Consider the following 142,078-nt stretch of genomic DNA (forward strand, 5'->3'; position numbering starts at 1 on the left):
TTCTCGCCCATATCAACTTTCTTTTCTCTCGTAAGTTCTCGCGCGTTTAGAGATGCGCCACACTCGCGTTTTAGGTGCGGGGATCCCAAGAAATGCTTACCTAACCTTTTAAAGATGCTATTTTTTGCCCTCCCCGAAGTCTAGACAAATGAACTGTACTTCTGGAAGTCTATTAGTTTGGACAGTGTTTGGGTTGGAGGTTCTCGCCATATCAACTTTCTTTTCTCTCGTTTCTTCTCCCGCGTTTCGATATGCGCCACACTCGCGTTTTAGTTGCGGGCCTTCCAACTAATGCTTACCTAACTTTTTAAAGAGGCTACTTTTAGCCCTCCCCCAAATCTACACAGGTGTATTTCACTTGAGGAGGTCTATCGATTTGGACAGTGCTTGGGTAAGAGACTCTCGCACATATCAACTTTGTTTTCTCTAGTAAGTTCTCGCGCGTTTAGAAATGCGGCACACGTCCGATTTCGGTCTCAGGATCTCAAACTATGCTTACTGGACTTTTTAAAGATGCTAGATTTGGCCCTTCCTCACATCTGCACACGTATATTTCACTTGTGGAAGTCTGTCGCTTTCGACAAAGCTTGGGTTTAAATAAGATTCTCTTTCATTTATGTTGTTGTTTTTCTCGCATGTTTTTGCGCGTTTAGAACTGTGCCGCACTCGCGATTTCGGTGTCGGTATCTCAAACTATGCTTATTGGACTTTTTGAAGATGCCAGATTTGGCCCTTTCTCAAATCTACACACGTGTATTTTACTTGTGGAAGTGTATCGATTTGGACAGTGTTTACGTTGGAGATTCTCGCCCATATTTACTTTCTTTTTTCTCTTAAGTTCTCGCGCGTTTAGAGATGCGCCATACTCGCGATTTAGGTACGGGGATCCCAACCAATGCTTACCTAAGTTTTGGAAGATGCTATTTTTTTCATTCCCTTAAATCTACACACATGTGTTGTACTTCTGGAAGTCTATCAGTTTGGACAGTGTTTGGGTTGGAGATTCTCGCTGATATCAACTTTCTTTTCTCTCGCAAATTCTCGCGCGTTTAGAGATGCGCCACACTCGCCTTTTAGGAGCGGGGTTCCTGACCAATGCTTACCTTACTTTATAAACATGCTACTTTTAGCCATGCCCCAAATCTACACAGGTGTATTTCACTTGTGGAAGTCTATTGATTTGGACAGTGCTTGGGTGAGAGATTCTTACTCATATGAACTCTCGCTTCTCTAGTAAGTTCTCGTACGTGTAGAGATGTGCCCCACTCGCAATTTTGGTGTTGGGATCTAAAACTATGCTTACTGGACTTTTTGCAGATGCTAGATTTGGCCCATTCTCAAATCTACGCTCGTGCATTTCGCTTGTTGAAGTCTATAGATTTGGACAGTCTTTGGGTTGGAGATTCTCGCCCATGTCAACTTTCTTTTCTCTCGTAAGTTCTCGTGCGTTTAGAGATGTGCCACACTCACGTTTTAGGTGCGGGAATCCCAACCAATGCTTACCTAACTATTTAAAGATGCTACTTTTAGCCCTCCCCAAAATCTACACAGGTGTATTTCACTTGTTGAAGTCTATCGATTTGGACAGTTCTTGGGTAAGAGATTCTCGCCTGTATCAACTTTGTTTCCTCTAGTAATTTCTCGCACGTTTAGAAATGCGCCACACTCGCGATTTCGGTGTCAGGATCTCAAACTATGCTTACTGGAGTTTTTAACGATGCTAGAATCGGCCCTTCCTCAAATCTGCACACGCGTATTTCACTTGTGCTAGTTTGTCGCTTTCGACAATGCCTGGGTTGGAGATTCTTGCCCATTGATCTTGTTCTTTTCTTGCGTGTTTTCGCGCCTTTAGAGATGCGCCACACTCGCGACTTCGGTGTCGGCATCTCAAACTATGCTTACTGGACTTTTTGAAGATGTTAGATTTGGCGCTTTCTCAAGTCTACACATGTGTATTTTACTTTTGGAAGTGTATTGACTTGGACAGTGTTTAGGTTGGAGATTTTCGCCCATATTAACTTTCTTTTCTTGTGGTAAGTTCTCGAGCGTTTAGAGATGCGCAATCCTCGCGTTTTAGGTGCGGGGATCCCAAGAAATGCTTACCTAACTTGTTAAAGAAGCTATTTTTTGCCCTCCCCCAAATCTAGACCATTTTTTTGTACTTTTGGAAGTCCATCAGTTTGGACAGTGTTTGGGTTAAAGATTCTCACGCATATCAACTTTCTTTTTTCTCGTATGTTCTTGCGCGTTTCGATATGCGCCACACTCGCGTTTTAGGTGCGTGGCTTTTAACCAATACTTACCTAACTTTTTAAAAAGGCTACTTTTACCCCTCCCTTAAATCTACAGACCTGTTTTTTACTCGTGGAAGGCTATCGATTTGGACAGTGCTTGGATATGAGATTCTTGGCCACATCAACTTTCTTTTCTCTAGCAAGTTCTCGCGCGTTTAGAGATCAACCAAACTCACGGTTTTGGTGTCGCGATCTTAAACTATGCATACTAAACTGTGTATTAAGATGCTAGATTTGGCCTTTTCTCAAATCTACACACGTGTATTTCACTTATACAAGTCTATTAATTTGGACAGTGCTTGGGTTGGAGATTCTCGCCCATATCAACTTTTTTTGTTCTCGCAAGTTCTCGCGCGTTTAGAGATGCGCCACACTCACCTTTCAGGTGCGGGGATCCCAACCAATGCTTACCTAACTTTATAAAGATGCTACTTTTAGCCCTCCCCTAAATCTACCCAGGTGTAGTTTACTTGTGGAGGTCTATCGATTTGAACAGTGCTTGGGTAAGAGACTCTCAACCATATGAACTCTCGCTTCTCTAGTAAGTTCTCGCCCATTTAGATATGTGCCACGCTCGCGGTTTTGGTGTCGGGATCTCAAACTATGCTTACTGGACTTTTTGCAGATGCTAGATTTGGCCCTTTCTCAAATCTACACACGTGTATTTCACTTGTGGAAGTCTATCGATTTGGACAGTGTTTGGGTTGGAGATTCTCGCCCATATTAACTTTCTGTTTCTCGTAAGTTCTCACGCGTTTAGAGATGCGCCACACTCGCGTTTTAGGAGCGGGAGTCCCAACCAATGCTTACCTAACTTTTTAAAGCTGCTATTTTTTGCCCTTCTCTAATCTACACACATGTGTTTTACTTCAGGAGTTTATCAGTTTGGACAGTGTTTGGGTTGGAGATTCTAGCACATATCAACTTTCTTTCCTCTCGTATGTTCTCGCGCGTTTCGAGATGCGCCACACTCGCGTTTTAGGTGCGGGCCTTCCAACCAGTGCTTACCTATCTTTTTAAAGATAGTGTATTTCACTTGTAGAAGTCTATCGATTTGGAGAGTGTTTGGGTTAGATATTCTCGCCCATTTATATATATATTTTTTCTCTCTCGCGTGTTTTCGCGCGTTTAGAGATGCGCCACACTCGCGATTTCGGTGTCGGCATCTCAAACTATGCTTACTGGGTTTTCAAAAATGCTAGATTTGGCCCTCTCTCAAATCTACGCACGTGTGTTTTACTTGTTGAAATCTGACGATTTGGACAGTGTTTGGGTTGGAGATTCTGGCCCATATCAACTTTCTTTTCTCTCGTTTAGAGATGCGCTAGACTCGCGGTTTAGGTGCGGGAATCTCAACTAATGATTACCTAACTTTTTAAAGATGCTACTTTTAGCCCCCCTCCAAAATCTACACATGTGTATTTCACTTGTGGAAGTCTATCGATTTGGTTAGTGCTTGGGTGAGAGATTCTCGCCCATATCAACTTTCTTTTCTCTAGTAAGTTCTCGCCCGTTTTGATATGCGCCACACTCGCGGTTTTGGTGTCAGGATCTCAAACTATGCTTACTGGACTTTTTAACGATGTAGATTTGGCGCTTTCTCAAATCTAAACACGTCTAATTCACTTTTGGTAGTCTGTCGCTTTGGACAATGCTTGGGTTGGAGATTCTCGCTCATTTATATCTTTTTCTCTCGCGTGTTTTCGCGCGTTTAGAGATGCGCCACACTTGCGATTTCGGTGTTGGCATCTCAAACTATGCAGACTGGACTTTTTAAAGATGGTAAATTTGGCCCCTTCTTAATTCTGCACACGTGTATTTCACTTCTGGAATTCTCTCGCTTTGGACAATGCTTGGGTTAAAGATTTTCACCCATTTAAGTCTTTTTTTTCACTCATGTATTTTCGCGCGTTTAGCAATACGGCAGACTTGTGTTTTTGGTGTGGGTATCCCAACCTATGCTTACCTAACTTTTTAAAGATGCTACTTTTTGCCCTCCCCTAAATCTACACACGTGTATTTCACTTGTGGAAGTCTATCGATTTGGACAGTGCTGAAAGTCACCAGGACCGGGCTACGAGCAGCGTGATTTTGACCAAGTTTGGGTCCATTTCCAGGAACTTGGGCGATATTTCCGGGCCAGAGACTCTAAACTAATTCGATAAGACTTTGGTTTTCACTGAAATGGACAGAAGAAAAAATTTTGAACGCTTACTTATGAGTAGTCTGGCCGAAATATTAACTCACTTAGTGACTATGACTAGAAAGTCGCCGAGACCGGTCTACGCGCAGCGTGATTTTATCAAACTTTGGGTCGATTTCCAGGAACTTGGGCGATATTTTCGAGTCCCAGGGACTCTAAACTAATTTAAGAAGACTTTGGTTTTCAGTGAAATGGACAGAAGAAAAATTTTTGAACGCTTACTTATGAGCAGTTTGGCCGAAGTATTAACTTACTTAGCCGGACTATGACTAGAAAGTCGCCGAGACCGGGCTACGCGCAGCGTGATTGTGACCAACTTTAATTGGGTCCATGTCCAGGAAATTGGGCGTTATTTCCGAGTCCTAGGGACTCTAATCTAATTCTAGAAGACTTTGGTTTTCAGTGACATGGACAGAAGAAATATTTTTAAACGCTTACTTATGTGCAGTCTGGCCGGAATATTAACTCACTTAGTGACTATGCCTAGAGAGTCCCCGAGACCGGGCTACGCGCAGCGTGATTTTGACCAACGTTGGGTCCAGTTAGAGCCCCTGGGATTCGGAAACATCGCCCAAGTTCCTGGAAATCGACCCAAAGTTGGTCAAAACCGCGCTGCGCGTAGCCCGGTCTCTGCGACTTTCTAGTCACTAAGTAAGTTAAAGAGGGGCTATATTTCGGCCAGACTGCTCACAACCAAGCGTTCAAAAGACACCCAGCAGAGTTTTTAAGTGGAACGTCTTAAACCATACAAGAATGCAACTCGAGAGCTTCAAAGTAATGTCGCAGTATCTGACCCGCTAAAATAACATATCAAGAGTGATAGCAAATGACACGTGACATTGCTTCGTCGATGACGTAACGGAACATGCTTTCCTAAACGGGGAAGGGTGGCAAACCATAATCTATAGAATTCTCATTATCAAAACGGCACTTAAACAGTGTAAAATGTAAATATGCCTTGTAAATTGGGAAAAGATATTTATCTTATTAGTTTTTAAACTGTCTAATAAGTCACGTGATCCTTTTTTTCTTTAATAACCAGTGTCTATTTAACATAAACACACATACAAGGCTAATTAATAAGTCGCATCCAGGTTGCGTCACAAGAGTCTCCGAAATGTAACTGAGGCCCCATCTACACTACGCCGGATGAATTTGAAAACGGAGTTTTCACTCTGAAAACGTATTAAATGTTTTCCGTTCACACTACGCCGGAAGAATTTGAATTTGAATTTGAATTTGAAAATTCGGGTAGGGAAGTATAATCGCATAGTTATCGTGACGCCATTGTTTTCGAAAAGCTCCGTTTGCAAACTGTTTTCCGTCCACACAAAACGCCGGCCATTTTAAATTCCTCCATTTGGTGAGAGTTTTCGAAAAGCTCCATATGGACATTTTTCATGACGGATTAGTGTGGACGGCAGGCGTGACCGAAGAAATAGCCTGCGTAGCAAGCGTTTCTGTGGGGTTCGGGAGCAAAGAATTACTCGCCCCATTTTCTGCGCAGACGAAACACCGAAAATCCCGTTCCCCGGTCTTTCTTTACTTCCAAACCCCACGGAAACGCTTGCTACGCAGGCTACCGAAGAAATAAAGCTGCGTTGTCAATTTCCTCTCTCCGCGTTTTGTGGAGCGTGTGTACGGATTATGTGATTGCTACGCCACTAAAATGCGAGCAGTTCGATTCCGCGGTCATTAAGTGTTTAGAAAGTGCTTACAAACCCAGCGAAATTAGCCATCTGTCAAGAGTAGGAGAGAAGAGAACGTAATTGTTTTATTCTTACCAAACTTCGTGATACAAAAGATCATACTTCATTATCGGAAAGTACACTTGTTATAAAAGTCGGTAAAAAGAGTTTTAACCAATGAGAGAGTTCAACAAGTGAGTTCAGCAAGTGCGTCATAAATTTTGCTGATTTAATGTCATCCTCTGCAAAACAACAACGGGAAGTGGCCAAGTTCTACGTATTTCGGAGAACGTGAACCCGGACAAAGGCTAGTTTCGTTTACATTTCCTTTTGGAATTGTTCGCTCGCATTACATACCTGTATTTTAGTTTGAGCAGGTTTTTAGATCGACCTGTTGACAAGAGTACTTAACAGATCTTGATAATTGCGAAATTCGCGGTACAGACGTAAAATATAAATTCAATTTTTGATAGACGAGGCGTCCTCCATAATTGCTGCGTTCTTGGTGTCGCAGGCGTCATTGCTTAAGATTAACATCTATTCCCTGAGGCCCTCAGAAACCCGTTCACTTCTCGGAGCAGATAATTAAGTCTGCAGGCAAATATCTGTTTTTAATTAAAAACTGGGTCATCGGATAATGCCATTCAAGAGTTTCGTTTAGTTTATCATCATATATGGTATATGAGCAATTATACCATGCTCTACGCGTAATTATTGGGGGGCGTTTTTATATTTATTTTTCAGAGGTCCACACGTGCGTACGTGCGTGAACGGTTGCTACGCCACTGAAATACAAACCGGTTCGATCCTGACGTCATAACATTTGTGGAAAGTGCTTATCAACAGTCCTTTAATCCCATTCATCAAGTCCAGCGAATTCAGGGAATTCAGTGGCGAGTGCAATCGTTTGGAAAGGATAAAAACTGCGTGCAATACAGTGCAGAGCTTTCCGAACTCCTTGACGACAGTAATGGATTTAATTTCACAAACACTTACTGACAGCCATCGACCGAATGTGAAATATCTCTTGCATAGTGTACATTGTTAGGAATTTTGCTCTCTTAAACGTCTTGGAATAGATACTGATATGTATCTATATATTTTGGCGTCTTGGGCGATTCCGTTAATATGACTATTCGACGATGATTAATTCAGGATTAAATTAATGGTATCAATTTTCTTTTTAATTAGCAAGAAAACTCACCTTTTCTCAGCGATCGTTTTGACCTTTCGTAAACCAAGTAAAAGAATTGACACCTTCTCTTTGTTTGCAGACACTTGGTTTCCGATTGGCTTTCTGTGAGTCAAAAAAATTATAAGGAATTCTTAACGCTTGAATTTCGCGAGCCAAACAGGAACAGGTTTCACAGAGAAACTATATTTTCTCTGCCTTTCGCCTGGCGATAGGCTGAGGAATGGAGGACAGCAATACTACCGCAACCGTTGGTGTCGTAAATTCGTGCGGTGCGGTTAGCTAATGCTAATGCGTTGCCACGAGATACTATCAAGTCAGCCGTCTAACAACTTGGTCAAGGGTGGCAACGGCAAAGAGAACGTCAACAAACAAGCACGTGCGTCATAAATCATTTTGTAGTTTTCCCTGCTTAACAACAACAGGAAATGGCCGAGTTATACGTATTTTGGAAAACGTGAACCCACGCTAGGGCCAATTTTTCATATTACCTTTTGGAATTGATCGCTCGCATTGACCAAATTTTATCCGATGCTTGTGTCAAACTCAATTTTTTTTTGTATTACATATATCTTCTGTTTTCGTCTGAACTAAGTTAGCAGTATAAACACTTTTAAAGAGCAGGGATCTGAGTTAGCGTAGAATTCCCGAATGCCATCCCTTTGCTCTGCCTAAGCCCCCTTCTTTTCAGGTAATGACCAATATGGGATAACGTTGAGAAAACATGGATGACTTTGTACAAACGAGACCAAATTGATCATGAAACTTCATGAAAGTAAGAGTCAACAATGGACTTAAACAAATAATTTTTTTAAAGATGCAAGGCTTCTCAAAAACCAATTTTTCAACCTTTTTTGGTTGGCCCAGACCTTTTCGTCGTGCCTTTAATTGTGGCATATGAGGATGAACGAATCGTGTGAATTTTATCTGATGTCAAAAACTATGTTTTCAACCTTTTTTGTTGGCCCAGACCTATTCGTCGTGCCATGGGCGCGCCATTTATTGTGACATATGAGCATGAACGAAACGTGTGATTTACATCAGTAATAAATCATTAAATGTTTGACTGTTTACAAATGAACGCTTCTGAATTTATTTTTAAAATGAAGGCTGAGAGGGATAGACATCTGAAGCCCTGCCGGGTCAAACGACGTATAATATTCGAGGATAGTTAAATTCTCCCGGACCTGTTATCGACTATCACGCGCCGTCTGACTAGGGCTTTGAAAAGGTCAATGGATTTAATCCTTCTGTCGTCACATACCGTCTTATTTTTCAAACATCACAGTAGACTATCGGTACAGGATTGATATGACGTGTACATAAGCGAAGGCATGAGCACTGGAATTGAAAATTCTTACTCGGACACATTCTTGTTCTGCTACTCCAGTCTAACGGTCGCTTGATACATATCAACCGAAATAAAGTGTTAGTCAGTCAGCAGCGGTGTGCGATGTTGATTTGTCACGTATACCTCACGGGACAGTCATCATAGATTCAAACGTCCCGTGTGCTACCCATTTTAACCCCCACCGGTTTATGGCCGCCATGGGTCTTTTGAGCCATGACCTTGCATAAGTTCTGCTTTTCCGTTTCTTCGACTGTCTACTTTATGTCTTCTATATCAATTAGCATCTTTCAAGGTTGTTTTAAGACCCTCAGCATTCACGGTTGCTTATGATTGTGGTTCAAAACTGGCATGGACCTAATAGTCACTCCTACACGCGCGACATTTCACGATCCTCCTAAAAATCCTTCGAAAGTTTTCCAATCTCCAGGGGTATGCAAATGGATTCACGGCTGCAGTGGTCATTACAAGAAGCCACTGAATGTCCCTTATCCAATGAATAAACACACAATCGCAATTTGTGCAGAGGTTGATGATGTAAACAAAAATACACGATGGGAGATAAAAAACTACAAACAACAATATTACAATCACCAGTGTTTTCGTCATTTTCTTCTCCCACATCATCAACTGTTTCATGATCAAGTTCTCTTCAGTATTGTCGTGCAAGTCGTCCCATTGTTGCATCTGGTGTTGCAAATACTTCAAAATCTTCGCGTTCGTAAAGATCAGCGTAGCGATGGTGACAGCTACAGTAGTGTTCGCAAAGATAAAGCGATGTATGTTGTACTCCACAAAGAAGTAGATCATCGAAAGGAGAATGGACCCAATCCACTCGACAACGGAAACCAAGAAGGCCTTGACAGGGTTGAGCCTGGTTTGGTAACTCAGTGGGTGCATGATGGCGAGATAGCGCTCTAGCGCCAGGGCTGTTAGGCTGAGAAGTGACGCGGTGCACAAAATGAAGCGCACTACTCGTAGTAGCGAGGTAAAGTCTCTAGACTGCCCCTGTTGAAGTCCCTCGAGGATGTGCCATATCGTAGACAAAGGCCCTAAAATGAGTCCAACGAGAAGGTCCGCAATGCTAAGATTCGCTACGAAGTAGTAAAACGGTTTCCGCAAGTCTTTGTAAGGATTCCAGATGACAGCAACAACCACAAGAGAGTTTCCAACAAACGCAATGATACTAATTAATATTGAAGATGAGGCCGTGAAAAAGGACAAATAAGTTGGAGGTGTAGCGTTTTGGCATCGATCTATCCCAAGTATTAAGGACATTTTCTGCTCACAGCCGCTGTACAGGTTTTCGTATGACCAGATTTTTGCGGGCAACCGAGAGGGACAGGCAATTCAAAACACTCATGTATTTAGCGAGAGTGTCGAATATTCTCTAAATGCAACCTTCTCTTCATTGTCACGAGTTATTTGAGCATCGATCACATGAAGTGTTTCGAAATTGGCGGTCACATTCTTGGATACGCCGGTGACGGGGAACATTCTCTTGGATGCAGTGTCGTCACGAGTTATTTGAACTTTGTTCACATGAAGTGTAGTTTCGAACATTCAAATTATTGGATACGTCGGTGAGGATGTTTGCCGCTTTGGTTATTTCTGTGGTGTTCGTTAGTTTAACATAAGCCATTGGTTTTTCTAATCTCTAATAAATTTCTCTCGTTATGAAAATGCTATTCCTCATTGTGATTTACAGTTAACTGTTAAAATTGATACAGCATGGCTAGACCATGAATAGACCCTCTTTCGCTTAGTTCGTCGCGAGTGACTCGGACGCGAAAGAAACCTCGAGGGAAAAAAATGGCCGCGCGATCGAAAACCTGGGGGACGAGAAGGCACTTTCCAAGCGGGAACCATATTATGTGCTGGCCTAGAAAATTTGATGGAATACTTGCCAAATCTTAATTATATTGTTTAACAGCCATTGCTTCGTAGATGGGCACCCGGCTTGTTGAGTCCCAGTGCATGACACAGGCTCGGAACTGGGGCTGATCGGGGATTGGGCCGTTTGTCAGCTTACTCACTGTGAACAGAACGTTTTAAAGATGCTTTTTTTAACAACGAGCACCAAAGTAAATCAAAAAATAAATAAAAATAACTTTACTTACCCTCAGTCTCGGCATTTGTGGCACAACGGCTAAAGGGGCCAAGTAATAAAGCGACAGAAAGAGATGATTTAAATTAAACATTACGAGGTTAAAACCAAGCCCCAACTTATTGAAAAAGGTAGGGGAGGAGTTGAATTCAGGTCTACTGTGAAAATAATTCCAGCTAGTGAACAGAAAAGGAATTGAAACCGAGAATATGGATTTACTTTATAGAATGTTTGTTGATCTGATGTTGTTAATGATATAAAAATTGTTGTTTGCTTTACTTTCTCATAATTTTTTAGTTGGGACGATATAATGTGCTAGCTGAGTAAATCTGATGAAATGCCAAAACAATTTTATTTACTTCTTACTTACTCTCATGACCCAAATTAAGAAAAGCAGGTAGCTTAGTATTTCGCTGAACCTCTGTGATAAAAAGCGTTGTGGGTTCTTAGCTAAGCTCCTGAGATAACTTGACCGAATGCTCTCGTATGAGGCGGGTCATCACCGAAGAGGGGCCTATCTGACAAGTCTGTTCATTATTTTGATCTCCGAGGCTTGATCAAAATAAGAAAATGGTGTGGCATATGCATAGATTGACCATCAACACGGTAGTGATTGAAACTTAGACCGTATGTTGAATTCCAATCTTTATTTAAACACCACCCTGTAGACATAAATTGTGGTTCTGGTTTCCACACATGATATAATTATGCCGAAATAAACAATTAAAGTAACTAAACAACGCAATTAAATTTATAAAGTACTGATTTTTTTCCTCAGTTCAAAGCAACTCAGTATAGCACTTGATCCGTTCACAGTAAACTGGGCGTGGCTAGAAAGTTTACGCCTCTCAAAGGTTACTTTCTCTCGATGTCAGTCCTGTCCGGTTACACTCCCTGCAGAATGTTGTGCTGTTGTTTTCAAGATCTAGAAATTGGTTACAAGTCAAGATGTTAGTCAGCAAAGATGGTGGTGGGAATACTAGCGAGTAGTCCCACGGTCTAGCTAATATATCTGGCAATGGAAAAAAAAAAGGAAAAAAAATCAAAGTTTGATTTTAGAAATACACATAGACGGATTTTGAAAAAAGACCAATTTTCCCCTTGGGCATGTAGTGGACTATAAGGCGGGACTCCACATAAAAGGGGCACGGTTTCCGGTGTAAGGTATATAAAAGGGTAGGATTTCACGAGTTGAAGTACAGAGAAGGACCGCTTAGGGAAAATTTTATTTATTTTCTTGAGTAATTTTCTTATTTTCTTATTTTCTTATTTGTAAAACATATATGTAGCTACATTACTTTCAGTACAGATTACTTTCATCACCAACAATACTTTTACTTTGCATGACTCACACTTATAAAGTAGTTTTGACTTAAAATGTCGAAAAATAGCTATTGGAAATAGCTAGAGTGACTCGGAGAACGGAGGGCGATGAAATAGCTCACGTTTTAGCAAAATTAAAAACGGTCAACTCATATCAAAATTACCTTCCTGACAAAATGCTTTTCCATTTTTTTGCTGTTCTTTCCGCAAGAAATCTTCACATTGGACGCAAGTGAACCCATGTCCCACCCAAAAACGCTTCTGAAACCTTGCACAAGGTTTTGTTTTGCCTGTGTTCGGAAAGAAGGATCGAAACAGTCGCCAGCAATGCTCTGCCAACTTTCGCTCTTTCGGAGAGAACCTGGTTTGACAACATCTGAAAGAAAGAAGGAAGAAACTAATGGAATACGAGTTGGAATTCTCGAATGAGTGATTCCGCTGTTGCAATTATGGACAATCTACGACGAAACGTTTGTGAAGAAAAGCATTTGCTGGTATTGTTAGAACTGAACTAAGAAAAACTTAAAAAAATAAAATAAAAGACCATTAGTATGAGGGTTTGTGATGATTTAAGATGAACACGGCATTAGCTTTAAAACACTTTTATCGCGTTTTTATAACCACAGGGATACCCACCCGTACAGTTCGGCCAAGGCAATTCCTGTGACACACTTGGGCGGTGGTCCCAAACGTACCATTCACCAGTTGATTGACAAATGTACATATTGGCGGGAATTCTGCTGAAGTCCTTGTTCAGATTACACTGAGGAGTGCACGCAGTCCCGCCTAACATGTCCGAATGTGCGCAGGACATTAGTCCGTTCAGTGGCGGTTGATACGATGCACATATCGGACCTGAAATTTAAGAAAACTATTTTGGGGGGAACTAAAAAAAAAGTCAAGAAAATAACAACTTTTAATGTACGCTTTGTGAGCTCCAATAGGCATGGGTTTTGAAGTCAAGATGGCTGGATATTGGCCAAGTTCTTTTTTTGCGTGTTTATGGACCAGGTCCACAAAAAAGAACGATCAAACCATTCAGTCCTGCCATCTTGACCTAACAAGCTTGGTCACTAAAGGGTTTATTATATGGAAAATGAACATTATTTCCTCGCGGGACACAGTGGGTAATCCCGAGCGGGCGCCATTTTGCTCACTCGGGTAACCAATCACAGCGCCGGATTCGGTTCATCTTGCCGGCATCGCGGAGCTAGCAATATAATTATAAATAATCGATGGGTCCACGTCCTCACTGTTTAAATTGGTGCAAGAGTCTTCCATATAAATCATTCTATGAAATCGTGAGAGAAATAGGTGTCGTAACGAACCTGAAACAACAATGGCAAAAGTACAAACAGCTTTATTTCCCGATCGGTCTGCGGCCTCGTATTTAACTTGATATCGACCCACTCTGAAGCCCGAGCCTTTGACAGATTCTGTAAACAAAGCGACAGTTTCTCCAGAGTTATCCTCGTAGATTGGCAGAGGCCAGTCAACTTTGACAGTGTCTCCAGCGCTGGTTTTCTTTACGTGTATGTCCTTGGGGCAAGTGAGTTTGGGGGGTTCGTCATCTAAAAAAAAATAAAAATGAAATATAGCAATGTTTTATTTCTGTTATGTTTACGGTTGTCTTCTGCTTAACGCACACTGCCGCAGAAGCATACTCGAGTTTATTTCGCCAGTCAAACCACGCTTTAAATGTGCACTAAACCAACATTAAGTTAACTTACAGCAGTTTCGTTTTGTTATTCACCAAGCCCAGAGCATTACAGTACATTTTATCACAGAAAGCAGTACCGCATTTAGTTTAACATGGTGGTAAACACCACAAAAGCCAGTAGTTACTCTAGTTACCACTCACATATCTTTTTAGTCTTTTCCATAACCATGTGTAACAAATATTTCGCTTTCTATATTTATAATAGTAATGTAAAATTAGTAAATAGTGCAAAATAAAGACGTCGAAGTAGTGGACAACTTATATTGCATCCTTTGACAAAGGAACCTAAGGGAAGATTTGTTACCACGAGGGTCTGGATTTTGATTCCGAAACCTCATTAATCAGGTAAATTTTCAGCGATTATATTTTTCTACTGTCGGTTAAAATTCCAACCCATTTCTCAGCTCTCAGTAAATTTTGCAGATCTCAGAACTCAGCTACCACCTAAAAGTGTTTCATTTCTCAGCTGAGAGTTAAACGAACTACGTCACGGTTCGCGCATCTTGAAAAGCGTAGCCTTCACGTTCGACGTTAGTTATCTCCGTTAATATTCTTCTTGGTCCTTTATGGTTTATTATTATCTCTTTGATGTTTATCTATCTTAGTAAACTACTGTTTCAGGTTCTCTTCAGTTTAAATGCTATTTTGTACGAATCCAAAATAACTCAAAATACCGTGGCTGAGCATCTTTAAGAGTCCCTGTCCATAAATATGGGAAATAACTCGGCAAGGGTCGAAAATTCGATTTGGCTCATATTTTTACGGTAGATAGGCTAGGGCATGACAAAAACTACAGGATAGTTTTTTTGGCAAAATATCCTTTCATTTCAAAGAAATATGCAAATTACCAAATTCCGTTAAAATCGTCATTTGACGCACCATTTTATTAAACAAGTTTGAGAGCCTCGCATGCAAAACCACATCATTCTTCCGTCTTTAAAACACTTAAATATTTTTGTGCAATGTTTAAATGTGTACCGGGTTGATTTTAGGAAATGTTGCGGTTTTTGTTGGTTGCAAAATAATTAAATTTCGAAGACATGTATTTCATTCACTTAAAAGTACTTCGTAAAAATAATTGATTTTCACCATGTGCGAAACCTTCAAATGGATTAAGCTTCTGGTGGTTGAATCGCAGAAGGATGGTCTACAGATTCCTGTACAAATTTCTTTGGGCAAATGATTGTGAGCGACGCGAGAGCTTTTCAAAGTACGTTAAAAATGCAGATATTTGACCGTCCGTCGTCAAATTTCAGTTTACGGGTTAGACATACATTTTAGCACGCGCCACATGTCTTGAGCTATATTAAGTTGAAATAGACACAGAACTGATAATTTCGAAATGTTCTAACCTTATTTGCGGTAAAAGGCAGGTCCAAAAACCGAGTTGACGTGTTTCCGTCACCATTCGTCGCACATAAAGCAGAAGGTTGCTTTTGTTTACACTACGTCCGATGTACATCGCCAACTGTCAACTTATTTAATGGTCGAATACCATGAATCTATGACCCTCTTTCGACACATATGATCACCACTGCATCTAAGTCAAAAACGGCTAAGTGATTTGTAGACAGTTGCTTGCTTTGCACTCCACCAAAACATTACGTTTGATCATCGTTTGATCTATTGCTGCTTGAATCATTTGCCCAAAGAAATTTTTACAGGAATCTGTAGACCATCCTTCTGCGATTCAACCACCAGAAGCTTAATCCATTTGAAGGTTTCGCACATGGTGAAAATCAATTATTTTTACGAAGTACTTTTAAGTGAATGAAATACAAGTCTTCGAAATTTAATTATTTTGCACCCAACTAAAACCGCAACATTCCCTAAAATCAACCCAGTACACAATTAAACATTGCACAAAAATATTTGAGTGTTTTAAAGACGGAAGAATGATGTGGTTTTGCATGCGAAGCTCTCAGACTTGTTTAATGGAATGGTGCGTCAAATGACGATTTTAACGGAATTTGGTAATTTGCATATTTCTTTGAAATAAAAGGATATTTTGCCAAAAAAACTATCCAGTAGTTTTTGTCATACCCTAGCCTATCTACCATAGGAATATGAGCGAAATCGAATTTTCGACCCTTGCCGCGAAATTAAGAATTTGTCTGATTTTTACAGGCAGGCACTCTTAAGTTCTGACCAATCCTCAGCTATCAGTTAAATCCCTTGTGAAGTGGCTCAACGCGTAAACGAGCTCTGTTGTGCCAATGGCCCATTCCCTATAGGGGTCTGCATACGAGCCAAGTGGCCCGTCAGGCTAGAGCTTATTCCAGTTTCTGTAGCATGAAGCGACAAGAAGTATTTCTACACCCCCCTATGCTGGATGGGATGCTAGTCCATCGCAAGGTTACACCCAGCATTAAATTCGCCGGTACCCATTTGTACACCTGGGCGAAATAAGGCACCGTGAGAGTAAATTGTCTTGCCTTCTATGGGATGTGCCTGCAGGGAATCATGGTTGCTGTTTTCATCATCTGAGACCGGATATTTGTTTTGATGAATGCAACTACCATGATTCCCTGCAGGCACATCTCATAGAGCATCACCTCATGGCCATTCAGACCTCGAGTAATAAACAATGTGCATGTATTCCTACCAATAATAGTGACTGTAAAAACGCATGATTGTGAATTTCCACTCCTGTCCGTGGCCGTGTAGATTATGCGTGATGTGCCGATCGGAAACTCGTAAGGAGAGATGGTATCTCTTGGGAAGCTGGTAATTAATGGTGGGTAAGCCGAGTTATCTCTTGCCATTGGCCATCTCCATTGCACTTTCCTAGTTGGCTTGCTGGTGTCTGTGCTGGCCAGCACATCATCAGGACATTCTATGTTCGGTGGCTGGTTATCTTGGCAAAGAGGACATGGGATAGCTTATTAGAGAAAACCTCCCTTAGTGGCTGTAGCTATGATACTGATTATGGACGTCTCTTAGGCAGCAATCGCTTTTTTTCAACAAAATGAAGAGAGCTAGCTTCACTAAATATATCAATATAAAAAGTAAAACGAGATCTGTTTGAGTACTGATAAACGAGGCCAAAATAAGCCGCATGGGAGATGACAGAAATAGTTTGAAAATAGTTTATTTTTTTACTGGTAACCTTAATGGTAAACAGATCCTATGGGAGAAAAAGTTAGGTCGCAATATTTAAACTGCAGTGGTGACGTTTTATAGTTTTTGACCTTTAAATGGATTTCCATTTCTAGGAATTGTTAATACAGGGCAGCTGATGCAAAACGTATGCCTCACATGCATAACTGAGGTAGATGAAGTGGTGCTACCTGTACTTTCATTCAACTGTTTTGGAAGCTCACAACTGTACGTCGAAAAGCACCTTACCCTGATAATCCTCTAGGCCAAATCCTGCCCGCTCTTGATTAGTAACCAAAACTGAAAACAAAAATTAAAGAGAGTTTAACAAAAAGAGGCGTGTTTATAGGCGCGTGAGAGTTAGTGCAAAGTTCTCTGTTGTATTTAAAACTGAAGGGAGATTATGGGAAATAGCTCCAGTTAAATCCCACAAACACCTTATTAAATTCAGCTAGAACGTTACATGAACTCTTTCCCTCACCTTGCTGATGATCTTTCCTTATCTTTTACTAACTTACAACAGAAGAATAGCGACCAATTTCCGTTAGAGAAAGCTACAAACCCAGATCCTAGTTCATAAGTACTAAAGCAATGCAACACAACAACAGTAAGAATCAATGCACTCGGTAATATCTATCTCGCTGTAATTTAAAAGCTAGTAAATAATTATTGCAGGCATACTGAATGAGAAAGAGAAAGCTCATTTACTGTGCTGTATTTCTAAAATAGTTTTGGTTAGGATATTTCATGGCGTTAAAATATCAGCAGTTGATCTAACCAAGACAAGCTGGATTACTGACTTCAGAGAAGAATCGAAGAACAATTTTTTTAAAATAATAATAATAATAATAATGATAATAACAAACGAATTTTTAAACAGGATTAACCCATCAGTATTTGAAAGTTCTGTTGTCATAGGGGTCCTGTAAGACTTTTTAATTGTTATCTGAGTCCTTGAAAACAACACTCAGCATTTTCACGGCTTGAAGTTAAAACTGGCCCACAATACATACAAATTGCTTTGTTTTTTAAAAATAAATATCTTATCGCCAGCTGTAGAAGGTATGTTTAGAAATCATTTCTAGAAGACATTTGTAAGAGGTATATACGTACATTTAAAAGTACTTTTCTGTTACCTTTTTCCATCGTGCAGATAGTGAAAAGAAGTACGCCAAAGTGTGAAGTAATCCACATCGTGTGATTATGACAACCAGGCAAACCTAAATGCATAAGTTCAGAATTGAAAGATAGATCTGGACGTAACATGTAAAACACGAAAGACCGTGTTTGACTACATTTCCGAACACCGAGAAGAGAGTTGAAAATAAGGCGCGCAGCGGAGTATTTTTGACGAACTTTGAGGTGTTTGGAAATGTGGTCAAACACTGTCTTGAGTGTTTGAAGCTAAACCTAAGGAGGAAATTTCCAATTAACATCGTAAAAATCTATGCTAACTCAGATATCCAAACACCGTCACGATCCTGATTTCCTTTGTTCAAACTTGATGGATTATCAACGAGTTTGAGAAAAACGTCTTCAACACTGATGTACCCACTGGCTGATTGTTGCCTGTTTAATATCGAAGAATTCACATCATTAAATGCTTTCCTGAGGCACTAGAAAGGATGTTAAGCCACAACACCTGAAATTTTTATACTTTATATTGTTTTTAGTGGTCATCATTACGTGCTCACAGTATAGTATGGGCTTACAACTCCATTAACCTTTTCCCTGGTAACGATTCTGTTTCAGTTGCGAATCAGTTAGGGAGGGACACACACGGACGGATTTGAAAACGCAGCTTTATTTCTACGGTTCGGCCTACCGCCCACCCTAATCCGACAAGAAAACAGGGCTTTTCGAAACCTCTCCTCAAACCGGAGGAATTTGAAAATGCTGGCTGTGCGTTTTACTGTGGACAGAGCACATTTTGAAAACGGAGCTTTTCGAAAACGATGACATCACGATAGTAACGTGATTTCCCTCTAGAGGTTTACTCAAACACAAACGAGCGGTGATTGTTGCGTTTTCAAATCACTCCTCCGGCGTAGTGTGGACGTTGCGTAAGGCTAGGATTCTAGGTCGTGCATGTCCACTGTCATGATACGTTTTCATATCTTTTAAATTATTTTGACGCCTATTTTATTTCTCAAATTAAATCCATTTTCCTTGGAATCGTTGATTTGTATGACGTTCGTAGTATTTTCTATTTATACCGAGATTTATTCCCTGCACCCTGAATATAACTTAAAACCGCCGAGTAATATACTCTTATTTTGATCGTTTTTAATCATTTATTAGGCCTTCAATGTTTTCAATGAAGATCTTTTAACAAGAACATATCTTGTTAGGAATGTTATCAGGAGAATCTTCAGTGACAGGTTAATTTAAAATTCATTTCCGACTTAATGTACAGAATATTACACAATGGTTCCATGTTTCCTGTTAAATGTTGACATTTTGAAAAGCATTACGTGGTATTTTAAAAATTGATGATTACAAAACGACTTCTTTTTGCGTTGCACTTTATATGTACGTTAAAATTGAGTTTAATTTTGACAAATGCAGGAAGGTTATCGTTGAAAAGTTAACGGCTCATTTTTGGGCAGTTTTATATTATGATCATTAAATATATCTTCCCGCTATTTAGCACTGAACGTGAAAATCTTTGAAAAGTAAGATTTATTTTTGAAAACCCTTAAGTGGGGAGACAAGGAAAAAACACGGGGAAAACAAATGTAAAGCTCTGGGGAACTAACAGAAGTAGAAACTCGTGGTAATATGATTATAAATGATTCAGTTTGCACAAGCGGTTTTTTTTTTTTTTTTTTTTTTTTGCATTGATCTTAATAAGTTCTAAAACAAGTCAACGTGAAATACAATGAGAGCGGAAAGAAAAGACTTTAACGATAGCACAACTTAATTGGAGTACTCTGAGGGTCTGAACTAGGAAACATGCGATAATCTTTACTTTAACTTCTGACGAAAATTCAAAAGAAAAAAGTTTGATTAACACTTAAAGATCTTAAAATGTGATGGCTCAGAAAGCCAATGTTGCAAATGCAAAAGGACGGATATTTGGAGAACTGAATTGCTTGGACAAATTACATAAGACAAATTGGTTGACATAAATTTCTGCTTGGTCGGTGAAGCAAAGGATGGCTTTTATGAAGTGACTTAGTGATGAACGCGGATAAACAGAAAATGAGTGAAATAAGATGAATCCTCTTGTAACAGGATACAACGTATGTTATTGCATACCAAGAGGAACTATCTCGTCAAACGTGAGACATGAAATGCCATCTTTGAGACTAGATGTCGCACCAAATGACTTTAGGACATAAGTTATAAATTCGATGTTTATGTGCAGAAATTGTGAAAGATTGAAAAATATAGTTGCGGCCTAACCAGAATGGGAAATAAAAATGGAAAATTCTAAATATGCCAAACTTTCGTTTGTCGGAATCTGACAAACAAATGGTAAAATATTGTTCCGGATGCCTTTTTTTGTGATTCATTTCCCCCTTTAGTCGAATTACTGCCTGAATTGTGAAATCAAAAGACATAATGAAAAATCGTACTGTTCTGCATTTCCTGAAGACCTGGTGAATTTCAACTTAAATTTATATTTTGTCTTCAGAAAATGTAATTTTCGTTTTTGAAAACAATTTGCATCTTTTGTGGTTTGTGGTTTCTTGAGTAATCTTAGTAACCTTAAGTTCACTCAATAAGTCACAGAATTTGGTTTTAACTGCAACTAAGCTTATTGTTAACCAGCCAGACCCTTTGCTTTCACGAAAGCAATATCAACTTTTTTGAGTGGGTTTTAGGGCCAAACTCACGTAATGAAGCAAACTCAACAGACGATAGAAGATCGAGAGCCACCACACCACCCTAAAAGAGACATTGTTAAACCTCATTAAAACAGCACTTACAAGACTGGAAACTTCCGTTCACTTTGCTTCTTTGGCGAAGTTGTACCCTTCTTTTACAAGCACTGCGCTGATATTAAACCTCCTTACAAGTTGAAACTCTGTGGAGATTTTGGGTGAGTCTTGCTTCACTCTCTTTTAAAGCGCCCTAATTATGTGTTGATATAATATGAAACCGGCAGGAAAAAACAGGAAAAGAGTTGTTTAACAACCCGGGATCTGATTAAACAGATTTTCTGACACCAGCAAACTAGAAAACAACTAATTCCAAGCTGTGTATATCGCATCGTATTTTTACTACCATTGCTGTCTTAGGAAAAAGCTGCGCATTACCCTTGATATTTCCTTCAAATTCGCTTCCAAAAGAATTAAACAATTATCATTGAACATTGTAAAACCAAATGATATCATCAAGACTTCATTATTTTGAGATAATTATGCGTATATCACGATGAGGAGTTAATTGGCTAGGTCCCAGGTCCTTCACTTGCAAGGGATGGCCAGGTTTGGGTGAAGGGCTTTCAACATGACATATGGAAATGGTTCATAATAGAAAAATAATTAATTATGCATGAAATTCGACTAGTATGAAGATATCAACGTTCTACTCAGGGAACATCTTAAGTCATAATTCCCGTCTGATGGAGACGATAGACTTGACAAGTCTTTATACAATCTGTCGAACTTATTTTACGGCCGCGCATCCAGAAAAATATCCTCCTGTTGCGGGCCGCCGCAAATTTCCCTCAATCAAAGAAATTACATTACTGATGGTACGACTACAATTTTATAAGTTTCTCATTTGTAATCCACCCAATCTTCACCAATCTTATCCAACAACCTTAAAACTATCTCTACTGTTTGTTATTCGCTCTGTGTTTTAATATCGATTTTATCTAATACATTGTATGCCACCTTCTGTTCGATTGGCTAATGCAGAGTTGGACGTTTCGGTTTGGGCCTAATTTGACAAAATTCTTGTAATTTTGATGTTTTCACGGAATAAATAATTTTTTAAAAACCTCTACTTGTCCTGTAGACGACGTTACAAGGCAAATAGAATGAAGACTTTAAGGGCGGCTCTGGACACCTGCATCTTAACAACGCAATGAGAATATTTTAAGATCAAATTACATCATGTGCAGAAGTCACTCTCATGAAATACTAAGGGTGTTGCTGGATGAAATTAAAAACTAAATATTTTTGATAATTAATTCATTTTCTCCCCGGTTTTCGAATTTCTTGATGCCATACTTCGTTTGTACTTGGTTGAGGTCTTTGCCTCCAAATTACACTACGTTTTTGAGACATAAATGTTTTTGTTTGTTTCTCAGTATGTTTGTCTTATTATTACTAATCTGTGGGAAGTTTCAGTGGAGTGAGATTGAGCTAGCTTTTAACACAAATACAACGAGAATTTTACACTACGAAACTTTTATTCATCAAAGAAATTTTAATCGTTTTACATGCATACGACAGTTAGTGTCTTCTTCTCTTAATCTTAACTTGAAGTTTACATTTTTGTTTCAGTTTATTACAAGCATCGCCTCTCTGACCGTTAGTTAACTCGAGTTATTCTTCTTCATTCACAGGTTCTTCAAAGTTTTTCTTTTTGTAGTTCAGCAGAATATCTGCCAACCTCATCCTGTTTCTGCTTCGTCGGAAATTCTGCAATTCCAGGTCACTGTTATCAACAGGGGCCGAGTCATCTGCCTGTCGCTGGTAACGAAAAGAAATTTTTTCATTTAGAGCTGATATTTCTGACTGTACACCAGTTATGAACTGAATTTATGAAACTGAATTCTCACACAGATGATAGGACTGTCAGAGTGTTTACTGCGAATTTAATGTTTAAAAAAGATGAACGCAACAACATTATCAAAAAACTCAGGAAATGCAGTAACAATTTATTTATGCTCAGCTCACCCCTTGTTCGCGATCAACGGAAACAAACTTGTTTTCTCACCTTGCTTCCAGGTGTACAAGGAACTAATACGCAGCTGAATTTCTGAGCATTGCAATTCCCAGAGAAGTTAACCACCATCGTCAATGACAGAAATACGAGAAATATCTTGAAGGCCATAACTGACTGACAAGCCACAAGGCAAAATGTGTACTTATTTGCCTCTATACTGCTTGGTCTGCACGATTCACCCCAAGTGCGATGTAATCGTGAATGATTCTTTTATAAAGGATAACGACACAAAAAGCTGACATAAAGATCTGTCCGCCTGGCGCCTGTGTTGACATTTTGTCGTTCAGGAACTTTTAAAACTTGCTGGAATTGTATACCACGTTTAATGATACATAATTGAGGCCATGTTCTTGTGTACACAAGACAGCTAACTTATTAGAATGTGACAGATTCATCAGGTCTGATGGACCGCTATCAGCACCCGCCCGCCAAGAGTTTTTTTCGGTCACTTTAGTCTTGTCAATGAAATGTTTGAAATTTTAATGTTCTTTACGGGCTTGGCTTTCTTCCTGAATTATTTTTGCAGAAGAAATCAAAACAAACATCCCTCGAATTAAAAGTCGAGGATCGTACTCATGACAATTATGTGGTCCGTAGATGCTGTAAATACACATACGATTAAGAATAATCTTGAGAATTACCGAAGATGAATGTTTAATTCCAATGTCAAGGGATTGTCGTGGAGAATTATTGCATCTAAGCACTTTCTCGAGACTATGCTTTCTTACTAACTTGATCCTCCCCGCCCTCTGTGGGGCATGAGGCAAAAGACTGCTATACTACTATACTATACTACAAATCGTTTTAATGCACTTTGTGCAATTTTTAGGGGAGCTTTGTCACGATATTAGAAATTGTTTTTCTGATAATTCAAAATTACTTTCAAATTAAAGGATACCTAACAATTATAGCTTTTTAGAGTTATGAAGGACACGAATTTATGCAAAATAATATAAAGCATTAAATTTTTCGAAAATACACAAGGCTTGTTGCCAGCAAGAGAAGAAGACTTGTTAGTTTACAGTTAGATAAACTTGAAAAATTCTGCAGCTTTTATTCTTTTGTTTTATATTGTTGTCCGTAAATTACATTCTTTAACTTCTTAATCTCTTGGGAAACGATCTTTAAACCTTGCAAAGTTCTTTTTTGTTTTAACGTATGTTAAAATTGATTTGGGCTTCTGAAATAAGCTTTTGGGCCGGAATTTCCTAATTGGAATATTGGGAGATTTACGCTAAAAGAACAAATATATTTAAAATTTTGTTAAGCGGTTTTTCATTCGTTATAAACAAACTGGCGATATAAATTTTAACTATTTGCGCTTTAAAGTATTGTTTACATCGTCTACAGTCTACATCTCTGTGTCTTCTGAATTTTTGGAAGCATTTTAATGACAGGCTCGTCTCATTCTTCATCCATGAGGTCTTTAAAGTTTTCCTTTTTGTAGTTTGGCAAAATATTTTCCAAATTCATCCTCTTGGTTTGTCTTAAATCCTTCTGTTCTAAGCCTTTTCCAAATGGGGCCGATTCATCCTCAGTCAGCTGATGGTAAAAAGAATATTCCTCGTTTAGCATAAATTTCTCTATTAGGAGTTCTCATGAGTGTCATGGGTCACATGATTCTTCGTTTTTCTCACCTGGTCTTTTTTACAAGGTCTGAGTATACATTCAAACCTCTGACATTTGCAGCGACCACAAAAGCCAATCACAACCATTACTGCAAAAGCAACGATGTGTATGAGAAAAATCTTATGCGCCATCTTGAGTGTCGACTTATCTACTCGCAGAAGGTTTGCTTTATATTTCGCTCGTTCCTCGCAGCTTTAAAGTGCTGTTTGATATATATTGTAGCAAGGAGAGTCTTTTATTAAGGCAGCCTTCAGGAAAGCTGATATATTTCACAGTGGTATGTCAATTGGGATAAGTTCATTTCAATCAATATTCTGCGGGAGTGAATTGTTGTTGCAACATGTTGAAATTCAAGACCGATCGAATGATTCTGCAAGTAGCAGAGAACCAAATAGCAGATTGAAGATTTTGCATGTAGGATAGAGGAAAGAAAATTTATATGGCAGTCTTTCAGGCAGTTAATAGATTATCATGTCACACCTACTAAGAACAAAAAAGAAATAAAATTGGAGTGCCTTTCTTTATTATAGGAGCATTGATTAAAATCACACATAGTGTATTTTAAATTTGGTGGTAACTGCCAAAATGTCTCACTATTAAACCGAGCCAGAAAAATTGCCAAAAATTGTCATATGAGAAAGGAGTAAATTTTAAATTTAGAATTGTAAACAAGAACAATTTTAAAATGAAAGTTACTTGGACGGGAAAAATTCTTTAATTACTTCGATATTATCCTGACCAAATTTGGACAAGTTAAGTATAGGTAATCGTTTAAATGGGAGTGCAATTACGGATGTACACTACGAGTGATATCTGAAAACATTTTCAAACATCACGAGTAGTGTAAATCCTGTTGCTCGAGGTTTCATACGATTACACATTTATTATATGACTGAGACCGTGTTGAAATAAAGATTATGTAGATTATGCATGTAAAATTGCGAGCGCGCGCGCGTTAATTTGCCCTGCAGTCCAAATTACGAATTAACGAGAAATTGGCCTGCTCCCAGCCAGTCACAATGGAGTCATAAGTTATATAATAAGCTAAGAAACTAATCTTACAAAATATCAAGGTATCATAGCTGGTCTTCAATTTTATGTAAATTAAACAAGAACGTTTCGGCCCGAGTTTGTCCTAATTACCCTTTGTGAAACGTTTGCTCTCCGACAAAGTCATAAAAATCATAAGGATAAAGATCAAGGTGTCAGCTATTTGGTATCAATTACCAGCAGCAAACATTTTTTGTATTATATTTTTGCTTCAGAGGTGCCCTAGGATCTTTTTAAAACAAATGTTATCCAGAATTTTGACAGTTCATCGGAAAATAAAGAACAATTATGATGCGATCTGAGAACATTTACATCAGCTGAAGCCAGGTTGCATTGGTTCTGGTATTTTTACTAGCACCTTTACACTTGACGAAGAAATATTTTTGTCAAGGGCAATTTTTTTCAAAGCTTCATTTTAATTAACCATTCTAGCGATAATATTCGGATAATTTATTTCAACAGTTTTCAAACTGAAGAGGCGGATTTCATGAAGTAGTTCCATCTAATGAAAATACCCAATTCTAGGCCAGATTGTAAAGCAAAACCCATTTCAGACCAAACTTGCTCCAAAGACATATCCTTTGGCGCCGCCCTTTCATGTATAGCTTATGTTAGGAGGTACCCTGGGTGAGTAAGTTTTTTTTTTCGACCTGTAAGATAATTTCCGATAGATTCCATGGCTCGGTTTGTCAGTTCAGAACAAGACCTGCTGCGAATAGCACATGGCCAAGATAAAGATCCGTGAGGTCAAAAAATTGTTTTTCTGAGAAGAAGTAAAGGTCTGTGTAGACAATCAAATTATTTTACATTATTGGAAGTTCCTGACTTTAAATTACTTTAATAAGAACGCTCTTTTCACTTGAAATCCTACGCCCAGAGTAGGGGAACTTTTCTTTTGGAGTTTGGTAAGAAAAAAAACTGACTTCGAGAAAGGACCTAAATTGCTTGCGGTCTTTAAGAAACAAATGCTACTCCAAAATGTAAATGATAACAAATAAAGAAATCTTGCGTCCTTTATTGAAGAACGTTGATCAGCTTCTACACTACAGTATGCAGGTGGTAACAATTCGGCATCTCTAATTCGTATCGAAAATCATCATGTCATAAATGCTGATTAGCGCAGTTCTTAGAATCATATTACTAATTAGTTCTCTTCTATAGAATGGTCGACTCTGTTCCGCTTATTTCGTAGCATTTCTGGCAAACGCATCGGTTTGTTTCGTCTGTATTCGTTCAAAGTAATCAGGTCGTTCTCAGTTAGAGAGGCCTTAGGGTCTTCCAATTCCTGAAGGCAAAGAAAAATGGAAAGTTAGAACGAGTTAGTACGTAAATATGAGTAACATTAAAATTAAATTGTACTAATAAAAGTGACAATTCAAAAATTATACTAATCATCGATAAAAAAAAATTCAATTCAAAAGTAGTAGGAGTATCATTAGTGTTCATTTGTAAGTTTCTCTCGAAACATTCCAAGTTAATACAGACTACATCAAATTAAATTCCACTCAAAAAGTGACATGTCCAAAATTTATTTATCATCGATGAAGGAAATTCAATCCAAAAGCAGTTGGGGTATCATTACTGTCCATTTGTAATTTTCTCGTTCTACAGGCTCGCCAAAATGTTACAAGTTCCATAGAAATATTTTAATACAAGGAACGTTAATATGTCTAAAAAGATGTATTTCTCCATCTACCAAGTAGGATCTGTAATTTTTCATCGGAAACCCATAACGTTTAGATGAAAAACAGACAGATAGTGAGTTCCCAAAGGGCGGAATATTGCTGACTTAAATTTCGTGGCCTCCTTAAAGTAATTTTAGGACATCATAGATAATCAACCACAAATAGCTACTTTTAACTATGGTTTTCCACTGGGCTTTCAGCTAATAGGCGCTTGTAAAATCGTTTATTTAGTAGATCAAAAATTGACATACCTCCCTCTTTCTACAAGAGGTGAAGACACATTGATACTGGCCTTCACAAAGACCGGAAAACTCAAGCGCCAAGGACAGGACAAGAAGCGCTCCAAAAACCCTCAAGGCCATTTCAGTTGACGACGATCGTTTGGTATCGAAGCTGAACGGACTTCTTTTTTAGCGCAAAGCATTTTTTGAGCTTTTTATAAGCGTGCTTAGTTATAGTATGTTAATCGAAGTAAGAAAGGTGTTAACTCTTTTTTGACCTAACAAGCAGCGACGAAGGTGCAATTCATAGACGCCACCTTCAAAATCTTCATTTTATTTTTTTCCACCGTGTTATCGCAGTTATGTAACAAAAGCAAGAATGAAGCCATTGGGCTCTTTAACACTTCGAACCTGAATGAGTAATATCAGTTCATTTTCTAGGTTTATTAACCAGAGAGTAATGACAATTATTAAAAGAAAATTCCACAAAGCAAAAAAGAGGCTAATTAAAATTTTGTTGGTAGTTGACAAAACGGAAAATTTCGGTTTTTATTTGAGATTTCCGAGTTACATTTTTGTTTCATCTCCTTTCATATTTGGTTCATTTCGTCGCCTCGTCGCACGTGTCTCCAGATTTGTTTCCCCTTGAAGGTTTCGAGCAAAAGTATCTCATTTCTAATGTTTTTTGTTACTTAAGCTGAAACGCCAAATCTTTTTAAACTCATGGCACTTCGTCGACTTGTTATGAGCATACTTGAAGTAAGAATGGTGTTAACCCCTGTTTAACCTAACGATCCCTCAACAAGGTTTCGAAGTTGCATTTTCTGTTCATTTCTTTTCACATTTTCGTTTGAAACCTTAATTTGTATCTACTAGTTGATTTCGATAGCTTTTTAAGCATCGCACCCCATCACTCATTAATTCAGAGTAAAATCTTTAATAATATATGAAACGGCCCGCTTATATTGCCCGTTTGCTTTACATACAGCACATTTTATTAACCAAATATCACTCCCTTTCTCAATTTGAAGCAAGACGAATTAAATATAACAGCAAGAGAGATATCAACGATGTTACAATTATCTCTTGTTTCCTTGCCATGCAGTATTGGCTGAAATTGTCGGTACTTGTTGGTTAATCAAGTCACTAAACACCTCTTATGACATGGCTGAGAAAATTACTTCATTGGGACTGGCTGAGAGCAGGCCAATTTATCGTTAATTCTTAATTGGCACCGCGGTGCAAATTAACGTGCGCACGGTCGTAATTTTCTTAGTCATATAGTAAATAAGTAATCGTATGAACGCTCGAGCAATTAAGGATTTACACTACTTGTAATATCTGAAAATTCTTTCAAATTGCACTGAACTAAACGCTCGACTTGTGCAATTTCGAGGGAATTTTCAAATGTTACTCGTAGTGTAAATCTCTTTCGTACGGTTACCTATACTTTTTACGCAATCATTTCTCAACACCCAACAACTCTGAAAAAACATTTATCAAATACTGCTGGCCCAATATTACAGTCAAACCAACAACCTAAACACACTGCAGCTGGCGCGTCTTAATAACATGCATCCATTACCACTTGTTAATGACTCCAAAGGTTAACAAGGGTTAATAACTTTTCTGCCTAAAACACGCAAATAAAAAGCCGACAAGAAGTGTTTCAAGTCAAACGCGAATTGGAAGAAGCCGGCGACTGTAATGGCCATGAAAGTAGTGTTTGTGCTTCTTGTCCTGTCTGTGGTGCTGGAGTTTTCGGGTCTATGTCAAAGCCAGGGATATCAGTGTCTCTTTACCTCTTGTTCTACCAAACGAGAGGTATGTTCACACTTTCAATTATAACAGTCTGTTTCAGTTGTTGCAAGCCTTTAGGAATTGAAGTTAATTATCCGTTGTATTAACAGGTCCTTTTAGAAAAAAAAAACGTTTCGCGTTAATTTAAAGTACTTTTGATGCAAATCCCTTCCTATGAGAATGTCTGTTTTGAATTTGTCTCCTTTGAAATATTCAGTTTAATAGCCATCAACACAAAGCAAGAACGAAAAGCTAGCGAAATTATTATTTTAACTCCGTCTTTTCTCCTCCTCCTCCTCCTCCTCTTTCTTCTACTTCTTCTTCTTCTTCCTCTTCTTCTTGTTCTTCTTCCTCTTCATCATCTTCATCTTCTTTTTGTCTTTTTTTTGCATGCACTACAGAAAAAAACCCCAATGCATATGCTAACCAACTTTGACAGAAATTTTAAATTGAAACTTCGAAGTGTATTATTTAAAGAAACAACCTTCTCCCTGTTATTTGATGTTCATTGTAAATGTTCTTTTCCCATTTTCCCATTCTGTCTTCAGGAGTTGGAAGACCCCAAGGGTTCTCTAAATGAAAACGACCTGATTCCTTTGAACGAGTACAGAAGAAACAAACTGATGCGCTTGTCAGAAATGCGACGAAACAAGGCAAACAGATTCGACGATGATCTGGAAGAAAACTGATGAATTCTTGACGTCTTGTATAAATTTGAGAAAGCTATCTGTATAGCAGGCTAGGATTTCGATACTAGTTAAAATTATAAACACTGTTAGCTGGTATTTAGAATTCTTGAATAAAGAGCACATACTGGATTCATTTGTTATCAAATTGATATATTTCAGCCAGAACACCGGCGTAACTATTTCTTACAAACATTGAAAGCGAGTGACGCCTTTCTTTTCTTAAACAAACGGTCCCGGGCAACCGGTTATTAAATGACAGAAAAAAAGGTAACAGACATTTTATCGTGTGGGCGGAAATAAGCGACAGAGTGCAAAACTACTGTACGTGAGCGATGGTTAGTGGCAGTTTCTACAAAGGCAAAATGCAGCCCCGACATTTCAGAAAAAAGCCTGCTAATAAATGAGTGACTGTACATCTTGTAGACGTTTTAATTAGCACCTTACTGAAGACTTGCACGAAACGTTGTTTACATCTTCTCCCGCCTAGATGAACACGTTTCCCACGTTGAAACGACCTAAAGCCGCGGTTGTCTTTTTTCTCAACAAATTTCTGTGAAAACTACTGTTGTGGATAAACAGGGCCATCAGATTCCAAAGTAATTTTACATCTGGAAACAACACCTTCGATGATTCTTAGCTTTGTTAAACTTTAAGCATTTCTGAAGATACGTTGATACCTTTTTCAGATTTTTGGAGACTATAAACATTTTTGCTTCCTGAAAAGAAATGAGGGTAACCCGATCCCTTGAACGAATACAAACAAAACAAACGGCTGCGTTTGTCAGAAATGATTCGAGACAAGCAAAACAGATTCGATGGTGATCTGGAAGAAAACTGACGTTTTCTTGACGCCAGGGATAAATTTGAGAAAACTATCTGCATAGCAGGATTTCGGTACTCAGATAAAATGCTAAAATTATAAACAGTGTATCTGTTGAATTTAGGATTCTTGAATAAAGAGCGCAAATACTTCATCTGTTTTCATATTAATATATTTTAGCCAAAAATACCGGTGTAACAATTCCTTACAAACATGGTCAGCGAGTGACGCCTTTTCTTAGTAAACAAACGGTCCTGGGCAACCGGTTATCAAATGACAGAAAATTCTAACAGACATTTTGCCGCGTGGGCGGAAATAAGCGACAAAGTGAAAAACTACGCGAGCGATAGTTAGTGGCAGTTTCTGCAAAGGTAAAATACGTGCAGCCTCGACATTTCAGCTGTCAAATGAGCAGAAAAAAAGCCTGCTAATAAATGAGTGACTGTACATATTGTAAACGTTTAAATTAGCACCTTACTGATTAACTTGCATAAAACGTTGTTTACATCTTCTTCCCCCTAGATGAACACGTTTCCCGCGTTTACGCGACCTAAAACCACAATTGGCTCTTTTCACAACAGATTTCTGTGAAAACTAATGTTGTGGATAAAACAGAACAATGAGATTCAAGAAATCTGGAAACAACAAATTGGTAGAGTACTCGTGCAATGGCTAGATGCTATTAGTGTTAACTGGGTGTCTACGTAGTCTGATGCAGTCCAAGCTCATGAGCGCTTTTGCTACCCAAAAATTTTGCAGTTTTTTTAAAGTTAATTTCTCCTCGAATATTACATCCAAAGAGCCAAAAACTTGACCAATTACTAAGTTTCACAAGCTCTTTGAATGTTTGCAGTCAATGTCTAGCGTGATGCCTTCTCCGCGCGAAGTCGTATGTTAATGAGGAAAAATGTAAACAATTACGTCAGCTAGCAAAGATTCAAGAACGAAGAGCCCTACGTCATTACCAAACAAATGAACTTTCTGCTGTCATTACTCAAACTTAGTTTTGGATGGCTTCAAAGCGTATGGAAATCTAAAGGTTTTGGAGTTTTCTTGATGATCAAACCCCATTTTTTCTCGTTGCTCCTCACCACTAACTACTCGCTCTACACACTCACTCCAGTTTATGTTAATCACGATAACACGACATTCTACACTTAATTGATGGTCTTCCCAAGATGATTTCTCTTGCAATCCTCGATGAGGAATGGTTAAAATTTAACAGTCCGTTTAGGGGATCGTTGGAAAAATCCTGCAAGGAATAATTTGAACCTGTAAGTCCAAGAGTTAATCAAGCTATGATGAACAGGACTTATAGATACAGTTTTAAGGACGGTGCCTACTAAATACAAAGGTTTTTGCGCCAGATTAGGACCATGCGGAAAAAGTAGATCTTTGCAAGGGCTATTTGAATCCACAAAGAAAAGCGGGGGTAGCCTGGCATTTTTTCGAGATAAGTAGCCTTGAATCTCAACAAAAATGCTGACATCAGCATTTTCTGAAAAAAAGAAGGAAAGGATATTTCTTCAGAGATTTTCTTAGAATTCGCCTTTACATTCAAAAAAGCAAACACATTTATAAAGATCTTAAGACCACATGGTAAATGGTAACATAAAAATCATTTTTGGTATGTGTAGTGTGTTGTCGAATAGGTTTATTCTGGTTGTTCATACACACCGCGTGGATGTGTGCTTCCTGGCTTTGCATAATGTGCCATCCTACTTAAATATGCGTACACGAAATATAATATACAATAGGTGCTAATTCTCATGTGCCAATATGTTACATCCCCTTCTCTTAAAAAACTATGTTAGTTGAAATGAAAACAAACAAAAACAAAATATTCATTCGGGTCAATGTCTCAGGTACACGTATCTTGTATATACGTTGACAATGAATAAAATTAGAATATATAGGGATTTTCTTCTAGCGTTCATGTATCATGCTAATAATAATTACTAAAGCAAGCGTCAGAGATTAAGTCTTTCCGGTGCTCGGATTTCACGTCCCGCGCGAGATTTTCTTGGTCCTTTCTCGGCTTCTGTTAAGGTGGGACATTGTGGGTTGGCGCTTGAGGGCCCTATAATCAAATTGCCACTCGATGGGTTGTTTGCTGAATTGCCTGCTGTGGTGGACTCTCGTGGATTGAAGATTGTGCAGTCATACTTCCTTGAGGAATGCAACTCGACAAGCTGTTGGCTAAGTTGTTTGAATCATTATTTGGTCTAAGATGGATTCTATTTCTTCGTAGTTGAGCACCAGTTCCAGTTTCTATAAGATACGAGCGAGGTGTCTCTCCCTGATCTATGACTCTAGCAGGATTCCATGTCTTTCTCACGGGGTCTTGTACATAGATGGCATGGTCCCTGTGTAGTTCAGGGAGTTCTTTGGTGTGCCTGTTGTAATAGTAATATTGGTTGTCTTGTCTCGCTTTAGACCAATTTCTAACTTCTTCTTGGTTCTTTGATGGCTGGATCTTACCAGGAAGTGTGGATTTGAATACTCGGCCATTCAGTAATTCAGCCGGTGATGGTATATTGGAACTCAGGGGCGTTGTTCGTAGAGCCAACAGGGCTAGATCTATGTCTTCTTTTGTTTCTCTGCGTTTTAGGATCGTCTTCTTAACCGTTTGGACTTGGTGTTCAACGAACCCATGGCCACATGGGTAATGGGGAGATGATGTCACAATTTCAAAACCATATTGGCTTGCCAACTGTTGGAACTCGCCGGATGTAAACTGAGTACCGGTGTCACATTGAAGAGATTCTGGGATTCCATTTTCTGCAAATAGCATTTTCATCTCATTAACAACGACTCCGGTTGTGAGGGTGTGAAGTTTCTTGACAAATGGGAATAGGCTAATAGTTCCCGTTCGATATTAGCATATCTGGTCTCCGCAGGGGTAAGTGCTTTCGATGCAAAGGCTATTGGCTTGTTGTTTTGGAAGAGAGCTGCGCCCAACTTGGAGTAGTAGTCGACAACTATGAGGAACCACGACTGTTGGACGTAGAACAGGTCTGCGCTCAATGTTTGCCACGGTCTTGAAGGGATCTCTGATGGTATCATAGGCTCCTTTTGTTGAGAATTGTGGTACTTCTGGCAAACGCAACATGAATTTACAAGATTTTCTATTTCTTTGTATACGCTTGGTCAATAAACGCAGGATTTCGCTCGTAGTTTGCATTTTTCTATACCAAAGTGCCCTCCGTGGATTTGCTGCAAGATGTTGCCTCTCAAGGATTCAGGTACTATAACAAGGCTTCCAAGAAGTATCAGCCCATCTTCTACTGATATGCCATCTCGTAAGGGTCAGTACGGTTTTAGCGCCGGAACAATTTTCTTCCCACTATCGGGTCAACCTTGTATAACCTGACGGGATAGAAGCTGCAGGGTTTCATCTTTTGCAGTTTCCTCTTTGAACTCTTCAATTTTAGCTGGGGTGATTCTGATTAGGTGGTGAACTTTCGCATTCATGTCTGATACTTCAAATTCATCCAACGGCGAAAGGCGTGACAGGGCGTCGGCTGTAACCATTTCTCTTCCTGGAAGATATTTAATAACGCAGTCGTAGGGTTGTAGACGCAATAGCATTCTTTGAAGGCGTGAAGGTGCTTGCATCAGGTTCTTCTTATGGATCTGTTCTAGCGGGCGATGGTCTGTTTTAACCACAAACGATCTTCCATAGCGGTACGAATGGAATTTTTCGCAGCCATAGACCACGGCTAATAGTTCCCGTTCGATATTAGCATATCTGGTCTCCGCAGGGGTAAGTGCTTTCGATGCAAAGGCTATTGGCTTGTTGTTTTGGAAGAGAGCTGCGCCCAAGCCCTTAATTGATGCGTCAACGTGAAGGACAACTGGTTCATTTCTGTCATAGTACGCCAGGGTCGTTGTGGAACATATCGGTGACTTCACCTTCTCAAAGGCTTTCGAATGTGATGGATCCCATGCAAAATCAACGTTCTCCCTTAAGAGGTTTCTTAAGGGGGCAGTGTGGTCAGCTAGATTGGGGATGAATGAGCTCATGTAAGTGGCCATACCCAAAAAGGTGTGAAGCTCCTTCTTGTCTTTAGGCGGTTCTAAATTTTCTATGGCTCTGACTTTATCTGGGCTGGGCTTGACGCCGTCTGGTGTGTAAAGCATACCAAAGAAATTGCACTCCTTTGTTTTGATAACGCACTTCTCGTCATTGAGCTTGATGCCAGCCTTTCTGGTACGTTCCATGGTTTCGTGTAGGTGTAATTCATGCTCTTGGTCGTTCTTTTCATAGACTGTGATGTCATCTGCAATGCCAATGGCTCCCTGGCAATCAAGATACGTCTCATCAATCTTGAATTGGAAGATATCTTGACTCATTCGTAGGCCAAACGGCATCCTGAGGAAACGGTATCGACCAAATGGTGTATTAAAGGTTGTCAGATATGAAGATTCCTCATCTAGTTTGACATTCCAATAGCCATTGCGAGCGTCGAGCTTGCTAAAAAGCTTTGCTCCTGCTAATTTGGGTGTGGTTTCCTCTAGAGTGGGTATGGGATGATGTTCTCTTTTGATCGCCTTATTCAGGTCTTTAGGGTCGAGGCATAAACGGAGTCGCCCATTTTCTTTTTCTCTAATAACCAGGGAGTTAACCTAATCTGTAGGTTGCGTTACTTTTGCAATGATATCTTGACTCTCCATCTCACGTAATTCGGCTTGTAATTTATCTTTCAACTCTATGGGCACTTTGCGGGGTGCATGGACCACCGGTGATACTTCAGGATCCAGTGTGATGTGATACGTATAGTCGTCAAAACATCCAACTGTGCCATTGAAACATTCTGGGTACATCTCCATCAGCTCTTGTTTACTTGTGATTGATGGCCGCTCTTCCAGTGGTACATGACTTCCAATGTAACTCGAGCTTTTCTTGCAAGTACCCGAATTTTGAGCTGGGGCATTGAAACTGCTAGTTAAATCAGCCTGGTCTAATTAATTTGTTCTTAGTGTACAGTGTAGGGTGACCAGTTTAAGTGCAGTGCACGCTTTTAGACCGAGAATAGCTGGCCCTGTGTCTGTGACGTAGAAAATGCAGTTAATCTTCTTCTCTTTGTACTTGCAAGGGATATTTATAGCGCCAAGCTGCTTGATTACAGAGCCACTATATGCTGAAAAGACGACTTCATTCTTTTCCAGTGTTTCTGGTTTGGGGTTTCCTTCGTCGTCAAACTTCTCTGGGGCGATTATGCGAAGTAGCCTGATAGGCAAAACATTGCTCTGTGCACCTGTGTCTACCTTGCACTGGAGATTAATTTTCCGCTTCTTTTCTGGCTGAGTTATCTCAAGTGTTGCAAAGACTTCATCGCGTGTGTCGTGTGTCGAATGTTGCGTGTCTTCTATGGTGTTAACCTCGATGATACTGATTGTCAGAATTTCATCATTGTCCTTGTCGCCCCTGTCCTCAATCGTGTGAATAACTTTTTTGAAGGCCGGTTTTCTTCCTTGGTTAAGTTGTTTCCGTTTGCTGGATCGGCAGACAGATTGCCAATGATTAGCTTTGCCGAATTTTCGACATAATGTACCGTAGGCTGGGCATTTGTTCCTCGGGTGTTGTTTTCCGCAGTTGTTACAGAATTCCCTTTCTTGTTCCTTATAAATGGCATCTATACTTCTACCCTCTGGATGGCTTTCGCTACTTCCTGCCAGTGTCTTCATGTGTTTACTTGTCGCTTCGTGGCTTCTTGCAGCATCAATAGCGGCTGCAAGGGTCAATGATTTGTCTCGGCTTATGAGAGACTTCTGGACATCGGGATTTCTTGACCCCCAAATGAGCTGATCCAAAACTCTGTCTTCGACTTCGGCGTTGTCGCGAAATTGACATTTTGCTGCTAGATTTTTTAATCTTGAGATAAAATCATCCACTGGCTCGCCTTGTTCTTGTCGCATTCCTTGTAGTGTGTATCTGTGAATTCGATGACTCGTCCTCGGTTCCAATTGATTCTCGAACCGTTCGAAAATAATGGCAGGCTTTTTCCTGTCTTCCTCCTTTGTGAATGTCCAACTGTGGTATAAATCCAGGCCTTTTTCACCCGACCAGAGTAAAATATAGTTCACTTTTTCTTCGTCATTGGCGTCTTTGAGAACGCTTGAGAACATAAGCTGACATTTTTGTTTGAATCTTGCGAATGTAGTTATCGGATCAGGAGCGTCCCAGTTCATCTGTGGCGACGCAAAAGACGTTGCTGTTGCCATAATTCGCTTCTGCTGGCCTCTCTTGATTTAACTCTAGAAATTATTCTTGTAAAACGCTGCCACCATGTAGTGTGTTGTCGAATAGGTTTATTCTGCTTGTTCATACACACCGCGTGAATGTGTGTGCTTTCCGGCTTTGCATAATGTGCTATCCTACTCAGTAAGTATGCGTACACGAAATATAACATACAATAGGTGCTAATTCTCATATGCCAATATGTTACAGTATGTTTTTAATAACAAAATCGTTACAACAGTGCTTTTAGTGTCCCTGACAGCCTTCCCTTTGTTCAGCTTAAATACAGTCTAAATAGCTTTTCCTCACAACTAGAAACTAATAACGTGTTGAATAGGCTTGCCACTTTCGTCTCATAACACAAAATGTAGGGGTAACCGCGCGTTTTTTAAAGTTAATCATCTTTTTCTGAAAACTTTTACGGTGCCCGTTACATTTTTTCCCGTCACCTCCCCAGTAAGTAAAACATTTGCGTCTGTCGCGCTCGTTTTGCGTGCACTACGCCATCTGTAGGTACATGTTTACAGTTGGATTTCAGTATAATTTTCGATAGATAACAGCTAGTTTCTCAACTGGAAGCAGTTAACAGTTAGTGGTTAGCGATAATCTGCTATTATGGTATTCCTGGTTGTAGTACACGTTCATTAAACTTGATTTGGTCAGGGTAAGAAAATTTTGCTATTGTTTTACTCGTGTGCTTGGTAGCGTAGTTGATTACGTCAATGCCAACCTTAGCACGCAGAACATGTGCGCACTAACAAAAGTAGGCACCGTCCTTAAGCTGTTGTTCTAAACTTACCAGGTCCAAAAGTCAGGTTCAATTCCTAAATTATTATTTTTTTAAATTGAAGGGCTTATGTCACTCTTCTCCATGTGCGCGGATTGTGAAAGTTATAGTAACGGCATTCAAGGAATTATTTGCCATTTGTGAGGGAGGGAGGGATGGGTCACAGCATATTTTGTATTTCTGCGAGAAGATCGAAGAAAAATTGGTATCCTAGAGGGGAGATATGAAAAGGCTCATTTCACACGAGTCAAAATCGGGCCAATAAGGATTCCACTGTAAAGTCATGAGAGATTTGCAAATTATTCCGGGCGGCGCTGGGAATTAAGCTGAGACCTCATCCACACTAAGCCGAAGAAATTTGAAAACGGAGTTTTCACTCTGAAAACTCATCAAATATTTTCGGTCCACACTACGTCGGAAAAATTTGAAGAAGAAACAATGACCGGTCATTTTGGATTTGTGCTGGAGGAAAACTCGATGAGGAAAATCACATGATTATACTCATGTCATTACTTTCGAAAATCTCCGTTTTCAAATGTTTTCCTTCGACACTTAAATGCAAAGCCAGCATTTTCAAATTCCTCCGGTTTGAAGGGTGCTTTTGTTAAGCTCCGATTTCGTGAGGGATTACTGAGGACGGCAGGCCTAACCAGGAGCGTAGCTAGCCTTTAAGCCATTAAGCACGGTTTAACAGCAATTTCTGTGAATAATTTTTTTTCATAGCCGAAGGGCCATATTTTCTTTTTCTTACTATTCAATAGCGAATCACCGCTATATCAACGTTTTATTTTGAAAAACAAAATAATGACTTTCAATCCTAAACAAGAAAAATGCTGAAAGGTTATTAACAAAGCAGAACTTTGAAGTAGTTTTGCGCACGAAAATTTAGTCGACTGTTGTTGTTGTTGTTGTACGCTGTTTTTTTTTTATTTTTTGGACGTTAGCAAAATTTGATATACGACTTATGCTGTTCAATTTGGGCTTAAATGGAAGAATGGCTTGCAACGCCCCTACTAACATTAAAAATAAAGCTGCGTTGTCAATTTTCTCTGGTGTAGTGTGGACTCCCCGGTGTCTTGAGCGATTTCTTTTGGATAAACATCTTCTGGTATTCCTCTTAGTGTCAATCAAAGGGTGCTTGCGCATCACCGTCATACGGACCTTTAAAATGTTTGAGCTTCGCTCGAGATTATTTAAACTCAAAACTGAAGGACAAACAATATAAACAGAAAACCTCACCGAATAGTTACAAATCTGAAATTCTTGCTAATCCTGGATTAGCTTAAATGAGCTTTGAACAACCCGGCCCATAGTGTCATAATTTTATTTTTTTTCGTCATCTGATTCTGTCCTTTTGACTTAAATAGAAAATTAAGAACCGAAACGTTCTCCGATAGGCCATATTCATATCATCGGTATTGGACTGGAACTAGCTTGCAAGTGAGGCTAATGCGGGGACTCTTTTCAAATGCAAATGACATTAATCTATTTTCAATGATATTTCCCCGCATGAACCTCCTTTGCAAGCTAGTTCCAGTCCAATACCGAGAATACGAATATAATCTTCATTAGAGTCATGAAAATATGACTGCTACGGGGCTTTCTTTTAATATTCTGCCACGAACGATCCTTAGTGTACAATGTAACCAAACTAAGTTTGACCACAGGACAAAATAATTAGGAGTAAAATATCTAGGCATTAATTAAGCATTACATGTTTATTTCAGACGAATTACAAACTAGTCCTCTCGACATTTATGTCTTAATGCTATCTATTATGTTATCTGTTTCGTTTTTGATAACTTTCTCTCTTCTCCCTTTGGACAATTCTCTCTTATTTTGGCATTATCTGTCAAGCTGCTGTTCTTTTTTCTTCCAGATCATCGTCGAATCTGTTTCGCTCGTCCCGTAACATTTCTGACAAACGCATCAGTCTGTTTCGCCTATATTCGTTCAAAGGAATCAGGTCACTCTCGGGTGAAATTGACCGCGGTGAATCTCGTTTACCCTTAAAAAAACAAAAGAGGACGGTCAACATGTGATGGACATTGTGTTCTTGCACGTGTGTCATAGAAAACAGTTTACGCTCTTTCTTTTTCTTCGCCTTGTGCTTCTCTGTCATCAAGAATTAAAGATTCACAGTTATGAATAGTAACCCATTTCCACCGCCTGGTTAGCTCAGTTGGTAGAGCGCCAGTCTGCTGTGTGGGAGGTCGAGGGTTCGAGCCCCAGATCGGACCAACACTCAGGGTCTTAAAATTACTGAGGAGAATGTGCTGCCTTTGTAATTACATATACAAATGGTTAGAGGTTCAAGTCTTCTCGGATAAGGACTATAAACCGTAGGGCCCGTCTCCTGCATATTCAGTGTTACATGGTTAGCAGGGGATGTTAAAGAACCCACACGCTTATCGCAAACAGAAGGGGTACGGAGTTCCCGGTGTTGTGGTCTGGCCTTGTCCCAAGGGTTGGTGCCTCACATAGGGCTAACCACTTTGCACCTTTCCCCGTTGGACGGACTTGTCCAAGAAAAATTACTGACTATGACTTTGACTTCCTAGGCCCTGTCCAAACTACGCGGGAGGAATTTGAAAACGGAGATTTCACTCGGAAAACGCATCAAATGTTTTCCGTCCACAAAGCGAGGAATTTATAAATGGAAGAATCACCGGTAATTTTTAGTTTGTATTTGAGGAAACCTCGGTCAGGGAAATTCCATGATTTTGGTGACGCCATTTTTTTTCGAGAAGCTCCTTTTTCAAAACGTTTTCCGTCCATACGAAAACGCAAAGCCGGCGTTTTTAAATTTCTCCGGTTTGAAGAACTCTTTCGAAAAGCTCCGTTTTCGTAACGGATTATTGTGGAGGGTAGGCCTAACTGTAGAAATAAAGCAGCGTTTTCAAATTCCTCCGGCGTGGTGTGCACGCTGCCTTAGAACTGGCGGGATCCCAGTCAAAAACGTGTAATTAACAAAACAATACCAGCGATTCATTTTACCAAAGAGAATTAACATTAACTTGCGAGTTGTACCAAAGGGGATTTACTTTTTACTGAATTCCAAACAACTAGTCCAACTGATACTTGGAAAGCCTTCTGAACAGGGTTAAAATCTTTAGTTCACGAATTGTGACATACATACCGTGGTGCAAGCTGTGAAAAGGCACTTGTACTTTTGACCTTGACAAACACAGGACAACTCGAGCATCACAGAAATGAGAAGAAATACTGCAAGCCGAAACTTCAAAGCCATTGTTACTGCGATCTTTAGACGACCTGAAGGTGAGACGTCTTACTAACGTTTACCTGACGCACGTTGGCTTCTTATATAGCTGTTTCCATGCCCAGAAAAGGTGTTAACATTCAAATAAAGTTTCTACCTACAATAGACATGCCACCTGCACAAAGTTCGCTTTGTATCAATACAATATCCCGTTTTTACAATAACCATTAACGTTGAATTGTAAGTAATGGAAGCTAATAACACGCACTGAACACGTTTTAAGGAAGAATGGCTTCACACTTATGATACTTGACTTGAAAATAAATTTTGCAACCTTTTTATTTTTCTTTGATATTCACTTATTTATTTATTTTCTAAAGTAAGGGTCCTGTGATAGCTATTTTACGTTTTGACGGTTTTCTGGGCGTGACATTTTCCACATAATGTTTTGCAAGCTTTGTTAATTTTAACAAATATGAGGTTTGTAGGAGGGGTGACGCCACAGAACAAATGGCTTTTCAAGTTAAAACATATATTAAATAATGCATGGCTGCAGTATAATTTTATCATCACACCTCGGTGTTTAAAGAGGACCATAAAAGGCATCATGTCGCCCATGGCCTAATCTTGTTAACTGCATTTCAAAGGGTTAACTAATTCCTTTCTCATTTGAGATTAATGAGAAAGAAAATTTATCACTTCAAGCAGATGTCAGGCAGTTCGATTCACTTCCAAATGCAATTGAAAAATTCAACGCTGAACGTGGCTGCGCACACGTTCTACGGTTTTGGTGTATAAGAACGCCTGTGTAGGAGGTTAATTTCAAGACAAACAATACGTCATACGAAATATTGAGGGGTGGAATTTTCATAATCGTAAAAACTGAAAAAGTGAGTCCGGCAACTTCAAAATTGGAAGATTGTAGCCTGAAGCTGTAGGGTTTCTTATAAATTCATGACATAAATCGACCGAGTTAAACGTTTCTCTCCTGTTAGCTCGAAAAAAAGGCTTCTTATCAGAGAACAGCGAGAAGTTTGTTGTTTAGCTAGATCTTTTGCACGCTGCAGTCACTTCCATGTTTCAACATTGTTTAATTCAAGTCTTTGTGACTTGGTAGGTTTATCGTTTAGGTACAACTACAAGACGCCTTAATATATTATAACTAAAAGTTCTTAATGTCAAAAAGTCACCTTGCCTTTTGCCATTCTTTTACTGAATTGTTTCAAGAACGTTTTAATCCTTATAAACGAGCCTGGTTTTTTTCTCGTTCACAGGCGAGAACTTTTAGAAACTTAATTTTTAATGCGGCGACGGCTTGTCAAGGCGTTTTCCTTATTAGTTCGCATGTTTTTTAATCCAGCTTTTAGCACGAGAAAACTAATAATCATTCAATTTAGCAACGATGAGGCATTGCTTCTGTAATTAAAGGTATTCTTAATTATTCTTGAATTTTCTTATGTCTGAATGCGAAATGACTGTGGCTTATAAAATAGTATTTAGAACAAAATCATCTCTGTAGTATCGCGGGTATTAGCTTCCCTAGTATGACAGGAATTTTCTCGTACGTCTTTCATCCCTGACTAAGCTGTTTTAAGACTCTGCCTCCATAATATATGCTAGTCAATTTTCCTTTATTAATTCCACGGATGGTAAAGGGAACTCATACAGCTAAATCATATATATGAAAGTTAAACTGACTAACCAACCCAAGAATAATGATTTTAATCATCAATCTCGCAAATTAATCAAGTTCCCTTTGTTTGACTTAAATAAGGACAACAACAACTTTGTGTGACTGATAAATGAGGAAGTGGGTAACGAGGTGCTCGCTGATTATTTTAGCCCCGTGAATCCCCGGAGTTTAAACAAACAAAATTTACAGCCCAGGGGGTGCACACGATAGATGGAGAGGAGGGCGTCGGCCTCCTCTCAGGGCCACTTTGAGCATTCCTGGGTAGAGAGGAGGGAGCTCAGCCTCCTCTCTGTTTGGAGGGAGTGGGCCTCCACTAACCTGACTCCAGGGGTTAGAGATTGGAGGGAATTGGAGCTCCAAAAATCAAATCTTTTGAAATGTGACGAGAGGAGCACTTCATCCCCACAATGAAAAGCATTCCCCCCATTATCTATAATAATTTTAATCATCATTCTTGCAAATCAAATTGACAAAAATCAACTTTGCAGTGAGGAATCGTTAAAGCTGGTTTTCACAAGCGCATAAGCATAAGCTTACCATATAAAACAGACGAAATCAGGTGTTACCAAGATTTTTTGTTAGGACATCAGTTTCCTTTCGAAATGTGGATAATGCATTTTTCTGAGTCTGCGTATGTCGTGCTTATGCTTTCGTTTCTGTTTTCACTCTAGCTAATAAAGCACGCCTGGTTCAGTTTGGTAAAAATTTCACTTTTTTTCATGAGACGTGATAATCGGTAGTTAAGGACAGGGACCGAAATTCCAAGTGTCAGCCGGGTTTTTGTTGGAGATGCGACACGTTGTGTCTTGCACACGGTTCAACTTTGTTTAGACAGAACTCGTATATCTAGCCTCATCTTTATTATTCAATAAGAAGAACGAATTGTGGATAAAAATATTTGTTATACCTCCCAACTCAAATACGTTTTCCGATTGGAGCAAAACATATCACGTGTCGTGGGTCAAAACGAAAAACAATTCCCTAGATCGAACAAAACTCACTAAGTCCCTAGGGAAACAAAGACTTGAACTTTCGACTCGCACGTGATTAGGTCGTGCTCCTTGAAACCGCTGCAAATTTGTGTGCCAGCAGGCGTCAAGCAAACAATTTTTTCGCAGCTATTTTTTGAGTTGGGAGGTATAAGGTAAAACATTGAGGGTCTCGGGGAAACAAAACTCACAGTTTCCCTTGGGGCCAGTCATTAAGTGCTTAATGTCAGCACGTGAAAAATATCACCGACTATTAATAATGAATCCACTAAAACATGTTTTGCTAAAATCCTTTTAAATAATGCTCAGAGCTAAATTAGTTTTAAACAGATGCTTGCATAATAATATGTTTTGAGAAAACAAAATTGAAATTCTCGCGTGGCCAAAATTCCTATCAAATTTGAACATTTATGTGACATGTCACAGATCCACTTGTGTATCCTCATCATTTACGGGCATAAAGCGAACTCAGTTCACCTGGTAGAGATCAGCACGCTTCAAAACAATTCATGATTTCTTTTATCGTTTAACTAAACAGTGAAACGGCACGAGTTTTAAGGAAAACAATCTAATCCTCCCGTCGCTAAATTGATAACACAACATTTCTTAGATTGAACCTTTTTTCTGAAGTAAAAAATGAGGAGACGTTGGTGTTACAAATGTTTCAGCAGGTGATTGAATATATCAATCTATTTATTTTTACTCTTCATATTGTCGATAAGGTGTAAAATTACGTTGAATTTGGAAACGCTGAGAAAACGTAACTGCTATACTATTTCAACTGGTAACCTCGTTGGCTATGAGTGTTCTCCATCCAATACTGTTCAAAACCTTTGCTAAATGCAGCCAATTTTTTTTCAAAAACAACCTAATACTTTATTCATGCATGACTCGTAAACGCAAAGAATAAATTGTATACTAAAATAAAGCTTGGAACTCATTAACACCCCCAACAGGCTTTCACGCCATGCGAGAGCTGATTTGAGATATTTTTCCACAACTTAAATGCGTCCGCGGACTTGCTTAACTCTGTCGGAACAACAACTATTATTAGTACGTAACAAACTCAATAGTACTGCATTTTTAACAGTAGACAACAGATGAACGTGAAAAATTCGCCCCACTCATCAAACATACCCAGGTTTTAAATTATTATTTTTTTAAAATTAATGAATTATTAATTAAGACCGTTTCACGGAACTTGATACCGTAACTTTATTTTTAAAACGGCTTTCATATCCCCGGTCCCTTCCACCTTCACTTTATCCAAGTTGATTCCTGTTTAAGACTACATTGAAGAGCTCAAAATGAGAATATGCTGAGTTATACATGTTTATCGATGGATCCAGTTAATGTTTAATTTATTTGGCCTTACAATACTGTGCTAGAGCGTGTTAATGGTCGGGCAGCTGAAACACGTTTTGAAAGGTTACCCAAACCTAAATTGTTTTTCAGTCAAACCCACGCGACTCCACCAAACACTCTCTTCCTTTGACGAGCTGTGAACTGTTTTGTTTTTTAGCAACGTTATTCAAAGATGATGATGGTCCACAGTTAATGCTGCTAAAAACGAAAATAATTCCAGTGGGGATGATCGATATATGATTGCAAAATACATGTTTCTTAATTTCAAATGAAAAAAAATTATTGTTATATATTTCAAATCATTGCCCGCTTTCTTTGCTGTGGAATTATTTGAACCAGAAGTTTACAAACAAATTTTGGGAAATATAGTACGTTTCCTTTAATTCCTGTCATTAAGTAGGTGTTTGAATATTTTACCAGTATACACTGCATCATAAGTTCAACTTAGCATTAGTTTCAACCAAATAAAACTACAGAATGTAAGCTCACTATGGTGAAAGATATCACGTTTTGCTCATCTTAAAACTGAAAATTTAGAGCACATTCGATTTTGTAAAGAAGGCGATTCCCTGAAATTTTTAAGTAACAATGCACACAGCTTCCTGGAAAATTTCTTGTTGTCTCGAACTTTTAAGAGAGCGTGTCGTACGCTCCAAACAACTCGATCAAAACAACTTTCCCTTTCGTATCCGGTCCTGCAACAATATTTTTTCTCCAAAAAAGAAAGAAAAGATTCTTGAGTTGGGCATGTATTTTCTGATAGTTTTAACTTAGTTTCATAAAATATCCAAATATCCAAATATCCAAAATATCCGGTGTAATAGTAAGTGTAAAGGACGTTTCGTGATAAAATGCTCATAAACGTCGTTAAAAAATGACATTTTTTCTAAGCAATTGGCAACATCAATTGGTCTAGGGCTGAAGTAAATTAAATTTGCGGTTTTCTTAAAACTTCTTTAAAGTGAGCTTCTGTATGTTTATCCTTTGTTTACTCTAACAAATGATAGTTTCTTTTGTTTGGCAGATACTTATATGCCGAGCAAAGCCTACAACAGCTATTTTCCAAGCAAATTAGTACGTTTTTGCGTGAAGGCTGAAATGAATTCATCTAAGACTGTCGTGATTTATTTGATAGTTGTGGCTGGAGTCCATCTCTGTAATGGCCAGTGTCTGAATGGATGGGGTAGTGTTTTTGGCTGTCGCAAGGTTTGTAACAAAACTGGCTGATCTTTCCGCTTTAAGGCGAGGAAAAGTGTTTACATTTAGATAATGAAAGGTTTACACTTAAACAGATTTTTGGTTTCCTTCGGAATTGTACGTCAATATTAATTATATTTTTCTAGTGGTGCACTAACTTCCAAAGCTTTAAAAAACCGATAAATTCATCTCAGAATTTCTTTTCTTTTCTGGCGCTACCTCTAAGACTATAGATTAGAAGACAAACCTTAATGTGTGCAAACAAATAGCCCAAAATTTATAAATTTAGTATGTTTACTGAGCGCACTATCGCCTCAGCAAGTCTTTGGAGATTTTAGGATATATTTCGCGTTACCTACATTGTCCACGATAACATGGATAGGGATATGGACAACAAAATTTAGCACTTAGCACCTTGAAATAGATGCAATCCTATACCAGCAATAGAATATATGCTCAAGATGTGAATTACATTGTTTGATTTTAAAATTGATTGTCATAACGTGGAATCAAATTTTGGTCATCAACCCCTCACTGTGACATATCTGGGGAGAAAAGACAAAGATTAATTCGCCACCCTTGAGATATTTTCTCCTCTAGTCGTGGGACATTACAAAAACCCTGTTCCCCTTCCTGTTATATAGAATTTAACCACCATGATAGATTGCCAGTTCAACTGAAGACGTATGCGTTTTTTTATTATATTTCTCATTTAGTACGCGCGCTGTGATTCGTCAATTTAGAGGGACGTATTCTACTGTACGGCTCGCTAAAATTTAAAGATGTTTTTGTTGCCAAAATGTTTCTTGATTCATCGCCAAGTGTTCTTAACTATTTTAGCGAGTAAAGTTTAAAACTTTCTTTTACTTCTGAAATTGTGTATTAAAACCTCACCAACGATTTCAGATTGACTCGTTTTGCTTTCGAGGTGCGTCAAAAATTTGAAGCCGTTCCGCAGGAATAGAAATCGTTCCCGGACCTGCCAGACACACAGTAGAGATATAATAAATATCTTACTAACCTCGTTTTCTCGGTTCGTACTGTAAGTTACGGATCCTCGTTTATCCCCTTCGAAAAAACTCGGTCCGTAACTTATACAGTATGGGCCTCGAACTCGGTTAGTACAAGGTACATCACTTTCCTTTCCGATAATATTTCATTCCCATGGTTAGTTTTGTTATTAAGCGAAGCGATGATTAAGCGAAGGTCGACTTGTAGCAAGTCTAACGTTTTTCATACATAAAAGTATGGCTGAGGGTGTTAAAGCAGTTCAGCTATTAGTTAAACGAATTCTCAGATACCTGCTAGCACTTAAGTCCATTTCTTATTTATTAGTAAAAACTTTGTAGGTCTCAGATCTCAGCGATCCGTCTAAACATTGTAAAATAGAGGGGAATAGTTACGAAGCCCGGCAAATATCAAAGGAGCAAATAAAGATGACAATGTTTATGTTGGAAGGTCCACCACCGTGCACGATCTTTTGTTTTGCGTTCATACACTATGCGTGAGTTACGTAATCAAAACATTTCTATTGGTTAGTTCCTCGGTCAGTAGTAAACAACTATTGTGTTTTGTGCACGGTCAAGGCAATAAAAGAGAACAAAAGCATACCATAAAGAACTTTGTCGAGTTTCATAACCATTTCCCTCTATTAACTATTTAAAAAAGAGCTTTTCGAAGCTGAAAAGTCAGACCCTCAGACCATCCAGACCCTCACACATGTTCAGCTTCGTCCAATAGCATGCCAAAAAGTACATTAAGTATGTACCTTTGCGAATATTTTGGCCAATTTGGGGAGCATTTCGGACGTTCGGTGACTTTTTTACGGTTCCACAGGGCCACTAGCGATCGGGTTTCAGCACATTTCCAAATATCGAAAAGATAATTGAAACCACAACACACAGCAGAGTATTGAAATCAGGTAAAACACTCTCTGGAATATTTGACACATCTTCTCAGTCTAAACTAAACGTAAAGAGCAATTAGAGAAAATCATTCATGATTGTTAAGGTCAGACATACAAACATCGTCACGATTATCAATCCAATTAAATTTTAACTGAATTTCCTACGATAATGGGACCCCGGGGGGGAAAGTTCTCTCAAAAGGTTGGGTGAAGTGTGCGGCCCACTTCCCAAAACCGTTACACTGATATATTTACGACCAAAATCTGTGATTTTTTGCTACCCTATTTATAACCTGGCCAAAACTTCGATACCCCATTTGTGACCGTTGCGGCACAGGTGCCCTAATGATCTTGTTGATAATGATGAAAAAGTAGCTTCTTCTAAGAAACATATCCAATTCAAGACAGACTAGGGTGCTAAAATCATACCCTATTTATGGCCAAAATGGCCAAAATCGATGCCCTATATATGACCAAAACGACTGAAAAACCCTACCCTTTGGGGCCGCACATACCTTTATAGCCCATATAAGGAAGCACCTCCGGGCTATGGGATGTTATCTTGGAGTATCGCCAGGTTCTTCACATTCGCGTTCAACGACAAATGTATGGGACGAGACATCTAGCAGTAGCAAGCTTGAAACTGGGATCTACGTTAATCAAATGAAGATGTTTGACTATCTTATTATTTGCTTTTTCATTTAAGAATGATGTGAAAAGAACAGATTCTATCAACTTTGCAAAAGAATATCGTGGCTTTTCAAATCAAGATCAACAACAGAAGGCGGTGGAAAGTGACGAGGTCTACTTGAAAGGAATGCCCACGAATTATGGATACAAGGACATGAAAAAAGATTTGTTCGCATATTGATTTTTAATACAATAAACTAAGGATCGTTAAGTCACCGACATACTATTCCAACAACTTGCAACTCGTAAGAAATTGTAAGAAATTGTGTCCTCTTTCTCGTAAAACCACAAGATATTTCGTTGTCTGAATTAACATCATTAAATTTAAAGGTGCACCCTCTATGTTAATTAACTGATAAAATGAAAAAAAAAAAAAACGATAAAGGAATTGTAAGTCACGGACGTACTATTCCAAGAACTTGTAACTCGTGTAACAGAAATTTAACAAATTGTGTCCTGTTCCTCGTAAAATCACAAGATATTTCGTTGTCTGATTTAACATCGTTAAATTGAAAGGTGTACTTGTACTTTCTATGTTAATTATAATTAGTGGCTTGCTTTTCAATAATATCAATAAAGATATATGGATAATGAGTATGTCGTGGCCATATGAATTTTTTAGCTCTTAACCTGATATCAAACAAGATAAATCTTCAATCATCTGGATCTGAGGTAATTTGTACTAATTTTGGTCCACCTGAAGCACAGCTCGACCGGAACTTCAATGCTAGATGTCGCTGCCCCGCACTTGATTGATTATACTTCATCTACAATTAAGGGCGTTATTTAGCCTTACAGCGGTCACATATATAGCACGTCATACACCTTATTAGGAATGCCACGAGCTAACAAGGTTAAAATCATCACGGTCGTATAAAATTCGGCTCTAGTAGGTCACGAATTTGTGTTTAAGTTGATTAGAACAAGACACATCACACAAGGATCAATGGTGGTTACAGTTAAAGGCGAAATTTCCCCTCATGGAAATTATCTTTGCTGTTAGACGCTTACAGCGTCTTATAATTAAGGAACTCTTAATTTTTAACTGCACACTAGAGATCGACATTAGATAAATCTTTCTATTCCATAAACACTGATTTATCTCTTTTTTGTGTCGACCCATCTCCTCATTAACTCGGAATAAAATACAAGTTTCAGACAAAGCTAGCAAACGTACTTTCTTGATCTAGGAACCGTCAACAATGTCGCTTTGCGGAGAAAATGATCTAGCTAAAGATAATCTAATAACGCCGAAACAATCAGGAAAACAACATTCAACAGGATAATATAAAATTTACATAAAATCATTACTTTTCCACTTCATGCTTAAGAAAATTACTTATTTACAATTTGATACCACGCGTAGCTATTAAGTGTCAAGAGGCCTTTTCAGCCAAGGGATAGTCAGAAAGTGATGGTAAGCATAATTAGGTGTCGTGTAAATGGCATCCGTCTCATCTCTGAGGAACACAAGACTCGAGGAGCAGGTGGTAGTGAAGCATCGTTATACTTATGGAGAGATCCTCAATGGTATGAAAGCAATCAGATAGATATATGATAGTTATCTTGGATTGCATGCCAATAAATTTGTTATGAGATAGTCGAGTTTCCTGCCGATCAATAATTCAATAATCCAAAGGAGTTTTAAAAGCACCATGATTCCTCTGTGTTTCACTCTGGTGGAATGTTGAAGATGAATGCTCTAAAATTTCTGGTGATTCTCTCCCTGCTTCTGACTGTAGTCGCTGGACGGAGCAGGAGGGGATGCAGTGATTGGGGCATTGCCATGGGCTGCCATGAGGTGCGTGTGAATATCAATTAATGTACCATTTTTTGCTTATTACTGATCTTTAATTGGTTGATAATCGCGTCGTAGTGGAAACAGAAAACATTTGGAACGTTTACTAACGGAAAGAGGAAACTACAATCATGCGTGAGGATTTGTTTATGTCGATTCATTAGACTCTTCTACAAATATCACGTCTAAATATCTTTCCGCGAATTCTCAAAAAATCTTCTAAATATCTCATATTTTTGTTGCAAAATAGTCCGATTTTAAATTATTTGGGCCAAAATTTCCATGCAGTAGTAGAAATTGAAGAAGAAGATTCAGGGGCTTCGATGTTACCACCATCCGCCATTTTGGAAATTTGCTGCTTTTTAGCTTTTAGTAATATGGAATACAGTTTACAAGCGAGAAACAGCTGAACTGGATTGTTTCTAGCATAGAACTAAGAATTGTCTCGAGTAAACAGCGAGGAAAACACAGGGCTAAGCCAAGAAAAGCTATGAATATTTTTAAATACAGTAGAACCCCGGTAACTCGAACTCGGACAGCTTGATCGTATGAGTCATAGTGGATGCGGTGCTGAAAGATCAGCAAACTATCAATTATTAACATGGCAAGTTGGATATTCAATCGAACCCGATAACTCGAACCCCCTAACTCGAACTGTTTTTCGTTTCCCTTCAGAGTTCATGTTATCGGGGTTCTACTGTATCCTCAAATTTTCTAAATATCTTGGAAACTTCTAAATATCCCAAAAAATATCCGGATGTTTGTGGAAAGGCCTATGATGCATGTTATAAAGGAAATATTGAATAACAGAGTAAAAAAATGATTATGAAAAGTTCTCTTTTCCAGTTTCCATATTATATTGCCAAATGTCACATGGATAAAAAAAAAAGATTATACAGTGTAAAATAGAACAATTTTATTTTTTCAAGAAAAATACAGCATGGGAGTGAATTATAGTTCATCCGAGTGTAATTTTGTGTCAGGATATTAAGAAATGTATCTTGCAATTCTGCTGAAAGTGTGAGTCGTTTAGTCCGTATTTTACTTCCTTTTAATTGATATTTGTTTGCTTTCTCCATTATATACTTTTACCCGCATAAAAATAAGCGATGACTAGAAGTTTTTTTATTCTACCTACGTGAGGAGCGAAGATCCGAATCAGCATAAAAGGGACATTTAACATACAAATTTGGAAATCAAGTACGCGAAAGTCTCGGAGCGATTTGTGCCAGTTACCACAGAAGAGAAAACAATAATTGAAAGTTAAACTCCTTGTTGTTATCTATAAAGAGATTACTGTACTCTATTGTCATAATGCGCAATTAAAATTCTTTGTGAGTTAAAGGGAGGGTTTCACGTTTCGGCGCATGTCTGTATTATTTATTCGCCCGTGCACCCTTTTTGGCAAAGGCCCAATTTTTCATTGTTTCTGAACCAATCGTAAACAAGTTACCTAATTTCGCATGCAAATAGCCGTAAAATCATCAACCGTAGAATAAATCGTACGTGTCAACACTAAATTCAACGGTGGACAGCGTCGGTAAAACCCATTGAAATCTTCTGAGAATTTTGGTCATCCGGTATTCTGCCAAGACTAACTATAGCGTGTGATTACTGAACTACATATGAGTGGGATTTTTAAAGCGATAACATTTATAAGAAGTGAACAGAAGTCTTTTGATCTAGAGACATGCACCGAACCGTTAAACCTTCCTTTAACATTCTCTTATTAGAAATGATGTCAAATGGGGTCATCAGAGGTCTCGAGAACTCTCATCACTTCATAAACGAAACAAGAGTAAAGACAAGAAAAATAATAGCATAACACAATGATAACGTTTTTTCTTAAACACAAATACCGAAATCTCAGTGTGTTTTACAAAGTGTAAGAAAGTAGAATTTCCAAAAAAAGAAAAAAAAAAGGTAACAGTTATTACACGACATAAGATCTTCGCTTTTCTGCGGGAGTACACTTGAATTTAAGTGAAATTTTAGGAAGTTTAAAGAGGGATTAAAAGGATAAAAAGGGGTTTGGAACACCACCAGACAGTTGATTGCCCCCAAAAGGGCACCCCGGGTTGGTGAGCAACTGTTTGGTGTACGTCTACCAATTTCTAACTTTAACATCAAATCTTCAAAATTCCTATTTCTATAAATTTTACTAATCCTTTGAGAAAAACTATTTATCCCCAAATATACCCAAAAATCACCAAAAAAATTTACAAAACAGCCCAAAACGTAGCTATGTGAAATGAGCAGAGAGATTTTTCACTGCTTGAAACGTGAACGAGATATTTGCATTCAAACCATAATACCCAGCAAATATATGGCCTTCATGTTAACCCCCCGCCTTAAAAGAGGCCTTATGTGACATTAATTCACAAAAGAGATAAGTAACGGTAACAGGTAACTTTTCTACACAAGAAAATTAGTGAAAAGTTTAAACATTTAATTACCTTTTGAGAAATAAGAAAGTTCTAGTTTAATTTAATTTCACATTGTAAGGTAAAGTGTTCCATTTCAAACAAATGTCTCAAATGGCTGCTCTCACCTCTATATCCGGAATATAGCTAGATGCACAACACAACAAACTGCAAAACTAACTTCGCTAAGAAATTGTTTTCAGACCTGGTTAGAGATACTCAAGGGAAAAGTTGGTAAATTTCGCTTCAGAGCAGTTCACAACCGAGCCTTGAAAACTATAATTAATGCGACAAATACGTTCTTCTTTAGCTACATCCGGGTTTCCACATACATTTGGGAAATCAAATACCGCCAAAATATGGCCACTAAATGTGTCTAATGATGGCAACGCGATGATGTAGTGGCAAGTTTAAGAGTTTTTGAAATAATATGTTAAAATCTTAAGTTGTTAATTGATATTTCCGATTTTTGTAGAAATTCAAGCAAGACGCCGGCATTTCGCGGGTGCGCAAAGAGGAATGGCGAGGAATTCCTGCAACATTTCAGGACCAAGATGAAGGAGACATTCCAGACGACAGCAACAATGCATGGAATGCGATGGATTTGGAAATGAAGAACAGAAAGAGGGCATCTGGATACAAAGGTTTCAAGGCTTATTTAGAGGACTTTGATCAATAAACAAGGATTAAAAGCCAAGACACGATATTTTGCAGATTTTAGAAATATTACTTATTGTAAAATTCTAGTAACATAATAGTGCCTGAAATCTGTTTTGTTGTTGTTATTTTTTTGTTTTTTAGTTGTCTAAATTAAAAACTGTGGTCAACTTTAAACGCAATAAAAAGTGGTGAACTAAGCAAATGCACAGTAATCAATTAGTTCCTTGACATCGATTAAAAAAAACATCAAACGATAGATCCAACCAAACACCAATCAGTAGCACACTGCATGTTTTAGAGAAAACACTCTGCTATCTGAACAAGGATAGCAGAGAGATAGCACAGATATTATTATTATTATTATTTTGGTGGGAGGGGGATGTTGGGTAATTTTCTTGGGAATGATTTTTTTCTTGTTTTCCTTGGCAATAGCTCGTGCAAGAATTTGTTTTCACATTTAAAATCAAAATAATGATAGCAGAAAGCGCTTGCTTAATTTTTGTTCCCATGGCTCCCCTTGCACGATTTTGTTTTTCAGCATTTTTTTTTTCTGTGCAGGAATTTTTGTTTGGGAAATTCCCAATCCCTCCCCTCCACCCCCTCAAAAAAATAATGGTCTGTCTCTAAATACGTAAGGTCCGAGAATATTTTTTTAAGCAAACGTGTTATATATGTCTGTCATTCATACCTTCCTAATCTTCTCATGATTCTCTAGAAGAGAAGACGTTTTGGATTTAATAATCTCCATTGTGAGTAGGTATTTGAATATTTTACCACTATACACTGCATCAGAAGTTAAACTTAGCATTAGTTTCAACCAAATGAAACTACAGTATGTAAGCTCACTATTGAAGAAGATATCACTTTTCACGCAAGATTGAAAATTTGTAGCACATTCGTTTTTTACAACGATAGCGATTCTCCGAGATTCTTATTAACAAGGTATATAGCTTCCGGGAGAATTTCTTGATGTTTCGACAGTTTTTGAAGGGAACATGTCGCAGCGGGACTCAGCTAAGGCGAAACAGCTTTTACTTTCAAGCCATGCAACGAGAAAACAGTTGAGTTCTAAATGTCTTTTTCAATAGGCTTAATCCAGGTTTGAAACACACAATGTATCTGGAAAAAGAATCAAAACTAAATCATGTCTGAAGGAAGTTGCGTGCTAAAATGCTCATAAAAGTCGTTAAAAATGGCATTTTCTCTAAGCAATTGGCAATATCAATTGGTCTAGGACTGAAGTGAATTAAATTTGCGGTTTTCTTGAAACTTCTTTAAAGTGGATTTTTGTATGTTTAGACTAACAAATGATAGTTTCTTTTGTTTAGCAGATACTTATATACCGAGCAAATCCTACAACAGCTGTTTTGTAACCAAATTAGTACGTTTTTTGCGTTAAGGCTGAAATGGAGAATACGAGAAAAGAATTGTTAAGTCACGGACACACTATTCCAAGAACGTATAACTCACGTAACAGAAATATAACAAACTGTGTCATGTTCCTCGTAAAACCGCAAGATATTTCATTGTCTGATTTAACATCATTAAATTGAAAGGTGTGCATGTACTTTCTATGTTAATTAATTAATGGCTTGCTTTTTAATAACATCAATGAAGATATATGCATATTGAGTTTCTTATGACTATAGCAATTTTATAGCTTTTAAGCTGATATCCAGCAAAATAAATCCCCCATTATCTGGATCTGTGGTAATTTTGGTCTACATGAATCACAACTTGATAGGAACGTCTATGCTAGATCTCGCTGCCCCGCACATGATCGATGATGCTTCATTCACCATTCAGGGTGTTATTTAGCCTTACAGCGGTCTCATAGTCATTTACCTTATTAGGAATGACACAAGCTAACAAGGTTAAAATCATCACGGTCGTATAAAATTCGGCTCCAGTAGGTCACGAATTTGTGTTCAAGTTAATTAGAACAAGACACATCACACAAGGATCAATGGTGGTTACATTTAAGGGCGAAATTTCCCTTCATGCATGGTAATTATCTTTGTTGTTAGACGCTTACAGCGTCTTATAAGTAAGGAACTCTTAATTTTTAACTGCACGATAGAGATCAACAGTAGATAAATCTTTCTATTCTTTAAACACAAATTTATCTCTTTCTTTGTGTCGACCCATCTCCTCGTTAACTCGGAATACAATACAAGTTTCAGACAAAGTTAACAAACGTACTTTCTTGATCTAGGAACCGTCAACAATGTCGCTTTGCGGAGACAATGATTTACCTAAAGGTAATCTAATAACGCCGAAACAATCAGGAAAACAACATTCAACAGGATAATATGAAATTTACATAAAATCATTAATTTTCCACTCCATTCTTCAGAAAATAACTTATTTACAATTTGATACCACGCGTAGCTATTAAGTGTCAAGAGGCCTTTTCAGCCGAGGGATAGTCAGAAAGTGATGGTAAGCATAGTAAGGTGTCGTGTAAACGGCATCCGTCTCATCTCTGAGGAACACAAGACTCGGGGAGCAGGTAGTAGTGAAGCACCATTATACTTGTGGAGCGATCCTCAATGGTATGAAAGCAATCAGTAAGATATGATAAGTTAATTTGGTTTTATCAACTGGGTTGATAAAGTGAATTGGCCACCGTAAAGAGATTCGAATCTCTTTCCGGTGGCCAATTCACATTGTCAACCCAGTTGATAAAACCAGATTATCTTGTTGTACAGTTTCTTCAGAAACTTACCCGCTCTATTCATTTGTAGTAAGATATGATAGTTATCTTGGATTACATGCCAATAAAGCCGAGTTTCCTGGCGATCACTAATTCAATAATCCAAAGTAGATTTAAAAGCACCATGGCTCCCCTGTATTTCACTCTGGCGGAATTTTGAAGATGAACGCTCTAAAATCTGTGGTGATTCTCTCCCTGCTTGTGACTGTAATCGCTGGACGGAGCATGAGGAGATGCAAATGGGGCTCTGCCTTGGGCTGCCGCGAGGTGCGTGTAAATATCAATTAATGTACCATTTTTTGCTTATTGCTGATCTTTACTTCCAAACAATAGTACACTTCTGATCACATTTGGTTGATAATCGCGTCGTAGTGGAAACAGAAAACATTTGAAACGTTTATTAATGGAAAGAGAAAACTACAATCAAGCATGACAATTTCTTTAGTTTCGATTCACAAATATCACGTAAAATCGCCTAAATATACATATCTTTCCGCAAATTCTCAAAAAATCTACATATCTCGAAAATTGACCCTGTTACAAAATACACCGATTTTGAATCACTCAGGCCAAAATTTTCAAAATTTCCATGCAGTAGTAGGAATTGAAGAAGACGATTTAGGGGCTTCGATGTTATCACCATCCGCCATTTTGAAAATTTGCTGTTTTTGAGATTTTAGTAATGTGGAATACAGTTTGCTGAACTGGATTGTTTTTAGCATAGAACTGAGTATTAATTGTTTCGAGAAAATAGCGAGGAAAACACAGAGCCAAGCCAAGAAAAGCTATGGATATTTCTAAATATCCTCAAATTTTCTAAATATCTTGGAAACTTTTAAATATCCCAAAAAATATCCGGATGTTTGTGCAAAGGACTACGATGCATGTTATAAAGGAAATATTGAAGAACAGAGTAAAAAAATGATTATGAAAAGTTCTCTTTTCCAGTTTCCATATTATATTGCCAAACGTCACTTGCATAAAAAAAATATATTATACAGTGTGAAATAGAACAATTTTATTTTTTCAAGAAAAACAAAGAATTGGAGTGAATTAGAGTCCATCCGAGTGTAACTTTGTGTCAGGATGTTAAGAAATGTATCTTGCAATTCTGCTGAAGAGTGAATCATTTAGTCCGTATTTTACTTCATTTTAGCTGATGTTTGTTTGCTTTCTCCACTTCTGGCGTTTTTATATACTCATAAGCCAGCTTGGCTTTTACTGGCATGAAAATAAGTGATGACTTAAAGTTTTACATTGTTCCTACATGAGGAGCGAAAAAACAAACAATAATGTACAGTAATCCTCGCTTTCTTAAAAGAGGCCTTATGTGACATCAAGTCACGAAAGAGATAGGTAACGGTAACAGGTAACTCTTCTACAAAAGAAAAGTAATAAAAATTTTAAACATTAAACAACCTTTTAAGAAATAAGAAAGTTCTAAGAGATGATTTAAAGGAATTAAAAAAATACGCAAATTTAATTTCACATTGTTAGGTAAATTGTTCCATATCAAACACATGCGTGACTCAAATATCTGTTCTCACCTCCGTACCGGGAATAGAGTTACATGCACAACACAACAAACTGCAAAACTAAGTTCACTAGGAAATCGTTTTCAGATACTCTCGGGCAAAGCTGGTAAATTTCGCTTTAGGAAAGTTTACAACCGATCCTTGAAAAAAAATCATAATTAATGCGACAAATACGTTTTTCTTTAGCCACATCCGGGTTTTAGCATTCCGGAAATTAAATACCGCTCAGATATGGCAACTAAATGTTTCTAATGATGGCAACGCGATGATGTAGTGGCAACTTTAAGAGTGTTTGCAATAATCTTAAAAAAAGTCTTAAGTTTTTAATTGATACTTTCAATTTGTTAGCCCAGACCAGAGCAGGACGCCGGTATTTCGCGGGTACTCAAAGAGGAATGGCGAGGAATTCCGGCAACCTTTCAGGACCAAGATGAAGGAGACATTCCAGACGACAGCAACAATGCAATGGATTCATTGGAAATGAAGAACGGAAAGAGGGCATTTGGATACAAAAGTTTCAAGGCTTTTTTAGAGGACTTGGATCAATAACAAGGATTAAACCCCAGACGCAATACTTTGCAGATTTTAAAAATAGTACTTATTGTGAAACTCTAGCAACATAATGGTGCATTCAGTTTTGTTTTTGTTTGTTTGTTTTTCAATTGGCATAAATTAAAAACTGTAGTCAACTTTCAAGCAATAGAAGCTGTTGAACTAAGTTCTTGCACGTAATCGAACTTGTTCCTTGACATTCTCAAACTCACTAATAATTAATATTCATCAAGTTAATTAGGGGGAATATCATTAAATAGAGATTAATGTCATTTGCATGAAAAGAACTCCCCGTACTAGGCTCAGTTGCAAGCTAGTTACAGTCCAATACTAAGAATATAATAAGTCAAGTTGTTCTTTCATTTTGATTAGGTCTTACTTACGATCTATTGGAAGACAGACCCATAAATGACGTCATTAACAATTTCTTTGATTTCTCCATTATATTGTTTTGCGTCTGTTCAGTAATATAGACGACAGAAGACGTCAAAATGTGCTAAGAACGGCTTGTCCGCAGCTTCTTTGTTCTTACCACATTTTGACGTCATCTGTGATCTATTACTGAAAAGACGCACGGAAACATGGAATCTATTTGTTAAATAGCAAAGCAGTGGGTAGTGTTTTTCATGCATTCTGATTGGTATGTGCTATTCACCTACCAGCAGCCCCTCCCAGCTCGCAAGAGTCGTAAGCACAAAGAAAACTACAAGATTTCACTTGTCAGTATTTACAATTACCATATGGTTTTTGTTTGCAGCCGATATGGCGCACATTCTGATTGGCTAACTCTAGGTCATTATTCTCCCGTAATGCCGATTACGTGCCTGCAAATACAAAGCCTTATAGTAATCAACTTATGAACCTCGACCGTTCGATCGTTACGGGAAAATCTCAATCCTCGGCCTTGTCATCTTGACTTCGCCATGCTCGGTCAATACGGCAAGGTCGCGGTTTGAGACTTTCCCTTGAAGACCTCACTCTCGGTTAATAATTAGTTAGTACAGTTGTAATATATTAAGCCGTGATGTTATCGACGAAATCAACACACAACTATCTGTTAAAAAACACAGTTTACAACAACTTCAACAAAGCAGCTTTAGTGTTTCTGTTTACTGTTTCGTGCCCAGTCGAGGGTGGCCGTTGTTGTTCTGCGCAAACGACCGTTGTTTCGTTGAGAAGCGGCTCTTCCAACGCTCAGCCAACATGGAGCGACTAACTTCCTCATCACCAAGAGACATTAACCAAAAATATTCATGACTCAACCAAACACCGAAAAAATCTTCAAAGACAAATGTCCAAATGTTTTTGTTTTTAGTGGCCAATGCGCTTAACTATACTTAGCTAGTTCACAGGCATGCCACTTAAACTGTGCTACCAATCAGTATTACACTGCATGTTAAAGGTAAAGTCTGCTGGGCGTTGTCATTGTTCCCGTAATATGTGTATATGTTTTTTTTTTTTTTTGGCAACGTGATATATATTTATGTCAGGATACATATTTCTATCATGATTCTGGAAAGCGCATTTCTAATTAAGTTGATAAATGCAATTTTAAGAAACTGCACCAAAGTTACTCAGCGGACATGACCTTAGTAAGATCACCTTAACAGAGAGAAACTTTCTTAACTCTTTATTCTATAAGATAAGAAATTGATAAATTGATAATTCCTCATTCCCACTTTAATGAGAATTTTGGTGATACGATACCGCCTACTGTCATTAAGTATTGTTTTAAGGGACTTTGCGGGCCTTTTCAGGAACAAAGAAAACTAAGATGAAAAGAAAAGCTTCTAAAACCAGGTGAAATTTAAAAACCTTCACATGCGCAAGGATCCTTAACAAAAGCAATCAGAAATGTGCTTATTGCACAAAAGCGTTGCGGGTTTTTTCACGATCCACAAAAGATATACCTGTATCAAAAATTCCGAAAAAAAATTAATCGACTCTCAATTTTAAAAGAATATCGTAACAGTACAAAGACGAAAAAAGACAGATATAATTCAAAGAAGGAAGAGCTTCGATTATACGATGACTTATCGTGAGTTAATAAATGGTGAAGATGCTTTCGGTGCCCCATTTTGGAGGCAATCATCTACAGTGAAGCAAGATGTATTTTTATTCAGTGGAAAAGTAATTGAACCCCGATTGGCGTGTTTGCAATTTTTCTTACTTTATTTGTTTTACTTTTCTAAGGATAATAACTCAGATAGCTCACTATATCAAAGCACGCAAACTCTGTAATTATTACGAACATATCATAATACGGCTTGTTATCGCACGCGACGAATGCGGCGGAATAAATACTCTGTAACAATAACCAGTCTATCCCAATCACAAATACTGGATCTTATAAATTAAAAAGAAACCGCCAATTAATTAACAAAATTGAACTTACAAAACTGAGAAAATTTGGATCACGCGGTACTTGATCTTGTGCATTCATAAATCTGTCCTCAGATAACTGGCAATGTTCGGTAAATTAGTGGTTATGCTTATCAATTAATAATGATGTTTATGATTAATTGGAGTCAGTAGATGTGTATATAATCATAACCCTGCTTTATTACTTATATATTGGCATTGACAAACTGTGTTTAAAGATGAACACACTGAAATCTTTGGTGATTCTATCGCTTGTTCTGGCTGTAGCCACTGGAGAGAGGGAAAAAAGAGGCCTGAGCAATTGGTGCCGCGCTTTTGGCTGTCCTCCAGACAGTGCCTTTAAGGTTTGTGCAAAAACTAAACGTTTTAACCGTGGAAATTGAAAACTAAATCCTTGCGATTTGTCTCTATCCAGTCGTACTAAGGAAACAGCTTATAGTTTGTTTCTGGTATCTGCGAAGTTTCCTCGTATCGGGAGTTCAAAATCAATCTGAAAATAAGTGAAGAATTGGTGCAGACACAGCAGGAAACAGTTGGCTTTACTGCCCAGCAAGTAAATATTGCGTCGATATAAATTGAATGATATGTGGTCCGAACACTTTCTGTACTGTCATGATCTCGGTTTTCTAATTTATTATTTATTTCACACTTTGCGTTATGATCGTTGATATCAATTGAATCCGTAAAAACTGAAGAATGATTGAAGAAGACAAAAACAAAATTAGTTCTGCTTTCGAAAATCCTTTAAGTTAGAAATTTAGTGAAACACGGCGACTGCACTATTCTATCAAAGGTCTCGTGATGTTTTTCACAAAACAACTTTGAATGCAACTCAACCGAAGCATATCACGGTTTTTTTGTTATAAAAAAGTTTTTTAAAATTACTGTTTTAACTTCCGTTTCACATAGCATGAAGATATCAGTTTAGGAACCAAGTAACTCTATCAAATAAAATGTCAAAATTTTGACTTGAAAATCTTATATTTAACTCTTAGTTAGGGGCTATAAGTTTTTTTCTTTGCGAAAGCGTCGAATCGACTGTTGGCCGAGGGTAGAATATTGTCAAGGAAAAATGTTAAATTTCGGTTTTCATTTTTGATATACCAGAAGCGCACTTGGAGATCAATCAAAGCAGTTCTTTTGACCTCTGTGTAAACCAATCCTGCTGTGATAACTGTAAAATCCTTTACTGCTTCAAATTTGGTAACTGAACTTTAATACGATATGGTAACACTAGAGAGCTGACGTCACGGTTGCTGTAGTGCGGTTTGGGTCCAACGACAGAAATCAGCGTGGATAATTACGTTAGGTACTTCAATGTTTACAAGAACAAACCTGAATAAGATTGTTTATTCGAGTTCATATTTTTACAGAACAGAGGTGGTTCTTTCAACAAAGACTTCCGAGGAATTCCTCAAACATTTCAATCTCCAAGGGACATCTTCACTACACGGGATAAGAAGGAATCCGTGATAGACCACGGAAAGAGTGCTTCAAACTACAGATACGAAGAAATGAGGGATTACTTAAAAGAACTGTCGGAATGAAAGCAAAAAAAAAAAAAAAGAAGAAGAAGAAGCTACAACTTTTAGGAATAGATTTAAACTGAAATTAGTCAGCCTTGAAACTTGCAGTAACTAGTGTATAGCAATTCAACCAGCTCTAGCGATGTAAAGACTCCATTTGTTGTTTACAATTGAGGTAACAATTAAGTGCAAAAATGTTGCCGAAGCTTAAATAATAAACACACACTAAGAAACTGTTTTATCATAAAGTATTTGCCCGTGTCAGTACTTGTTCTAAGTTTTTTTCACAGCTGAAATTTCACCCCATCGCCAGCCAAGAATGAACAAAATGTTGCCCTTCTTTTCAATACACCTGCTATGCTCTAACCTTGTAGCTATTCCACAGCGATTGGTGGTAAACAGCTGACAAAAGAGGTTCCATTAGTTTTTATCCAAAATTGCTCCACGGTTTCTCTAAGTGCTCAAAGCTAAGAGCTTTATATATAGCAAATAATGGTTCATCGCCTCCAGGTACCGCTCTATCCATCTTGTTACTAATGTACAAAGCACTTTCATGTGAAGTAATTAAGATAAATGTATGCGATATAAAGCATGCATTTGGCTAATTTATACGCTGTGGGTGGGCTCACGCCCGGAGTCTCAACACGGGAGCGAGAACTGCATGCAGTCCGTCTTCTCGACCCAATTTTCTTAGCCGATTTAGCTCTCCGTAGAAGCTCTTGGTGGTAGAATTCATGCAGAGAAATGAAGTTTAAATGATAACTGATTAGAGGCTTTTTCTCTCAAATACATGGATCGTGCATTTGAGTGAATGTTATTTGTATACCAGTTGTGTGTGCACTCAATCGGATTGCTAGAGAACCGTTAATAATCCATTTCATTAAAACAATACGACAGCAGAGTTAATAATTAAAATCAGTCAACCAGGCCAAGGTCTTTTCAGTCAATATCTCATTAGCCTTACAAATTTGCTTTGAATCGTACTTGGAGAATTTCGAGCCACAGTCTTTTGTAAACGGACTTCTCTCGGCCTAGGGCTGATAATTTATGGTGTTTTCTCCTCACAGCCGGATTCTATCACAGTTGGCTTCCAGCATCGAGTTAATTATTTCCCGCCGAAAACTCAACATGAAGATTACAGACCACGTTATTAGTTAGAAACAGCTTCAGACTCATGTCTGTGTATATGTTTATCGAAGTATTTATTACAACAAGCAGACCACAGAATATTATACGGCTCCTTTCCATTAGATCGCCATTACCTAACCTCCACTCTTAAAATTTTCTTAGAAGTTCGAAGTTAATGGTGCAGCTAGTAAAAAACGCTTTGCTGCCGACGTTTAGTCTATTTCAATACTGACAGGGACTCAATATCGGCATTGCGTGAATGCAGCGCACTTGTCGCATGCTTTGAACTGGATTTAAGAACATTTACCACGATTTTAGAACCAACCTAATCACTCATTTAAAAAACACATCAGTAACCGCAGAGGGCATCGATCGCATGGAGAGGAGCGTCTATTTCAAATTGTTTTGTAAATACACAAATAGCGTTAGAGACCTCTTCCACAGCTGGCAAGTAAATAATTATTTTCTTTTATAATACAATATCTTCAGTTTTCCAAACCGCAGTGCTAAATGGGAACCATGTCATTTTCTCGCTCTGTATTCAGCTATTGAATCCAGATTAGTCAATCTCACGCTTCGTTGCACTCTTTTTTTTTTACCAGAACTAACTATTTAGTTAACTTTAAGGAAATGCCTGACATGTTTTATCGCGCAAAAGGAACAAAGATGCGCAAGTTTTCAAGGAAGTTCGTCATCTCGTGGCAATTTAACAGATAACGATTCATCATTTCATATACAGTTACTGGCGATCCCCCAACTGATTGAGGAACAATAAGGTAGATATTTACCACCAGCGCTAATTTGTTCGTGATACATTTTGTAATATTTGGCAAAAATAGAGTTTTCGTTCATTAATTAGCAATGATCGTGCAGTTTATAGGAGTTATATACGTCTTATAACTCAGTGTTATTCACGCTCTTGCTGACGAACGGTTAAAAAATGAACTCGTTGAGGCCTCTGATATTTTTGTGTCTTTTCCTAGCTGTAGCCGCATTGCCAAAACCCAGATGTGGAACATGGGGACGTGCCTACGGCTGCAGGGTTTGTCCAGAAATTTCTTCCCAATTAATTACATTTTTAACATTAATTCGTAACAGTCTTTTAGAGTCTTGTTAAGAAAGCACCACTCCGCACGGAAGAAAAACTTGTTTTTTCCTCAAAGTGCTGGCTTATGTTTGCTGTTTCCTATTCAACTTGTCCTTGTATTATGAGGCAGACGTCGGCGTTGAAATCGAATTTTGCGTTATGTGACGAACGAAAATGTTTTTTCCGTGTTTATATCGAGCTAAAGAAAGTTTGCGAGCATTCGAAAAAATTGTGGAAACAATGTCGCTTTTTCTACTTCTTAATTACAAAAATGACATGCTGAACTTTTCATCGTTAGCGTTGAGTTACCGAACTTCAGTTGCCATCTGTCATTTTTATTTATCTCCACACAGGTACCTTTTAACTTTGCCAGCCTAGCGCTATGCGTTACAGGTGTCAAAAGTGAATCTCGTAAATGGCCTCGCTCAGCATGGGTCTCTCTGTAGCTCAGTAGTTGGAGTGCAGGATTAGTATCCGAGGACTCAATGGGTTTGAATCCCGTCGGGGTCTCAGTTACTTCCTTTGGCCCACGCTCATCACATCCTAGATATTCCATCTCTCGTATTTTCGAAACTTTTTGACAATTTCGAAATGATTTCAAAAATAATTTCTTAAACTCATTAATAATTCATCAAATTAAAACAAAGAAAATCACTTTGGATACCCGGTCTTAATTAACATAGATTTTGACGATTTTACTTTTCCGTTTACTCGTTAGTTTTTGTTTCCATTGAGAAGACATATCAAACACTCGAGACAGTGTTTCATCGGCTATCCAAACACCTCGAATTTCGTCAAAAATACTCCGCTGCGCGTCGCATTTTCAACTCTCTTCACGGTGTTTGGATATCCCAATGAAACAGGGTCTCTCGTGTAGTTAAGATCACTCAGTAGTTAAGTTATGGCACGCTACCTTGTGTAGAGAATATGATTGAGCAACGGCTGATGACAAGCGCTTAGATCAAGTTGAACAAGACAAATTTTCTCAAAGAGATGGGCAAAAATATTGCGTGGATTATACCTTAATTAGGTAAAGAAGAAGACAGTGAAACGAGCTAAAGCAGAATCAACAAGATATCTGAGAATATATATATTTTTTTCGATTCTCACGACGAGTAGCTTACGCTGGCAAGATTTTCTTTTGCTTATGCGCATGCACCGCTCAGACTTTTAAACAACCAAGAAATATGAGTCATCGACAACTGAAACATCACACTACGTTACATCATCTTGAAATCTGCCACGAGGAGACCAATACTAGTAAGTCTATTAAAGGAGAACACTGAATTGGGGAAACATGTTAAGCTGAGCGTGCTAAAAAAGAAGTAAGGCTTGTTCAGTTTTGTTTCTTTTCTTAGAGGCGCTTTATTTTATTTCACTTCACAGAACGGACGAGATCCCTCATTGAGCGAAAATGATTGGCAAAGATTTCCTGAAACATTTCAGGTTCCTTCAGCTCCAGCAGAGAAGGAGCAAGTGCAGAATGAGAAAGATTCCGAGCTGGAACATGGAAAGAATCCTCCTAGAGACGGGTACGAAAACATGAAGGCCTACTTACAAGACGTGTACCAATGAAAAAGCAGCAAAACCTCATGATTGGATGCTTTGAAACTGCTTTTAGAAGAACCACTAAAATACTGAACTTTGCAAGTCTAAGCGTAGATCACTGTTGCAACATAAGAATGTGTTTTGTTAGTTTCGTTAAGAAGTAGCCAGCAAATTACAAAGCAAGTAGAAGTAAAAATAACCTTCAAAACGAAATAAAACAACAAAAATTCTGCTCTTAGAATTCCTGTTTTTCATCAAATAAAAGTTAAACTATAAGCCAGGAAATAAAATGCAATTAACTTCTGATTTCCAAACCTTCGGAATAGCCCTTGAAGATGACGCCATTGTCTACCTGTTTTTAATTAGCGTAGAAATCAAAATCTTCCTCCACGGTATTTGCCAAAATCAACATTGTTTAATGATCGGCTCTAAGGATTCATTGCCGGCTACGAATGTACAGCAAAATACAAGGCGTTTTCAATTAGCGACCAAAAAATTTGAATTGGATTTCCGAACATTTCCAGACAGCATCATTCGGAATTCCGGACAAGAGGACTATGTCCATTGGCATTCCAAATTTTTAAAACGTTCTTACCAGGAATTTCAGTTCCATCTGATTTTTCCCCCGGAATTTCCGAAATTTCTGTTTGAACGTTCCCGGGCTCGGAATTGAAATTCAGCAGCGTTCTGATTTGTCCCAGAGATCCTCCCAGGAACTCTCCATACCATTCTCCAACCCCTTTCAAAACTTCCGGAATTTTTAGTTAAAACGAAAAATCCAATATCGTATTGCTTCTGCATTCTAGCCTACAATCCTGGAACTGATTCATAAAGGAAAAACAGAAAAGAAATATCCTATCAGTCCTTGTGAATAATATCCAAAGCTTGTCTGATTTGCATCTTTTCATCATTATCTGCCAAAGTCAGATCACCTCAATTTGTGGCATGCAAAAATTACACAAACAGAAAGCTTTTTGTTTATGGTTCAGTACTCTCATTGAATATCACGGCGATTTTGCTGCAATGCCAAGATTGTGTTTGGAGAAATTCCGTTAGATGGCTATAGGGGAATCTTTGTTTACAATATTTGCCTCGTTAGTATAAGCGATACAGTTTCTGATGGAGCTACAAAAACAGAAGTTCTGAACATTAAAAAAGCACAGCATTATTATCTGTCCCCAAGGGATTTGAGCCCGATGTATTGTATACTTTTTGCACGACGCAGATTTAAAAGCTCGGCTTTGTACAAACAATGTATGAGCTTATTAGCGCTTTCGCCACCCATAAATTTTGCAGTTTTTGAAAGCTAATTTCTCCGAATATTACACTCAAAGAGCCAAAGATCTCACCAGTTACTAAGTTTTACAAGCTCTTTAAATTTTTGTAGTCAGTTTGTGTCTAGCGTGACGCCTTCTATAGGCAAAATCGTATTTTAAGGAGGAAATATATAAACAATGACGTCAGGAAAGATTCTCCTATGGGAAGTGTCCCTAAGACGCTAACATAAATATATTTCGTTCCTTGTTAAAAGGAGAGCAAACTGTCACATGATTAGTTTTCAGTGATTTCTCCAAGACACAAGGGCATTACAAGGTTTGAAATTCTACCCAGCCTTTTTTTATTATTTTGAGATTAAACTATCGGGCAACTCAAATATCTCCAGTACAAGACAAGACCAATATATTTAAGTTTCTATCGATGCAACTATTTTTTTCTGGGTTCTTAATTATTGAAGGTCATAGTGCCCCTTTTAGAAATTCAATTAACTCAGCGTTCATGCCAAAAAGAAGGAATGAATTAGTTCACTTTCGAAACTTTGATTTCATTCTTTTTTTTTTTTTTTTTTTTTTTTTTTTTATTCAAGCTTGAACTCTTCAAATGAAGGTTCCAATGTTCAAATTGAAGCTCTATTACAAAACCGGAAGTTGATTGGTTTAAAAATCACGTCATCGTGCACCAGACATATGAGATTTGACAGGTAAATTTCATAGGCTTCACATGCTTCACATGATAATTCTTGCAAAAATGAAAATTCCAAAGGTAATCGACCTTTTGTGCACGTTTCTATTCGCCACTCTCTTTTTCATGGCATCCTCAGATAAAATATATTATCTTATTTCTAATTGAACTATAATTTGTGTCTCACGATGTTTCCCATACTCACCAGAATCTGCTAAATGTTCTCGCGCCGACTGATTCGTGTTTGCATCTCCATCCTAAATTTAAGGAAGCTCAGAAATGGCAGTTTGAGTTATTTTAGCCACGTACAAAGTTACATTAAAATTGAAGGAAACCTGAAAATAGTGGCATAGTTTACACTTACATAGAAAAACACCACCAGATAATAATAAACCATAAAGCAACAAGGATGGTTAGGATGGAGAAGGTTAACACGGATTTCAAACGACGAACTTGAATAATTTATGGTAAACTTTTCAAGATGACGTAGCGCCTAGCTCCAATAGACATTTGAAGCTTTCACTGAGAAAAACGAAACTCCAAACTTTGTTCACTGGGAGAAACAATTCTCCTGGTTTGACTGTGTCTACCAAGAGGACATTAAAAACCCGCTATATGAGCTAGATCTTACACTTTTCCAAGCTAACCTAAAAGAGTCTTAAATTTTTCAATAAATTTTGCGTCTCCTGATGCTGACGCCAAGGTGTGCCGGCTCAACAACTCGTCCATATGGGTGTGGGTTTTTTTCTTACGTGTAAGAAGTCCATGTAATTAAGTCGAAAAAGTAAGACAACATTGTAAACAAATACACACCCTTCTCTATAATCAGTCGAGGCGATTAACTGTGTATAGTACACTAATATCACATTTCATGCTGAGATATTCTGCCCAGTTTGATGTTGTTATAAAAAACGACGTATTTCTATCTTTTCTTATTAAGACCTTTAAAGTTCAAAAGGTTTTGACATCATGGATGATTAAAAGACAAACTTTAGGCTGTAGGATTTTACATGCAGGCTTTCGTTGCATCTTATGACTTGGAAGAGCTAGAACATTTGTGTTGTTCCTGCCTTGATAATGCGCCATCTTGAAGATAGCTTCTGGTTGTTTCCTGAAAACGTAGCGATGTTTTCGAGATTCGATTTTCCTTTGTATGTAAAGCCCACTCGGACGCGCAACATTGCACGAGCAATACCAATCGAACGTACTCGATGCCAAGTATGAAGATATTATCGTCCGTTTCCAAGGGTGATGTCTAAACCGCTACTCATTATCGTTATCAGATATCACCATCATATGAGTTTCGTTTCTTCTAAATTGGTGGACGCCAAAGTAATACAGACTGCAATTATTACAGCAATGTTTTCATGCAATGTTAATCGATGGCCACCACATACCAAGAAGTTCAGAAGTTTTGCAATGTATGAAATGAAACTCGAAACATCTTTTTCAATTAATTTTGAAGAAAAATTCTTTGAAGATCATACCTATTTAGCTGATTCTGTGGTGAGAAAGTGAGAACTTTAGCAAAGCCAAATAACTTGTGTTAAGTTAAAATTGGAAGTCTATTAAAATTTTAGGAATACATAATTCTCCGGTTCAGTGATCGAGACCAATCTATTCAGTTCCGCCGAAATTAAACTAAGTGAGAAACGGGGGTTTAAAACACCCATTCAGTGATATGAAGGCAAACATGTCTCGTCGTTTGGTCCAAATCGGTGTTCTCCATTTCTAGTCAATAAGACGTTTAAGAGGATTTTGATATCATTTTAATTTGCTATCTACAGTAGACACGTTTTCGATTTCATTTGAATAATAACTGAATAATTACGTGGGCGTTGACTATAATAACGTAAGTCTCTATTCATAATTGTAATCAAAATCGATGGAACTTTTTTTCTTCCATGAATTTCTGTGGGTGAAGGTTTTGGACCTTAATACAGTAACATAACGTTTATATCTACTTATCTTTTCATTTAATTTGTTTCACCCCTCGCAAGGCCAAACCAGAAAGCTTCTGATAAAATAACGATTAATAATTTATGTCCAGAAACGGTCCTTTTGGCAAAACGCAGTAATTTAACCGTGAAAAGAAACCCAACGGTAATTTTAAATGGAAATGATGTAAGCTTGGTGGAATAGTAGAATGTTCGATACCCCTGAGAAAAGTGTTTAAGTATTATAATTAATTCCTCGAATTCACATTAGGAAATTTGACGCCTCTAAGATGAGTATTAAAAATTATATTTGTTCATGCTCTACCTCGTTCGAGCCAAGGCGTAATGAGCGAGTTATGAGGTATTCCGCGGTAAGTAATTGCAGCAATCAGCGAAAAAACGAGTCTACGCTCGTAAATTAATAATGATGTTTGAGTTTAATCGTAGTTATATAGCTAGGTGGCATAACTCACGATGTTGTTCGTGATCAGAGGGCATTGTCGCAGTTATTGAGCCGTTGAAAATGAATGCAATTCTATCTGTGGTGATTCTCTCCGTAACTCTGATTGTGGTCAACGCGCAAAATTGCGGCTGGGGAGCTCCATACGGCGGCTGTAAGTTGAAGGTTTGTACTGAAATCCATTTCCACTTGATTTCAGACTGACGGTTATTTTGTTGGCAATTTCTTATAAGTAACACAGAAGTAAGAAAGCATTTCCATAATTCTGTTCTCATCTTCTTAGTCATGTCGTTGGTCTCAGCGCAAAATATATTCTATAAATCTTCGTTCTGAATGGTATCTTATTCTGGCCTAGGCAAGTATAAACGTTGAGATTGTAACGAAGTCAACGACATAAAGGCTAATATAAAAATACTAGGAAGAAAAATGAACCCTCGTTCATGTTATTTTGACTTCAAGAATCTCATTTGTTTTCAGTTGTGTTGTGTTGATGCTTATTTTCGATGGTTTATAGCGAGGTCAACCTAAGACTGAAAATAAAGCTATTGATTCTCTCTTCTACAACTACTTGCAGAGGTAGTCGAGACATCCTACCTTAACGAGAGACAAATCTTCACCGCGCTATCGCAAGTAAACTTTACCCTCTCCTCCCCTTTCCAATGTTGCTAGCTAAACAATATCACGAACAAAACTTAGCTGAACAACATCGAATGGCATCTTATGCTGGGGAGGGGGTGGGGTAATTGTTATTCTGTGACAAATTTGTTATTTGCCGTCCTATCAATTACGTAAAGCCACTTTTTGCACATCTGGTTGTAACGCTTGCAGGTACGTTGCTGTCACGGCTGTCATCGCTCCTCAAATATTTTTATGCGTATTCTTATCTTGGTGCTGAAAACCAAGCTTAACAGGAAGATAGATAACGGTCTCTGAATGATATCTTGCGTTTCTTCAATCTAAACGAAATGACCGTTGTAAGGATTGAACTGAAGAACTGTTTTCGCCGTCAAGGAAATGTATGTCCGTATAAAATTAGGCGTTTTAAAACGTGACCTTTATTCATAAATAACTTAAGTTTAAATAATAGTTCGGGTAAGAACTACTATGAACGCAATAGACAATGTCAGTAACATGCAAAAGGTTCTATGGTTTTAATCTAATCATGTCAAAAAATGCGAGCCAATGTCACTAAGTATACTATGTATTTCGATTTTCAACTTAATCGCATCTACAACAATTTTCTCGATCTTGATTGGTTCTCCGCGTGCTTGTTTGTAATAGTAACTGGGCGGAGTGGAAATCAATTCAGGGAGTAATCGGGCCAGTAATTTCAAAATTGGACGAGCGCGTAGCGAGAACTATTTTGAGGGAGAAAGTGATTAGTGCCTTCCATAACTAAAGGAGGTGCGCGTAATTAACGTGCGAATGGAGAAGGTATCCAGTTACTGGGAACGATTACGTGACAAATAGGCGCCTGGAAAACCAATGACGGTCGAGAATTTTGTTATAACTACGATAAGTCAGGTAATCGGTGGGCGATCACGTCGCTGTCCAATTACAGGTATCCAGTTTCGGTTTCTTGTGGCTGGATTTCTGTAATTGAATACCTTCGCCATTCGCATGTCAACTACGTGAGCTTCCTTCTTAATGTTCGGTGCAGTTTTTGACAACTTATGAAAAGCACTACTGAATTTTTCGCTCAAAAGAAGTTTTCAAAAGACTCCTTGATCTCAAAATTGATATGATTAATTAGTAATTGGAATTCGTGTCGTACAATTAGGGGGAAAATCGTGCTCGGAGTTTCTAATTGGCCTCGCCCTCCGCGCTCGTCCGATTTTGAAATTACTCACCCGATTACTCCCTGAGTTGTACTCCACTCGGTTCAATTGCTATTAGTAATTCCAAGTATCTCAGAACACATGTAAGTTATTAGTGTTGGCGTTTTCTCCTCGTTGTGATAGACCAGTTTTCACTTGACTGCCGAAATTAATTTGTGTTTGGTTTGGTTTTGCATTTACGCTGCGCGATTGGCTTAATAAAACTCGCGCCTTTTTTTCATCCAATCAGAAGTAAAACTCGTTCGCACGCGTTTTCCCGCGCTTCGCCTCAAAAACATGCATCTGCTGCTAATTTTGATTGGTTCACAGGATTGTCTGTGTTCTTTGAGGAGGGCCAGAGTGATTACTTTGGTTTTGGTTTTAAGACACTCAATTGCACAAATTGGAGAATCTCCAAATTTGCCACCCTGGAGACCAAAATTGAATGGGATGTGAGGGTATTTAACCACAGACAAAGAAATTCTTTTGTATACTAGCGGGAAACTGTTCAGATAGTTTAAAGGAAGTCAATCACGGCATTTTGAGTTATTTTGGTCTTGTACATAATTACCTTTAAATAAAATGAAACCTGAAAATATTAGTTTACTAAGACAGGAAAATCCCGAAGTCATAATTTCAATAAACCATAAAGGAACAAGGATGGTTACGGATGGAGAAGATTAACACGGAATACAAACGACGAATTTTGGCTTAACTTTTCATGATGCGAAACCGTGACGTAGTTACTTTAACTACAGAACTAAATGAGACTTTTTTTTTTCCTCAGGCCAAGCATTCATCCATGGACGGAAGAGAGTCGAGATCAGGAGCCCCAGGTACACTTCCGGAGCCAGTTTACCGTGAAATTCCAGAGGACAATACTATTACAAGGAATAAGATGGCCTTCAAGTTGAAGAACAAAAAGAGTTTGTCCAAATACCGATGGCGAGGGCGCTAATACTTTCTTGGAGGACTTGCACCGGTAAAAAAAGGAAACTGGGGAATATGGACAGTTTAGATTTTAAAATTAATGCTGATAGAGCTTATCTTTGTACGGTTTGAAAGTAGTGGATAAATAACTTGGTGCTTACGATAAGTAATTATGCATAGAAATTGAGAAATTTAAAAATACGACTAGAAACAGAGGAGAGGATGCAAAGGTATTCTTAGATGACTTGTCGATACTTTTTCTCCGCTTCTTCTTCACTAAACAATGTAGAGAAATTGAATGTTAATTATTGTAATAATCTTTAATTTTTAAAAGTAGAGCTCATACATTTGTACTGCTTACGATCAGTAGAGCGCATGTAACTAGATCTATTAAAGTTTACAGTAAAAAAAGATATAGTGTATCTCTGAAGCTTTCACCACTCATCTTTAAAATCCAAAGTTGCTCTCTGTTCTTCGTGATTTTTTTCGAGACTAAAATGGCCAATTCCCTCTGTGAGACGGCCTGCAGAGAATCATGGTAGTTGTATTCGGTAGCGTAGGAGCTTTCTTAAGCTTGTAATTCTATTTGTCGTCATATGCATTGCAGCAGCTGTTATTGTTTTGGAGCTAGGGGACATTGTTTCTGTCGTTTGTTCCATTGTCCCGTTAGAGGGTCCCTAGCCATTCATAAGAGACCTAACGAGAGCTGCAACATCAGTGAACTGTTGTATTCATCAAAAGAGACATTTAGTCCAAGATGATACACAAAAATACCAGTATTCCCTGCAGGCGCATCTCCTCCCGGTGAGGGTCGCCAATTTCAAAAGATCGAGGATACTCGTCTTCTCGCTTAAGGGTATTAATCAAAGCTTCTGGTCTCACTTAGGGTGTTGATGGCGAAACGCCACTATTTTTTAGCTGTAAAAGTATCTTTTAGCGTGCACTCGAAAAAATAGTAGTAAAACAAACGCTCTTATTTCCGCCTTTAGACCCGATGTCCGCTGCTCTCTCGAGTCCAGTCTTTCGGCGTAAAGCTCGAGCCACGCCTAAATTGATCTCCCTTGGGAGATAAATTCAAATTTTTCGACGAGCATCCCCGACCTTGTATGTCATAGTTCCTCCCCCTCCCATGGCATCTCATACAGGGAATTGGCCATTGCTTTTTAAGACCGACGTTTCGGCAGGATTGATTTCAGAAACTGGAAAAAAAAAAACACTAAGTCAGTGTGCGGAAAGATTCTTCTTTTTTTGTAACCACTCCTTAAGGCATTTCATGACAGTTCATCAAAATGACGAAAATTATGCAGCAAAATGTAGCCAAACGACACATTAGGAACATTGCATAAATGCGATACATCAACGTCGTCACTGTATCTGACCATCAGTGGAACTACTTTGAGTCAGATGTGAGTACCAAAGGATTCCATAGTCAAGGGACAGCTGCGTGTTGCGTCTCCGAACTGCTAGTGTCCAACATAAGTTTGCCGGTATACGGGATGAGAATGAAAATGGAGACGGGATGTGGGATGACAAAGATTTTCGGTATTGGCGGGATACGGTATAAAAAAAAAACACTTTGGAGGGATAGGGATTTTCTCATTTGATCTGGGCGAAATGGCCGGATTGAGCTAAAATAGTGGCGGGATGCGGGGTCTAACAAGTCTATGGCAGACTCACAACTGTTGGAGTTGTATTATAACAGCCTTGATTAGTTATAAGTAATGTTACCGTTGAAATGATTTATTAGAGAGATTCATTAAACAAACCAAATAGGCAAAGTCAACGAGGGCATTGCTAATCAAAAGGTTTAATAAGCATCACAAAGATTCTGGAGGTGCGTTATTTGTAACTCTTGGTGAATTTATTCAATTTGCATTTATCTGCAAAACAGCAACGGGAAATGGCCAAATTCTGCTGCTTATCTTTTGAAAGCATAAAACACGACCGGTTCGTGATTGGTGTGTAACTAAACGTTGTCTTTACGTGTTATACTAGAGCGAGATTTTACAATGATATGTACTCCCTGTTTACATCTGGATAATTGCAAGGTTCATAGGTAGAGTATAAATTCATTCATAACTAGAACTTGTGATTGGCGTCTCAGTCATTACTTAATTAAGGTGGTTTACTACAGTTCTGAGAAAGACAAACAAGCCAGCTTTTAACTCTTTTGTAAAATGTTCCCAAATGTTCTTTTTTTTTTACTGTTTCCTTAAGTCTTAGCCATCATATGCGCACTTGAACAACACAATATAACACGATATACAGGTTGGTTTTCACAAGCGCAAGGCCGACATACGCAGAAGAAGTGAGAGGTTGATAATAAATGTCATTTGTTCGGACATTTTCCTGACAAAAGATGCAACTTAACGGCACCTTACTACATCTACCTATGATCCTCATGTCTATACTTGTGCGCTAGTGAAAACCGAACTAAGGCCGAGTGCTTAAGGAAAGACTGGACACTTGTAGTTTCAGTGACATTTTTCTGAAAATCGTCTTTTTAATTAACTTTATCGGGAATGAAGTTAAAAAACAAAACAAAACGAAAACAAAAAAAGAGGAAATCCCGAACGATCTTACCTCAAAAATAAGCAATACCAGTTAATGCTACGCACTTTTTTTCACAAGTATTTGCCAGAAAATTTCCCATGTTATATCTAAATAGTTTCATTCAAGAGAAAACTCTTGTTTCATTGCATCTTTTAACAACTTGAAAAATTTGATCGCTATGCATATGCTATTCCTATGAGCTTTCGGGAATTGCTATATTTGTCCAGTCTCCTGTCTTCTACCAACGATCTTTTTTCTTCTTGCCTCGGTAGAAAAGTCCTCAGTAAACGAAGATGATTCACAGGTCGTCTTCTCGGGACCGATCAACCTCGTTCCCAGGGTCTCTCATCTTACCGCCCCCTGGAGCGAGCGAAGAGAGACCCTGGTTGGGTCTGGTCACGTGCCTCCAAGAATCTGGGAGATGACAATTAAATTATTGAAGGGATGGGCGGCCTAGTAGGAATTTTGTCTATACTTAGCCTACGGGAGTTCGGGAAGTGTTGTCACCAAAGTAAACCAAGAACGATATGATGTTCTGCGGCAATGTCCGGCGATAATATTCTCCAAACGCCAAGGAAAACTTATCCATCATCTGATAGCGGAAACCCATGTCGCTGATTGTTGCCTGGTTCAGTGAAGGACGTTACATATTGTAAAAATCTCCTCACGAAGGCGAATGGAGAATTACACACCGCAGCCGTGGCTGTGTATGGAAGATGTTTGGCTCATCTTTACCTCAGAATGAAGTGTAGGTCTTGTTACCGGCGATTAAATAATTCTAGAGAATTAAGGGCCTTTTAAATGATCACTGAAAGCCAAAGTCACTTCGAAAGGAGCGAAAGGGTGAAAAGATTTATTGAAGTTTCACCGCGCCGTCGGCGCCCCGAACTTTGCCGAGCGCGAAGGATTTAAATACAGCGAACTCGTCGCGGTATACATTTCGCCGTCGTTGCTGATAAAATGGATTTATCTTCGAACGAAACGAGGCTAGAAAAAGAAAAATATAATTTTTATTGTGTCATTAATAAATTATTGTACGTGACACCAACGGTTCGAGAGAATTGTGCACATTTTCATTTAATTCTCGATCTCTCGACCTTTCTTTGCTTCAAGCGTGTTTCTGAGGGGTATTTTTTGTGCCGTGTTATTAGAAGAAATGGAAATCATAAGTAGAGCGGAGTCGTTTGATTATGTTACAGCATATTTTTAGAGGTCGTAGGTCCGCATGGTTTCCGCTGTTAACTGCACGTCGCTTCTCAGAGTTTGACACCTCTGTCATTTGCCATGCCGTGCTTATACTTTGTTTAGTTTCGTTTCTATTGCAAGATATGTTTTAAGGCTCTAAGTATTGGTTCTCCAGGGACAAAGATTAAAATATTCCGTGAACATATTGCTTACTTGCATTCTATATTGTGACGCCGCAGGTGACGCCGGGCCCGGCTATTTGATTAGAACTGTTTGCAAGCACAGTGCGTTGCACGAATATCATACTTATCTTCGTCCAGCTTTTCTTCAGAGACTGCCGTAGCTTTACTTTGAGAAAGCTATACGTTTTCCTAGAGACGTTCTTATGTTTTTTTTTGCATCAATTTGATCGAGTGCATTCAAAGGAGAAACAACAATTACTACGGGATGAAATTGCGCTGCTCGACGTCCACAGTTGAAATATGAATGACTTTCCATAAATCCAGTGGGTAAGACGGCAACACTGAAAATCACGACCACTAAATTGCCTCGAGACAGACTTGCTTAACCTTTAGGTAAACGTTGGAACAGATATTATTCGAAATTTCAGCCTAAAAGCTAAGTATTGATAAACGCCGCGGGTAATGTGGCGGTCGCAGCGCGCGACAAAGCTCAACGCGACAAACTGCTGATTACAGAGGACCCCTCCCTGATGTTCTCAATTGTCAAAGTGGCACGTGACCAGACCCAACCAGGGTCTCTCTTCGCTCGCCCCAGGGGGCGGTAAGATGAGAGACCCTGGGAACGAGGTTGGGGATAATTGTTCGGTACAAGATGAGGATACAATCCGTGCTTATAATTTTAATCGCAATAGATTTACATAGTTGCGTTGCGGGAAAAATGGTTTTTCCTCCCATGGGCTTGTTGTTATTATTTGGGTGCATCCACCTTGCAGCGCTTTCAAAAGGAATATTACTCTAACGCCCTCTAAACAATCGCTTTTGAATTCGCTTTAATCAAACGAGGAGGTCTTTAGTTCGATCTTCATTTTCTCTTTACTTTAATTTATAACACGCAGTTGATTATTGCCTTTATTCTCATCAACTGTCTACTTGACAATGTATAGATCTTGTAAGGAGTAAATAGACGTTGATATCACTTTATTTGAAAATCAACAGGTGCTCTTTGTGAAACGCATATCTTAATTTTAATTTTCAGATAACTTCGTAACAAAAAGTTACACAACGCAATAAGTTTGTCTTGGCTTTGAATAACCATGTGCTTCACTTTTTTCGACCAAAAACCGAAACTTTCATGAACTTTTTTTCAAAGATAAGAGGTCAAGCGCGCGCTTTCGTAAACCTTCCATTTTTCCTTAAAAAAAAAATGTCGAGAGGGCAAGCAAAATTAAAACGTGTGAATAGCCTTTGTCACTGATCTTCCTGATTGGCGGCCGTCCTACTCGCTCGCTCACTCGCTAGAACAACTTTGCAAAAAATGCCTGTTAATAGGTTAAGGCAGTCCATATCTTTTTGTCGCTAGCAATTGAAGGCAAAACAACTAGTTATTAAACTAATCGTTCGATAACTCAATCTTACGGAAAGCAGCGAAAATTAGTTACATATCATCTAGTTACAGGTTTACATAAAGGATTCATTTTTTTAGCACTGAGTGACCGCAGAAAAAAAAAAAACCGGGTAAATTTGGCAAACTGTTTTATAAACCTGTCTTTTTCCGCAGTTGTATCTGAAAGCACAGCCCTACTGGGCTAACACTGAGTAGGGAACGGCGAACAAAAACACAAAAAGTAAAACTAAGACGGCAGACCGTAACTTCATCTTTTTCAGCCTCAGTTTCTTCTTTCAGAGATTCCTGAAATAAGAGCTAAATACTGACTTCTTTTCTAAACACAAATTTCGTGAAATTAGCGATTAATTAAAAATTTGTTCATTAAACTGTCACCTACGCCTTCACTCAATATGAATTATTCAATGCTAAAGACCAGCTTGTTTCTTTCACAGGTGCACGCGAAGTCAGTTTATAATTAACGTATTTCCTCACTGTTTGAAATCAACGATGTTTAAATTATTTAGAAGCGTGGGTCGAGGACAGCGCTTGTCAAAACTGCTTTTGTTGGAAAGTAAACTGATTAAGGTCGAGTTAATTTACAGCGTACGTGTGGAAAACTAACACAAGAAGCGAGAAACCGTCAATTTTAGGGCATCAATTTTTCTCTCCATTCCTCTCGCATTACATATTACGGTGTAAGAAATATTTTCAATACTATAAGAGTTTTTACTTCAACTGGGAGATAAATAAGTGACACATGAATTTCAGTTTTCAGAACAGTCAAAGGAGAGATTTTTCTAAGAAAGCAATGGCTTCCAATCAAATACAATGCTAGAATATAAACTAGAGGTTAATAATATTCAAACGCAAGTGTGCTTTTTTTCTCCTGAAAAGAGAGAACGCCTTTCTACTTGACTCGCTTCAGCCAAGACAAAACCGACGCCCACAACTGGTGTTTACTCCGCTTCAACGACTTAAACAGTGTCTTCAAAACGAACGCGCCGGCTGATCATCAAATGGAGTAAAGTTTTCAACGTTTCTAGAATCAAATCAATCAAACGATCGCCAGATGTCAAATGAAAGCGTGTAATAGATAATTAAAAAGTCGAAAATTTAACATTTATGCTCATGAGTTTCCAAAGGCATTTTTTTTTCGAACTGTTCTGCGCAAAGTTTTAAGAACAAGAGTCGGAATATTTATTCACTTTCAAGTCCAACTTTCAAATTAAAATTAATATCACTAATGTCACCAAATTAACTGACGAGGCGTCTTGCGAAATAATGAACACGGCTTAAAACAATCATTTGCCGCCTACTTATCATCAATATACGTCGCTAGCATCTTTATTATATGTCACACTGAATTTTTGATGATGCTGCTTTCAGCCCCATTCTAATCTTCGTTTCGCAGGTGTATTAAGTTACGAACTCGACGAAAATAGGATAGGCAAACCCCGTCGTCACGAGATTGTTGCGTTTGCCTAAGAATGTATCAACTGCAACTTCTATATGAAACCTCCAGGCAAAAGCGCAGTTCAAATGTGAAGCGAGTTTTTAAATTAAACCCTGTCAGGAGGCAAAAGTAACAGCAAAGCATGTTTAAAGAATTTTCACTGCCAGAAAATGTACAAGATTTAGAGATGAAACCACATCAGTCTTAGCTGGTTTTTTACGCGGGTCCTCTATCCTGGTCGAATTGGAATTTGGAGATGTTGGTTTCTGTGGAGGGAGGAAAACCGGAGAACCCGGAGAAAAACCCTCGGAGCAAGGCGAGAACAAGCTATTAACTCAACTCACATATGACACCCGGCCGGAATCGAATCCGAGCCACATTGGTGAGAGGTGAGCGCTCTCACCGCTGCACCTTCCCTGCTCCCCAAAGGTAAAATTTGAAAAGTCACGTTAAACAGTCACGACTGCTTCAAATTATTAGCGTGGGTGACTTGTCGGCATTACGAAAAAAAAAAACCGATGGTGATGTCAAATTTCGAGGAAATTAATGACATTCTTTCGCGGTGACACATAAGCGGAGCAAGATGATTTGTTTTCAAATTGCGATGGCAGTTTGACAATCAAACTTAATGGTGACATGTCAGCAGATATTTCAGTTAAAAAATCTTAAAATGAAAAAAATCGGAAAATGAGACATTATTATTTCAGTTATTTTTCCATTCTCAGAAAAATGTGTGGCAGTGTACAAAACAAAAGAAGATAGCTATGAAGTGCAAATGTATTGGAAATCGAAACATATGGAATATACGGCGATTGAATGGCTATGAATTATTCTGAAATTAATCTGCCATTCTGAGTCGCACAGTAGAGGCCTGGGCACTGTTAAATGACAGTGCACGCTGGGTTATAGCAGTAACACTTTATTGAAACATTCAAATTTATAATCCATCAAATAATTTTGCTCCCGCGCGATTGGTCTAAACACGTCACCTGACTTAATACGCCCCAGCTAAAACTGGGAATACCCGAGCGATATTTCCCAATTTTCAAAACTGTGCGTGTTGCCAAAAATATTTGATGGATAATATGATAAACACACTAGCCTCCATTTGGCTTGTGAAACGTTGTAATTGACAAAAATTGTTGGCTGTTTTGATGTAATATTAAAGGGAAATTGACTACCAATTTTTTTAAATTTTGAATCTTTTAAACCGGAGTCGCACAAAACGTATTCGATACATCATGCTCAAATTCCTTGGTACAGTTCAATAGAGCTATGCCCTTTCAACATTCAGAACTAGAGCAGAGAACAGCTAGCATGAAGACAAGAAAGAAAGCAAGGGGAAAAAATGCAAAATGCGAAACCCCGCACATGATTTCCATTAGATCTTTATTAAAGATCACCATCAGTGCTATTTACTTGAATTCTCAGTCATTTGTTACTACTAACTACTTATATATTAACCGAGAGTGAGGTCTTTACGGGAAAATTTCAAACCGAGACATTGCCGTATTGACCGAGCGATACGGCTAGGTCAGTACGGCAAGGCCGAGCTTTGAGATTTTCCCGTAAAAAGCGAACGTTCAAGGTTAATAAGTTGCTTATTATATGGCTTTTTGCTTTGGTTTTGCAGGCCCGTGATCGCCCCGTGTGCATTACGGGAGAATAATGCCCTACAATTGGCCAATCAGAGCGCGCGTTATACCGGCTACAAACACAAGCCATATAATAAATGGTGTTATCGCCACTTGAGGAAGTTGTAGACTTAAAGTATTTTAGTACACCGTATGTGAGGTCTGTTATATCCTCTTTTTTTTCAATAGGGAGTATTGTTTGCGGTCACTACTTTGGTAGAGGAGTTAAAGGGAATAAAAAGAATGCTCAGACGCTCTTGTTAGGTCCCACCCTCAGTCAGGCGGGGAGTTAAAAAATCGTAGTGATAAAAATAAACAACACCAAGGCCAATTGAATGCAACACTGATAATTAATTTTATTTCCTTGGCAACTTACATGCTATTCACTGTATATCTAAAATATCTGCACTTTTGTGAGCTAACATGGCGGCGAAGTGAAAACTAAAGTAACAACTATAATGATTTATGAATTAGTTACAAACGAAAAAAAATGCGGTACCAAGAAATTACTTAATCTGCTAGAAAACTTATAAGTAGTCTTCATTTAATATCTAAATATTTTTTCTTTTCTTGGATTTTTAGTCGCCGTGTTATTCCCATGAGCCTTCAGGAGCTGCGATGTTGTCCAGTCGCCTTTTGTCTTTCATTACTTTTCCTTCCTCGGGCCTGGGACGGGAGTTTCTCAGCGTCCGTAGACGGTCTGCAAATCGATATCTTGGCAACGTTGCTTCGTCCTTCACCTATAATGACAATCACCAAACAATTGAAAATATAATCTTTGCCAAAGGAAAAAAATGGGAAAATTATAGCTTGCGCAAAAGGCTTGAAGCTTGAACTAGTATGTCTATCATAGCTTTTCAGGTTAGTTTGTCACAAAATGCAAAAAGATAATGCCTATTATTAAAAAAAAATTCAAAATAATGATGATAGTAGTTAGATGAAAACCAAACTCTTCCAAGTCAAACTGGTTTCTTTTAACTGATTTGGGTCGAGTCTCGTGTTTAGAGATTTAGAAATTAGTTAGCTTTACAAACCTGTCTTTTTCCACAAGCGTAGTTAAACGGACAACCCCATGATGACTGAGTTGAGAAGGGAATGGCAAGCATGAAGACAAGGAAGAAAGCCAACGCAATCTGTGAATTCATTGTGTTATCGGTCCAAGCTACGAAATTTGCTCAGTCTTGTTTCTAGGCTTGCTGTATGTTTCAAGTGCAAGATTAACCCTCTCCATTTATACACACAAAATGTCACACATTCATAAATAAGTCACAAGGTCATGTCGTTAATTACTGCTCGTTCATTTGTGATAATGTTTGCATGTTTTAGAGCTTTTTGTCGTTTAATAACATGTTTATTAATTTAGTAATTGAAGCACAAGCTTCTAATCGGTCAGCCAGTGGAGTTGGTTCTTTTTCTCTAGCACCCACAAAGAAACACCTTTTAGCAACATATGGCTGTTTTATTTTTGGAATGCAATTAATCTCTGGTACTACTTAACTGCTTTTCAGTTAAATTATCTATTACCCAACATCCAATATCCAATGTGGGTTTTTGATGCATCAAAGCGCGCCTTTCTTTCTGGAACAGGTCTATTCAAAGTCACTCGAGAACTTCCTCCTCAATTCTAGTACGAACCCAACCCGCGTATATTACCACCGATATTTTAATGGACAATATATCTTCTTGATTCAATTTACTTTTCAGTTTGAAAACTTCCCCTAGGGAGATATTGGACCGAATTCACGAAAAATGCTATTTGACTGAAGACACCCACTCAGACCCGGCCGTTTGTGACATCTTGGACTGCCGATAGGTGACATATAGAATTTACATTCGAACTCTGTGTTGAGTTGTGTGAAAAGAAAGCAAGGTTACAAGCCTTCCAGATCACATATAATAGTCTACTGAAGCCTTCAATCAAATTCATTGGGCGATATATTTTGCGACGAGAAATTTACTATTTTTATATTTCGTAAAGCCGACTCATTTGACCTGTTCTATGTTCTGTGAATTTCCATGTGAAACAAATTTGCATATTTATATTTTAAGTAATGAATAACGTGATGTTTGTAAGTGATCGAAATAAACACAAAATAAGAGTATTTCTGGGTAATTACACCACTTCATCCTGACTCCAAGAGTTTTTTGAAAAGTTGAATTTAGCAGATAACATTCGTTTTTTCAACAGGAAGTCATATTGTAGTGTGCTTAGTACTTTCGGAGGGGAAGTTATTTCTGAGTATCGCTTCCACAACCGTGGAATTTTAGCGCTACTTTCGTACTTTATTGTAATGCGAAAAAGAGAAAGAAGGAAAAAAGGAGAAATGTTATCATAAGACTTGGCCAAATTTTTAATATTGCGTGTGCATTTTGTGTACTTATATCGTACGTATAACCTCCTCAAATCCTCAATGAAACAAAAGGTATCGTAGACACGTGGTTATAGTTATATTAACACTTGGTTATAGTTTTGTTAAGTTTTTCTTGGAAATGAATTAAATTAGATTCTCTTAACTGGCGGTTAAACAGCACGTGTTGAGCAGATGGACTGCCTCCGGAGGCCTTTATTAATGAATAATGAATGAAGTCTCATTAGTATTTGCAATGATTCTTACGTTTAAATTGAATATTTTGTAATAAGGTTCCAAATACCTCAAATGTTGGTAAAAAAAAAAGTAGCTTTCAAGAAAATATATCACTATACATATATACACGCTCAAAAAAAAACCTATGCCTGCTGTTTCCTGTTTTGTTTTCAAACAGTCTTGTAAAAGTTGTTTGACCCAAGCCTCTAAGTAATTAATTTTAGCCTCCCATCTTGCGAAGGAAGTAGATATTATTTTACTTAATTCTCCATGGTAATGAAAACAAGCGCTTCATCAAAATTAATAAACTGGCCAATAAACGTTAAAAAGCTTTAAAATACGCACACATCATTTTCGGCTTTCAAACCCGCAAGACAGCCGGTGTAGTTAATCCAGAAAGATCGCTTACTTATTCATGACATTTTGTGTGTATGATAAAAGGAGGGTATTTCTCTTGCATTTTCAATGAAACAAGCCGAGGATTAAGACGCAAATCCCCTGTCTGGGGCCGCTAAAAATGAATTTACTAGTCTATATTCTTAGCTTTGTTTCTTGTCTTAAAGGTTAGGGAAGAAGGATTGTAGCCCCCTTCGATCCTTGTTTCTGCCATTTGCTTTATACAATTATAGCAACATGGCGGGCGCTCTGGCCCCGTTTGCCCAGTTTTCTTTCCTTCATAAATTCGTCACTCTGGCCTCAAAGTTTTACCAAGCTGTGTTAGTTATCTTATTTAGCCCCTAAAAAGGTCGCATTTGACAATTCTTTACAAGCGAGACAACTCTAACCTTGTAAGATGTTTTTGATTTCCGCAGAACATTGGAGCAATAATGGCAAAAATAGAGTTACCAAAAAACCTCATAGCATGGTAGTGTTTTCAATACAGTTAAGAACAACTTATAGAGACTTAACCTCTCAAGCTGACCCGGTAAGGGAAATTTAACTTGAAGTTATCCATATCTCAGTGACATGTTTAATGATTAAGGCAGAGGGGTACGTTTAAAGAGAAATAAGGAATAATTTCATAGTTACAAACCTTTCCGTTACGACAACTGGCTGAGAAAGGGCAATTCCAGTTCCCTTTTGGGTACAAGTCAGAGAACGGAACAGCAAGCATGAAGACAATAAACACAGTCAAGACGACTCGTGAATTCATTTTGACCAGAGCCAGCCACAAAGTATGTTTCTTGCTACCGGCTCTACTGCAATACAAATAAGTAAGTCTTATGTTCCACTATCGTGTCAGGTTGTACGTCATGCACGAGCAATAAATGTTTATCTTTTATCGGTAAGATTGCCATCTGGTCTCACTTGAAAACCAATAAGAAAAGAGTTTCCAGCTTGTTATACAAACGGAGGTATTGAATAACCCTTTGTCGCTTTTAGCGTTGTAGTTCGTGGATTCCCTAACTCGCCAGATCAGTCATTATATCAGTTTTCAATATTAATGTATTTACCAGTTTACTGTTAAAAATACGACGTTCTAAATTATTTAAATACCTGGATGGCTAAATAGGTATTTTCGGCGTCTTTAGCAAAACTGTCTTCTAAACAACAGCGGCAGTTTTGAAGAGGAAAAAAAAAAGTTCACGTCAAAACATCATGTCTGACAATACAGCGTTAGCATGTAAAGCGACGTAGTAAAATTCAATACACCAAAGAGTGTAAACAGAGACACTTAATTAATTTTGTTCTCTGACAATATGTTTTGACCTGAGTTTGTTTCTCCTCCACAGGTCTGTTACGAATCGACTTAACTAATTTAGTTGGTGGACAGCGTACATCTACATGCCCTTTTCCTTACTCAATGCAATGCAGAATTGGCGATAGATCGTTCTCGATATATTAAAATTCAGCTGGGCAGTGAGGCCTAGAGGACACAAACAGAGGAAATAGACCAATTTCGATATATTAAAATGCAGCCTAACACAATAGACCTCAGCACGAGGCTCTGGGGAATAAACCCCACAAACTCTGTAGTTATTCCCCAGAGCCTCGTACCGGGGTCTATTGTTTTAGGTTGAATTTAAATAATAGCGAAATTGGTCTATTGAATGAGCATGTTTATTCATTTCTTTTGTTTCAGTGTCCTTTAGGCCTAATTATCAAGCTGAATTTTAATACATCAAAAGGGGTTTATTGTATCTGAAATATTCTGTACTTACACATTACACTACTCCTTTATTACACTTAATTATTTATTCATCCTCTGAGAAGTGCAATATAATTAACTTTGGGAATGCGAAGCCGGCCTCGTTAATTATCGTCATAGTCAGAAATGGGAGAAGGGAAAAAGGTATGCATATTTTGATTTGAAATAGGTTTGGTCTGCAAGATCTAAAAAATCTTAAAGTATTTGACGTGCTGCTTACTCCATCCAAATCTTCGAGTACCCTGGATTGAGCAATCCGAGTTCGATCCCTGGTCAGGAACATTGTATTATGTTCTTGTGCAAGATACTTTACTGTTATAGATTCTGATTACACTAACACGAGACATGCAATGTGAATCGAAAATTAAACGAGACTTACCTTAAGTTGATGTTTGATTGGGATTCTGCCGAGTCATCAGTAGCACAAGAAATCACGTGAGAAAGCACCAGCCGCCCGAGTGATCAGTCTTTAAAGCCTTGAGTGTGCTGATCAGGTGAGTGGTAGCACAAGATGTTTGGGTGGGTTTATAATCCCTCTAGAGGGTATGGGCGTGACTTCTTGTGCTACTGGACTCGGCAGAATCCCAATCAAACATCGACTTAAGGTAAGTCTCGTTTAATTTTCGATTCTGCCTCGTCATCATGCGCACTACGAAGTCACGTGAGATTTCAAAGCAACTGATAGCACACGATACAAACACAAGAAACTCTTTAATAACAGTTTCAACTTAGGCTGAGTACACTGTCAGCAAAAGAAGAACTTTGTCCAATCTCCCGGTCATAAAACTTGGCAAAGGTGGCTGCAGAACTCCACCCTGCAGTTTGCATAATCTCCACAAGGGAAGCATTGGCAGCTTTAGCTTTGGAGGCTGCAGCTGATCTGACACTATGAGGCTTGTAAACATTAATATCGATGCCAGCCTTGATCATCATTTGCTGGATCCAGCGTCTTATTGTGTCTCTGCTGGCTGTCTTATGTGGTTTCTGGTGAGTAATAAACAACCGGATTCGCTATCACGTAATGACTTAGTCCTTTCAAGGTATACTGAACATGCATTTACTACACAAAGATTGCGATCATGTGGATAAGCATTAAGCTTGATAACTAATTCAGAGGTTGACCTGCCAGGTTTGCTTTGTTTCAAATTACTATTAAGCATAAACGTATAAGCAGTCTCCTCTTGAACCATGTTCTGAGTGTCTAATTAATGCAGAGACTGTCCTCTCTGGGCTGTGGTTAATGGAACCAACATTACTAATTTCAATGTCAAGTCCTTGAGAGAGAGTTCCTAGGAGTTACCCATGGAGCCATTGTACTGGAGTGCCAGGTTGACATCCCAAGTTTTGCAATAACGAGGAAGAGGGGGCCTACTTTGGAAGATGCCCTTCATAAACCTTTTAACGTCAGGGTGCTCACCAAAGGTTGAGTAAGCTGAGGCAGGACTTTCTAAAATCGCAGAAAGAGCACATCGTGCTGAGTTTATACTACTGTAGCTCAATCCTTCGTCATAAAGGGTTGTCAGGAAATCCACAGCCATACTTATAGTTGGGTGAATAGGATCTGCTTGCCTTTTAGTGCAGAAGAGAAGCCATTTTCTGATGTGGGTATCATACTGTTTCTGCGATGATTGGTGCCGGGATTGGAGAACAATGTTGGTTGCTCTCTCAGAAAAGCCTCTGTTCTTGTAGAGTCTCCGCATAAATGACAAGCTAACAGATTCAGCTTTTTCCTCAATGGGTGAAGTTTCTGGCACCCTGCTGGAAGAATCAGGAGGGTTTCCCTGTGAGTGATCATCAATGGAGGAGCTACTAGTAGTCTCAGCAATTTGGGATACCAGCTTTGGCAAGTCCAGCAAGGCATCACCAGAATCCCCTCTGCTTTGTTTGCTTGAATTTTTTCCAGGCATTTCCCTATAAGGCTAAAAGGAGGAAATGCATAGAAGAAAACATTATTCCAATTTGCAGAGAAGGCATCAACCAACGTTGCATCTGGATCAGGCCTCCATGAGGCATAGAATGGATATTGCTTTTTAAGCGAGATTCAAACAAATATCAATGCTTGGCTGACCAAATCGCTTGGGTGATTGAGTAGTATATATCTGACTGTAACTGCCACTCAGTACGATCATTAAAATTCCTCGATTCTCGATCTGCTTCAGTGTTTTCACATCCTGGCAGGTGTGAGGCACTTATCCAGATGTTGCGTTCAACACAATAATCCCATATTTGCCTTGCGACTGAATTGCAGTCAGGGGACTTTGAGCCACCCATGTTGTTCCTGTAGCAAACTGCGGTTGTATTATCACATTGAACCCGGATATGCAAATTTGCACATTTCCCACATAAAGCCTTTCTTGTTAAGAGTACAGCCAGTAATTCTAGGTAGTTAATGTGATGGGATGCTTCCTGTTGGTTCCATCTCCCCCCTGTTCTCTGTTCTCCCCTCATGCCTCCCCAGCCATGGGCTGAGACATCAGTTTGAATGTGAAGTTTGGGCTTACCATGAGAAATAAGTTTGTGTGAAGTATCAACATTAAATATCCACCAATTTAGTTCTGCTCTAGAATTGGGGGAGAGGATCATAAAAGATCCAAAGTTGCCTTTGTTCTCTCGCAAAGCATTTGATTTGTCCCTTTCAAGACTGCGATAGTGGAGGGGCCCATGTTCCACCCCCTGGAAAACTTGACACTATCAGCCCAATTACTTCTGCCACATTTTGAACTATGCAGGTTTCTTTGTCAACAAGGTTGAGGCAGGCATTTTTCAGTTTTTGCTTTCGGCTGTCAGTAAGTTGCACAGTCACTGTAACTGAGTTAAGCACAAATCTCAGGAAGTTCAAGACCTGAGATGGTATAAGTACTGATTTTTCATTGTAAATAGGGAACCCAAGATCCTCAAACAACATAACTGTTTGTTGTACATTATCATGGCATTCACCATAGGTTGCTCCTTGAAGATAGCAATCATCTATGAGGCGATAGTTGATTCGGCCTTCGGCGTCATCAACCATCACCTCATAAAAATCTCGAACTCATAATATAATTGTTAAGTAGAGGAACATATTTCATAACTAACTAGCCACTTCAGCTTGTTTTGCAATCAGTTTAAACTAGAAAGGGCGGGGATGTCACTGAAGAGCCTTTTATCGTAAGAAGGGCCAAGTATCATTTTCTTAATTGAAAGAAATATCTTGAACAGTTGAAATATAAGAGAACGAGGTTATACCATTCGTTTTAAGAGCAAGTTGAGCATACAACATGTTTTTCTTATTATTTCAGTCAAATGAGATTTCCTCACCATACGTTTTGGTGAGACTGCTCAACACGCAGTGGTGGGTCTAAAACACGACGCCGCCACGGCCTGGGTTGAGAATGTCAACAAGAATACTTTTCTAGCCTGTTCGAGAGAAATGCACAACTTTGATGGATTACATAAAGACATCAGATTAGTGAGTTTTTAATAAAAATTATTTTTAACTGTAAGGCATGAGTCACTAACGTTTGTAACATAAGGCCCTTTGACAGGCAGAGTTCACATACGAAAATATCATGTTTTCGCGTGAAAGCTCCCCTGGTATTTTAATGGTCGTAGTGATCCACGAGTTCTAAGAGTGTTTAAGTTTTCTGGAAGGTTAACATTGTCCAAGATGATCCAATCCTTGCATCATATATAGTGTTTTCACATGAAGTCATGACGGCCATATTAGTGTCCCAAAATAACTGATGTAAAGGCGGCCATGTTATTGGCCCAAACCATTCCTGATGAGGTGAATTCTTTCCTAGTAAAAACACCTTGTTTTGTTCCAATGAATTTGCGTGGCTGCTGATCACGTGGGTGAAAACGCTCTATGAAAAATAAATAGTTATTGCTACAAATTCAAACGTGCAGGTATTTTTTAATTACAACTGTTCTATATACTGTCTATACCGAGAAAAGGTGCTCCGTTGTGGAATGCTGGGGTGGTTTTCGTTTTATATCACTGTTCTTTACCTGCAGAACTGGTTTGTTTACGACAAACTTGCAAAAAACCTTGCCGGTGAAAAGCATCCCATCGAATTCCAAAACAACTTTTTACCTCTTGCTGAGAATTATAACTCTTACTGTCAGGTGAAATTTTTATGTGCTTCATTGTTATATTTAATTTCAGAAATTTTAATTTATGCAGTAGCTCTATTTCACAAATTGATGTTAGTTTTTCATGAGTCTGTCTTGTTATTGATCATGAATTTCGTCTGCAGACTAATTTGACAATGTTAAGACGAAATTCATCGTGAATAACAGGACAGACGCATTAAAAACTGACTTCAATTTGTTTTTTACCGTAACAAAAAGACATAAATTATAAATTCATGTGTCTGACTGTTTATTGACAATTAAAATTAGCCAATGAGCGTGCGAGAATTTCTGCAGTTTTTTTAAATACATCTTAGGCAGTAACGGATGTGTATATATATCTCTCTCTATATATATATAAAACAAACTACCCGTTTACCATCAAATGATACAAACGGAGAATGCACACAAAAAATTGATTTTCAAAACCGAGAACAATGACCCTTTCTGTCCATTATGAGATATACCAAACACGAGAGACCGTTTGACCACATTTCCAAACAACGAGAAGAGAGTTAAGTTGCAAATAAGACGCGTTGTAAAGTATTTTTGGCCTCGAGTTGTTTGGAAATGTGGTCAAACTCTGTCTTGTGTGTTTCATTGACCTTCTCAACTGAAACTAAAACTGAGGAGACAACTGAGAAACAAAATTGCAAAAAATCTATGCTAGAACAGATATCCAAACACCGTCACGGTCATGATTTTCTTTGTTTAAGCTTGATCAATCATTATCGATTTTGAGAAAATCAATTCCCGTTCAATGTTTGAACTCGTCATTAACGTTATTTTTTTTCCGTCGCAGAAAAGGAATAAAAAGGGAAAAAAATGAGGTGTACTAAATTAGACTGCTCTTGATTCCTTTATTTTATTTCCAGATCGTGAATTTTACAACGCCCAAGACTTTGACGCCCACGGTCATTGTGTCAGCGTCTCATCTTAATCCAGTTCCTCAACATCTTAACAGCGTTGCAACTTGGGTAGAAGTATGTAAATGTGACAATCTCCACGATCTCCATAAGCTGTCGATCAATCAAGAAAATCTAGACAGAAAACCTCGCTGAAAATTATAGAACTGAAATCAAAACGCACGTTACTTTTTTTTTTTATAAGGTAGCTCTCAATATTTTCTTAATTACAATATCTTTTTTTGCTTAAATTTTTGTTTCCTCTTCTTTGTTAATTAGCAAATTGCGACTAAAGGCTTCCAAGTGTGTGTCAAAGAACTTCACAATCTGAATGGTTATGACCCAGTGGAGGTGGCTGCTCTTATCATTGTTTAGCATTTTTACTTTATTTTAATCAATTGATTATATTTGACTCAATGATAATGTCGACCCTACAGTTCCGTGGCAGCCGCTTTCATCTTGTTTGTCCGGATTTTGTTCAGTACAGTCAAAGTCAAAACTACTTGAGGAGAAAGATCATCAATCGAGAAGACGTTAGACTTAAACAGAGAAGAGGCTTCCGTACAAGATTGAAGTTTGGAATACGGTACAAACTTTTGCGCAAAATTTTTGCGGGGAAAATGGATGCCGCTTTAATGGTTTTAAAATATATTTTCTTGGCTTACCAAAGTGAAAACTAAGCACTTGAAGTCCAGAACCTCTCCCAGTGAATCGACATTTGTCAAGGAGCAAATAGCAAATAATTTTGGGTATTGTACATGTATATCTTCTTTGCGTAAAATCGTTAACAAGATCTTTCAAGAAACATTACTACTACACTTTTTTTTTATCTTTTTTTAATGACAAACTCTTTTTGTTAACATTGTTACTCACCAAATTTAAATTAATGTTTTATTTACAGGTTCCTAACGGATTTTACACTCACAACTCCGATGCATTGAATAGAAAATGGCTCTGGAGTGCCGAGGGATTAACTTATGTAGAGGAAGAAAACCTTTTTTGAATTATTTACAAGATTATAAGAGAAATTATGAACTCATTCTGAGAGAGAAAGTGTTTATTAGCACTATAAATCAAAGTTGGAACAGAATAAAATTACGTGAATCATTGTTTACGTGAAAACATCGTGTGCTTCTCTTTTGCTCTCGCTAACTTGCAACCCAAATTTTGGTATTTGGTAATGTACTAATCCCCTTAGCTTCATACAGTTTTTAGTAAACACTTGCATGAAGATGGCCATCGAGGCAGATGCGTTTTTAAATTTATGAAGTTGTTCAAATTGAAGCTGAATTTTAGCAAAGCACGTGAAAATATAGCAAACAACTCATGAATGGAAATTTAAGATGCAGTAAGTATTTAGAGTAATACGGTTGTACTATCCGTAGAATTTATTTCAATTTTTTTTTTTTTTTGATAAAAAGAAGCAATTTTAGGGCTTCCTGGTTACCGTGAATTATATCCCTGCGTTTAAACTTATAAGCATTAGTGCGAGACACTTGTTTGAATATAACTTAAGGGAGAAAGCAAGTCTCTCGACAGGCATTTCATTAAGACATGCTGTACTTATGGCCGCCGGGCGAACCATTTTCACACTTCCGACTCGATCTTGAAAGAGTCTTATTCCATATGAACCACCCTCCTTACCCCTACTTCGGGCACCCCCATATCCTGAGTAGTCTTTTATACTCTTCAGACTCGGTTGGGCAAAAGCGTCGTCAAACACGATCAGGCTGACTATTCTGGACTTCTATGTACGATGCTCAGTCAAATGAGGCACATTTTGTGAACTGAAGAAGGTTGAAACACCACTCTACGTAGTATTTATTTTTATTGTGAGAAAACGTCCACATATACAAACTCTCGCTTTCTCATTTAGCTAAAGAATATAACCAAAAAGACAGGAAGTATGAGTCACGACAGACGTTTGGAGCATTCAAACAAGACGAACAGCCATAAGACTATTTGTTTGCGGAATTGAATCATATTTCCATGTTGCTATTCGAAGGTCAACGGTGCGAAATTAGTCTGTATACGTGAGTAGGCGTAAACTCGAAGTTTCAGTATCATTCATCCGCCCCTAGACGCAAAACTGAAACCTAGGGCGCGATAAATGATTTGTATAAAGTATCTGTGAGCAAAACATTCAAAAAATCTGAAAAGAAGAAGTCAGCAGAATAAGAGTTTCATTTTTTTACAAAAGTAACTGCCAACTGTTGTAGTCTCAATATTCAAATAGCATTTTCAAAACATGTTTAACTTATGTAGGAAAATAATTCATAGGAGTTTTCGCTTAGGATTTTCACCTTTTGCGTTTGGCGAGTAATTTAAGAATACAAAGAAAGTATATCAAGAATAGTGAGAAGTATACTATAAGCTAGAATTTCATGTAAATTGATTAAAGCAGATGACCGATCATCTTTTTCCTTTGCTCTAATTATGAGTGTATAGACAGCAAATACTGAATTGAAGAGTAAATTAAATGAAGACCTGTTTGTCATCTTGAAATTAAAGTTGTCAATTAGTATGAACATGACCCTTCTTATTTTGACTTGGATTTCATAAGCAGCAGCTTCACCTCAGTGATCAGCTGAAAGCGACGCGTGCGGAAAAAAATAAAAACTTGGAAAAGTAATTATCATTATGAGAAAAACTCAGCAACTAATTGTTAATTTGAAGCAACGGCTGTTGTGTATTTATCGTCCGATTTAACCGAAAGACTTTCTTCAGTAAAAAGCTAAAAAAAATACAGAGGGTTGTTCTTCAATTTCTCTGCAGGGGAACGTTATTCCAAAGAATGAAGTTGTTTCCCAGTGTGTCTTTTTCTCGAAAAAATGGGGGATCAATAACGATGGCATTCTGAAAACGCGACTTCAACGGTTCTGCAATACTCTTTCTTCCATGTAGCGAAAAGAGAAAGACGAGTTACGAGAGTTACGATATCATGTCGGATAATATGACTGCTTTTTTTAAAATGTTTATGAGATCAGTCGCCATTACTATTTGTTCACTTAAACTTCTTCTTTGAAAACATATGACAGGTTAACAAGGTGTTGAGAAATAAATTACTTATAACGGTAACCGAAAGTTTCTAGGACTTCTAGAATTTAAGAAATATTGCCTGACATTGAAATATAACACAGGTTTTGAGCCCATTAGTCGGGTTATAAATTTGAATTTTTGACATTATCAGTTGATGTTTATCATCAAAGAAAACGTGCTAATACTCCTGAATTTAGAAAAATTCAGTCCTTGGCAGAAAGACCATCTGCTTGGGCGGTTAAATTAATTTTTTTAAATCAATTATTCATAGATGACAAAGCGTATGACAAATCGAAAGGTATGGCCGGATTAACAACAACAGAACACATCGAGAGTTATATTGCAGAGCAATGGTTACGACAAACGTTACTGGAAATGAAAAGCAGAACATTGTTCTCTTTGAACAGTTACACTGCTCGCAGGATTTACTGATTGCTGGGACACACCAATTGACATTTATCTCAGTTTTAAACTCTTTTCTGTCCATTACGGCATTTCTTGGAAATGCTCTGATCCTAGTTGCTCTTCGCAAAGAGTCTTCACTTCATCCGCCGTCCAAACTTTTGCTTCGTAGCTTGACAACAACAGATCTCTGTGTTGGTCTTATTGTGGAGCCTCTGTACGTGACTTTGGTGGTGACTGTCGTGAATGAACACTGGAGCATTTGTCGCTACGTAGCAGTAGCAGTTTCTATTGCAAGTTATATTTTTTGCGCAGTGTCTTTGCTCACCCTGACTGCAATAAGCGTGGACAGACTTCTCGCCCTGTTGTTGGGACTGAAATACAAACAAATTGTCACCCTGAAGCGAGTCTACTTGATAACTATTACCTTTTACGTTGTGTGCACTGCCTCTTCAACAACGAAGGTCTTTTTGAGTTCCATTGTAGTGTCATGGTATGATATTATAGTTGCTTCATTGTGTCTAGTAACCTCGGTCTTTTCCTACACGAAGATTTTCTTCACTCTCAGTCATCATCAAAATCAAGTGCAAGACCATGTTCAACAACCGAACCAAGCAAATCAACTGAACATAGCGCGATATAAAAAGGCAGTGTCCAGTGCACGGTGGTTGCAATTCATGTTAGTCGTTTGCTATCTACCATATTTATAATATTATAATATAATATTGGTAACTTTGCTCCTTCGTGCTCAGCCATCTTCATCTATTTCTCTCGCTTGGAGTTATTCCTCCACTTTAGTTTACTTAAACTCGTCATTAAACCCGATTCTTTACTGTTGGAAGATCGATGAAGTGAGACAAGCAGTGAAGGACACAATCAGACAAGTACTTTGCTGTTGATCGAGTTAGCTCTTGTGGAACTGTATCATCTCTTAGCTTACTAAGAAAAAAAAAACTAATGACGAAAAAGCTATAGGTAACCGATAAGATTATTCTTGAAAAGCTGTCTTGAATTAAGATTGAATACTCGATTTAGTAAGTTTATTGGTATTTTGATTCATTTACATGTTATTCAATTTGTAAGAGTAACAACGGTAAAAAACTCATTTTTGTAAATTAAAAAGTTCAGGCGAAGAATATTTTGTAGTTCTGCCAGAATAAAGAGAAGAAAAACAAGAATAATTTCCAATTCATCTCCGGATAAACTGCATTAACGCAGGTGTTCACTCAGGTGTTTCCTTTGATCAGATTTTTAGTGTACGGACAGCAAATACTGAATTGCAGAGTAAATTAAACGAAGACCTGTTTGTCAGCTTGAATAAAAGTAAAGTGAACGTGTCTTTCATTTATAAGCAACGAAATAGTAAAGCCTGGGAACTTTGCTGACTTTGATAAAACAAACAGCAATTTGTATTCAGTGTTTTGAAACAGGGAACGGGAATAAAACCAGCTCTGGCAAATTATTTGTCATTTTTAGAGAAAAACGCAGCGACTTATTGCAAGGAATTGTTACTTGAAATTAGTTCTTTTGTATTTATCGTCGATTTAACCGAAACGCTCCCCTCAATAAAAATTTGAAAAAAGTTGATATAGAGGGTTGATCTTCAATTTCTCCGCAGAAGAGCTTTATTTCAAAAAATAAAGTTGTTTTCGAATATGCCTTTTTCTCGAAGACATCGGGGATCAATAAAGATAAGGTTTTGAGCAAGCGACTTCTTTGAGGGTTTTGCAAATCGCCCATCACTCTTGTAGTAAAAAAAGCGCAGAACTTTTAAGTCAAAATATCATATCGTAGAATAAAACTTATCTTCAAACTTCCCCGTTGTTAAAATGTTTATTTTATCAGTCGTCGTTACTATTTGTTCACTTAAACTTCGTCTTTGACAACATGGCAGGTTTACTTTAGGTGGAAGAATGAATTTCCTGTAACGGTAAAAATAAAGTCAGTCTTTGGCAGAAAAATTGGCTGTTTACATTGACAATTTTCCAAAAGCGTGGATAATTTCGATCAAGGCATACCCAACCAGATTGCATCAATACCAACAGCACAGATAGTTATTTCGCAGAGTAAAGGCTACAGCAGACGTTTCTGGAGATGAAAAGCAGAGCACTCTTCTGGTTGAATGACTATACTGCTCACCAGATATAACTGGTGGAATATACACAGCCAGTTGACATTTATCTTAGTTTTAAACTCTTTTGTGTCCATTACTGCATTTCTTGGACATGCTAGATCGAATTTTCCCTACCAAACTGATTGTATTTTTAAAATGATTTTAAACTGTTTTTTTTTCAGTGCTTTTTTATAAATAATTCAAAATTTTGCTCTGTGTTTGTGATGTATTTAAATGTATAGTTAAAACGTATTTTATGACATTGAAATAATTTTCCATCAGTTTTTAGTGTATTTTTTAAACAGGGTTTAAATAGATAATTTAAAATCTATTTCAAGACTACGTCCGCAAACATTTTCTATAATAGTTTTAAAATACCAGTGAAACAATGTTTTGAATGCAATCTTGGCCAAGGTAGTAGATATGAAAGGTAATTTACAAATTATTCGTGTAAAAACAGTCTTTAAGTAAGATATTTAACACGTGCTTGTCAAATTAACGTTATAGACCAGATTTTTAAACATGATATTCAGAATGCAGTTGACATGTCAACAGCATAAAATACGTTTTAAATAGAATATTTGAAACCTATTTGAAATGGGAATTCATGATAAAGTTTTAAAGTGCCACAAAGCAGTCTGTTTTTAACATAGTTTAATTTTCATTCAAGCGAATATACTATGTTAATGGCAGTTTTAAATAATGACAGCAAGGTCTGTCTTTAAACAGATTTTTAATTCACTATTTTTTCACTATTTTGAGACGTGCAAGATCAACATGTCTAACTCAATAACAATTTAAAGCTTGTTTACGACAAGCAATTTTCAGAACATATTTACATAGAAATCAAAGTGGAAGTACATGTAGACGGCACATGCATATCTAAAATATATTTGCCTAATTCACCTAAAAGAAGGATTTAAATTACTCTCAACAAAATTTGCATCTCTTATTTGAAAACTGCTTTCATATTTTTTTTTTCATTCAGCTACATGTACAAAAACATTTAACATATTTGATTACAATTAACTGCTGTAGGTTTAGTCTGCTAAAAATGAACAAGACAGTGTAATCCAAATTCTACTCAAAGATATGATAAATGAGCTTTAATTGGACAGATTGTCCACCATTTGCTCAATGAGATTGAGTTCAATGATTATGGTTTCTTTGCAAAGAAATCTCCTTAAATTAGCAGCAGATGCAAATGCAAAATCATTACACACTTTGGCGGAAGAAGGGATCTGACTAAAAAAATATTTAGGTATATGCATGTACACTCTACCCTCGCAGTGAATCCTGATTTCATAAATATTTATTCCTTCAACCTCCCGATATCTGCAACCATTTTCATTTCATCTGCTTCGACACTTTGCCAAACGCCGCAAAGAGAAAGTGTCATTTATTTATAAGCAAGGAAACAGAAAAGCTGCAAAACCTTTGTTGACTTCGATAAAACAAACAGCAGCTTGCACTCAGTGCTTTGGAGGAAGCAGGAAAGGAGTTCAAAACCAAATCTGTATCCTTGCAAATTAAAACTATTGGTTCTAATACATCAGCACGAGACCCTGGCGAAAGGGTACAAAATCAATGAGGTAGGAGTGGATGATCACATGAAGACTGGCTTACCAAAATGGTCTACCTCGCCCGCTAAAAGCCTATATGGTCCCATGACACCCCACGAGTAGAGAACGGCAAAGAAATGAAGGAAGAATTATAACGCACGTGCACAGTCATTGTTCCACTCATTACACCTTTTCCTTGGTGGCGTTCGTTCTCGTTGCCGTTGTGCTTTATTTACGTTCCCTAATCATAAGCATGAAAACTTAACATAGTAAAACGGGGATCTTTGTTACCAATATTCGATCGCTTCTTTAGCATAGGTGTACTATAAGTTTCTGATCAAGTTACAAAAATTTGGTGTTAGCTTAATATGGCCTTCCCTTTCACTATGGTTGTGGGAGAAGACAGGTTAGTAAACCAAGCTGATTTCTAAATTATCTTTCTCTTGACGCATTAGACTCGAATCAAAAGAGTGAAAAGAAACAACCTTCCTTGGCCGAGATTGATTTTCATCTAAGTTACGTCACCACAAATTTCAAGCATCGAGCAGTCTTGGGAAGGAAGTTACTTCGAGTTTTAAGTGTAAATGACCGATAGTTTTTTATTATTATTATTTGCTTGATTGAATCTACTTGAGATCGTGATATGGAAACCGAAAAACAAGCTATTTATGGTCTTTTGTTCTGGCTGCGCTTTAGCCATCTGAAAACATGAAATTTCACCTCCTGTTGGGTTAGAAACCACGGGAGATGGTCAGACCTGGGAAAATTTAAGGCGTTGTGTCAGAACAAGAATGTAGGTTTACATATTTTTCGTAGTGTTTTGCAATTTTGAACCAAAATTGGAACTACGCGAGCGGAGTATCTAACTCATGGTATTTCCCTGTGTACCATCACCAGACCGCCCAAGGCTAGCTTCGAGTTTCCGGAGTGACCTCATAAAGGAGCCTGTTAAGGTTGCAGTCTAAGGAAGTTCCCACCTCTCGTAGCTTGTAGCGGCAATTATCTTCCCTAACACTTTTAGTACACGGCACTCGGGTTCTATTTTCCCTCTCTGTCATTACTTTCTCCCTCGCTAATTCCTTCCACTTCCATACTCACTGCATCGGCCACGGCCTCGTGGATTACCTTGTACTAAAACGGTAAATGTCTAATTCGGACCGTGTTGTGTGCATGTGTTACAAGTGACATTGTAGTAATAAGTGCATCGTTGCTTATTTCCCTAGTGTATGATATCCTTCTTCTCCGTCATCACCAATGTCTCCAAACCTCGATCAATAACAAAACGTGCAATAGTTTCGCATACTTGTCTGCCGGTCACACCCTAAGCCGACACCCTAGTTCACTCGATAAAAAAGAAATCAAGAAAACGTGCAAAATTTAACTGTTGCTGAATTTTTTGATGTGCCGCCTTTAATGTTCGCACCAAATTTGAGCAGCTGAAGAAAGAAGGTTGCCATTTCATTTTTTCAATTTTATTCCTCAGTTACAATTCCCACATTTTTATTTTCGGATAAAAGAAAAATTAGGTTTCCTCGCTGTCCACAGCCTTATTTCCCGCGCGAAAAATTTCGAAAATTGTACAATTCACAACAAAGGGCTTAAAAGTAATAAATTTGACGATAATTTCTCGCATGGAAGAGTGCGTTCCACTACCATACAAGTTTGGGTTTCTATGAGAATGGTTATTTTGTTTGGATACCCTTTGTTCGTTTGTTTCTAAAACTTTTCCGTTGTAAAGTCTCGTGCAATTGTCACGTTTTCTGAACAGGTGCGGCGTTTTCCAACCTTTGCTTTTGTTTTCTAGCAATATTTATTAAGCTTGCTTTCTCCTTTCCTTACCACATTTTCTGTCTTCCTCTACCGAGGTCAGAGAATCGGACCACCGTGTTTTACAGTGTTTGAGCTATGTTTCATCTCCTAGTTATTGCAAGAGTTCTTACTCTCTCGTTTGTTGTCTTTGGACGAATTTCAGGTTAGTATTTTGATAATTAGCGACTTTACTTCATTTCAGTGCTTATGAACGAGAAAACCTTCAAGATAGTTTCTCTGCAATAGTATCTGAACGTACATTATTCAAGATGACGGAAGCATTTGTTCGCGAAAGTAGAAAGTAAATGTTCGACTGAGTGTCGTATCTTGTGATAAACATTTTTACAAAAGGCAAGTTAAAGATCTAGAACATTTGACCTGCAGGTCTTGGTGCGTGTCAATATTTGCATGTAATGGAAAGAATCTACAGTAGTTAGCTCAGTTTAAAAAAGTTTGCCTGCAAAACTCATTTCTTTTGGCGTCATTGTTCGGTACAGTAATTACTTTTGTCGGGCTGTGAAGTTGGCACTGTGCAGTAAGCAATGTTACGTACCGATTCATGATCTATCGAAACAGGATAGCGAAGCCAAGAAATTTTATTCTCTCTTAAAAGTCAGAGAGGTGGCGTACTGGAGGGGTTTCACAGAGGAAGGAGTCAAAGAAGGGAATATACAAGAGCTAATCATAATTTGTCTAGCTCCGTTCGTTTCCCCGGCCCGTACTTAGCAACCATTTGTATATTTCTGATTAAAGTCTTCTACCGGTCCTCTTTGCTTTACTTGTGTTAGTTTGCAGTCGGTTAGAATTCAATTGTGTTATGATAGTTCTACCATGGTAAATTTTTCCTCTCTTGTTTTTTCTTTCTCAGACTCAAATGGAATGCTATTTGGATTTGGAGACATAAATGTCCTACAGGGTAAGGACTATGACTGCAAAATATTTCCCTTTGATCCAGAGTTCTCCTCTGACGACGTTCGCGTGCAGTTGGCTGTTGCATCTAAGAAATACGAAGCAGCTGTAACCTGGATAGGGGGAGCGTCAAGATCTGGGTAAGAAAAATCACACGAATTACAAGAAAACATTGTTTAAAATATATACATAAGCGCTTCATTATCTGTTTTAGATATAAAAATATCAGCTCTGATTATTGAAAGGGCGTGGCAAGATTAATCATGGCCTAGGAATTTTTAAAAAAGCCGGACCCCAGTTAACGTTGTTCGAAAGGTGGATGATGCTATCCACAGTATAAATCGCCATCTAGTGGTTAAGTGCTGACAAAACAGCCATGCTGTTCACTGGATAGTGATTTATCAAGTGGATATAGCGTTATCTACCTCTCGACCACTCCGGGCCAGATGTATTAGATACTATTTGAGTGGCGTGGGTTACAACTCCAAAATTTACAAGGAAAGTACGTTTCCTTAGAACTTTTGCCACCCAGAAATTTAGCAATTATTGCTGGAAAGCAACATCTCGTACACTCGAAAGCCTAAAAGTTTTTACTAATTACTAAATTTCAGAGGTTTCATGACAAGATTTTGTACGAAAGAAATCTGATCGTTGAAAAACAAACTGTTTGTTAACCAGAATTTCACGGACTACCATGGAGTTCTTTGCCTTCTAGTTTTCAGGGATGTGTTGCCACGTCTGCAGCGATCGTTGGATCCAGGACTGTGTCTTTGCAGTGGATTGCCTATCGAACTGTTTCAAACGGCGCATATGAAAAGAAAGTCAGCATTCCGATGTGGACCACAGGAACTGAGTGCGTTCGAGAAGATTTTCCGAAGGTTGGCATTTTATTTAAAAAAGTAGCATTAATGTAACGTAGCAGTTTGCACGATGAAACATTGAAACTGCAAAAATTGGATCAGCTGTTTGCTGAGGAAACCCTTCTGTTACACCTCGTACTTAATAGAAGAATGCATTTTTTTCATCTACAAATATCCTTAATTAGTTATTAACGTTGTACAAAGCGCTTTCTATCAAGGGCAAGAACCCTTGAAAACGATTTAACACTTTTGCAAAATCTTACTGGCCTGGTAAACTTTCTGGAAACCATACATCTTTGATTTCACTGAGATTAATTTTTATACTCTTCTAAGAAAGATATTAATAAGAGAGATAAGTTGGGTCGTGCACAATTCAACCCTACCGTTTATGAAAGTTTAGAGATTCGCCTAATATATTAGAGCGCTTAGCAATGACGACGGCTGACAAAAATGGATTTATATTTTACCTTTATACCTCACAATTATCTAGAATTCTTCAGAACGCCGAGCGGTCTAAAAACCTCCTCAAACTAAAGATGTAACGCTAGCGATCAATTCAAAAACAAAATATGAAAAAATTATACATCGTAGTTCACGTTTTTCAAATGATGCTCAAACATTGTGGTCATTTCACGTCTGGTTTTTTTAAAGAGCACGATTAAGAAATGTAGAAAGATTTATGACACACGTGCACAGCCATTGTCTTCCTCATTATACCTTTTGCTTGCTGACGTTCTCGTTGCCGTTGCCTTTGCCATTGCCGTGCTGGTTTTCTGGCTTAATGCTGGCTTAGCCTGTTAACTTCTCTTTTTTCCTTCTTCAGCCTTTGGCCACAGCTCCGTACGTGTTCGTAACCGCTGTCCATCCTGTTACAAACAAACATGACGCCGCAAGCGTCTGGGCGGAAGATGTTACTAGATACAATTTCAGAGCATGTCTTCGCGAGTTGAAAAACTTTGATGGTGCACACAAATACCTGTCTGTGGTGAGTAGTTAGGGCTTTTATACGCAAATATTTCGGGACATTGTTGACGAAAAAACAGTCATATTTAAGACTTGACGGATAACTCCAACTTCAGAATTCAAAAATTTAGATTAAAATTGATTGAAAAATTGAAAAATGAACGAATGTCTTCCTATAACAAACATGTCAACAAACTTTCACTAAAACATGGTTATCTTCCTACAACGTACTGTTTGGTTACTGAATATAGTATACTGATTTAAACTGTCTTTCTATCTCTTTATAGAATATCTTGGCCTTCACTAACTCTAGTGTACCAACTGGTTGGACATTACCCTTGGCCGATGAATTAAGCTTTCCTAACAACTATAGCCCTGACGATAGCAAAGGCTATAGCTTCTGCAAAGTAAGTTTATTAGCACGACCAGAGCCCTTACTAAGCTACGCCTGTAAAAAAGGCGGGAAAAGAGAGAGCGGACACAAGATCATCACGCTGATTTCAAACTTAATAAATTTAATGCAAATCGCATCAGCTGAGATTTGAGACCTTGGCACTAACATTAACACTCTTGAAAAAAAATCATCTATTTTTTCAGACTATCGACTTCCCTCAGAGATTCTTTGAAACTCCAACTCTGGTTACGACAACCAAGCATCACAAAGATGACGTCAACGCCCGCATTGATGCTGATAACAACGCCATTACAGAATGGATTGAGGTGAGATTTTACAAAAGAATTCTACCTTAGTTTCTTCACCAGCTACCGTCTGTGCAATTCTTTTTGTTTTCAAACGAAGAAATACTCAAGAAACTATACTTATTTCAGACCAGAATTTCGTTCACCTTGTCCGCTCATTGAGCTAAGTCTTTCATTAAAGGGCAATGCTATAAGCGCACCTTATTCAGGGCCGTAGCAACTAACACGCAAACCGAGGCACTTGCCCAGTCATGATTTTCGGTTTTGTTGCTTGTAGTCATCATAAACACTCTCAATACCTTAGAAAACAATCTAACCTTGGACATTGCCTCAGTCATGATGTTTTTATGGACATTACCTCAGCCATAATTTTTTCATGGACATTGCCTCAGTCATAATATTTTTCATGGAAATTGGCTCAGTCACAATTTTATTTTGGCTGCGGCCCTGTTATTATGAGCTGTAAACCGTTAAAAGTGCTCTTCACTTCTTTACTTTATTTTTAAGGAAAGAAGTTTGCTTCCTTTAAGTTTGGAGGTATTACCGAACGGAAAAATGCGACTCCAAAATTGAGGCTCCGATCTCAGGTTTACTATGCGTTTAAAGTTTCAAAAAGGTTTCTCGTGACGATGTTTACTTTCATTTCATTAGAGCATTACAACGACAGACTTCCAGGTGTGCTTGAAGGATATTCAACGCTATGACGCTCATCACGACCCCATCACGCTTAATTATATGGCTGCTGGGTGTAAGTATGCTATACTTGTGGTTTTGATGTTCAACCTACAGCCGGTTTTTAACTGTGTGTTGTATAACCAAAACCAAGGCTAGAGCTCTGGCCAAAGGCCACAGACAACCCAGTGAGCCAATCAAACCGCTAAGCAAATACATGTAGCCGACGAAAAGCGCTGGAAAACGGGCGTGAACCATCGACGATTTCTTTTGGTTCTACTTGTAACTGGATGAAAAAGTGGCGCGAGCCTTGGGGCGGTTTTCAATTGAGTATCGGAAAACGAAAACCAAAGTAATCACTTTAGCCAATCACAAAGGACACAGACAAGCCAGTGAGCCAATGAAAACTCGAAGTAAATATATGTAGCTTACACGAAGCGCGGGAAAACGTGTGCGAGCGAGTCACGACTGGTTTTGGTTTTGCTTGATTGGATGAAAAAGTGGCGCGAGTTTTTTAAGGCAATCGTTTAGCGCAGTAATGCAGAACCAATAACTTTTCGACACTCGATTGAAAACCGCTCTAAAATTAAAATGCCAATTTTAAAATAAGCACAGTATGCGAATTATTTTCATCAGTGAAGTCACAATTGCTCCAATTCGCGTCCATGTATATGGTGTATATAAATATGCTATGTTTTCTCACGCCTCCCATTAAAATAGACTTTATTATCTTGACAGATTACCATCCCTGCAACGGCAGAACATGCCCATTTTATGGCGAATGTCGAGCGCCAAGCAAAACGACACATAAATGCGTGTGCGTCCCTTGCACAACAGATGAGTCGGCTCCACTGTGCGACAGCAATGACGTCACACACAAGAACAAATGTGAATACAACTACCACGTGTGTCAGGCGCAAGAAGAACCCGGTATAAAGCACTATGGTGGATGCAAACGTAAGTCCTCGCTTGTTTTATGTGGCTGAATATCTTACCGTAAATATCATGAGATCAAGAAAGTTTAAGAAAGATTAATTGAAAAATATAACTAGAACATTGATTCCTTCCAGTTTAACTGCTATCACTCTGTTCCTAACTGGGGAAAAAACAACAGCTATTTGTATCTTAGACTAATTAAGCACATAAAAATCTCTACACTACAAGTGAGTGGCATTCTACAAATCGCGTAACTTCCTTGCTCAAGACATTCTTATTGTTTGACTTTACAATTAATTTCTTACATGTTGCTTTTGAGAACCTGAGATGATATCCCCAATTGATCCTATATTCTCATTAACTGCTGGTCTCGCGTTGTATTAATTTTCGTAAAGAGAAATTTCGATCAGTTACTCTCGAAAAGTGATAAAGACGTCCAAAGGCGGTATCGAGCAATATTACGGTACATAAGGGGCGCTTTCCATTAGATGTTAACTTTCGGTTTGAAATCTTGGACATTTCCAGTCACGAACGAATCCTTCCCCTTGATGTGTCGGTAATTTGGATAATTCTGTCAATTATCTCAATGATACTTCAATAATTAATTAAGTTTAATTCTTCAAAAGGTTTATGCATTCTCGATCAAATCATCTGGAAAGCAATTTTTGGTGTAAAGCTGGATTTTTCCTTAATGCACAGCTCAAAGAAATCTTAAAAGTGCATGAATTTGTCTGATTTTTATTTTCAGCATTTGCCCTTCAACGCGGTCGTGTTGCCCTCCGCTTAGAGACAGAAGATGTGCGCTGCAGAAAAGTTTACTTTAAGACGGGAATTTTCCAGAGCAGCAGAGGAAATATTCGCGTTCAGACCACCATTAACTACTTCAACTACAGTGGAAGCTTCATTCACGACGCTGCAGTAACCTGGGTCGAGAACGTTAATCTCAGCTCCTTCGATACGTGCGCGCTTAAGGCAGGAAGGCTAGACCGCTTGACGCCTGATGGCGGGCTCACATTTATTGACTTCATCGCTTTCCAGGAGGCTCCAAAAAGCGCTTCGGCTGGTCAAGTCACTATGACAAATTGGTGGGATGGAACACAATGCGAATCAGTTACATTTGAGGTGAGTCTAAACTAAAGTAAGTAAGTAAGTAACCTTTATTTAAACACGATAAGTAATTAAGCTTGCAGCTTGTGGGGTCGTGTATAAATAAACAATAAAGAATAATTACAAAATAAGAATTAAAAAAAATTTATAATGTAAGATGTAATCTAGTTTACATAAAAATTTGTAGCTAAAGTAAGTCGAGTTAAGACGAAATCCGATAGGAACTCGCGCAATTTCAGTTTAAAGTAGGCCGAAACCTTGTGCCACAACAAGTTTAAGTATATTACAGTCATTCTTGCATTTTCTCAAAAAGCTAAAAAATGTGAACAGTTGCTTGAAATATCACCAAAAAAGATTCCCATGGGAACTCGAAGAAATAATTCAAAGTTCAGAGGAATTGCGCAAACACAGGTAAAGTTTCATCATCGGTTTCATATCCCCAGTACTTTCAAATGTTTCATACGATCTTAAAAATTTGTTTTCGACATTTGGTGTTGTCAGAAACCATTTTTTTGAGAAGATATTTAAAACAGTTGCACAGATATCAATGATCTCGGTACAAAGTTGTTTTCCATTTGTTACCAGAACTCCTGATGCATTCCCTCTTAATACCTTCAGAATTGACAGGGCTTGTTTTGAAATCAGTTTAAACTGGAAATGGGATGTCATTGAATCAGGAGCCTTTTAGCGTAAGAAGGGCCAAATATCTTTTCCTTGATTAAGAGAAATATCTTGAACAGTTCAAATATAAGAGGACGAAGTTACCATTCATTTAAGAACAAGTTCAGCAAACAACATAATTTTCTTATTTTTTCAGTCAAATGAGATTTCTTCACCACACGTTTTGGTAACTGCTCAACACACAGTGGTGGGTCTAAAACACGACGCCGCCACGGTCTGGGTCGAGAATGTCAACTCGAATACCTTTCTCGCCTGTTCGAGAGAAATGCAGAACTTTGATGGATTACATAAAGACATCAGATTAGTAAGTTATTAATAAACATTATTTTTAACAGTAAGGCATGCATATGAGTCACTGAGGTTTGTAACATAATGCCCTTTGACAGCCAGAGTTCAGTCATTTGTACGAGTCTTCTCCCGTAGTTAGTCCCTTCGAGAGATTGTAATGGTTAAATAATGGCTATCAGACTCCCAAAGATTCAACAGTCCTTTAATTAAGCACGGACGGACTGGAACTCGGTGTTTCGACAGACGGCGAAGACACTTTACGTTCGCAATACAACGTTTAACCAAAAATGACCTAACAAATAAGTGACAGGCGCCCTTTCAAGAGAGAGGAAAGGAGGGCGTCAAAAGAGGGGGAGCGGGAATGCACGCAAGGAGGTGAAAAACCAATGTCGTTAATTGATGATAAAGAGATAAAGGATATTACATGGCCGCGTGGAGATATGAAATTTATTTTTGAGTGTTGAACAGTATTTCACGAGTGAGAGGCAGTGAACGAGTGAAATATTTTTCAACGCGAGAAGAAAAATTCCTTATCTCCAACTGGCCATGTAATGTTCTATTTATTATATAAACATCAATGAAATCCCAAACTATTTCACGTTCACTTTCGCTTTATTATGCAACCATAGCAACGGTGATCTTTTCACATGTGAAGATAACGTGTTATTTTCACGTGTGAAAATACCATGTTTTCGCGCGAAAGCTCACCTGATATTTCAATGGTTGTAGTGATTTATTACGAGTTCTTCGAGTGTTTTAGTTTTCAAGAAGTTTAACATTGTTCAAGATTATCCACTCCTTGCAACACATGCAGTGTTTTCAGACGGAGTTACGGCAGCAAATTTGGTGATGCAAAGGTGGCCATGTTGGTAACTCAAACCATTCCTGTGGGAGTTGAATTCTTTCCTTATGTGAACAATCTGTTTTCTTTCCAATGAATTTGCGTGGCTTCTGGCCACGTAGGTCAAAACGCTCTATTAAAAATAAATAGTTATTGCTACAAATTCAAATCTACGCGTTTTTTTTTTATTTAAACTGTTCTATATACTGTCTACACCGAGAAAAGGTGCTCCATTCTGTAATGTTGGGTTAATTTTCATTTTATATCACTCTGTTCTTTACCTGCAGAACTGGTTTGTATACGACAAACTTCCAACAAATCTTGCCGGTGAAAAACATCTCATCGAATTCCAAAACAACTTTTTACCCCTTGCTGAGAATTACAACGCTTACTGTCAGGTGAGATTTTCCTGCTTTATTGTTATACTTAATTTCAGAACTTTTAATTTATGCAATAGAAATAGCTCCATTTCACCAATTGATGTTAGTTTTTCATGAGTCTGTCCTGTTATTGATCATGACTTTCGTCTTCAGACTAATATTATAATGTTATGACGAAATTCCTTGTGAATAATAGGGCAGACGCATGAGAAACTGATGTCAATTTGTTTTTTACAATAACAAAAACGCATAGATTGTAAAATCATGTATCTGACCGCTTGTTCACAATGTAAATAGGCCAATGAGCGTGCGAGAATTGCTACAGTTCTATTGTCAAAATATATCTTAGCCAGCAGCGGATGTATAAAACAAACGACCCGTTTACCATCAAATGATACAGAACGAGAATGCACAAAAAAAAATTGATTTTCAAAACCGAGAACAATGACCCTTTCAATCCAATTTGTAATATATCAAACACGAGAGACCGTTTGACCACATTTCAAACAACGACAAGACAATTAAGTTGAAAATACGACGCGTTGTGTAGTATTTTTGTTAAAAACCTATGCTAGATCAGATATCCAAACACCGTCACGACCATGATTTCCTTTGTTTAAGCTTGATAAATCATTATCAACTTTGGGAAACAATTCCTGTTCAATGTTTGAACTCGTCATTAACGTTTTTTTTTTTTTCAGTCGCGGAAAAAGAAAAAACAAAATAGTTTCCAACTATTTATTTAGGTATACTGATGTAGACTGTTTTTAATTTCTTCATTTCACTCCTAGATTGTGAATTTTACAACGCCCAAGACTTCGACGCCCACGGTCATTGTGTCAGCGTCTTATCTTAATCCAGTTCCCCAACATAACAGCATTGCCACTTGGGTCGAGGTATGTAATTATGACAATCTCCACTATCTCCACAAGCTGTCTCCTCACACACGAACCATCGATACCAAATTTTAGCGAAATATTAATATTTTGCGTTCTGTGATCTACAATCATCATTCGATAAGCTATTAAAAGTAATCCAGAATTAAACATCGATCAAGAAAATCTAGACAGAAAACCTCGCTGAAAATTATAAAACTGCAATCAAAACACACGTTACGTATGCCCTTGGATTAACTAAATTCTGACTCCTTTTCACGCCGATAGGGGTTTTTACAAACTTGTTTCAGTTTACACTTTCTTTTTTTAATAGGCCACAATGTCTTTAATTATAACATCTTTTTTCGCTTAAATGTTTGTTTCCTCTTCTTTGTTAATTAGCAAATTACAACTAAAGGTTTCAAAGTGTGTCTCAAAGAACTTCATGATCAGAATGGTTATGACCCCGTGAAGGTGGCTGCTCTTATCATTGGTAAGCATTTTTATTTTATATTTTAATTAATTGGTTATATTGACTGAATAATAAGGACGAGCCCACAGGTCCACGACAGCAGCTTTGATCTGGATTTTCCGATTCTTGTTTAGTACAATCAATTTCAAAACTAGTTGAAGAGAAAGAACATCATTCGAGAAGACGTAAACTATTCCATGTTGATTCGAAAAGGTTACCATTCTCAAAAAAAAACGTTTTCACGATTGACACAACAATAAGTGGAAGATAAATTTTAAATCAGCTTTCACGTTAAATTTTGCACGAAAACCGAAGTATTTCTCTGCTTTTTCAATAAATAAACCTTATTCAGCCCAGTGAAATTGTATGAAATTCTATAAACACACGCACACTCATAGCTGTAGATAGTTACCATTTGACTAACCTATATATCTATGATAATAAACAGAGAAGAGGTTTCCGCACAAAATTGAAGTTTGGAAGGTAGTACAAATGTTTGCGCAAAATTTTTGCTGAGAGAATAGATGCCGCTCTGATGGTTTTAAAATATATTTCTCTGGCCAATCAAAAAGAAAATCGAGCACTTGAAGACCAGAACCTCTCCCAGGGAATCAGTACTTGAACAAGGAGCGAATAGCAAATAATTGTGCAATAATGTATATCTTCTTTGCGCAAAATCGTTATCCAGATCTTTACGAAACCACACTATTACACAATTTTTTTTTTTAATGACAAACTCTTTTTATTAACATTGTTACTCACCAATTCTGTTTTATGCACAGGTTCCTAACGGATTACACAATTACAACTCCGATGCAATGAAAAGGAAATGGCTTCGGAGCGCTGAAGGAATAGATAATGTAAAGAAAACTTTTTTGAATTGAGTATAATGTGATTATAAGAGAAATTATGAACTCATCCTGGATGAGAAAGTGTTTAATAGCACTATAAATCAAAGGTGGAACAGAATAAAATTACGTGCATTTAATATTGTGTGTTTCTCTTTTGTTCTTTCTAACTTAGAACCCATATTTCGGTATTCACGTGCTAATCCCCTTAGCTTCAAACGATTTAACATCTCGGTTTTTTTTTTCTTGATCAAACTTCTCTATTAGTTCAAGTAACGACCACCGAACTCATTCCTTATCTCTCATGTAGACTTTCATAGAAATTGAGTTTTCAAAATTGGACACTTTACACTACAAAATGCCTACACGAAGGGACTAAAACCGAGAGAAAAGGACAGAAATTTTGCCAAGCATCTCTCAGTTTTTTTTAAGTGTTTTGAAATCAACATAATTTATAGATACACTAAAGCATGTACATTTGACGGTCGGTTTTATCTCCAGATTGACTGATAGCCTCTGGAGAGACTGCCATACGTTTTTGCGTCAGCAAATCATGATTAAATTGTTTCTTTTGTTTTTCAAAAGGCCCGCCTTCAAACATTTTCGATGACTCGAGAACATATCAAATCACCTCATTATTATGATTTAATACATTTTGCCGGGAACGTGGCATTCTATAGTGTACATAGACCTTTTTGACAAATGTTAAACTTATTTTTATGTGGCTTGTCTTTAACTAAGTAGTGTTAGGCGCAGTAATTCGCTTCTAAAAATCGTTAGAGGTCAGGGATCTCTCCGATGTTTCATGATTTCTTTTTTTTACGATACATATTTATTAACATAACAATTCAACGCGCTGCACAATACTAACGGTACATTACTTGTATTGTTTTTACAATATAACACTTGCTGACAGTCTGCTACCTACATTACTTTCATTACAATGCTAGACAGTATATGCATGATGTTTCGCTTTTTTGACATTAAAATTACTTGATATACATAGCATAACAATACAAAAGTTGCTTTCTATGGACGCTACAAAGTTATTTATCATGTAGTTAAAATACAACAAAACAAAGAGAGAACACTAACAGAATAGACATAAGATTTTGGGCTTTGACTTAATATTAATTAAGTTTTCCAACAGATTTTTGCGATTTTTAGACAGGTTATCGAAATTGCTTAGTTGAATTACAAAAAAAACTATATCATAACTTCAAGAGGATATTTTGTGAAATTTTAACGTAACGTACGTCTAAATATCATGCCATAACTTTGCGACTCCTTCGTGATGTTTAGACTGACCGTAGAAACAATGCTCCGTATAAATAAAAATACAGAACTAGGTGGTGCTATTTCTAGATTACACAATTGTTCTTGTTCCTTACTTCTTCTTCTTAAATTGATGGCAAATATCTGCAATGTGAAAACCCAAATACACATTATTCCAACATGGATAGTGAGAGCAATCAATAAAATTCTTTAAAAAGGCATAAAATGTACGGGGACTGTTGTATTTTAGTGGATGTTCATGAAATGGCCATAAATCGTTAAGTCCTATGTGAATAATACTCCAGCACAGAAAAAATATTGAAGTCCCCAAGCATTTTATCGCTTTTTTGAGAACTTTATTGATTGTTCTCACTATCAATGTTAGAATGAGCTGTATTTGGTTTTGCCTATTGCAGATATTTGTCATCAATTAACGGCTATTCACAACACTACGAAATATGCGCCTTACTTTAGATGAAGCCACGGAGAGAAATCAAATTGCCCAGTTGAAATGAATATCTGTGCTTTAAGACTGATTGTTGTAAAACATGATCCAGTAGATTTCATTTTCACATGGGTTTTCTTGTTGTAGAAAGATGGCTGATTAAATATGCATAATTTAGTGTCAAATGGCCAGTTTTGCAGGGGGAGCCCTAACTTGAAAGGAATAAAATATTTTGACCTACTTTTTTGCCACAATCATTCAATCACCAAACCCAACATTTGTGCCAAGTTTGAGCGAAATCCGTGATTTGAGCTGTATCACCTCTCTTCCGTGGTTGCCTGGTTTTTCTATGGACACACTCTTAAGTCTGCAACTTCGTGTGCTTTGCTTCACATTTTTGCACTTCCTCTGCGCGAATTTTTTCATGTTTGTAAGTAATCATACGGTTTTTCTCGTTCAATTTAGAGTTAATTTGCACTTGTGACTTTCAAAAAGCTGAAATTGCTCTCGCCGAAGTGGCTCGTGCAATTTCAGCTTTTTGAAAAACACACTCGTGCAAATTAATTCCAAATTGAACTCGAAACCGTATGATTACCTATACTAACAAATCGGACGACCGCGAAGCGGGAGTCCGATTTTGTAAATCACTCGTAGGATTACAGGCCGAATTGGACTCCACTCAGTCCTATTACCATTATTAATAAGTGCTTTTTACCTAAATGAAAAGAATTGGCCTTTGGCAATTCATTCTCTTCGTCGTTTACGGTATAAGAGACATTTTAATGCTCTATCATTTGTTATTAGATGTTGTTTTAGCCATGGAGGAAGTTATAGACATTAGTTATCTTAGTACACAGCAGGTGGAGTCTGTTTTCGCTCCTTTTCTTTCTCGACAGTTAAAAAGAATATCATGAAAGTTCAGACTTTCCTGTTTTCCCACCCCAACCTAAGCGGCAAGTTAAAGAATGTCATCGTCATATAAATAAACAACGCCAGGGCCAAGTTAATGTAACATTGATGATTATTTCATAAATTCATAAATAACATAAAGGTTCTGCCATCAATCACCGTTCAATTGTGATAATGTGGTAATCATGGTTTGCATATTTTAGAGCTTTTCATCGTTTAATAACCTGTTTATTAATTTAGTAATTGAAGCACAAGCTTCCAGTCGGTCAGCCAGTGAAGTTGGTTCGTTTTCTCTGACACCCACCAAAAAACACCTTGCAGCAGCATATGGTTGCTGTTTTGTAATTAACTTTTGTCACTGATACGGCTGCATTAGTAATCAGTTAAATTAGTAAGTGAAAGTGAAGAATGATCATCGCAGTAAATTTTCTAATTTAAGCAATTGAAAAGAAGAAGCCTGAAAAAATCAGGGCTTCGACGGGATTCGAACCCGTGACCTCCGCAATACCGGTGCGATGCTCTACCAACTGAGCTATGAATTCACACATCGGGAGCGAGGTCAATTAATTGAGTTCATATCTTCCCGTTAGGAGTGAAATGATCTGAAGTACATATGAAATAATTCATATATAAATTAAATTAAATACATTAAATAATTAAATAATTAAATTAGCAAGTATTAGCCAAATCTTGAGTTAATGTTCTTGCTTTTTCAAACCGCGCCTTGCTTTTTGCAATCAGCTGATTTTAAGTTCCTTGATTACTTCTTCAATTTTATTATGCACTCCTCCCACTTTTATTCAACACTACCGATAATTAACGACATGTATTCTTCTTGATTCAATTTATTTAACAGTATCGTGACTTCCTTTTGAGAGAACCTGTACAGTATTCTCGAAAATTCTGTTTTAAAACAACCACTCAAACATAACCTATTAACACAGCCGTTTCACATGGTGGACTACCACTAATTACATAGAGTCTACACTGGAGACCTGTGTTGCGTTGTTTGTAAAATGAGAAAGTTTAAAACTCTTCCAGATTATACGAAACTCATCAAGCCTTGTATCAAATTTGACCCATGTGACTATACATATATTGTGACAAGGAGATTGCAGTTTTTCTAGTTCGTAACGTCAACTCGTTTCGTCTCTTTCCTCAGTTAGATATTCGATAAGTTGTATACAAATGATCTAGCAACCAGAAAACAGAAGCAAGTTCGAAACAAGTGGCCCTCAGAAAGAACGCTGCTTACTATGAAAGCAACTAGGGTTGCTGCTCCCGCAACTCTGCGTACATATTTGGGGTCATCACTATATATGGATATTTTCACAGACTCAAAGTCTGAACTCAGTGTTATTTGCTAAATTTTACTTGCAAAATTTGAGAAGAAGGAAAAAGGCGCTTAACTCATCAAGATGAAATGGGGTAATTACTCACAAAATGAAATAGTCCCATTTCGTTTTTATTTCACCTGCAATCACCACGTTGTTAGTGAGTACTTGAGACATATAAAAATGTAAAAATATACATTTGCCTTACATGTGAATTCGATAATATTTCTTGAGCAAAAAATTCATAATATTATATCAGAGGATAGAAGAAAACAGGCGAGTCGCTGTTACGAAATAATAAATTGAAGACTTCTCTTCGCAATATATATATTTTCAGAACACAATGATTCCAGCTTCCAGTAGCCTTTCGTATAACTTATACACTTTTTTTACAAACAGCCTAACAGAGATCTTGATTGTAGAATCAATACAATTGAAGTTGCACTCGATCAGGATAGAGGAACTGCCTGAAAACCAGCTAAGGCTGACGTAGCTTCCTCTCTAAATATTGTAACAAAATTAGTGGTAGTCCACCACGTGAAACAGCTGTGTTTTTAGGTCTGAGTGGGTGTTTTAAATAGCATTTGTAGTGAATTCTGTCCAGTTTCTCTCAAGAGGAAGTTACGACTGAAGCTAACAAATAAATTGAATTCAGAAGAAATGTCGTCTATTATCAGCGGCTGAATAAATGTGGGCGGCGTATTGAGGCAATTGAGGAAGTCAACGAGTTACTTAGAATTGATCGATAGCAAAAGGCAAGTCCGCGGTTTGAAAAAAAAGCATAACATTAACTCAAGAGTTGGCTAATACTTAATCATTTTCTCTTGACTTAATTTAATTAATCATTAGTGTAGTCATATCAGTAACAAAGTCTAATTGCAAAACAGCAACCACATGCTACAGCAAGGCGTTTTTCGAGAGTGTAAGAAAAACGACTAACGTCACTGGATGACCGATTAGAAGCTCGTGCTTCAATTATTAAATTAATAAACAGGTTTTTGAATAATGAAAAGCTCTAAAATATGGAACAATTATCACAATTGAACGGTAATTTAATACTAGAACCTTTATAAGTTATTTACGAATTTATGACATTTTGTGTGTATGAAATGAAGGGGTATCGAATGGTCTTTGCGAGCATGCGAGCAGAGCGTTTATTGTTACTTGAAATTAGTTCTTTTGTATTTATCGCCGATTTAACCGAAACGCTCCCCTCAATAAAAATTTGAAAAAAGTTGATATAGAGGGTTGATCTTCAATTTCTCTGCAGAAGAGCTTTATTCCAAACAATAAAGTTGTTTTCGAATATGCCTTTTTCTCGAAGACATCGGGGATCAATAAAGATAAAGTTTTGACCAAGCGACTTCTTTGAGGGTTTTGCAAATCGCCCTTCACTATTGTAGTAAAAAAAGCTAAGAACTTTTAAGTCAAAATATCATATCCTAGAATAAAACTTATCTTTAAACTTCCCCATTGTTAAAATGTTTATTTTATCAGTCGTCGTTACTATTTGTTCAGTTAAACTTCGTCTTTCACAACATGGCAGGTTTACTTTGGGTGGAAGAATGAATTTCCTGTAATGGTGACAGGAGGATTCCTGAATTTTTTAAAAAGTATATTCCCTAAAAATTGAAAATAAAAGTCTCAAGCCCAGTAGTTGGGTCATACTGAAATTTATACTTTTGTCCATATATCGACGCTTATCAACGAAGAAAAAAGTGCAAGCTAATGCTCACTTGTAAAAATAAAGTCAGTCTTTAGCAGAAAACTTGGCTGCTTACATTGACAATTTTCCAACTTGGTGGTTCATACATGACAAATTTGACAAAATAATTAAAAAGCGTGGACAATTTCGATCAAGGCATACCCAACCAGATTGCAACAATACCAACAGCACAGATAGTTATTTCGCGGAGTAATGGCTACAGCAGACGTTTCTGGAGATGAAAAGCAGAACACTCTTCTGGTTGAAAGACTATACTGTTCACCAGATATAACTGGTGGAATATACACAGCCAGTTGACATTTATCTTAGTTTTAAACTCTTTTGTGTCCATTACTGCATTTCTTGGAAATGCTAGATCGAATTTTCCTACCAAACCGATTGTATTTTTAAAATGATTTTAAACTGTTTTTTTCAGTGCTATTTTATAAATAATTCAAAATTTTGCTCTGTGTTTGTAATGTATTTAAATGTATAGTTAAAACGTATTTTATGACATTGAAATAATTTTCCATCAGTTTTTAGTGTATTTTTTAAACAGGGTTTAAACAGATAATTTAAAATCTATTTCAAGACTACGTCCACAAACATTTTCTATAGTAGTTTTAAAATACCAGTGAAACAATGTTTTGAATGCAATCTTGGCCAAGGTAGTAGATATGAAAGGTAGTTTACAAATTATTCGTGTAAAAATAGTCTTTAAATAAGATATTTAACACGTGCTTGTCAAATTAACGTTATAGACAGATTTTTAAACATGATATTCAGAATGCAGTTGACATGTCAACAGCATAAAATACGTTTTAAATAGAATATTTGAAACCTATTTGAAATGGGAATTCATGATAAAGTTTTAAAATGCCACAGAGCAGTCTGTTTTTAACATATTTTAATTTTCATTCAAGCGAATATACTATGTTAATGATAGTTTTAAATAATGACAGCGAGGTCTGTCTTAAAACACATTTTAAATTCACTATTTTTTCATTATTTTGAGACGTGCAAGATCAACATGTCTAACTCAATAACAATTTAAAGCTTGTTTACGACAAGCAATTTTCAGAACATATTTACATAGAAATCAAAGTGGAAGTACATGTAGACGGCACATGCATATCTAAAATATATTTGCCTAATTCACCTAAAAGAAGGATTTGAATTACTCTCAACAAAATTTGCATCTCTTATTTGAAAACTGCTTTCATATTTTTTTTTCTCTTTTCATTCACGCTACATGTACAAAAACATTTAACATATTTGATTACAATTAACTGTTGTAGGTTTAGTCTGCTAAAAATGAACAAGACAGTGTAATCCAAATTCTACTCAAAGATATGATAAATGAGCTTTAATTGGACAGATTGTGCACCATTTGCTCAGTACGTGATGTTACATTCAATGAGATTGAGTTCAATGATTATGGTTTCTTTGCAAAGAAATCTCCTTAAATTAGCAGCAGATGCAAATGCAAAATCATTACACACTTTGGCGGAAGAAGGGATCTAACTAACAAAATATTTAGGTATATGCATGTACACTCTACCCTCGCAGTGAAATCCTGATTTCATAAATATTTATTCCTTCAACCTCCCGATATTTGCAACCATTTTCATTTCATCTGCTTCGACACTTTGCCAAACAGCGCAAAGAGAAAATGTCATTTATTTATAAGCAAGGAAACAGAAAAGCTGTAAAAACTTTGTTGACTTCGATAAAACAAACAGCAGCTTGCACTCAGTGCTTTGGAGGAAGCAGGAAAGGAGTTCAGAACCAATTCTGTATCCTTGCGAATTAAAACTATTGGTTCTAATACATCAGCACGAGACCCTGCAGAAAAGGTACAAAATGAATAAGGTAGGAGTGGATGGTCACATGAAGACTGGCTTACCAAAATTGTCTACCTCGCCCGCTAAAAGCCTATATGGTTCCATGACACCCCACGAGTAGAGAACGGCAAAGAAATGAAGGAAGAATTATAACGCACGTGCACAGTCACTGTTCCACTCATTACACTCATTACACCTTTTCCTTGGTGGCGTTCGTTCTCGTTGCCGTTGTGCTTTATTTACGTTCCCTAATCATAAGCATGAAAACTTAGCATAGTAAAACGGGGATCTTTGTTACCAATATTTGATCGCTTCTTTAGCATAGGTGTACTATAAGTTTCTGATCAAGTTACAAAAATTTCGTGTTAGCTTAATATGGCCTTCCCTTTCACTATGGTTGTGGGAGAAGACAGGTTAGTAAACCAAGCTGATTTCTAAATTATCTTTCTCTTGACATATTAGACTCGAATCAAAAGAGTGAAAAGAAACAACCTTCCTTGGCCAAGATTGATTTTCATCTAAGTTACGTCACCACAAATTTCAAGCATCGAGTAGTCTTGGGAAGGAAGTTACTTCAAGTTTTAAGTGTAAATGACCGATAGTTTTTTATTACTATTATTTGCTTGATTGAATCTACTTGAGATCGTGATATGGAAACCGAAAAACAAGCTATTTATGGTCTTTTGTTCTGGCTGCGCTTTAGCCATCTGAAAACATGACATTTCACCTCTTGTTGGGTTAGAAACCACGGGAGATGGTCAGACCTGGGAAAATTCAAGGCGTTGTGTCAGAACAAGAATGTAGGTTTACATATTTTTCGTAGTGTTTTGCAATTTTGAACCAAAATTGGAACTACGCGAGCGGAGTATCTAACGCATGGTATTTCCCTGTGTACCATCACCAGACCGCCCAAGGCTAGCTTCGAGTTTCCGGAGTGACCTCATAAAGGAGCCTGTTAAGGTTGCAGTCTAAGGAAGTTCCCACCTCTCGTAGCTTGTAGTGGCAATTATCTTCCCTAACACTTTTAGTACACGGCACTCGGATTCTACTTTCCCTCTCTGTCATTACGTTCTCCCTCGCTAATTCCTTCCACTTCCATACTCACTGCATCGGCCACGGCCTCTTGGATTACCTTGTACTAAAACGGCAAATGTCTAATTCTGGCCGTGTTGTGTGCATGTGTTACAAGTGACATTGCAGTAATAAGTGCATCGTTGCTTATTTCCCTAGTGTATGATATCCTTTTTCTCCGTCATCACCAATGTCTCCAAACCTCGATCAATAACAAAACGTGCAATAGTTTCGCATACTTGTCTGCCGGTCACACCCTAAGCCGACACCCTAGTTCACTCAATAAAAAAGAAAACAAGAAAACGTGCAAAATTAAACTGTTGCTGAATTTTTTTTGATGTGCCGCCTTTATTGTTCGCACCAAATTTGAGCAGCTGAAGAAAGAAGGTTGCCATTTCATTTTTTCAATCTTATTCCTCAGTTACAATTCCCACATTTTTATTTTCGGATAAAACAAAAATTAGGTTTCCTCACTGTCCACAGCCTTATTTCCCGCGCGAAAAATTTCAAAAATTGTACAATTTACAACAAAGGGCTTAAAATTAATAAATTTGACAATAATTTCTCGCATGGAAGAGTGCGTTTCACTCCCATACAAGTTTGGGTTTCTATGAGAATGGTTATTTTGTTTGGATACCCTTTGTTCGTTTGTTTCTAAAACTTTACCGTTGTAAAATCTCGTGCAATTGTCACGGTTTCTGAACAGGTGCGGCGTTTTGCAACCTTTGCTTTTGTTTTCGAGCAATAGTTATTAAGTTTGCTTTCCCCTTTCCTTACCACATTTTCTGTCTTCCTCTACCGAGGTCAGAGAGTCGGACCACCGTGTTTTACAGTGTTAGAGCTATGTTTCATCTCCTAGTTATTGCAAGAGTTCTTACTCTCTCGTTTGTTGTCTTTGGACGAATTTCAGGTTAGTATTTTGATAATTAGCGACTTTACCTCATTTCAGTGCTTATGAAGGAGAAAACCTTCAAGATAGTTTCTCTGCAATAGTATCTCAACGTACATTATTCAAGATGACGGAAGCATTTGTTCGCGAAAGTAGAAAGTAAATGTTCGACTGAGTGTCGTATCTTGTGATAAACATTTTTACAAAAGGCAGGTTAAAGATCTAGAACATTTGACCTGCAGGACTTGGTGCGTGTCAATATTGGCATGTAATGGAAAGAATCTACAGTAGTTAGCTCAGTTTAAAAAAGTTTGCCTGCAAAACTCATTTCTTTTGGCGTCATTGTTCGGTACAGTAATTACTTTCGTCGGGCTGTGAAGTTGGCACCGTGCAGCAAGCAATGTTACGTACCGATTCATGATCTATCGAAGCAGAATAGCGAAGCCAAAAAATTTTATTCTCTCTTAAAAGTCAGAGAGGTGGCCTACTGGAGAGGTTTCACGGAGGAAGGAGTCAAAGAAGGGAATATACAAGAGCTAATCATAATTTGCCTAGCTCCGTTCGTTTCCCCGTACTTAGCAATCGTTTGTATATTTCTGATTAAAGTCTTCTACCGGTCCTCTTTGCTTTACTTGTGTTAGTCTGCAGTCGGTTAGGATTCAATTGGGTTATGATAGTTCTACCATGGTAAATTTTTCCTCTCTTGTTTTTTTCTTTGTCAGGCTCAAATGGAATGCTATTTGGATCTGGAGACATAAATGTCCTACAGGGTAAGGACTATGACTGCAAAATATTTCCCTTTGATCCAGAGTTCTCCTCTGACGACGTTCGCGTGCAGTTGGCTGTTGCATCTAAGAAATACGAGGCAGCTGTAACCTGGATAGGAGGAGCGTCAAGATCTGGGTAAGAAAAATCAAGCGAATTACAAGAAAATCAGATATTGTTTAAAATATATACATAAGCGCTTCATTATCTGTTTTAGATACAAAAATATCAGCTCTGATTATTGAAAGGGCGTGCCAAGATTAATCATGGCCAAGGAATTTTTAAAAAAGCCGGACGCCAGTTAACGTTGTTCGAAAGGTGGATGATGCTATTCACAGTATAAATCGCCATCTAGTGGTTAAGTGCTGACAAAACAGCCATGCTGTTCACTGGATAGTGATTTATCCAGTGGATATAGCGTTGTCTACCTCTCGACCACTCCGGGCCAGATGCATTAGATACTATTTGAGTGGCGTGGGTTAGAACTCCAAAATTTACAAGGAAAGTATGTTTCCTTAGAACTTTTGCCACCCAGAAATTTGGCAGTTATTGCTGGAAAGCAACATCTCGTACACTCGAAAGCCTAAAAGTTTTTACTAATTACTAAATTTCAGAGGTTTCATGACAAGATTTTGGTACGAAAGAAATCCGATCGTTGAAAAACAAAAACTGTTTGTTAACCACAATTTCACGGACTACCATGGAGTTCTTTGCCTTCTAGTTTTCAGGGATGTGTTGCCACTTCTGGAGCGATCGCTGGATCCAGGACTGTGTCTTTGCAGTGGATTGCCTATCGAACTGTTTCAAACGGCGCATATGAAAAGAAAGTCAGCATTCCGATGTGGACCACAGGAACTGAGTGCGTTCGAGAAGATTTTCCGAAGGTTGGCATTTTATTTAAAAAATAATATTATTGTAACGTAGCAGTTTGCACGATGAAACATTGAAACTACAAAAATTGGATCAGCTGTTTGCAGACGAAACCCTTCTGTTACTCCTCGTACTTAATAGAAGAATGCATTTTTTTCACCTACAAATATACTTAATTAGTTATTAACGTTGTACAAAGCGCTTTCTATCAAGGGCAAGAACCCTTGAAAACGATTTAACACTTTTGCAAAATCTTACTGGCCTGGTAAACTTTCTGGAAACCATATATCATTGATTTAACTGAGATTAATTTTTATACTCTTCTAAGAGAGATATTAATAAGAGAGATAAGTTGGGTCGTGCACAATTCAACCCTACCGTTTATGAAAGTTAAGAGATTCGCCTAATATATTAGAACGCTTAGCAATGACGACGGCTGAAAAAAAATGGATTTATATTTTACCTTTATACCTCACAATTATCTAGAATTCTTCAGAACGCCGAGCGGTCTAAAAACCTCCTCAAACTAAAGATGTAACGCCGGCGATCAATTCAAAAACAAAATATGAGAAAATTATAGATCGTAGTTCACGTTTTTCAAATGATGCTCAAACCTTGTGGTCATTTCACGTCTGGTAGTTTTAAAGAGAACGATTAACAAATGTACAAAGATTTATAACGCACGTGCACAGCCATTGTTTTCCTCATTATACCTTTTGCTTGCTGATGTTCTCGTTGCCGTTGCCTTTGTCATTGCCGTGGTGGTTTTCTGCCTTAATACTGGCTTAACCTGTTAACTTCTCTTTTTTTCCTTCTTCAGCCTTTGGCCACAGCTCCGTACGTGTTCGTAACCGCTGTCCATCCTGTTACAAACAAACATGACGCCGCAAGCGTCTGGGCGGAAGATGTCACTAGATATAATTTCAGAGCATGTCTTCGCGAGTTGAAAAACTTTGATGGTGCACACAAATACCTGTCTGTGGTGAGTAGTTGGAGCTTTTGCACACAAACATTTCGGGACATTTTTGACGAAAAAACAGTCATATTTAAGACTTGACGGATAACTCCTACTTCAGAATTCAAAAATTTAGATTAAAAATGATTGAAAAATTGAAAAATGAACGAATGTCTTCCTATAACAAACATGTCAACAAACTTTCACTAAAACATGGTAATCTTCCTACAACGTACTGTTTGGTTACTGAATATAGTATACTGATTTAAACTGTCTTTTTATCTCTTTATAGAATATCTTGGCCTTCACTAACTCTAGTGTACCAACTGGTTGGACATTACCCTTGGCCGATGAATTAAGCTTTTCTAACAACTATAGCCCTGACGATAGCAAAGGCTATAGCTTCTGCAAAGTGAGTATATTAGCACGACCAGAGCCCTTACTAAGCTACACCTGTAAAAACAGGCGGGAAGAGGGAGAGCGGACACAAGATCATCACGCTGATTTCAAACTTAATAAATGTAATGCAAATCGCATCAGCTGAGATTTGAGACCTTGGCACTAACATTAACATTCTTGAAAAAAATCATCTATTTTTTCAGACTATCGACTTCCCTCAGAGATTCTTTGAAACTCCAACTCTGGTTACGACAACCAAGCATCACAAAGATGACGTCAACGCCCGCATTGATGCTGATAACAACGCCATTACAGAATGGATTGAGGTGAGATTTTACAAAAGAATTCTACCTTAGTTTCTTCACCAGCTACCGTCTGTGCAATTCTTTTTGTTTTCAAAGGAAAAAATATTCAAGAAACTATACTTATTTCAGACCAGAATTTCGTTCATCTTGTCCGCTCATTGAGCTAAGTCTTTCATTAAAGGGAAATGCTATAAGCCCACCTTATTCAGGGCCGTAGCAACTAACACGCAAACCGAAGCACTTGCCCAGTCATGATTTTCGGTTTTGTTGCTTGTAGTCATCATAAACACTCTCAATACCTTAGAAAAGAATCTAACCTTGGACATTGCCTCAGTCATCATGTTTTCATGGACATTACCTCAGCCATAATTTTTTCATGGACATTGCCTCAGTCATAATTTTTTTCACGGAAATTTGCTCAGTCACAATTTTATTTTGGCTGCGGCCCTGTTATTATGAGCTGTAAACCGTTAAAAGTGCTCTACACTTCTTTACTTTATTTTTGAGGAAAGAAGTTTGCTTCCTGTAAGTTTGGAGGTATTACCGAACGAAAAAATGCAACTCCAAAATTGAGGCTCCGATCTCAGGTTTACTATGCGTTAAAGTTTCAAAAAGGTTTCCCGTGACGATGTTTACTTTCATTTTATTAGAGCATTACAACGACAGACTTCCAGGTGTGCTTGAAGGATATTCAACGCTATGACGCTCATCACGACCCCATCACCCTTAATTATATGGCTGCTGGGTGTAAGTATGCTATACTTGTGGTTTTGATGTTCAACCTAGAGCCGGTTTTTAACTGTGTGTTGTATAACCAAAACCAAGGTTAGAGCTCTGGCCAAAGGGCACACACAACCCAGTGAGCCAATCAAACCGGTAAGCAAATACATGTAGCCGACGAAAAGCGCTGGAAAACGGGCGTGAACCATCGACGATTTCTTTTGGTTCTACTTGTAACTGGATGAAAAAGTGGCGCGAGCCTTGGAGCGGTTTTCAATTGAGTATCGGAAAACGAAAACCAAAGTAATCACTTTAGCCAATCACAAAGGACACAGACAAGCCAGTGAACCAATGAAAACTCGAAGTAAATACATGTAGCTTACACGAACCGCGGGAAAACGTGTGCGAGCGAGTCACGACTGGTTTTGGTTTTGCTTGATTGGATGAAAAAGTGGCGCGAGGTTTTTAAGGCAATCATTTAGCGCACTAATGCAGAACCAATAACTTTTCGACACTCGATTGAAAACCGCTCTAAAATTAAAATGCCACTTTAAAATAAGCACAGTATGCGAATTATTTTCATCAGTGAAGTGACAATTGCTCTAATTCGCGTCCATGTATATGGTGTATATAAATATGCTATTTTTTCTCACGCCTCCCATTAAAATAGACTTTCTTATCTTGACAGATTACCATCCCTGCAACGGCAGAACATGCCCATTTTATGGCGAATGTCGAGCGCCAACCAAAACGACACATAAATGCGTGTGCGTCCCTTGCACAACAGATGAGTCGGCTCCACTGTGCGACAGCAATGACGTCACACACAAGAACAAATGTGAATACAACTACCACGTGTGTCAGGCGCAAGAAGAACCCGGTATAAAACACTATGGTGGATGCAAACGTAAGTCCTTGCTTGTTTTATGTGGCTAAATATCTTACCGTAAATATCATGAGATCAAGAAAGTTTAAGAGAGATTAATTGAAAAATATAACTGGAACATTGATTCTTTCCAGTTTAACTGCTATCACTCTGTTCGTAACTGGGGAAAAAACAACAGCTATTTGTATCTTAGACTAATTAAGCACATAAAAATCTCTACACTACAAGTGAGTGGCATTCTACAAATCGCGTAACTTCCTTGCTCAAGACATTCTTATTGTTTGACTTTACAATTAATTTCTTACATAATGTTGCTTTTGAGAACCTGAGATGATATCCCCAATTGATCCTATATTCTCATTAACTGCTGGTCTCGCGTTGTATTAATTTTCGTAAAGAGAAATTTCGATCAATTACTCTCGAAAAGTGATAAAGACGTCCAAAGGCGGTATCGAGCAATATTACGGTACATAAGGGGCGCTTTCCATTAGATGTTAACTTTCGGTTTGAAATCTTCGACATTTCCAGTCACGAACGAATCCTTCCCCTTGATGTGTCGGTAATTTGGATAATTCTGTCAATTATCTCAATGATACTTCAATAATTAATTAAGTTTAATTCTTCAAAAGGTTTATGCATTCTCGATCAAATCATCTGGAAAGCAATTTTTGGTGTAAAGCTGGATTTTTCCTTAATGCACAGCTCAAAGAAATCGTAAAAGTGCATGAATTTCTCTGATTGTTATTTTCAGCATTTGCCCTTCAACGCGGTCGTGTTGCCCTCCGCTTAGAGACAGAAGACGTGCGCTGCAGAAAAGTTTACTTTAAGACGGGAATTTTCCAGAGCAGCAGAGGAAATATTCGCGTTCAGACCACCATTAACTACTTCAACTACAGTGGAAGCTTCATTCACGACGCTGCAGTAACCTGGGTCGAGAACGTTAATCTCAGCTCCTTCGATGTGTGCGCGCTTAAGGCAGGAAGGCTAGACCGCTTGACGCCTGATGGCGGGCTCACATTTATTGACTTCATCGCTTTCCAGGAGGCTCCAAAAAGCGCTTCGGCTGGTCAAGTCACTATGACAAATTGGTGGGATGGAACACAATGCGAATCAGTTACATTTGAGGTGAGTCTAAACTAAAGTAAGTAAGTAAGTAACCTTTATTTAAGCACGATAAGTAATTAAGCTTGCAGCTTGTGGGGTCGTGTATAAATAAACAATAAAGAATAATTACAAAATAAGAATTAAAAAAAAAATTATAATGTAAGATGTAATCTAGTTTACATAAAAATTTGTAGCTAAAGTAAGTCGAGTTAAGACGAAATCCGATAGGAACTCGCGCAATTTCAGTTTAAAGTAGGCCGAAACCTTGTGCCACAGCAAGTTTTAAGTATATTACAGTCATTCTTGCATTTTCTCAAAAAGCTAAAAAATGTGAACAGTTGCTTGAAATATCACCAAAAAAGATTCCCATGGGAACTCGAAGAAATAATTCAAAGTTCAGAGGAATTGCGCAAACACAGGTAAAGTTTCATCATCGGTTTCATATCCCCAGTACTTTCAAATGTTTCATACGATCTTAAAAATTTGTTTTCGACATTTGGTGTTGTCAGAAACCATTTTTTTGAGAAGATATTTAAAACAGTTGCACAGATATCAATGATCTCGGTACAAAGTTGTTTTCCATTTGTTACCAGAACTTCTGATGCATTCCCTCTTAATACCTTCAGAATTGACAGGGCTTGTTTTGAAATCAGTTTAAACTGGAAATGGGATATCATTGAATCAGGAGCCTTTTAGCGTAAGAAGGGCCAAATATCTTTTCCTTGATTAAGAGAAATATCTTGAACAGTTCAAATATAAGAGGACGAAGTTACCATTCATTTAAGAACAAGTTCAGCAAACAACATAATTTTCTTATTTTTTCAGTCAAATGAGATTTCTTCACCACACGTTTTGGTAACTGCTCAACACACAGTGGTGGATCTAAAACACGACGCCGCCACGGTCTGGGTCGAGAATGTCAACTCGAATACCTTTCTCGCCTGTTCGAGAGAAATGCAGAACTTTGATGGATTACATAAAGACATCAGATTAGTAAGTTATTAATAAACATTATTTTTAACAGTAAGGCATGCATATGAGTCACTGAGGTTTGTAACATAATGCCCTTTGACAGCCAGAGTTCAGTCATTTGTACGAGTCTTCTCCCGTAGTTAGTCCCTTCGAGAGATTGTAATGGTTAAATAATGGCTATCAGACTCCCAAAGATTCAACAGTCCTTTAATTAAGCGCGGACGGACTGGAACTCGGTGTTTCGACAGACGGCGAAGACATTTTACGTTCGCAATACAACGTTTAACCAAAAATGACCTAACAAATAAGTGACAGGCGCCCTTTCAAGAGAGAGGGAAGGAGGGCGTCAAAAGAGAGGGAGCGGGAATGCACGCAAGGAGGTGAAAAACCAATGTCGTTAATTGATGATAAAGAGATAAAGGATATTACATGGCCGCGTGGAGATATGAAATTTATTTTTGAGTGTTGAACAGTATTTCACGAGTGAGATGCAGTGAACGAGTGAAATAATTTTCAACGCGAGAAGAAAAATTTCTTATCTCCAACTGGCCATGTAATGTTCTATTTATTATATAAACCTCAATCAAATCCCAAACCATTTCACGTTCACTTTCGCTGCTCAAGGCGCCCTTTATTATGCAACCATAGCAACGGTGATCTTTTCACATGAGAAGATAACGTGTTATTTTCACTTGTGGAAAATACCATGTTTTCGCGCGAAAGCTCACCTGATATTTCAATGGTTGTAGTGATTTATTACGAGTTCTTCGAGTGTTTTAGTTTTCAAGAAGTTTAACATTGTTCAAGATTATCCACTCCTTGCAAGGCATGCAGTGTTTTCAGATGAAGTTACGGCAGCAAAATTGGTGATGTAAACGTGGCCATGTTGGTAACTCAAACCATTCCTGTGGGATTTGAATTCTTTCCTTATGTGAACAATCTGTTTTCTTTCCAATGAATTTGCGTGGCTTCTGGCCACGTAGGTGAAAACGCTCTGTTAAAAATAAATAGTTATTGCTACAAATTCAAATGTACAGGTGTTTTTTTAATTTAAACCGTTCTATATACTGTCTATACCGAGAAAAGGTGCTCCGTTTTTTAATCCTGGGGTAGTTTTGATAATATCACTCTGTTTTTTATCTGCAGAACTGGTTTGTATACGACAAACTTCCAACAAATCTTGCTGGTGAAAAACATCTCATCGAATTCCAAAACAACTTTTTACCTCTTGCTGAGAATTACAACGCTTACTGTCAGGTGGGATTTTTATGTGCTTCATTGTTATATTTAATTTCAGAACTTTTAATTTATGTAATGGAAATAGCTCCATTTCACCAATTGATGTTAGTTTTTCATAAGTCTGTCCTGTTATTGATCATCACTTTCGTCTGCAGACTAATATTACAATGTTATGACGAAATTCCTTGTGAATAATAGGGCAGACGCATGAGAAACTGATCTCAATTTGCTTTTTACAATAACGAAAAGGCACAGATTATAAAATCATGTATCTGACCGCTTGTTGACAATGTAAATAGGCCAATGAGCGTGCGAGAATTGCTACAGTTCTATTGTCAAAATAAATCTTAGCCAGCAGCGAATGTATAAAACAAACTACCCGTTTACCATCAAATGATACAGAAGGAGAATGCACACAAAAAAATTGATTTTCAAAACCGAGAACAATGACCCTTTCAATCCAATTTGTAATATATCAAACACGAGAGACCGTTTGACCACATTTCCAAACAACGAGAAGACAATTAAGTTGCAAATACGACGCGTTGTGTAGTATTTTTGTTAAAAACCTATGCTAGATCAGATATCCAAACACCGTCACGACCATGATTTCCTTTGTTTAAGCTTGATAAATCATTATCGACTTTGGAAAACAATTCCCGTTCAATGTTTGAACTCGTCATTAACGTATTTTTTTTCAGTCGCGGAAAAGGAAAAAACAAAATAGTTTCCAACTATTTATTTAGGTATACTGATGTAGACTGTTTTTAATTTCTTCATTTCACTCCTAGATTGTGAATTTTACAACGCCCAAGACTTCGACGCCCACGGTCATTGTGTCAGCGTCTTATCTTAATCCAGTTCCCCAACATAACAGCATTGCCACTTGGGTCGAGGTATGTAAATATGACAATCTCCACTATCTCCACAAGCTGTCTCCTCACACACGAACCATCGATACCAAATTTTAGCGAAATATTAATATTTTGCGTTCTATGATCTACAATCGTCATTCGATAAGCTATTAACAGTAATCCAGAATTAAACATCGATCAAGAAAATCTAGAGAGAAAACCTCGCTGAAAATTAAAAAGCTGCAATCAAAACACACGTTACTTATGCCCTTGGATTAACTAAATTCTGACTCCTTTTCACGCCGATAGGGGTTTTTACAAACTTGTTTCAGTTTACATTTTCTTTGTTTAATGGGCCACAATGTCTTTAATTATAACATCTTTTTTCGCTTAAATGTGTGTTTCCTCTTCTTTGTTAATTAGCAAATTACAACTAAAGGTTTCAAAGTGTGTCTCAAAGAACTTCATAATCAGAATGGTTATGACCCCGTGAAGGTGGCTGCTCTTATCATTGGTAAGCATTTTTATTTTATATTTTAATTAATTGGTTATATTTGACTCAATAATAAGGACGAACCACAGGTCCACGACAACCGCTTTGATCTTGATTTTCCGATTTTTGTTTAGTACAATCAATTTCAAAACTAGTTGAGGAGAAAGACCATCTTTCGAGAAGACGTAAACTATATTCAATGTAAGTCGAAAAGGCTACCATTCTCAAAAAAACGTTTTCGCGATGGACACAACAATAGTAAGTGGAACATCAATTTTAAATCAGGTTTCACGTTAAATTTTGTACGAAAACCGAAGGTATTTCTCTGCTTTTTCAATAAATAAACCTTATTCAGTCCATTGAAATTGTACGAAATTCTATAAACACACGCAGACTATAGCTGTAGATACCATTTGACGAACCTATATATCTATGTTAATAAACAGAGGAAAGGTTTCCGCACAAAATTGAACTTTGGAATGCGGTACAAATGTTTGCGCAAAATTTTTGCGGAGAGAATAGATGCCGCTCTGATGGTTTTAAAATGTATTTTTCTGGCTTATCAAAAAGAAAATCGAGCACTTGAAGTCCAGAAGCTCTCCCAGGGAATCAATACTTGAACAACGAGTCAATAACAAATAATTTTGCGGGCATTGTGCAATGTATATCTTCTTCGCGCAAAATCGTTGACCAGATCTTTTTTTTAGTGACAAACTCTTTTTTATTAACATTGTTACTCACCAAATCTAAATTACTGTTTTATGCACAGGTTCCTAACGGATTACACAATTACAACTCCGATACACTGAAAAGGAAATGGCTCCGAAGTGCTGAAGGAATAAATAATATAAAGAAGAACTTTTTTGAAAATGATTTAATTAAGTATTATGTGATTGTAAGAGAAATTATGAACTCATCCTGGATGACAAAGTGTTTAATAGCACTATAAATCAAACGTGGAACAGAATAAAATTACGTACATTTAACATTGTATGTTTCTGTTTTGTTCTTGCTAACTTAGAACCCATATTTTGGTATTCATATGCTAATCCCCTTAGCTTCAAACGATTTAATGTCTCGTAGTTTTTTTCTTGATCAAAGTTCTTTCATTTGTATTTGAAAGAAAATTTTGCATAAGACATTATTAGTTCAAGAAACGACCACCGAAATCATTCCTTATCTCTCATGTAAACTTTCATAGAAATTGCGTTTTCAAAATTGGAGACTTCGCACTTCAAAATACTTACACGAAGGGACTAAAACCGAGAGAAAAGGACAGAAATCTTTCCAAGCATCTCTCCGTTTAAGTGTTTTGAAATCAACACAATTTATAGATACACTAAAACATGTGCATTTGACGGTCGGTTTTATCTCGAGATTGACTGATAGCCTCTGGAGAGACTGCCGTAAGCGTTTGCCTCAACAGATCACGATTAAATTGTTTCTTTTGTTTTTCAAAAGGCCCGCCTTCAAACATTTTCTATGACTTGAGGACATATCAAATCACTTCATTATTATGATTTAATACATTTTGCTGGGAACGTGGCATTCTATAGTGTACATAGACCTTTTTGACAAATATTAAACTTATTTTTATGTGGCTTGTCTTTAACTAAGTAGTGTTAGGCGCAGTAATTCGCTTCTAAAAATCGTTTGAGGTCAGGGATCTCTCCGATGTTTTATGAATTTTTTTTTTCTTTTTTTTGCGATACATTTTTATTAACATAACAATCCAACACACTGCTTACTATACAATACTACCGGTACATTACTTGTATTGTTTTCACAATATAACACTTACTAACAGTCTGCTACCTACATTACTTACATTACAATGCTAGACAGTATATGCATGATGTTTCGCTTTTTTGACATTAAAATCAAAGCATCGCCCGCTATATAATACTGACAGTACATCACTTCATATAATTTTATAATACAGCACTTTCTAAAAGTCAGCTACTTCCATAAGTTACACGGTCGCATTTTTAAGCATTACCTAACTTACAATACATTTCAAAGAAAAACTCACAATTCACTAATTACACTTTCCTTTCCATCCCTTATAATTACTTGATATACATAGCATAAAAAAACAAAAGTTGCTTTCTACAGACGCTACAAAGTTATCTATCATGTAGTTAAAATACAACAAAACAAAGAGAGAATACTATTACTAACAGAATAGACATAAGATTTCGGGCTTTGACTTAATATTAATTAAGTTTTCCAACAGATTTTTAAACAGGTTATTGAAATTGGCTAGTTGAATTAGAAAAAAAAGACTATATTATAACTTCAAGAGGATATTTTGTGACTTGGAGCACAGAAATCAGAAATTTTAACTTAACCTACGTCTAAATATCATGCGATAACTTTGCGATTCCTTCGTGATGTTTAGACTGACCGTAGAAACAATGTTCGGTATATATAAAAATACTGAATTGAGTGGTGCTATTTCTAGATTACACAATTGTCCTTGTTCCCTACTTCTTCGATGGCAAATATCTGCAATGTGCAAAACCAAATACACATTATTCCAACATGGATACTGTGAGCAATCAATAAAATTCTCAAAAAACTCATAAAATGTTTGGGGACGTTTGTGTTTTAGTGGATGTTCCCCAAGCATTTTATGGCTCTTTTGAGAACTTAATTGACTGTTCTCACTATCCATGTTAGAATAATGTGTATTTGGTTTTGCCTATTGCAGATATTCGTCATCAATTAAAGACTATTCACAATACTACGAAATAAGCACCTTACTTAAGATGAAGCCACGGAGAGAAATCAAATTACCCAGTTGAAATGGATATCTGTGCTTTAAGACCGATAGTTTCACATTTTTACATGGCTTTTCTTGTTGTAGAAATACTAAACATAAGATGGATAATTAAATATGCATAAATAAGTGTCAAATGGCCATTTTTGCAGGGGGGACACTCACCAAACCCAACATTTGTGCCAAGAGGTCATTTGAGCTTTATCACCTTCTGCCTGGTTCTGCCTGGTGTTCTCATGGACACACTCTTTTAAGTCTGCAACTTCGTGTGCTTGGCTTCACATTATGTCTCGACATTAAATTAGATATGCTATATGCGCTGCACAAATGATTTATCCACCTGAAAGCAGCAAGTGGCCACCAAAAGGACGCTGCTAAATCTAAAAGTAACGAGGGTTCTTGTTCTCGCAATTTTGCGGTCAGTATGGATATTTTCAAAGACTCAAAGCCAGAAGCGTGGAGGCGTGGTGGCCTCATGGTTAGTACGCTCGTCTCCGGATCTGGGGGACTGGGTCAAGCCCTGGCCGGAAACATATTCTTGTGCTCTTGAGCAAGACACTTCACTCTTATAGTGCTTCTCTCCACCCAGGAGTACTGTATAAATGGGTACTGGCAAAATTAATGCTGGGAGTAGCCCTGCGATGGACTAGCATCCCATCCATGGGAGAACAGAAATACTCCTAGTAGCCTGTGGGGTTCGGGAGCAAAGAATTACAGCGCGAAAAATGGAGCGAGTAAAAGAAGAGGGGAGGGAAGGGAAGGAAGGAAGGAAACCTCTCCCACCCCCCTCTTTCTTTTTTTTTGGTTCTCGCCCCATTTTCCGCGCAGACAAAACACCGAAAATCCCGTTCCTCGGTCTTTCTTTGCTTCTAAACCCCACGGAAACGCTTGCTACGCAGGCTATACTCCTAGTCGCTTCATGCTGCAGAAACCGGGATAAGCTCGGGCCTGATGGGCCTCTTGGCTCGTATGTAGACTTTACCAAAGCCAGGAACAAGAGTTACTTGCCAAATGTTGCTCGCAAATTTTTTGCTGTAATTACTCAATACAAAAACAGTTCCATTTTGTGTCTAGGTATTTTATCTCCAATGATCACCTTGTTGAGAACTTGAAATATAAAAATGTACATTATTTTGCTTTACATAGGAATTCAATAAGGTTTCTTGAGTAAAGAATTCATCTTTATCGGATGTCGAGACAAAATGTACAAATTCTCATTTGAAGGTTTTAATTAATGCTTTTTATTTGAATGAAAGGAATTTATCTTTGGCAGTTCATTCTCTTCGTCGTTTATTGTATAAGACACATTTCAATGCTCTATCGTTTGTCATAAGATGTTGTATTAGCCATGGGGGAAGTTATAGACTTAATTTATCTTAATACACAGCATGTGGAATCTGTTTTCGCTCCTTTTCTTTTTCGACAGTTAAAGAGAATATCATGGAAGTTAAGACTTTCCTGTTTTTCCACCCCAACCCAAGCGGGGGGTTAAAAACGTCATAGTCATATAAATAAACAACGCCAGGGCTAAGTTAATGCAACACTGATGATTATATTTATTAACTTGGTAACCTACATGGTATTCACTTCATATCTAAATATCTGTCTTTTTGTAAACCAATATGGCGGCTAAAGACTAAAAGAGTATATTATTTACTTACAACCGCTAAGAAAATTCAATACCAAGAAATAACTTAATCTGTTAGGTAACTTAAGCAGTGTACATTAAATTTCTAAATATGATTTCTTTTAATTTCCTAGACTTTTAGTCGCCATATTATTCCCATGAGCCTTCAGGAAATGCTTTGCTGTTCAGTCCTCTTTCGTCTTTCATTGATTTTCCTTCCTCAGGCCTGGGACGGGAGTTTCTCAGCGTACGTAGACGGTCTGCAAGTCGATTTTTTGGCAGCGTTGCTTCGTCACTCACCTACAACGAACAAGATCACCAAAGAATTGAAGCAGCATCGTTCGGGAGACTTTTCACTTGGAATTTATGGTGTCGGTAGCTAGATTAAAACCAAGTAAGGTTGTTTTCTTTCGAATCATTTGGTTTGAGCCTTGTGTTGAGAGAAAGATAATTTAGAAATCGGCTAGCTTTACTGACCTGTCTTTTGCCACAACCGTACCAAAAGGGACAGCCATATTGGGCTAACACAGAGTAGGGAACGGCCAACATGAAGACAAGAAAGAAAGCCAGCGTAATCCGTGAATTCATCTTGTTATCAGCCCCAGTTACGAACTTTGCTTCTGTTTCTGTGCTTGCTGTATATTCTCTAAAGTGTGAGATTAGCACTCTTCTTTTATACACACAAAATGTCATAAATTCATAAATAACATAAATGTTCTGCTATCAATCACCGTTCAATTGTGATAATGTGGTTATCATGGTTTGCATATTTTAGAGCTTTTCATCGTTTAATAACCTGTTTATTAAGTTAGTGATTGAAGCCCAAGCTTCTAATCGGTCAGTCAGTGAAGTTGGTTCGTTTTCTCTGACACCCACCAAAAAACACCTTGCAGCAGCATATGGTTGCTGTTTTGTAATTAACTTTTGTCACTGATATGACTACATTAGTTATCAATTAAATTAGTAAATGAAAGTGACGAATGATCATCGCAGTAAATTCTCGAATATAAGCAATTGGAAAGAAGTAGCCTGAAAAAATCAGACTTCAACGGGATTCAAACCCGTGACCTCCGCGATACCGGTGCGATACTCTACCAACTGAGCTATGAAGCCACACATTGGGAGCGAGGTCAATTAATTGAGTTCATATTTTCCCGTGAGGAGTGAAATGATGTGAAGTACATATCAAATAATTCATATATAAATTAAATTAAATAAATTAAATTAGTAAATAATTAAATTAGTAAGTATTAGCCAAATCTTGAGTTTATGTTCTTGATTTTTCAAACCGCGCCTTGCTTTTCGCAATCAGCTGATTCATAGTCCCTCGATTACTTCCTCAATTTTATTATGTACTCCTCCCACTTTTATTCATCACTATCGATAATTAATGACATTTATTCTTCATTCAGTTTACTTTTCAGTTTCGTAACTTCCTTTTGAGAGAAACTGGACAGTATTCTCGAAACTTCTGGTTGAAAACACCCACTCAAACATAACCTATTAACACAGCCGTTTCACATGGTGGACTACCACTAATTACATAGAGTCTACACTACACTGTGCTGCGTTGTTTGAAACAAGAGAAAGTTTAAAACTCTTCCTGCAGATTATACGAAACTCATCAAGCCTTGTATCAAATTTGACCCATGTGACTATACATATATTGTGACAAGGAGATTGCAGTTTTTCTAGTTCGTAACGTCAACTCGTTTCGTCTCTTTCCTCAGTTAGATATTCTATAAGTTGTATACAAATGATCTAGCAACCAGAAAACAGAAGCAAGTTCGAAACAGTGGCCCTCAGAAAGAACGCTGCTTACTATGAAAGCAACTAGGGTTGCTGCTCCCGCAACTCTGCGTACATATTTGGGGGTCATCGCTATATATGGATATTTTCACAGACTCAAAGTCTGAACTGAGTGTTATTTGCTAAATTTTACTTGCAAAATTTGAGAAGAAGGAAAAAGGCGCTTAACTCATCAAGATGAAATGGGGTAATTACTCACAAAATGAAATAGTCCCATTTTGGTTTTATTTCGCCTGCAATCATCACGCTGTTAGAAAGTACTTGAGACATGTAAAACTGTAAAAATATACATATGCCTTACATGGGAATTCGATATTATTTCTTGAGCAAAAAATTCATAATATTATATCAGAGGATAGAGGAAAACAGGCGAGTCGCTGTTACGAAATAAAAAATTGAAGACTTCTCTTCGCAATATATACATTTTCAGAACACAATGATTCCAGCTTCCTGTACTAGCCTTTCGTATAACTTAGAAGAGTTTATAGACTTTTTTTTCTTGATTGTAGAATCAGTGCAATTGCAGTTACACTCGATCAGGATAGAGGAACTGCCTGAAAACCAGCTAAGGCTGACGTAGCTTCCTCTCTAAATATTGTAACAAAATTAGTGGTAGTCCACCACGTGAAACAGCTGTGTTTTTAGGTCTGAGTGGGTGTTTTAAACAGCATTTGTAGTGAATTCTGTCCAGTTTCTCTCAAGAGGAAGTTACGACTGAAGCTAACAAATAAATTGAATTCAGAAGAAATGTCGTCTATTATCAGCGGCTGAATAAATGTGGGCGGCGTACTGAGGCAATTGAGGAAGTCAACGAGTTACTTAGAATTGATCGATAGCAAAAGGCAAGTCCACGGTTTGAAAAAAAAAACATAACATTAACTCAAGAGTTGGCTAATACTTAATCATTTTCTCTTGACTTGCTTTAATTGATCATTAGTGTAGTCATATCAGTAACAAAATCTAATTGCAAAACAGCAACCACGTGCTACAGCAAGGTGTTTTTCGAGAGTGTAAGAAAAAACAACTAACGTCACTGGCTGACCGATTAGAAGCTCGTGCTTCAATTACTAAATTAATAAACAGGTTTTTAAATGATGAAAAGCTCTAAAATATGGAAACATTATCACATAATCACAATTGAGCGGTAATTTAATACCAGAACCTTTCTAAGTTATTTCTGAATTTATGACATTTTGTGTGTGTAAAATGAAGGGGTATCGAATGGCTTTTGCGAGCATTTGCGAGCATGCGAGCAGAGCGTTTATTTTTGCGAGCACTTTCCAAAATACAGATGGCGAGCAGCGAGCACTTTGTAAATTTTCCGGTAGCCGGGATCTCTATTGTTTTACGCTAGGAGGCTCAACCAATCTCAGCAGCTTACAGCCAATTACGCCTTGTTTGATGCCAAATTACTTCACGTAGCTTCACGTGAGTCAGTGAGTGAACGCTCAAGGAGATCTAAAGTTTTCTAACCCGACGTTGTGGACACACCACGAGAAGAAGCTTCCAGACTCTAGAATCCGAGCATGCGAGCAGCTGCAAAAATTTTGCTAGCAGGAGCAAGCGAGCACTCAGTTAATTTTTGGGAGCAATTCAACCAAAGGCCAAATTTTGCGAACACTTTTAAATTGAATAGGACCATTCAATACCCCTAAAAGAGAGCGTAACTCTCGTACTGCAGAGAATATACAGCGAGCACGGAAAAAGAAGTATAAATATCGTTACTAAGGCCGATAACACAATGAATTCACGGATGGCGATGGTTTTCTTTCTTGTCTTCGTGATCGCCGCTCCCTACTCTGTGTTGGCTCAATGGCGCTGTCCCTTTTACTACGGTTGTGGCAAAAGACAGGTATGCAAGGCAAACTACTAATTTGAGTATCAAGATAACGGACTAATACCGAAATATACCAACTGTCATTTTCAAATATCTGGCGGTCTTTATAATAGACACAATGCAGCTACCAGGATTGACCTTCATTTATCCTTTATATACTGAAATTATCAGCAGAAAATGGGTTTTCAAATCAACATTAATATCACTTGGCAGAATTTCGTAATTATCTTGTTACCGTCTCCATTATTTTGGATTTTCTTTCTACAGTCGAACCTCTATTGCACGGCCACCCTCGGGGAAATGGGAGGTGGTTGCTTAATATGGGTGACGCTTAATAGGGGTTCGTCAGGAATTACCAAGAGGCATACTAGAAACGTCAATTTATTCCATGGAATCACGTGAATCAAGCGGCACTTATCTGTCATCGCCTCTTTCAAAACAAAACCAAACTACATAAAGTAAATGAAGTAAATCTTGCTCTTTACGGTACTTTTCTGAGGTTAAAATGCTTCTAAAACGAAACGTTTCAGCTCAATATGGCGGACTTTATATTGAGCTAGAGCTACGGTGCCTTAAGAGCAGTAAAACATCGCGTTTTAAAACATTTTTTAACCTCAGAAAAGTCTCGTGTAGGAAAGCATTTACTTTATTTATTTTCTATGTAAACATGAGTTAAGTTTCAGAAAAACTATTAGAGGCATGCAAACAACTTGTATTAAATTTTGGGCGGTCGCTTTATAGGGGTACGGACAACAGAACTGACTCTCATCGGGACGGGCAAAAGGTGCCCGGTTATAGGCAACAATTTCGGGACTTAATAGTAGTTCGCGTTAGATGATTGTAGCTTTACTGTGACATATACCCAACCTGAAAACGACTATAACAAGCTTATTACTTCTAGCCGGGCTATCATTGTCCTACTTATTTCCCTTTTTTTTTTCCTTCACTTGTTTTTTTGTATCGCCATTGTAGGTGAGTGACGAAATAATGATGGCAAGCAATCGACTTGTAGGCCGGCTGTGGATGCTGAGAAACTCTCGTCCCAGACCTGAGGAAGGAAAATTAATGAAAGATGAAAGAGGACTGGACAACATAGCAGTTCCTGAAAGCTCATGGGAATAACGTGGCGACTGAAAGTTTAAAAAATGAAAACATATTTAGATATTAAATGAAGACTATTTCAGTTACCTAGCAGATTTTAAATGATTTCTTGGTATCGCTCTTTCTTAGCGTTTGTAATTAATTCATATATCTGTTTGGTCAATGTAGTCGTGACTACAAGGTGTTATTTCGCCGCCATGTTGATTTACAGAAGTACAAACGTTTTAGATATGAAGTGAATACCATGTAGGTTGCGAAGTAAATAAAAATCATTCTGCGCTGCATTCACTTGGCCTTGGCGTGGTTTATTTATATGACTATGATTTGTTTAACCCCCCGCCTGAGCGGGGTAGGGCAAAACGAGATATTATCAAGATATTAAAAGAATCGCGTGTTGAATGCTCTTTATTATGGCATTAAAAGATTCCGGTGGATTTGAGGCCCTATTAGGAGTTATCGGAATACGGAAAACTAACGGGATACACAAATATTTAGGGGAAAAAATTCATGGGACTGACGGGATATTTCGACCAGATAAAATGGGATGTCGAGATGAAAAATCGTTAATTTTTGCTACTGGAACTGACGGGATACTACGGGATATTTAGGCCAAAAATTAAATACTCAGAGCAATCGGTTCCAGTGATGTCACTTTCAGTGACAATTAGTGCCCTCGTCTCCGGATCGAGCGGTCCGGGTTCGAGCCCTGGTAGGGAACATTGCGTTTTGTTCTTAGGCAAGACACTTAGCACTCGCAGTGCCTCTCTCCAACCAGGTGTATAACTGGGTACCGGCGCACTTAATGCTGGAGGTAACCCTGCGATGGACTAGCATCCCATCCGGAGGGGGAGTAGAAATACACCTAGTCGCTTCGTACGGAAACCGAGATTAGCTCCGGCCTGTTGGGCCACTCGGCTCGTATCCAGACTTGACATTTACCTTACCTTTATGTGCTTATGTCGGCGTTATGTTCAGTGAAGACATGGTTGACATAAGCATAATGTGCGCGCTGATTGGCTGAAGGTCTTTCGCTTATCCCTAAACCTATCAGTTTCCAGCTTCCAATGGATTGATTGATTGATAGAAATAAATTGAAAACTGTCATGAAATAATTTGCTCCGTGTTATGGTGACAATAAGTCCAGTTTCGAAAATATGAACTACCCATCTTCCACAAAGGAATTTAATTATAAATGTTCGCTGGATTTGACAATAGAAAGACGTCATTTCCAGTTAAGTGTTCTTCCAGTGCTAAAAGAATAAATATTCCCACATTAAATGATAAGGTATCACTAAAAGGTACCTAAAGTAACCACTTTCATTACTAGAATGTTTGGTTCTTAAAAGTAAAGCAAACTGGCATGAAGTTGTCCCCTTGATACAAATACTTCCTTCTGCAGTGGTAACAAAAGGTGTCTCTTCAAAGTGCTATTTGGGGATAACAACAAATTGTCCACCATGGAATTTAATCATTTTAATTTCCCGTTTATGAAGGGCAAAAGTTCTCATAATTGAGCTGTACCCTAGCGCCGATGGGCTCTTAGGTGATATTCACGTGCTCTCCGGCTGATCTTCTTAAGCAAAGGGGAAAGCAGGGGAGGAACATTGCGTGACGAGCCCAAAGAGCGTCTGCGTTTAAAGCAAGCTTGCAACTGAAAAAGAAGCAAATTTCATAACTGAGGCCGAAGAAACAATGACCTCCCGTACTGCTTCGGCTTTCTTTCTTCTCTTCATGCTTGGTGCTGCTTACTTCGCGCCGTTGGCCAAAGGGCAATGGGACATTTGTAAATATAGGCGTTGTGGGAAAAGAGAGTTTGGAAAGCTAACTTATTCCTAAATCCTCTTTCTCTCCTTACCTGTCCTAGACGTGATCAGTAAATTCACAGCAAAGAAGACTATACAAATAAATCAAAAGAAATCAAAATTACTTAGCAGAGTTTAATCATCTTCATATAGTTACGTACCGTTTCCACTCTTTTGGATTTTCTTTTTAACTATACGCGCGTTTAATATATGTTTGTTGTTTGTGAAGCATCTACTATTGCAGACTACGCCATCCCGTCAGCAGGTCATACTGGCTTTTAACTCAAAGTGGCTATGAGCGACTCAACTTGGGAAGTGGGTCGTCTGTAAACAGTGGCAATTTTGATGCCACGGAACAGAGGCTTTAATCATATATCATTTATGTTTCGAGCTAGAGAGGCTGAAAATTAAGTTAAAGCCCACTGGCATTGTTGAGAAATATTGTTAAACGCAACGGTTAGGAATTACATAGGGATATGTGACACCGTAGAAAACATCTATGAAGTCATCGATTATCCTTGTAAGAGAAAATACTATCAAAATAGAGTACCTCTTCTTTTCCGATCATCAAAACTAATATTGGACGCGTGACCAAATAATAAAATCTCTGTATTGCGGGTTCTCATTTTCTTTCCTATTCGTATACTTTTTCATTTTCCCTGACAATATCAGTGATTTCCTCCCCTTACATTTACTTTCTGACGGCTTCTTCGTCCTCGGCTTAGCCAATATATTGCCCCATGCGACAACTGAGCGCTCCATCGATATGAGGTTGTGTAATCATTTATCTTTCATGAGAAATAAAATTGATCTTCAGTAAGGCATTTACGATCGTAATTTCAGTGGGCTTCAAAATTTGTTTTTTCTTTATTTTTTATCTTTTGAGAGATCGTAGAAATATAATACTGTGTTCAGCGTGGAATCATTACACCACAAAGACAGCACCGCGACTCGTCTTATAAATATAGTTAAGCCTTGTTCAGCTGGGTTTGCCCTTGGTTGGGTTACCGAATACGAATACCCTGTGTTGTAATGATTTCTTTTCTGTTTTTCTTTTGTTTATGTCTTCTCCATCCAAGGTGATATTAGTTACTGCAGAACTCGGAACTCCGCCTAATGTCTTTTCTTCGTAATTTCGCCTTTTAATTCTCATATATCAA

At 37.8% G+C, this 142,078-nt stretch overlaps 12 protein-coding genes, 7 long non-coding RNA genes and 1 pseudogene across 24 annotated transcripts in view; 9 read left to right on the top strand and 11 right to left on the bottom strand.

Moving 5' to 3' along the window:
• Positions 1-6,225: 6,225 nt before the first annotated feature.
• On the bottom strand, positions 6,226-10,808 carry LOC110063768 (alpha-1A adrenergic receptor-like). Its single transcript, XM_089282137.1, has 2 exons — positions 9,320-10,808; positions 6,226-7,482 (listed from the first exon to the last, which is right to left on the bottom strand). The coding sequence occupies exons 1-2, from the start codon at positions 10,001-10,003 to the stop codon at positions 7,396-7,398; spliced, it is 771 nt and encodes a 256-aa protein (XP_089138263.1). The 5' UTR covers positions 10,004-10,808; the 3' UTR covers positions 6,226-7,395.
• A 656-nt stretch (positions 10,809-11,464) lies between these two features.
• On the bottom strand, positions 11,465-21,051 carry LOC110063600 (sushi, von Willebrand factor type A, EGF and pentraxin domain-containing protein 1-like). Its single transcript, XM_020770591.2, has 8 exons — positions 20,910-21,051; positions 18,111-18,194; positions 17,224-17,274; positions 16,481-16,732; positions 13,484-13,726; positions 12,792-13,010; positions 12,320-12,531; positions 11,465-11,757 (listed from the first exon to the last, which is right to left on the bottom strand). Exons 2-8 carry the CDS (start codon positions 18,166-18,168, stop codon positions 11,704-11,706), a joined length of 1,089 nt encoding a protein of 362 aa, XP_020626250.2. The 5' UTR covers positions 18,169-18,194; positions 20,910-21,051; the 3' UTR covers positions 11,465-11,703.
• Positions 21,052-22,323: 1,272 nt separating this feature from the next.
• LOC149116186 (uncharacterized) lies at positions 22,324-23,096 on the bottom strand. Of its 2 annotated transcripts, none has more exons than XR_016205345.1 (2): positions 22,873-23,096; positions 22,324-22,619 (listed from the first exon to the last, which is right to left on the bottom strand). It is a non-coding gene; the product is annotated as an uncharacterized LOC149116186 (long non-coding RNA). The 2 variants fall into 2 exon arrangements; XR_016205344.1 differs by having other exon boundaries at positions 22,324-22,625; positions 22,873-23,095.
• A 422-nt stretch (positions 23,097-23,518) lies between these two features.
• Positions 23,519-24,740, bottom strand: LOC149116187 (uncharacterized). Its single transcript, XR_016205346.1, has 2 exons — positions 24,519-24,740; positions 23,519-24,423 (listed from the first exon to the last, which is right to left on the bottom strand). It is a non-coding gene; the product is annotated as an uncharacterized LOC149116187 (long non-coding RNA).
• Positions 24,741-26,541: 1,801 nt separating this feature from the next.
• On the bottom strand, positions 26,542-27,672 carry LOC149116188 (uncharacterized). The gene is made up of 2 exons (XR_016203926.1): positions 27,497-27,672; positions 26,542-26,845 (listed from the first exon to the last, which is right to left on the bottom strand). It is a non-coding gene; the product is annotated as an uncharacterized LOC149116188 (long non-coding RNA).
• Positions 27,673-29,114: 1,442 nt separating this feature from the next.
• Positions 29,115-30,084, top strand: LOC149116189 (uncharacterized). Its single transcript, XR_016205347.1, has 2 exons — positions 29,115-29,290; positions 29,815-30,084. It is a non-coding gene; the product is annotated as an uncharacterized LOC149116189 (long non-coding RNA).
• A 2,777-nt stretch (positions 30,085-32,861) lies between these two features.
• Positions 32,862-33,575, bottom strand: LOC149116190 (uncharacterized). The gene has a single exon (XM_089277387.1). It carries the CDS (start codon positions 33,573-33,575, stop codon positions 32,862-32,864), a length of 714 nt encoding a protein of 237 aa, XP_089133513.1.
• Positions 33,576-39,509: 5,934 nt separating this feature from the next.
• LOC149116191 (uncharacterized) lies at positions 39,510-41,127 on the bottom strand. Its single transcript, XR_016205348.1, has 2 exons — positions 40,946-41,127; positions 39,510-39,814 (listed from the first exon to the last, which is right to left on the bottom strand). It is a non-coding gene; the product is annotated as an uncharacterized LOC149116191 (long non-coding RNA).
• Positions 41,128-46,135: 5,008 nt separating this feature from the next.
• Positions 46,136-49,461, top strand: LOC149116192 (uncharacterized). Its single transcript, XR_016203927.1, has 2 exons — positions 46,136-46,279; positions 48,883-49,461. It is a non-coding gene; the product is annotated as an uncharacterized LOC149116192 (long non-coding RNA).
• A 1,060-nt stretch (positions 49,462-50,521) lies between these two features.
• LOC110063579 (uncharacterized) lies at positions 50,522-53,949 on the top strand. Its single transcript, XM_089282139.1, has 2 exons — positions 50,522-50,667; positions 53,563-53,949. The coding sequence occupies exons 1-2, from the start codon at positions 50,551-50,553 to the stop codon at positions 53,764-53,766; spliced, it is 321 nt and encodes a 106-aa protein (XP_089138265.1). The 5' UTR covers positions 50,522-50,550; the 3' UTR covers positions 53,767-53,949.
• A 2,209-nt stretch (positions 53,950-56,158) lies between these two features.
• On the top strand, positions 56,159-58,703 carry LOC149116193 (uncharacterized). The gene is made up of 2 exons (XM_089282140.1): positions 56,159-56,730; positions 58,347-58,703. Exons 1-2 carry the CDS (start codon positions 56,626-56,628, stop codon positions 58,545-58,547), a joined length of 306 nt encoding a protein of 101 aa, XP_089138266.1. The 5' UTR covers positions 56,159-56,625; the 3' UTR covers positions 58,548-58,703.
• Positions 58,704-61,096: 2,393 nt separating this feature from the next.
• On the top strand, positions 61,097-66,462 carry LOC110063703 (uncharacterized). Of its 3 annotated transcripts, none has more exons than XM_020770700.2 (2): positions 61,097-61,276; positions 62,306-62,706. In XM_020770700.2, the coding sequence occupies exons 1-2, from the start codon at positions 61,151-61,153 to the stop codon at positions 62,477-62,479; spliced, it is 300 nt and encodes a 99-aa protein (XP_020626359.1). In that variant the 5' UTR covers positions 61,097-61,150; the 3' UTR covers positions 62,480-62,706. The 3 variants fall into 3 exon arrangements, with proteins under 3 accessions (XP_020626359.1, XP_020626358.1, XP_089138267.1); XM_020770699.2 differs by lacking the exon at positions 62,306-62,706 and adding an exon at positions 66,060-66,462 and having other exon boundaries at positions 61,098-61,276; XM_089282141.1 differs by lacking the exons at positions 61,097-61,276; positions 62,306-62,706 and adding exons at positions 64,478-64,628; positions 66,060-66,462.
• A 4,129-nt stretch (positions 66,463-70,591) lies between these two features.
• Positions 70,592-73,737, top strand: LOC110063603 (uncharacterized). Its single transcript, XM_089282142.1, has 2 exons — positions 70,592-70,742; positions 73,182-73,737. The coding sequence occupies exons 1-2, from the start codon at positions 70,641-70,643 to the stop codon at positions 73,350-73,352; spliced, it is 273 nt and encodes a 90-aa protein (XP_089138268.1). The 5' UTR covers positions 70,592-70,640; the 3' UTR covers positions 73,353-73,737.
• An 8,312-nt stretch (positions 73,738-82,049) lies between these two features.
• LOC149116194 (uncharacterized) lies at positions 82,050-85,564 on the bottom strand. Of its 2 annotated transcripts, none has more exons than XR_016205349.1 (2): positions 85,337-85,564; positions 82,050-82,458 (listed from the first exon to the last, which is right to left on the bottom strand). It is a non-coding gene; the product is annotated as an uncharacterized LOC149116194 (long non-coding RNA). The 2 variants fall into 2 exon arrangements; XR_016205350.1 differs by lacking the exon at positions 85,337-85,564 and adding an exon at positions 82,753-82,944.
• Positions 85,565-87,144: 1,580 nt separating this feature from the next.
• LOC149116195 (uncharacterized) lies at positions 87,145-88,367 on the bottom strand (annotated as a pseudogene).
• Positions 88,368-94,859: 6,492 nt separating this feature from the next.
• On the top strand, positions 94,860-96,092 carry LOC149116196 (melanocortin receptor 4-like). The gene has a single exon (XM_089278502.1). It carries the CDS (start codon positions 94,860-94,862, stop codon positions 95,619-95,621), a length of 762 nt encoding a protein of 253 aa, XP_089134628.1. The 3' UTR covers positions 95,622-96,092.
• A 4,349-nt stretch (positions 96,093-100,441) lies between these two features.
• On the top strand, positions 100,442-111,067 carry LOC110063619 (uncharacterized). The gene is made up of 14 exons (XM_089282143.1): positions 100,442-100,558; positions 101,264-101,444; positions 102,020-102,182; positions 102,988-103,149; positions 103,415-103,534; positions 103,725-103,847; positions 104,478-104,574; positions 105,237-105,455; positions 106,183-106,556; positions 107,359-107,526; positions 108,639-108,749; positions 109,523-109,627; positions 110,009-110,099; positions 110,861-111,067. Exons 1-14 carry the CDS (start codon positions 100,492-100,494, stop codon positions 110,866-110,868), a joined length of 1,989 nt encoding a protein of 662 aa, XP_089138269.1. The 5' UTR covers positions 100,442-100,491; the 3' UTR covers positions 110,869-111,067.
• A 9,235-nt stretch (positions 111,068-120,302) lies between these two features.
• On the top strand, positions 120,303-130,944 carry LOC149116197 (uncharacterized). Its single transcript, XM_089282144.1, has 14 exons — positions 120,303-120,419; positions 121,121-121,301; positions 121,885-122,047; positions 122,854-123,015; positions 123,281-123,400; positions 123,591-123,713; positions 124,343-124,439; positions 125,101-125,319; positions 126,050-126,423; positions 127,228-127,395; positions 128,521-128,631; positions 129,405-129,509; positions 129,891-129,981; positions 130,730-130,944. The coding sequence occupies exons 1-14, from the start codon at positions 120,353-120,355 to the stop codon at positions 130,735-130,737; spliced, it is 1,989 nt and encodes a 662-aa protein (XP_089138270.1). The 5' UTR covers positions 120,303-120,352; the 3' UTR covers positions 130,738-130,944.
• Positions 130,945-134,274: 3,330 nt separating this feature from the next.
• LOC110063758 (uncharacterized) lies at positions 134,275-135,062 on the bottom strand. Its single transcript, XM_020770753.2, has 2 exons — positions 134,847-135,062; positions 134,275-134,669 (listed from the first exon to the last, which is right to left on the bottom strand). The coding sequence occupies exons 1-2, from the start codon at positions 135,060-135,062 to the stop codon at positions 134,520-134,522; spliced, it is 366 nt and encodes a 121-aa protein (XP_020626412.1). The 3' UTR covers positions 134,275-134,519.
• A 6,693-nt stretch (positions 135,063-141,755) lies between these two features.
• LOC110063680 (uncharacterized) overlaps positions 141,756-142,078 on the bottom strand; it is a 12,940-nt gene continuing 12,617 nt past the window's right edge. For both annotated transcript variants that reach the window (XM_020770680.2, XM_020770679.2), the window contains one exon: positions 141,756-142,078. This exon is cut by the window's right edge and continues 1,630 nt beyond it. The gene's annotated coding sequence lies outside the window, so the exon portion shown is untranslated.

This window comes from Orbicella faveolata, unplaced genomic scaffold (genome assembly GCF_042242905.1).
Source record: "Orbicella faveolata isolate gen_17 unplaced genomic scaffold, um_ofav_v1 contig_12, whole genome shotgun sequence".
NCBI lineage: Eukaryota > Metazoa > Cnidaria > Anthozoa > Scleractinia > Merulinidae > Orbicella > Orbicella faveolata.

Coding starts and splice junctions, on each gene's coding strand:
- LOC110063768 (XM_089282137.1), bottom strand. CDS start 10,003: ATGTCCTTAATACTTGGGATAGATCGATGCCAAAACGCTACACCTCCA. Junction 7,483..9,319: donor AGAAAATGACGAAAACACTG/GTGATTGTAATA, acceptor TTTGACTCACAG/AAAGCCAATCGGAAACCAAG.
- LOC110063600 (XM_020770591.2), bottom strand. CDS start 18,168: ATGTGGATTACTTCACACTTTGGCGTACTTCTTTTCACTATCTGCACG. Junction 16,733..17,223: donor TGGCCTAGAGGATTATCAGG/GTAAGGTGCTTT, acceptor CTCTTTGCCAAG/ATAACCAGCCACCGAACATA. Junction 13,011..13,483: donor TTTTGCCATTGTTGTTTCAG/GTTCGTTACGAC, acceptor CTTAAATTTCAG/GTCCGATATGTGCATCGTAT.
- LOC149116190 (XM_089277387.1), bottom strand. CDS start 33,575: ATGAAAATGCTATTTGCAGAAAATGGAATCCCAGAATCTCTTCAATGT.
- LOC110063579 (XM_089282139.1), top strand. CDS start 50,551: ATGTTGAAGATGAATGCTCTAAAATTTCTGGTGATTCTCTCCCTGCTT. Junction 50,668..53,562: donor TTGCCATGGGCTGCCATGAG/GTGCGTGTGAAT, acceptor CGATTTTTGTAG/AAATTCAAGCAAGACGCCGG.
- LOC149116193 (XM_089282140.1), top strand. CDS start 56,626: ATGAACGCTCTAAAATCTGTGGTGATTCTCTCCCTGCTTGTGACTGTA. Junction 56,731..58,346: donor CTGCCTTGGGCTGCCGCGAG/GTGCGTGTAAAT, acceptor TCAATTTGTTAG/CCCAGACCAGAGCAGGACGC.
- LOC110063703 (XM_020770699.2), top strand. CDS start 61,151: ATGAACACACTGAAATCTTTGGTGATTCTATCGCTTGTTCTGGCTGTA. Junction 61,277..66,059: donor CTCCAGACAGTGCCTTTAAG/GTTTGTGCAAAA, acceptor TTCACTTCACAG/AACGGACGAGATCCCTCATT.
- LOC110063603 (XM_089282142.1), top strand. CDS start 70,641: ATGAATGCAATTCTATCTGTGGTGATTCTCTCCGTAACTCTGATTGTG. Junction 70,743..73,181: donor ACGGCGGCTGTAAGTTGAAG/GTTTGTACTGAA, acceptor TTTTTTCCTCAG/GCCAAGCATTCATCCATGGA.
- LOC149116196 (XM_089278502.1), top strand. CDS start 94,860: ATGGTTACGACAAACGTTACTGGAAATGAAAAGCAGAACATTGTTCTC.
- LOC110063619 (XM_089282143.1), top strand. CDS start 100,492: ATGTTTCATCTCCTAGTTATTGCAAGAGTTCTTACTCTCTCGTTTGTT. Junction 101,445..102,019: donor GGGGGAGCGTCAAGATCTGG/GTAAGAAAAATC, acceptor TTTGCCTTCTAG/TTTTCAGGGATGTGTTGCCA. Junction 102,183..102,987: donor TTCGAGAAGATTTTCCGAAG/GTTGGCATTTTA, acceptor TTCCTTCTTCAG/CCTTTGGCCACAGCTCCGTA.
- LOC149116197 (XM_089282144.1), top strand. CDS start 120,353: ATGTTTCATCTCCTAGTTATTGCAAGAGTTCTTACTCTCTCGTTTGTT. Junction 123,401..123,590: donor AAGGCTATAGCTTCTGCAAA/GTGAGTATATTA, acceptor CTATTTTTTCAG/ACTATCGACTTCCCTCAGAG. Junction 128,632..129,404: donor ATTACAACGCTTACTGTCAG/GTGGGATTTTTA, acceptor TTTCACTCCTAG/ATTGTGAATTTTACAACGCC.
- LOC110063758 (XM_020770753.2), bottom strand. CDS start 135,062: ATGACATTTTGTGTGTATAAAAGAAGAGTGCTAATCTCACACTTTAGA. Junction 134,670..134,846: donor ACGGTTGTGGCAAAAGACAG/GTCAGTAAAGCT, acceptor TGTTCGTTGTAG/GTGAGTGACGAAGCAACGCT.